The 144,179-nt window shown below is 39.9% G+C and overlaps 1 protein-coding gene across 1 annotated transcript; it reads left to right on the plus strand.

Annotated features, from left to right (window-relative positions):
* Positions 1 to 29,362: 29,362 nt before the first annotated feature.
* Positions 29,363 to 110,400, plus strand: LOC131677887 (phospholipase A1 VesT1.02-like). The gene is made up of 8 exons (XM_058957980.1): positions 29,363 to 29,488; positions 42,955 to 43,209; positions 43,473 to 43,632; positions 58,999 to 59,122; positions 89,417 to 89,555; positions 89,620 to 90,227; positions 110,082 to 110,238; positions 110,301 to 110,400. The coding sequence occupies exons 2-8, from the start codon at positions 43,160 to 43,162 to the stop codon at positions 110,380 to 110,382; spliced, it is 1,320 nt and encodes a 439-aa protein (XP_058813963.1). The 5' UTR covers positions 29,363 to 29,488; positions 42,955 to 43,159; the 3' UTR covers positions 110,383 to 110,400.
* The last annotated feature ends 33,779 nt before the right edge of the window (positions 110,401 to 144,179 follow it).

Consider the following 144,179-nt stretch of genomic DNA (forward strand, 5'->3'; position numbering starts at 1 on the left):
TATATATTCACTAGACCGATTATACTTTTAGTGTATAGTAACCAACATAATTTCTCGTATCATTCTCTAATGCCATGAAGAGTACAATAATTTCAACACTAATATCAGTGATAAACTCCAGTTCTTGCCGCCAAAACTACTAAATAAAATGACGACAAGTGCCGCTTTCTCTCGAGCACCATCAAATAATACCAGTACTTGCCCTTTCAACTCATTACAATTTAGATCATCTGCTGCATGGGAGGAAGTTTGAAATTATAAAATCATACGCTCCCATTCCTTCCTTCCGCACCGGAATTTGCAATGCAGTTGTCCCGTTTGTGTGCAGCAACATTTTCCCCGAGCATGTGCTAAACTGCTCCGTAGTAGCCACCGCAGCCGAAAGCCGATTAGAACGAAAAGTGTGGGTGGGTTACAAATTGCTCGGAACGAAGCTCTGGGTAATTGATACAGCCCTCACCTTGCCCAGCCAACGTCCGACTGGCCCCTCCGACCCATCGACCGACGACTATCATCGCTATTCGATACTTTGTTGTAATAATAACGATAATCCTGACTACCTCGCCAGATGTCGTCTCGTAGAACTATCTGGGGTAGAGTGGTGTTAAACATATCTCGATTAGTCCTTTTTCTCTTTGAGTGTGACAGACAATTCTTTGAACAATTACCATGTCATATTCGAGAGTTTTTTTTTCGAGAAAACCAATGCATTTTTATGGATTGAAATTACCACAATAGAAGTGAAGTCCGCTTCAGACACCAAACCTCTGCCGATTCAGTGGAAAGTGCGTACGATTGCTCGTGAGCTTGAATCGTTCACTGGAGATTTAGAGGTTCAAGCACGGACATTGCAATGTGGTGAAGATAGTTGGGTTTATTGCTGATACTTCTCGCTTTACGACTCTTATGATGAGCATGAGCTGAGTACCGCAAGCGCCCGGCGACCGTGCCGGAGCGGAGCTATGACTACCCACTGCCAGCGAAAGGAAAAGTTTTCCTTTGATAACGTTATTACCGGGCGTGAATTGGGTGAAATCTGTCGATGCTTTTTACGGCATGTGTAGAACATGATTGGCGCAGGGGGATCATAGTAAGTTGGTAATTGTTAAAATTTCAGCATTGAGAAGTTGAGAATACTGATGCCTTGGATCTTTGGGTGTCATAGCGTTTAATAAAACTGTTATTGAATTCCGTTCTATGTATAGGGACTATCGATTTCAACACTGTTCCACTAATCTACTTGATCGAACAATGCATCGAAGTTCTGCATTGTACTCGAATGCTAGTATAGCACAAAAACAGTTTTCAACCCATGCTACCGGCAATGAGCTAAAATGAGACTTTAATTTATGTTAAAAGCTTAATTTGCTGAAACACTTACTATTCCCCACATCCAGCCCCGCCCCTCCCCCCTCTCCGCCATCGCGTCTTCGGGATGAGAAATAGTTCATACAGCAGTGGGAAAAAATAAATATCATGCAAATAGCGAAATGCGGAGAGGGCAAACTGCAAAAATCTATGCTGTAGTTTATTTGCAAAACTTTTTAATGATATGCTTCTGGTGCTGGTACGCCTCCGGCAATGGCACACTGGCTGGCGGAAAGCTGCTTTTTGCCACTAGTTTTTCTTGGTTCAGTTAACATTTACTAACAGTAAGAATTTATAGAGAACTAAGTGGAGTCAGTGAAAGCGAGACAGAGAGAGAGAGAGAGAGAGAGAGAGAGAGAGAGAAACATCACGGCGAACAGCGGAGCCGAACCGAGGTAAAAAGGAACCGGGAACCAATTCACCTATTTGGCGAGGAGTATGGTAGCGGTAGTGCGTCTACTTCTGGGCCAGAGGAAAGCACACGGACGGTCGATGTAGAACTTTCTCAGCTGGAATTAGTCCATGGGGTTTATAGGAAAATGCGAAACTTTGGGCAGTGGAAGTGAGTATTTATAAAAAAATGAATAGGGGAAAGAGTAGAAAAAAAACTTTAGCTACAACTCCCGGTTAGTTAGTTCTCGCGCGGTGCCTGCCGGCCAATTAACGGAAGTGGATTTGAGCGCGACTTTTGACGAGTTTGTCGGCAGTTGCTGCCAATTATTTCGGTTCGTTTCATTTGCAATCGGTTTCCCAGGCAGCTCGGCGGAACTGGTTTGCTATAACACTGCAGGGTTTGCGCGGCTTACTTGACCTGCCGGTGGAAGTTTAACCGCAAGAAATGTGAAATCGTTTGTCGGCGTCCATCAAGCATGTTTGATTCCGGGAACATTGTTTGTGATTCTGGGGTACACGTTTTCCCCGTTTGCCAGTTCATCATTTGGTTGCGTTCGAATCAAGTTGCTGGCTCTACGTTTTTAAGGTTAAGATGTAGTTTTAGATACTACCTGAGGCCTGTAGATTTATCTTTCTAATGCGGCACTTTTAATTTAGTTGAAGCATATACTTGACCAACAATATCCCACAAGAATTTGTATCGATACGCAATTCTGTCGTCTATCAGAGTGAACTTTAAATCTTTTTCTGTGCCTTGCTTCTCCCACTCTTCTATGATAAATCCGTGACGGGTCTGGGCTTAATGTCATTTGTTCAGACGCAACGAAACCAACTTGAATGTCCGGTGGTCTATGCAAATTAGAGACTTTTTTTTCCTCTGAACAACGATCTGTGACGTCGCATATCGATCGGTATTTTTACGACATGAAATCATCCCGCCAAGAATGAAGATTATCATTTTTTGTTGGTGTCCACTTCGGACTCGAATAGGTCCACAATATTATCAGCTAATCCGAGCAGACAGAGCTATTTACGTGCGATGCCAATGGGTACAACGATCGGATGATGTCAATCGAATATAGCTACGCTTCTAATAAGGCAGAATAGAATAAAAATTGATAGGGTAGTTGTTTCATTGTTCGTCTATACTGAATATTATTCAAAGAAGGAAATAAACTCTCTCAATTAACATGACACATTTTTTTAACGATTTGTCGAGTCTTTGTTTCGTTAATCTGCTAAAACTTTAAAGAATTAAATCTGTTTCCAAATCAGGTTTCTATATTTCAATAAATTGTAGTGTGACAAAATCTCTCAAGTGTGTGAACATTGTTTGGTCAGTCGAGCTTTTTTTGAAGATTTATTTTCGGTTTACAACTGTGACATTTTTCCAAAATTATTATTTTCGTAGTTAAATTAGTTCGGATTTTATTTATTTTGTAGTGATTGGTAATAATGATCGGTATTTTTGCAACGTAGACCATAACTTATCTGGGTTCTCCTGTATTGCTGTTGTCAGAGCCGGGTTTGTAATTCCGTCTGGTCCTGGGACCTTTTTCGTGTTTATGGTTTTCACGGTTTCGATTAGCTCTTTCATTTATTTATTTATTTATTTTTTATTTATTTATTTATTTATTTATTTATTTATTTATTTATTTATTTATTTATTTATTTATTTATTTATTTATTTATTTATTTATTTATTTATTTATTTATTTATTTATTTATTTATTTATTTATTTATTTATTTATTTATTTATTTATTTATTTATTTATTTATTCATTTATTTATTTATTTATTTATTTATTTATTTATTTATTTATTTGCGTAGGTCACTAACAGACCGCAATCGGCCCCAATAATGATGTCCTAATCTAAAAATTCTTAAAAAAACTCAAAAACCATGTCCTTATCACTTTACGAGTTAAATGTAAGTCGGAAAGGTGAGTCACACGATTAAAACTTTTAATTTAAAAGTACGTTGTAATCTTGTGATAGCCGCTTTCGATGTGCGGTTGTACCGTCGAAGAGGCACTCTCAACAACGCTCCAGTTCTAGCTTGGACGCTACTCACGGTTGAACCTGCAGCCACTGCTTCCACTTCTCGAACGAAGATTCACTGATCGGGTCATCCCAATGAACGCCAGTTCGCCAAATTTCTTGCAACAGGATCTTCAGAAACATCAGGAAGTTAGCAATCAGTTCAAGTGAATCAAAGATCGTTATGGGCACCCGGAGTACTTCCCTTTTAGTATGATAAAGTTGGTCTTCTAGCAGCGCTCGATCATGCCGGTTCCAGCCGACCTTGTAGGTGAAGGTGTCCGATCACCACATCCCTAACACTTTCTCGGTGGCCATCTCGGATGACAGATCCCAATTTTTCTCTTCGATGCTTTCTTTCTTCAGGGCTGTCAGTACACGACCAGAGTTGCTAAACCAGTTACGGATTTCGAACTCGCCTTGTGAGTGTACGAACTTCACTTCCTGTGCCAAACTGATTGCTTGCTCTTTTGTTTCTACGCTCACCAGCATGTCATCCACGTAGTGCCTTTTAATTATGACTTCCGCTGCTGCTAGGTGGAGCAGTGCGTGGCGCTCGGCGTTGGAATTTTGAACGTATTGAGAACAGCTCAGGTAACACCAGGCACCGAATGTCATCACACGCATAAGGTACCGTAAACCGGGGTGACATTGATCACTTTTCGAAGTAATCATTACATATTTTTAGACGCAACGATTTTTTTTCGAGTTTAATATTTTTAAAACATGTACTGATGTATGGAGAACAGGATATGATGGTTTTACCTAAAATTGTCCGTTTTCAGCTATTTTTTCAAAAATGATTTCATGTTGAAGTCCGTTTTCGTGTTCCGGGGTGACTTTGATAACCTGCATGTTCACCCACATTAAGTTATTGATGTCAATGCTTTTCATTCAAATGTTTGTTTAAACTAATTCTGGAAAGATGCACATTGTTAAATAGATGTTATTTAGTATTATACAAAGTATTTCAATGTACTGTAAAATTCGAGTAACCAAAATTCGTATAATTTGTGTCCAACTAGAATAAAAAATTCTGAAAACTTTTAAAGCTGCTAAAATTGTTTTGTTTCAGTGTTTTATCAATGTACAAAAAGTTTCATCCATTTTAACACGTTGGAATATTGAACAATAAAAAAAATGTTGCGAATTTTAGCTTAAAATAATTTGAAATTATTGCCAACTAGTTTCACAAAAAATGTATTAATAATAAACAAACTCTTAAAACTAAATTTAGCATATCCCAATCTAAAGGAAAATAAAAACTCGCTTGTAATTTATTACTCTTGCTCAAATATGAGATTTATTTGTTTTATAAAAAATAAACACTTTGAAGCTTCGTAAAAATCAGGTGAAGTCAAATTTCGGTTTTTTGTAGTTTTTGTACCCAAAAACCGAAAAATATACTCAAAAAGTATAACAAATCAGTATTTTATAAGTTTAGAGTAAAAATCAATTCAAATTAAAATGATTCGGTAGACTATTCTGGTTTAATAAGCGATCTACGAGAAAAGTTTCGAGTGATCAAAGTCACCCCGATGATCAAAGTCACCCCGGTTTACGGTACGTTACGATTTCTCCATCCTCGTCTCTCCAGTAGAACCGTTGGCACTGTAGGTCTTCTTCTAGGATAACCACCTGGTGAAACATTTCACGGATGTCTCCTGTCAATACAACTCGATACTCCCTGAACTGAAGAAGTATGGAGAATGGAGAAGCTGATCAGGGCCCTTCAGTAGTCGGGAGTTAGGAGATTGGCCATAAGCCGTGGCCGCTGCATCCCATACGATTCTCAGTTTCCTAGGCTAGTTTGGGTTTGTTACGGGAAACAGGAAGGTACCACGTACGAGTGTATGACTAAGCGAGCTCCAGACTCGAAAGTTTCTTGGTATATCCTTTGATAATATAATCTGCAATCTGTCGGTTTGGGGCTTCGGCTAACACTCAGGAGAGTAAATCCGTCGAAGAGCCATCGCGCGGCTGTCAGGGAGGCGAATGTTGTCAAATCACCGGAGTAGCTCCATCTCGTATCTACAGTTTCTGAATGTTGTAAGTGACTGCAGCAGGTGTTGTGACCGACGATCATCGGTAGACAAGAGTATGTTATTTGGTTCCGATACTCCGAGACTGTCCAAGGCAAAATACTCCTTCATACTACGATGTAGGCTTGCGCACATCTGTTTCTCTGGGTGGTGCTCGTTAAACGCACATTGGACTATACGGGGTGCTTCTTCGACATGGCCACCGTGTACAATCCATGCTAGCCTTGCCTTAGCTGCGATTGGCTGATCTACTCTGCCCTCTCTGCTTTGCAAAACCAAACCAACTCGTGCGTGCTTCAGTCCTATCAGGATACGTGTCTGTTACTCATGATACGGTTCTATTGGCAGTCCTCGTAAGTGTGGGTACAGTCGCGCAGAGATGGCATGGCGCACATCATATATGCGCACTCTCGCACATCTTCCATAAATTGTGCGCGCAGCTCTGTTTCTCACTTCTACCACTGCGAAGCCCACTCATTTACAAACCGGATAATACTGCGCGAGGGCAATATTGTGTGAGCGGTAGAAAATCTTCTATGAGTGCTGCTGTACTGTGAGATGTTCTCTATAGCTTATCTTTCGTAAATATGCGAAAGCACAGCAGCATGCTCTGCGTGCTCATGGAAACTTCTCTGTGCACAGTTTTCTGCGCACAGTCAGCTGAACTCTTCTGTTTTCAATGCAAACTGATCTCATCGAGTAAACAGCAGCAATCAGGTAAATGCGTGCGTTTTGTCTGATGTGAAAATGGCGAAGAGCATGTTAGCAGAAAGCAGTGGCGGATCCAGAGGGACCTAGGGTTCGTCGCGGTTGCGGTAATTACCGCAACCGCGCGGTATTTACCGCACCCGCACCGCGAAATCTGCTGTGCGGTGAGACACTTTTTCCCGCAGATGCGGTGCGGGAAAGAGCTTTTACCGCGCGGTTTTACCGCAACCGCACCGCAAAAAAAAAATTGATAAAGTAATAATTTTGATTATTCTAAATTGATAAACAGACTGCTATAACGAAAGAAAATCTAGCTGTGTCCGAAATATTTGGCGCTATTATTTTTACGACATATTTTGGACTAGTTATTTTATACTTCTAAGTAAAACTTCACAAACTAACCATTTCAAATACATAAAATTCAAGAACCCAATAGGGACAAAATTATTAGATCATTTAAAATAATAAATTTGTACTCTTAAATCCTATTTAAAAGTGCATCACTTCTCCCGATTTCTGTTGGAAATCGTGAAATTATGAATCGTTTTCGATATCAATTTTTCAGCTGTGAATTTTGACTAATTTAATGGAATTAGAGATGAACTAATTATGCTAGGACTTAAACACAACCCTCTTCATCAAACCAAACGAATTTGGAGTAATTGGCAGTAAAGGATACAAATGTATGAAAGCGTCCAAAATAAGGAGGGATCCAAATTAGGATGATTATTCTATCATTCGTTCATCAACATCGTATTTCTATCTTCTTTGATTGCTGTGTAAATTCAATGTGAATATTCTGCAGTCAATTTTATTGGACTCTTTCTCAAAAAGTATGCTACATAACTTTTTTTGCGTACTTTCATTCAAATTTACTATAATTTTCTACCAAATTAAGTCCTAATATTTTTCAGTTAAGACTATTTTGTAGCTTTTACGAAGCCACAAATACCACATAGTTTGACTCCGGTTCACTTCAATTGAAGTTTTTGCCATTGGCTCTTTGGGAAAAAATTATAGGAAAATACATTAAATGCTAGAACTTTCGAACTAGCCTTTAGAAAATTACACTTCGTACATTTTTAAAGGGAGCAATCCTAGTTTTTGAATGATAATACATCTGTTTCTTGAAGAATGCGGAAGTTAGAGTTTTGGGATATTTTGTCCGTAAAACCCCCTATTTTTAAAAACCATACATTTTTTGCAGTTTTTCTAATGCTCAATAATTCTGTACCGGTTGAGACCGGACTCCTGCTTAGATGTAATGTATAGAGCATTTTTATTTCGTCAAATATGGCGTCGTTCTTATTGATGAAATACAATATGTTTTTATTTCACTGTATTGGAATATATGCGGTACTATATAGAAGTACTGGTATTTCGACTTTATTTTTTTGGTGAGATTCCTTTAAGAATGAAAGGTGGTTTTTACTACGTAAATGTGAAAATCATCCGTTTCATTTTCATATGTCAAAAACATTGAAAATTTAAAGAAAAAATATGCAACTTCATTTCTTATTACATTTTTATTCCACATTTTTCAATTAACTGAAGGGTTGCTAAAATAAAAGTTTTCCTATTACTGCAGTAGAACGTTTTTGAATGTATAATGTTTGCCTTAAAATGTACGGAATTTTATTAATAGAAAATACAAAAGTTGATTTTTTTCATAAACATTACATTCTGAGGAGTCTCTTAAAGTAAAATTTTCGTGTGAATAAGAATAACATTTTATTATATATGGTATGTACAATTTTTCAACACTATTTTTAAAAATATAAAAATTTTACCGCATTTACCGCATTACCGCGCGGTGCGGTGCGGTAAATAAATTGCGGTTGCGGTAAGCGGTGCGGTTTTATAATTTTTTTTGCGGTTGCGGTGCGGACAATCCATTTACCGCCCACATCCGCACCGCGACGAACCCTAGAGGGACCCCCTCCGAAAATTTTCAACTTGGTGAGAAATTTTGAATATGAGTTTCGATTTTATATTAGTTTCAAACTTAAAATCATTGCAAACCAAATTTGACCACCAAAACTGGTTTTCATTAAATGAGGTTGTTACACATAACGTATTGTACAATGTTCATTCAAAAATCAAAATTTCGGACCCCCCCTCGAAATTTTTTTCTGGATCCGCTCCTGCCAGAAAGTGTGGTCGAGAACTTCTTTTTCGAGAAAGCAGATTGATAACGGAAGTGGAAAACTTGTTAAAGTTGCATGTTGTAATTTGTGTGATGTAAACGCAAAGCAGTTATCATAGTTAGGGGAAAGTGCTGATTAATTTTTCATGAAGATTTAGCAAAATAACCGGAATGATCTAAACCGCATAACTAGCCTATACTCAAATGGTTCTTCTGACGCTGCAGACTCGCTACCTGCGAATATTTCTCCATCACCCAAAAGAAAACGAACAAACAATATCCCGAGGGAATAGTGCTTCTTGCTTTTATAACATTTTGCTCTTTTACATATATTTTACATTTCATTTCAATGGCTTATATAGAAAATTTCTTTCACGATGATATAGACAGTTATAATGCGAGTGTTTCAATGAATAATAGTAAATCGCTGAATATTTTGCAATGGAATATAAGGGGTATGAATGAGCTTTGTAAATTTGATCAAATCTTGCAAACATTGGATCGTTGCAATAAATTAATTGATGTGCTTGTTATCGGGGAAACGTGGATCAAGTCGGGCAATGAAGATATCTTTAAAATTAGGGGCTATAATGGGATTTTTTTTCCTGTAGAGAACAATCGAACGGTGGAATAGCTATCTACGTCAGGAGGAATATTTCTCATAGAGTAGTGCTGAACACTGTTGTTAACGGCTTTCATCATGCTCACATCGAACTCTGCATAATGCAACATTATTTCGATGTGCATTGTTTTTATCGCCCTCCATCTTACGATATTGGTCAATTCCTTACCAAGCTTGAAAGTGTTCTCGCTTCCGCTTCAAATTCGCGCCCCTGTTTCATTGTAGGAGATCTCAATATACCGGTTAACCTATCGAATAACAATGTCGTCTCACGTTATAAAACTCTCCTGGAATCGCATGGTTTCATATATACGAACACATTTCCGACTCGCCCAGCTAGTTCAAATATTCTTGATCACGTTGTTTGTAGACTGGAGGATGCTGCTCGCTTACGAAACGACACGGTTTACACCATAGTTAGTGATCACGTTCAAATTATATCTTCATATAAACTTGCAGTAAAAAGAGAACCCGTTAATTTGACTAAATCAATAATCAATCATGAGAAACTCAATAACGACTTCCAAAATTTCATAGAAAACATCGAGTTGATTGATGATGTAGATGTATGTCTTACAAATATCATCACAACCTACAATTCTTTACTTGCGGAAAACACTAGAACGGTCTCCAAAACTTTTAAATGTAAAGGCGTTTTTTGCCCCTGGATCAATTTCGATTTGTGGACACTGATTAAAATCAAAAGTAATTATCTGAAACGAGTAAAAAATAACCCCAATGATGAAAACCTCAAAGCTCTTCTGCAACACATAACTAAAAAGTTAATGTAATGAAAAAGCGGTGCAAAAAGGCCTACTTTGAAAACCTTCTATCCAACACAACTCATTCAAAACTTTGAAAAAATATTAATACCATTTTTGGTCGTTCAAAGTCGGATGTTCCCATCAGCCTAATTTCCAATGATATCAGAGTCACTGAGACTAAAGAAGTATGTAATGTTTTCAACGAATATTTCTCTAGTATTGGCAAAAATTTGTCTGACAATATTCTCACGAGTCCCAACTCAAATCCTATTACAAATATACAACACGTCCAAGAAACAATCTTCTTGCGTCCTGCAACCATAAACGAAGTGATCCTTTTGATTAAAGACCTCGAAAAAAATAACAGTTGTGGTCCTGATAAGATCCCCGCTAGTGTTCTTAAGAGTAACTGTACCACTTTTGCAAATATCCTAACCAAAGCTTTTAATTTAATAATTCAAACCGGCAGGTACCCAGACTGTTTAAAAATAGCCCGAGTAATTCCAATTTTCAAAGCTGGTGATCCAAACCAACCTTCCAACTATAGACCAATTTCAACATTGTGCGTTTTCAATAAAATTCTTGAGAAATTGCTCATCACTCGACTACTCGAGTTTTTGAACAAACACAACATAATTTACAACTACCAGTATGGGTTCAGACAGGGCTGCAGCACTTTAATTGCAATGACCGAACTAATTGACTCCATCATTAGTCAAATTGATAGCAAAAGAATTGTTGGTGCCCTTTTTCTGGACCTAAAAAAAGCATTCGATACTCTGGATCACTCAATCCTGCTTAAGAAGTTAGAATGCTATGGTATCAGAGGATTATCAAATCATATTATTCGTAGCTATCTGTCGCATAGGAACCAATTCGTATCTATTGGAGACTCGTGTAGCTCTCATAGACCAATAGAAATAGGAGTGCCCCAAGGCAGTAATATTGGGCCACTGTTATTTTTATTGTATATCAATGACCTAGGTAGACTCGGGTTAAAAGGGACTCCTCGTCTTTTCGCGGATGACACCGCGTTGTTCTACCCGAACAACAACTGCCTGGATATTGTACGCGACATTGAATCGGATTTAAAAACACTAACGACCTATTTCAACGAAAACCTTCTTTCCTTGAACCTATCAAAAACTAAATATATGCTGTTACGTTCATCTAGAAGAGCTATAGGCGTGCATCCAGACCCAAGAATGGGACAGTCTGTAATTCAGGAAACTAACTGCTTCAAATATTTAGGACTTCACTTAGACCCCACACTCTCCTGGATTGAGCATATAACATCTATAGAGAGAAAAGTTGCATCGTTATGTGGGGCTATGCGTAAAGTATGCTCTTTTGTTCCCCAGCATGTACTTCTAAAATTTTATTATGCGCACATCCACTCATTGCTGAACTACCTTGTATCTGTGTGGGGCCGTGCCAGTATTTCGAATCTGAAAAAGCTACAAACGCTTCAAAACAGATGTCTTAAAATTATTTATAAAAAACCATTTATGTACCCTACTATTTTGTTATACAATAATAATGCCCATAACATTTTACCTTTGCTTGGGTTGACTAACTACCAAACAATAATGTACATCCACAATGCTTTGCATAATACTATTGCTCATAATAATCTAGAATTTACGACAGGAATTCGAGCTCACAGCACCAGACAAGCCAATCATTTATTATACTCCAGAGTATCCACGAACCTTGGTCAAAGACGCATTTCTTTCATCGGACCTAAGTTATTCAACCAGCTTCCTACTGATTTAAAGCAAATAACATGTCGCACTCGTTTCCAAGCAAAATTGAAACTAATTTTAAAAAATAAAATAGGAGAATTTTTAATATAAACTTCGTTCACCACCAATCGAGCTTATTCCTTTAGCTATAATTGGTTAACATTTTTTAAATAAAAACAATTGATAAATGCATTTTTATAGCAATAAGTAATAAATAAATTTAAATTATTATGAGCTTCCTGCAAAGCTACGATGGGACCCTTAAAAGGATTCTTTTCCGCTGGGTACTCGGTAGCTTCTTGTCAAATTTTGTGTTTTGTCGGTCTCGTATTGTTTTTTTTTTGTTCTCAGCGTTTCCGCGATTCGTAACTTTGTTTTGTTGTGCTGACCTTTTTTTTGTACGCTGAGAACTGATGTGTCCACTACCAGGGGGCTCCGTTTGTGAGCTTTTTAGTGTGGGGGTAAGTTCAATATCAACATTGAACAGCGAGCTGCGTACACATTTCTTCGTCTATTTCAGTTGTGTGAGAACTGATTTTATCATTTTATTTTGCCTGTGCACAGTTCTGAAGCGAGCTGTGTGAGATGCCCGAGATCGTGCGATGGCATTGTGTGTAAGAGACCTACCGGCGCGCACTCGCACTCTCAATGAAAATACGTGTGTAGCGTGTGATAGCTCTTTTCTCTCAACGAACACTGATGAGCAAACCACCTCTTCGCGACAACTCGGTGATATCCAGAGTTTGGCGTGAAAGCAGTAATTCATCCACCGTTTTTACGTTATGCAGGTTAAACACCTTGATGTTGCTTTTTACTCTTGCTATTTCTAAGTCAACGCTTCGAGAGTTCTCTTCGTGACGCTCTTTACCTCCTGTCCACCGCAGACACATGGGACTAACTTCACCATCTAACTGAAGCTCGTCAGCCAATCCGCTGCACAGTGGCTCAAAACAGCGTTTTGAGGTACTTAATTCATTGGAGTCAAAACTGTTCTTGTTAGCGATTGCACATGTTCTACAATGTTTGTGTGTATAAAAAGCGCCATCTTTTGGCAATTTTATTTTTGAAAAAAGTTAATCATAGTAGGCTATAGAAAATTTAACTTTTGAACCGAAAGAGATAGCGCTTAGCAGTCTTCGACAAAGTTGTAGGGGAGAGTATTTTTATAAATTTTGCAGAAGACATGTTGTCTCTGTCACTCACAGTAGTTGAATTATGAGATGTTTTCTATGATAAACTCCTTCAATTCTTATTTTTGCTTATAACTTTTTTGTTTATGATTTCTCGCGTTAACAATGTTCTAAGGTATTTTTTATCATCACAAAATACACAACTTTTTTGAAGATACTAAATAGCTGTTAATGCTGTGTAACGACTTATGGCTGATTTTGATTTTATTTTAGCCTGTTTTCGAACCTGTGTAACTTTACTATCGGCAAAAATTGTAATTATACTATCAATTATTCTAATAGTACTGGGTTTCACCTACACAACGAAGTTAAAACCGTTTGTCCATAATTACCCGTTCATAAGTTATACCCTGTTGAAAACTTTATGCCTGGTCGTTTTGAAGTCGCGCGTATGACTCACTGAACGAGTAGGCGCTGGTGTTCAAAGACGCTTTCGCTTGTTTTTCTGAGTGGCGCGCACTCTGTATACTAGCGCGTCTGCCGAAAGGTTCACACCAATATTGAATGATTTTCTAATGGGTGATGTACAATTTTATCTCGGCTCGGTTAATCGGATGAATTTTAGTTTCAGGATACGGAAGAAGAAGTAAAAGATATGCATTTTCCATATAATTGCTGCATTAACCGGCTGATTATTTTCAAATATTTCATATTGTGGTGAATGCAGAAATTTTATGCATCTTCTACTTTATCCTGAAGCTAAAATTCACACAATAATCCGAACGGAGATGAAATTTTACATCACCCGGTAGAAAATCATTCAATATTGGTGTGAACCTTTCGGCAGACGCGCTAGTATACAGAGTGCGCGCCACTCAGAAAAACAAGCGAAGGCGTCTTTGAACACCAGCGCCTACTCGTTCAGTGAGTCATACGCGCGACTTCAAAACGACCAGGCATAAAGTTTTCAACAGGGTATAACTTATGAACGGGTAATTATGGACAAACGGTTTTAACTTCGTTGTGTAGGTGAAACCCAGTACTGTTAGAATAATTGATAGTATAATTACAATTTTTGCCGATAGTAAAGTTACACGGGTTCGAAAATAGGCTAAAATAAAATCAAAATCAGCCATAAGTCGTTACACAGCATTCACAGCTATTTAGTACCTTCAAAAAAGTTGTGTATTTGGTGATGATAAAAAATACCTTAGAACATTGTTAACGCGAGAAATCATAAACAAAAAAGTTATAAGCAAAAATAAGAATTGAAGGAGTTTACCATAGATAACATCTCATAATTCAACTACTGTGAGTGACAGAGACAACATGTCTTCTGCAAAATTTATAAAAATACTCTCCCCTACAACTTTGTCGAAGACTGCTAAGCGCTATCTCTTTCGGTTCAAAAGTTAAATTTTCTATAGCCTACTATGATCAACTTTTTTTCAAAAATAAAATTGCCAAAAGATGGCGCTTTTTATACCCACAAACATTGTAGAATATGTGCAATCGCTAACATGAACAGTTTTGACTCCAATGAATTAAGTACCTCAAAACGCTGTTTTGAGCCACTGTGCGCTGTCGAGAAGTCTAAGTTCTAAAACGTCATCGAAGGAAGCATAGACATGAACCGCTTTGTTGATTCTTTACAGTACTACGGGTAAGTACCGGAACAGTATAGCAGACGACAACGCTCGATAATGGTTAAACCCATGCCCTTGGCTCGATCCAGGTTGTACAGGCGAAGAATGCCCGGTATTTGGTGGAAGACGCTAGTTTTTCTGGTCATTGTGTAACAACTCGTGGTGTCTGACGATACAGCCATTTTTGCCGCAAGGTTTAGCTTTGCAGTTCCCATTGTGACGACGTAAGCATGTTCGGCACATACCGAATTCCCGTACCGTCGGCCATCGCGCATCCCGAGAGAGTTCCAGAAAACGCTTGCATTTATCTGCCTCCTTACATGTACCCTTGCACGTTGGACAGTCGTAGTTGACGCGAGCTTTGGATACGAGTGGCGCCCTATCGGTGGCGTCTGCTTTGGGCGTTTTATATGCCGGGCTCTGCTCAGGTGATTCAAGATGAGCGTTCAAGAAAACGTTGCCCTTCTTGGTACTGTGACCTTCATTTCGACCGGGTTGTGCTTCTGTACAATCGACGGGAATCAATCGTTGCTGAACTGACACTCATTGTTAACAATTGAGCATCAAATGTCGCGCAGTTTGGCTGTTGCATCGTAGTAACAGTCACATTACCTTGGTTTGTAAGATCTGCATTCACTTATACTGTTTCTTGGATGTGTTAATACCGGCTAGCTCACGGCTATATCCACTCAGGGTCGACATTCTGGCTTGCTTCAGGAGGACTCACTTACCTTAACCATCCGAATATATCAACGTGCGTAAAGCGATATGATATTTGGTGTCCCACGAAATGGACACCAAATATCATAAAAGAAATGTGGCACGAAACACATGAAAGTTAGTTAAACATTATTCCTAATTTATTGAGATTTCACATTGTAAGGGAAAAGAGGGATAGGGAGAGGATTCGTTACGGCCGAACAGGAGTGGTGGCTTCCTGAGAGGGGAAAGAGGACGACAGGTGAATTACTTGCCACGCAGACTATTCCTCCTGGGGTGACCGGTGACTGCTTGGGCGACGTTTCTGGACATCCTTTTGATTGCCGGAACGCTTCGTATTCTGGATTCAACAGTCGACCACGTGCTCTTTGTCTTTCCCGCCTGCTTGCCGTTGAAGTGGTCTTACAGGCTTCCTGGATTTGATCCCCAGCGAGTGTTGGATACGTGTTCACTCTCCTAGTTGATCCGATTCCTCCTTTTGTTGGCATACGACGTCCCACGTGCTCACTGACGCAGTGTCGCCTAGCCGGACAAAACCTCAAAATTTTATTTTTGATTTTTCATGATTTAATATTTTTCTCTATTTCTTAATAGGTTGAATAGAGTCTTCTCGAAATATTAAGTCCCGAGGACAATATTTCGATTTTTTACATGACTTCAAAGGTGAAATAGATGATAAATTCTGAGGAAAACTATTTTCAAACCTAAGTTATTCAAATGCATATATCTTTTTAGTTAAGATTCCGATTGGGGTCAAACTGATTTCATGTTAAAGGTTATTCGCTGGACTTATAGCAGCCATTCGATTTAGTCGATATAAGCCTTTCTTCTCGCTCAGACATGAAAAACAAATAATAAATCGAGCAATAGTTTAAAGTTATAATGTTCAAAGTGGCTGTACTTTTTTTTGAAACGGTTTGGAAAGATCGCTTGTTGTTCACGATACTTGAAAATTAGTGTACTTTCCGAAAATGAATATCTTGTTTTGCCCCTTTCTGCCCCGAGGTATGAAAAAAGGTGATTTTTCATGTTACGTCTGAAGGAGACGCATGGTAGCCTTTGACTACCCAGGGTTCGCAATATAATTTATAGATGTGTCTTATCATTATCAACAATTGAAAAAATGTGTGTTCTGCTAAAAAATTCACCGCACCTAATTTTTTGAAAATGAATTTTTGAAAATAGTGCACTTTATATTTGTAAATGTTGAATTTTCGAACCACCCTAAGTGCCAAAATTTTGAGGAAATAAAAAACAAAAAATAAACACCAAATATGAATTCAGCGTCACAAAATTACCCTAATGTGAAGTTTTTATCAAATTCGGGCAACTTTTGAGGTTTTGTCCGACTTTTGAATGGAAGGTGATCACTGTGTGACGGGGCGGCAGCGCATCGGATATTGAACTCTAGCAAGCGGGGGAACTCCCACCGGATCTTACTAGAGCCCTCACCTCCAAGACTGTGGCTACCGTCCTCCCGTAGTGTGTGGCTCGACAATAACGGGCTCTCGTCGGTCACCTGCACGGGGCTCGCCGACTTTCCTCGTGGTAAAGTGAAACGGTGAACTCCTTGGATTCCGGATCACTTCGTTCGACGCGCGTAATTTCTTCCCGTCCCGGGTAAGAGGTCGTTTCGACAACCGTCTACGATGGATCACTCACCGGGTTCACTAAAAAACCTTAAACCGCCACTCGTCCTGATTTGTCACTCTTCGTTTCTTCGGCTTTTTCCGCGTGACCTTTTCTTACGACCGGATTTATTTTTTTCGGGACCGTTTTGGCGGACGTCCTTTCGTGACCGCTATCTAACAGTTTCTCCCAAGCTTTTTTTGGCTACACGTATTCCCTTCCTCCTCGCTCTTTTTCTTCCCTTTTCTTTTCCCGGAACTGTCACCAGAGATCAGGGGTACCACCATTGTGGATAGGTGATGCTCATACGGTAGAGATGTGAGCCATATATGCCGTCCTCGTAACCATAGTGGTAATTAGGGTTAGGAAAGGGGGGGGGGATTAATGAGCTTATTAAGGGATTTCAGTTTGAAAAATTGCATTCTTATGCCACAGTTTTAATTTTTTTCAATCTACAGTAATTACGCTATATGATTATTTGGCCTCCTTTTGTGGGATATATCATTGTTTCCCATTATTGTTCCCGATTCGTCGGTAACAGATGCTAAGAACAGAATAGAAGCACAGTTATTAAAATGGGGAGCTATTATGGTCTTGTAAACAGTTATCTTTGAGTCAAATGTGAGAAATCTTTTAATCCTGCAAAGAACGCCAAATTTTCTGACAGCTTTTCGTATAGTTCACATGCTCATTAAAACTTAGTTTTTCGTCTAATGTGACGCCAAGACATTTGACAGTTGCAACTCGTTTAGCTATCTCCCCATCTTTTTCAACTGTTGCAGCACTTTCTTTCATCTGCTGCGTAGTTACAAGCATATATTTGGTCTTTGAAATATTCAGTTTGAGTTTTTTCCACTTCAATCAAACACTAAACTTCGTCAGCTGCAGGTTCATTAGCCTGATGCACTCATCGAAACTATTACCGATGATAAACAAAACTGCGTTCTCGGCAAACAAGTTTCTTCCGCATTTTCTGAAATGTTTCTCATGTCGATAATGTATAGAATAAACAAAAGTGGTCCTAGTACACTACCCTGTGGTACACCAAGGTTAATTTCGGCTTCCGATGATGTAGTCGTTCTAAGTAACTGCGAATCCACTCAAGAGCATTTCCTCTTACACCATACTTCTCCACTTTAAAATGCACAATAACAACGGTAAAAACAAAATTTCCTGTCGATTGGTACAAAAACAACGATAAGACTTCACAAATCTCGTCAAAGATTAAAAATAGCTGGAGCGATTGATGTGAACAACTAATCGGTAAGAATACACTGAACCAAAAAAAATCTTCTTCATTTATGTTTGAACGTCGTTTCGAATTTTTCAATTACTCTCCTATATTATTTAGCACGATTAAGTTCCGTGTCAAACATCTATTAGCATCTCAAAGAAGCTGGAAGATAACATAAAAACTTTATAGGAAACCCAGACCTTAAATCTTCGTATTACTCAAAATAAGCACTTTCTTCACCTCATCTCTTACTGTAGATGCTTTGAAATCTTTCGTCATAATGGAATGGGCTTTAATGTTCAAGTCGTTAATTTCAAGCGAATGCTCTGGATATTGCCTTCGTCTGGGAAAATTGTCGAATAAAGTAAACTAAACATACCAAATAGAACATGGCATATATAGGTTACATTATTCAGCATAGAACATGATGATTTTTCCGATGGCCCTGTTAGAATAACTTTTGTTTTTGATGCAATTATTTTTAAGTTTTTGTAAAGCATTCTGTAACCAATTATTATTGTTGTACATATAAATATAATATGCTTCAATCACAAAAATAAGAGATGCACAACACCATAAATCCAACAAAATATCATCCCATAAATTTGTTTTGACGCGCTGCAGTGCGGGATCAATAACCACAACCATTGTTTGTTACACTTTCACGCCAATTAGGTAAACACTATTCAACGCAAATTCCCTCTAGCAACCACCCGGACCAATTATGAGGGAGCAGTGTGTGGTTAACTTTTCAACCAACTCACGAAAAAAATATTGCTAAAAATGTATCTTCACCACAGTGTCATACGAGTGATCCCGCATTTCACGTGATACATTTCAAATCTAGCGCCACATGTTAATATAAAACACAACGTGTCATCAGTAGCTTCAGGAACTAAAGTCAAATGTCAAATTCCATTTCAAACTAATAATTGTAAAACTGACAACACTTGCCACATTGTCTGGTGGGAGCTGTGTGTCTATTAATATAATTGATTTTTACCCTGTACCTACCACAGCTCGCTTGTGGCGTGAATTAATGTTTGTTATTCGATTAACCTCAATTTGCCGCCACCGTGTTGGATGGATGACATGGACGCGCACGACTACAAAATATCAAACCACCCTCGACCAAACACACACACCTTTCTACCACCGGGAGCCGCTGCGCACCTAATACCAGTCTATTAGCAGAAAATACCTCCCTTTCCAATTCCCCGGTAAAACAAACCACAGAGAACAGACATCCTTACTTGAAATCTTTACTTGATCAGCTGTCAATTCAGTCAATCTCACTCCCTTAACGAAATGGCAACAGTAGCGCACCTAGTGATGATACTCAACTACCTTTGAATATGCCGTTAACTTTTGCACAACTCGCGATGGACGTCCGTTTTCTGTGAACAAACTGATTAGGGTCGATCCGCAACAATTCACCTGGAGATAAACAATCATCCACACTACGGAAATAAATTTTAATTAAAATTGACACGTCTGCGAATTGTTCACTGTCCCAAACAACATGTAGGTACATGTGAAATAGTTCTGGCTCTTACACCGGAAGTGACAATCATTTATATAGAGTTCATCCCGGGTACATCTAAAATTCTAAAACCCTAGTCTAATTCTAACTAACTGTCTGTCACAGTTCGACAAACGGTTGTACATATATCATTTAATTTATGCATCCGTATAGATATACGTCTGGCATTGGTATGAAAGCATTTCTGTGGAGCGGGGGTGTGTGCGAAGAGGGGATGAGCGGAATCAATTATCAACTATGATTGATAGATTTTGCCATTTTGTGTCAAACTAAGTCATTTATTGTTAGCCGTGAGTGTTTTTGCATAGGATCAATACTTGAAATACTCAAAATCGATTTGTCGGTAACAAGCTTATGAGTTCTCGCGCATTTTTTGTTTTGAGAAGGCACCAATAAGCTAAATGTCAAAATATAACATGAGAGGGAGTTACAGACAAATCATTTGTTAACCAAGTATCAAGGGCATCACTAGACGAGAGATCGTTTATTTTACATAAAATGTAAGCATTCATCCTTGGCTAGCAGAGTTTACAATTTTCACATTCGTGAACAGAATAAGGCGATATTTCACCTACTTCGACCAGCAATAAAAAAGCAAACATACGATATAACATTGTTTGCTCTCCAACTTTTCTCGACAAGACAGCAATGGATCTCATCTTTTCGCGGTATAATATGAGATGATATTTTCGCGCCTAATGTAAAACTGCCGAATAACTAATGGTTTCGCAAAAAATCACAAAAATGAGTAGATACAGATCCTTAGAATGAAAATACTGCAATAATGTGGGAAAATAAATTCTATAATGTAATATATTAATGGTTTTTCTTGTACTTAATTTATCACGAGGTTCGAAGCTGCGAAATTATCACGCTTCCATACTGCATTGTCAGCAAATTCTCGCAATTTCTTGAAAGCTGAAAAGTTGGGTCCGTGCCTACTAAGGATGAAAAAGCTGTGCGATAAACTGCTTGCCGTGAGAATGAGCGAATATTTTAACCTCTGTTGGCTAGTAACGGTTTATCCAGAAGTTCCAATTAAATTTTAATTTGACATTAAACTCATTGGATCCTTTTTCAAACGCACGAGAATACAGTGTCTGAATTTGAATAGTTAAATATCATTGTGATTATGATAGATTTACTTGTTTCTGCATCAGTGGCTTAGCAAAATATACCATTTCTCATCATCATTAAACACGATATCAAAACGCCTGTGTGTGGGCATGAAAGTATACTATTACTATTCACAGAAAAATGTAAAGTATGCCTTGTATTCTGTTCAGTGTTCAAGACATTAGATTGGAACAATCTGTTTAAACCTGTCATTATTCTCGTGGCAACAGAAGACAAACAAGCTAAGACAATGAATGCCCTATCAGGAACAGTATTCAGTTTCTATGAAAGTAGCAAACAATGGCCATGACTTCCCTAGCGCAAGATGAAGTAGGGTAGTATTCTAATCCTATGTTTATTGAACATCGCACAAGATTATATTCGCAGAATCAAGCATTGAAATAAATCCGTTGAGATTAGGGGCGGGTATGGCGTAGTTAATAAACCGATTGCCTTGTACGCAGCTTACCTGGGTTTGGTTCCCAACTCTGCACATAGGGTAGGAAAATTTTCTTTAAATCTCTAAAAGACGAGCTAAAATTGTGACTTCAAGAAGCATCTCTCCTAAGACCCAATGAAATCAAAAACCTCTTTTTTGCCGTTCCACAAGTGAGAGAATCGAATACCCGAAAACGCTCGATCATTTGTATTTCAATTTACAAGTTCATTGAAACTAGAGAACTGTAACTAGCCGGGCCTCTGAGACCCCTTGCTTTTTTGAGGGTTAAAGGTTTTTCTAACCCGAAAATAAGAGGCGAATAATTCTAGTACTATGAGCGTTGATATCAATTGATATACTGAGATGATATGGATATATCGTGTCAAAGTGCTCACATTTATGCTAGGTCGTTTGACATTTGAAATGACAACTCAAGTGTCATAAAATTTCAATTATAATAATTTGAAAAAAATTACAAACTTAGAGTAAGAAATAGTTTCATCGTCTGCATTATTATACTGGTTATCCTGGTTTTTGGAGGACGATTACCTTAACTTGTCTCCAGTCATGCGGGACAATGTTACCCCCAAGAAACTTATTAAATTAATTCAACAAGCAGAGTCTGGCAGATTCTTCAACAAGTTGAATTTGATTCTGTCTGGCCCTTGGGTTTTATTGCTACATGATAAGAGAGCAAGTGAGAACTCAACCATTGAAAAAGGTGTTTCTTTCGCGATATCGTGAGGGGACGCTGTGCGATAGATCTTTTGTGCCAGTGCGGAAGCCGGACAAACCTTCCTGACGACATCGAATATCCAACGGTTTGAATATCCCACGCTCTCGTTAGTACTGTTTCGGTTTCATAGGCGCCGGGCCGTGCCCCAAAGAGTGCTCATCGATGTTTCTCTCTTTAGCCCGTCAACTAACCGACGCCAGTAGCTACGTTTCTTGGCTCTCGTCAAACTCTTCATTCACGTTTCTATCGTCGCGTACTGTCGATAGCTAGTAAGTAACCCGCCTTCTCGGAAGGTCTTATACGCGGCGGCCTTTTCCGCGATCACGTCTGAACACTCTTTGTTCTACCAAGGGTTGGACGAACGTCCGCAAGACTTCGCGTTTGGTACGCATTTAGTCTGAACTTGAATTGCGCTGTCGAGTATCAAGCCAGTAGTACCTGTACTCTTCCTCCGGAGGAAGCTTTTGTGTAGAGTCGATTTATCCGGATATCGCGGACGTGTACTTCGTATGAGTTCAGACGAAACATTGATAATATTGGTGGCCCTGAGCCGTTAGCGGAGGGACAAGTGTAAGGCGTTCGGGCGCTCTGGGGGCTGGAATCCGAGTAATTTCAGCGTGTTCAAAATGGTTATATTGAAGATGTCGCAAAGCTCGTGGAGTGAGGTAAATTGATTATCATCATGAAAGCAACTCCATTCCGTACTGTGGGAGTTGATATTACCTTAAACTAATCTCGGTGCGTCGGGGAAAAGTTTCGCAATATCGGAAAGCCAACTGAGACTCTAGAGGAGGATGTAGGTGGAAGCAATACAAAGGTCTTTGCCTTTAATCCTAGTTTGGAAAGCGACAACTTCAATCCCTGGTGTCGAGAGGAGGTCGAATCCATTGAAAGAATAGCACTTTTTGATCTCCAAAAGTACTCCTCCGTAAGACTCATCTCGATTCAAGCGAATAATATTAAAATCGTGGAAGTTGAGGTTTATTTCTGAAATGAGCCTTGTTTCGCATAATGAAAATGCATCGCATTTAAAATTATTTATTTTAGAAGACTCGATTTTCGGGGTAATGCTTCTGAAATTCCACCGTAGAACAGTGATCAGATCCGTAACCTCGTTTTATGTATTAGCTATCAAAGAATACAATCGCTGAAAAGAGTGAACTTCATCAAAAACGTTTTTACCCCGGGGAGAGAGCTTATTAAAACGGTTTTAAGATGGTCAGAAATTTTTCAAGCTATAAAAATACCGTTAACAATGTCAGAGAAACTTTTTAAGCCAGCGCTAGTATTTTTTCTCTCGCGGAGATATGGGAACACATAGGGTTTTTGATGTCCCAGGAAGCGCTGGGAACTCCTTTTATGAGCTCAGGTTTCTGAGACAGGGAGCTAGTCGCTTCGGTTTTTCACCGGTACTTCCTCGAAGATCTTGTGGATTTCCTCCACAGCAGACACTTTTCAACATCCCTTTAACAGGAATCATCCGCATGATTTCCACCGCATTTTTCACAGCGAACATTTTTGCTACAATGGGTTGATGTGTGTTCCAATTGCAATTAAAACAGTTTATAACCCGTGGCACAAAAAGGCAAATAGGTAGATGAACCTTGTCAAAGAGGAGGTAGTTAGATAGGGCAGACCCGGCGAAGGGCACCCGATAAGTGTCGGAGTTGATATGTGTCCTCGTTCCGTCAGCTGCGACTGATACTGCAAACTATTGCACCCATAGCCAAACCATGTCTCAGCATTTCCTCGCAATTCCGACTTAAATCGTAGGCGACCCAACAGACTTCAATCTGATTTGCTAGTACATATACTTTGTACTTGTTCATAGAAGGCCCGTAGCCAGCAATATCATTTGCGTGGTTTAAACTCTTCACCACTAGCCGAAGCTCATCAGGACGTATTTCCAATGTTTCTGTCACGGTCGAATAACGTTCCGTCAGAACTCGAGACATCTGCAATAAATTCATTTTTTGTGTTTGACCCGGTGGACGAGCATGGATAAACCTTGACCCGGGGAGCCGATTTTGTTTCGACATCCATCTCACCTTGCGTTGAACCACTGTCATGGGAAGTCACCCTAGTAACAATTGAGGTTTTATGGTAGTTTTATAGCCACTCATAAAACATAGATTGCACATGTAGCATGCTATAAAACTTAATGTGTTACTTGGGTATGCACGGGTCTATTGCACAGAGCATGCTAGTTGGAGAACCAAGAAAGGGTAACGTAATATAATAGCGCTACTTATCTTGGATAACGGTATCCAGGCAGTGCACAAGAGACGGAGCACTGCCACTGCTCTTCTGGTCGACTAACGGTTAACGCGTGCACACAGAACAAGAAAAAAGTCCAGAACCTCTAAGAGGCGCAAAAAGCACAAGATAACCTTGAAAGCGGATTGACACTATTCTTTATCACTATATACAGCACGGAGTGGAAAGATCGACTTCTCGCATCGGGAATCACCGTACGAATGGTTCCCTACACATTTAATTCAGTTCGGTAATTTTCGCACCGAGTAGTTAGTAAATTTTAGAGCTAGCAAAAGGACTATAATTTACAAATTTGAGTGCTCGGCTGCGTAAAACTCGGTAAAAGATGCGAAGATAACTGAAATTCAAAGCACATCGCGAGCTCTCTGTGAAAAGGGACAAATAAGCATTCTGTCAAAATTCACTTTGAGTGGAAATTCCAGACAAACCATTACTCGCTGATTATATTGTTCCTTGCAGGATAATCAGTCGATATGCGATTATATGACAGCTCAAACAGATAGGAGCGTGCAGCCGCCTATGTGAATTCATAAGAAGCTTATTCATTGGAGCTTTCACAAGGCACAAAGCAGGCAGAAAAATAAACAAACAATGCAAGAAAAGACCCCACACATTCATTTGCAATAGAGACTGCTTATCACTCTTATAGTTCGATTATGTTCGACTGTCTCATTGTCTAGTGGCTCCACTGGAATCGGTTTGCGGAGCAACTGCGATTATATTTGATGCGCCTTTTAGACGCGCAATGTGAGATTTTATTATAAGCGTGACAATAAATCACTGAAGTAGACAAAAGAGAGAACTTTTCTCATTCAATATTAACAAGCGTTTTCGGCGAATTATGGTTTGTCCAGAATTTTCCCTCAAAGAGAAATTTGACGGTATACTTATTGGTCGATTACAAAAAACACGCAAGAGCTGCCAGATGATTTTGTTGAAAATCTGTATCCTCGTTATATAAAATATGCATTTGTCTGTATTCATTGAAGTATAAAAGTTTTGATAATTGATGCGCATTTAAAAATTTTAAGAATTGTCTACTATACACTCAAACCTTTAAAAAGGAAGTTATAACGAATACTTTCAAGTAATCTGTACATTTCCCGGCTCATGAGTTTTTGATTGTTTTGAATATAAAAAGTTTTATGGTTCATTTGACAATAAATTTTTGATGAAATTACTTCTTAATGAAAATAGCTACAGGAAGAGTCCGCTAATAACGTTGTTACTGAAATATCAAAAAACCTGAATAAATTTGTATTGTGTATTGAAAATCTGAATTAGATCTGCATTTGTGCTTAAAATCTGTATAATACAGATAAATCTGTATAAATGGCAGCTCTACGCAAGAGTTATATTGTTGGTTGTTTATGGCTTGGAAAGGTTTGGACATCTGATGTCATAATGTCCATCAATGAAGTTTACCATTTCTTTGCGAAAATACTCACCACTTCTCTTTTGCTTTATGTGATACTGATATTTATTCTATGGTATATCATCAGCGAGAGGTATAAGCCGGATTCAGAAAATCTTTTGACGTCATGACGGAATGTTGCGCATTCCCAATCCATTTTTTGCCATCCTACTCTTTCTTCTTCCTAACACAAAATTCGAAAACGACAATAATTACATCATTTTTGAGATCATGTTCCTTTCGACGCATTGCTATAGCACTGATCATGCATCCCCAAAGGCGATTTCCGATACTTAATATGTTACCATTGTTATTGACATTAGAATCAAAATTATCAACCTATTCTATTTATATCGTTGGTTCGCTGCACTTTATCGAAAACTAGTTTGAAACGCCGGTTGTTGATCAGAGTGAGAAGCAGCAGTAAACAACAGATGATTTCATCAGAACTATTCGTTCTTGTTTAGTTCGCCCACGGTGTATCTGGTAGAACAATATTTATACAAAAAAATCAGTATCGCTGAAGTACTCACTAATCAAAAGCTTAGATACTCGTCTTGCATCTGAGACCAAATTTGAAATGTTCTATGGGGGGTCTAAAGCAATATTTTTTACATTTTGATGATTATTTTTAAAGACTGCGTTCTAATGAATAGGTCTCAGAAGATATCTCTTTTTAGGGGGATAAAATCTTTAGACATTCAGTAGAAGGAGGAGGGACTTGTTACGTTAATAAATACCTTCGGAGATACTAATAACCGACATTTAGCCAATTTCGCGTTAATTCACATTTTAAATTTGAATAATATTTTAACTCAGCATAGTTTTTGTCTCTGGTAGAACAATATTACCACAAACAAATCAATATCATTGATGTACTCATTATCCGGAAACTTGCATCTCTTTTAAACGAGACAAGCAGTGGCGGATCCAGGGGGAGGGTCCTGGGAGTCCGGACCTCCCCCCTGAAAATTTTTAACTTCGTAGAAATTTTAAAATAATTTCTAGTTTTTTTTTCGTTCTTTTATTCCAAACAAGATTCGATCATCAAAACTGATGTTAATTAAATGAAGGTATTACATATTCCGTATTGTGCAATGGACATTTCAAAATAGAAATTTGGGACCCCCTCCGAATTTTTTTTCTGGATCCGCTCCTGGAGACAATACTTGAATTGTTCTTCTTAAGGGTCTAGAACTTTTCTATTATAGAAAAATAAATATCTGTGTTTATATAATATGGATACTATTACTCATTTGTACGTCGATCTAGGAAACTAACTTTTTTAACCTTTGTGAATAATTGGCATCAGAAAATAATTTTTTAGTTTATGATGTACTTTTATTGTGTTTGTTGAATTCAAATACATAGTTATGTGTATGTACCTATTGTCAAATATTTGAATTTTGAGAACTTTTTTCACAAACGAGCATCCCTTTGATCGAGAAGTTATTTTTATGTATATCGACTTCAATGATTACAGTGTTTGTTGGTATATGTGTTATAAGTACATTGTCATAATATCTGCTTCCTACTTCAATGGTAAGAGATATAAAATTATCTTTGTGAAATTTGTTGAAATTTTGAATACTTTCTCTTAGGATTTGCGATCAATTCACTAGAATATTATTATATTTTACCTTGAAAATACTACTATATAAAAACGTTTCAATTTTTCGCATCTATCGAGTTGTGGAAAGGATTAAACAGATGAATTTTTGGGCCAAAATAGGGTTATAAACCTGTTATAATATCTTTTTAGAAATTCTTCTAATCCATGAAACATACATACTCTTTTGTTTATATTTTATGTTATTACAGTTTTTTTGCTCGGAATTATTTTCTGACCCTTTTCTTATTCAAAATTATAATACATACAAATTATTCGTATATCTCAAACCATTTTACCATAATTTGATGTATTTAGATCCTTTGTTTCGTAGATTAATCTAATCAAAATACTTGATAAATGCACTAAATTTTAATTTTCCCATATATCCTATAATAGAATTGCTACTTTCAACAAATACGTGATCCCTAAAACAGATAATACTCTGCTGTTTCCAAACATTTTTCGCTGATCACAAAACCGAACATCAAATGATTTTGCGGAAAATTTAATTTACTACTAAAATGGGAACCACTGTTCTTATGTGTTTCTAAATGAAGAGTCTGTTTAAACTTGTAATATTCAACGAAACTAAAAACGTAATCAAATCTAATTGAGATAAAATTGTTCAAAGAATCCATGGAACAATAATAGAATGAATAATAAGTTACATAGGAACCCCAAGCAAAAACATATTTCGAAGAAAAACAAATTGAAGGTTTGTTTTGCGAATTTCAAGATACCTAATTACCAACGCGAAACTGACTAAATGGTGTCTTCGAAGGTTTTAATTAACGTTCCTAGTCCGTTCATCTGACTCCGTGTGTTCATTGATTAAACCTTCTAAAAGGGAGATATCTGTTTTGAGTTACAAATTTGAAAATTACCCAAAAAATGATCATCAAAACGTTAAAAAAATGTCCTAGACCCCCCGATAGCACATTTCAAAGTTATGCTCTGATGACAGAGGAGCATCTAAGTTTAGTCGATTAGTGAGTAATTTAGCGATACTGATTTTTTGTCTAAATATTTTCTACCAGAGACACCGTGCGCCACGATACAGAGGGAAAGGAGCTAGAACAACAAAAGGGTTGATAGTGGAGCTGTTTTAATACCCTTAGGGGAATTATAGGTAAGACCGACACTTAATATTTAACTCTTTTTCAGCAAACCCACAAGGTCCGAAAACTTATATTAAGAATTGTAACTAACGCAATGGAAGATTTTCTTTGTATTTCTACTACTACCAATATTTGATAAGAGTGCAATTAAACTATCACAAGATTCGCCGTCATTTGTAGTAAAACATAAATCTAAACAGCGTGTATTACGCCATCTAAGCGGTGTCTGTTTTACCCCAACAGTGACCATTTTTCACTAATAAAATTAGTAATATTAAACGGCTCAAACTCAGTCAGGTTTTGTTTATTTCTATGGCACTTGACGTACCAATGTAAAACAATTTTTACTCGAAATGTTCAAAATAATCGTACTAAAGAAAATAAATGAAAATTTAATTTTTAGGAAAAGTTCTAAGGTCGGTTTTACCCGTAATTCCCCTACTTGAATTGATTCAAAAAAGTAAAAACGTCAATGGGTCGTTCGTTTTCGAACCCAAAACCAAAACAGGCTTTGAAGCTGCGTCAGTGACAGAACATGCTAAGAAGGCTTTAAATAAAATTAGGAGACACCAATTTTTTATCATCTCAATAATACCCCGTTATTCTTGTTTCTTAACGCGATTAATGACATTCGGGATACGCCAGCACTTTGTATCGCTTCTTCCCGAATCACCCAGCATGCTTTGAAACAGTTGAGTCCAAATACGGAGCTCGCCGGTAACGGTCGCGGTGCGCGTGCTTTCGGTGGAGAAAGGAAAATAATTTGCGCTTTTCGGCTGGCGTCGACCTAGTTCGGGTGTCCAGCGCAGAGCCAAGAACGCAGTGTGTCCGTCCCGAAAGAAAGAAAACAAAACAATAACACATTCGGCACTAATTTTAATCATATCTTAATGTTGTCTAATTTGAGACAAACTTTCACAGTCGGTAGATCTCGCCGCGCTGAGGAGGACGGCGAATAAATTTACATTATATTAATTAGCGACACGTAGCTGGTGAGGAAGACAAGATGTTGAAGTGAAAGATCAATGTTGTTCCAGAAAAAAAGGTGAGAGTTGTAATCGAGAGAACAAATAACGCTAAGAAAGCGATATTGATTTATCGTCGGTCGTCGGGAGGCTTGAACTACGGTCAGTAACGGTGGAGGCTTTCTTCAAAATTATATACGTCGTGTACACAGCCGACAATGCTTCCTCTAATATCTTCTGCGCTAAGAGCTACCTTTATTTGGTGAAGTGAGAGTAAAAGACAGCCCTTCGCCTGTGAGCTTCGAGTAAAAGTTTTAGTCAAAAATTGTGAGAAAGTCAGAGAACCATTGCGCGTCGAAAAAGTCCAATGTGATGAAAGTGAATGTTAGTATTATCTATGGAAGAGTTCTATTATAACAATCGGATATCTATTTCCCTTTGTTGCGTGTGTGTCGAGTTCGTTCAAAAATTTAAAAGTAATTCATAGCATTTAATCTAGTTAGTAGAATCTCGTGATTTTTTTTATTATCCTCAGCTTCGAGAGTCGTTAACTTGTGATCATCAACTTCCACTGCCTATTCTGATAGGAGTGTTCCGTTAAGCCCATAAAGTGATAGTTTGTCAAGCCAAGCGTTAATTGATTCTTCTTTGGACCTGCCAGTCCAGTGACCCGTGTGTATGCAGGGAGTGCCACGAGCAGTTGGAAGCTAACACGCGTCACGACAAGATCAAGTTCAAGTTCAAGTGATCGAAGAATATTTGCCGCTGCGGAAGCTGCCTAAGAGGTCATTGTGTGTGAAAGGAGTTTGTCTGTGCAGGTACATGCAGTTGCAAGAAAAGTTGTTTGTTCCAGTATTCGATTTTTGCTCCCAGTCTCTACGTACTCCTGTTTACTCTGGGTTCCTACCAGAAATAAGAAAAAATAGAGGAAGCGTATACAAGAATGATTTTATCCTGCTTGCTCCGGAGTACTTATGAACTTTATTATGCACTTGGCGTTATTATCATTTTTTCCAGTACGTTTTGTGTAAACTGAAGAAATTACAAAAACGCATTTTATCCACCTAATAGTGCAGTGTGATGAGACATTTGTTACACCAATAAGAACTCCTTATTCGGGTATAATACAGATCAAATTAGTAGGGAACAACATCATTGCCAGAAATTTCGAGAAAGGCAGACAATCGACTTATTGGTTTTGTGAATAAAATATTTAAGTTTTTCATTCAATGCTTTATTTATGGGAAAACTGAATTTCCCTTAAGGGGCTATATATGTAGTGCCAGACCAAAAAATCAAAAAAAATATTTTGGCGTATATTTGAAGTACACATCCTTAACCCTTTCATGCCCAACTTTTTTCTAGTGCATGTAGGGTTTCAAAACTATTTTTCCTTGAAAACGGTGGAGTCAAGAAATACGAAAAGCCTTTTTTCATAAAGATAGGTACTTCCCTTGCAGTGCTAGAAGCTGCTCAATTTTTACCTTCTAATGCTCAATGCAATTCTTCTAGAATATCTACAGTAGTCCAATTGTGTGGAAAACGTAGCCAAAGACATTCAATATTAATAAGTTTTATCAATTTTCAAAAATATTGCAACATAACAAAGATATATGAAAAATTCATTTTCGGTCATCAACATAACCTGTCCCTGGCAGCACTGCTACACTGGAATCCAATCAGACTAATTGCAATAACTTCAGTTCTAGAGATGATCCTTACAACTTTTAATACTCAAATGAAAGGCAATAGTCACATTTATTAGCATTACTTGTTTTTGTAAAGAAATCTTGCCTCAAACAAAAGTTATAGCTGTTTAAAAACGTTGTTGTCCACAAACAACATGGGGATGAATGGGTTAATAGCGTTTATGCAAATTTTCATGGCGCTCCGAGAACTACAACTGAAGTTGCAGCTCTTGATAACACGCTACCTCAACATGACTATTTATAAATCGACTTTTTCTAAAAGTAACCTCATATATTTCGAATACCGGTGGACTCACAATAGCTAGTGATTGAAAAAAGGGTTTTGATTTGCTTATCACTAATCACAAAAAAAAACAAAGTAGAAAGCTCTAAATGTCTGATTTTCTAGGGAAAATCGTTATCATTTTTGGACCCTTCGTTGAATCACTAATAAATGTTTAAAATTAGGGTTCGTTGCGGTTGCTGTAAAATATCTGCTGTAGGTGAGGCACTTTTTCCCGCACATGCGGTGCGAGAAATGAGTTTTCACCACGCGGTATTACCGCAACATCACTTAAAATTAAGGATCAAAATTAAGACATTTGCGATTTGAGACGGAAGCAACTAGATTTATTTCCTTGGCGAATGCTTAGCAATTGCATTGTTAGGAAAATTTCTCTATCAAAACGTGGGATTTTTATTCTCTACCCTACAATAGAGAAACTTAATAACTTGTTTAATCCACCTAGCGGTGTAAACGTGTCTTTCTCCACCATGAACACTACTAGGATTTCAAAATTGTTTATATTCATTGTAAATGTAGGGGAATGTGGTCGGTTGTCGGCACCCTTTTGTCTTTGGCTCATAACATCTCTCCACTTATGCAATAGCGGGGGGGGGATAGGGACATAAGCATTAGACCGGCAACAATTATCACTTCTTTCGGAACACTTTTAATCAAACGGTAATTGGCTTCATATACCATTTGTCAAATATGAGCTTTTTCCGAAAACTCTAGTTCACTTACAAGAATTTTCAAGATTGTATGTATAAATATATGAAAAATGGACAAAAGAAGCAATAAATTCAGTAAAAAATGCCAGTATCATCCTGTGCATACCGTAATCTGCAGTTTTATGGCTTAAGGTGCAAGGATCAACATTGCCGAAGACGGCAAGTTGATGTGATTTTGCAGTAAAAAGATATTCTCATATAAAGTTATGTGTTGCCTCTCTTTCTCGCACATGCTTGGAATAGGAAATTTAAAAAAAATCGGTCTTCAAAGTTAAATAACTCTCTCGGCGAACTTCCAATTAATATGCAACCTTCAACAAAGCTGTTCGTTATAAAATAAGCTATGTGACCATAAGTTTTGAGGTATGTAGAGTTACTGCGGAATTTTTATTTTATTTTAAGTTTTCATTTCCGGTTTTCCATATATATTACTATACAATCATGAAACCTCTTGTGGGTGAACTAGAGCTATCGGAAACAGCTCATATTTTGCATATGATTTGTGCTTCCAATTATCATTTGAATTAGCAGTGTTCCGAAAAAAATTCAAAATTGTTGCCGGTCTAATAAGCATACTAATGGAAAGCTAGAGGCTTTATCTAATAACTGATGAAAAAATTTAATTTATTACTTCAATATGAAAAATGTTACTGACAATTTAGTGAAATGATAATTTTATACTATTGGGAAAAATGTGGTCGGTTGTCGGCACCCCAAAAAAATTTAATTAAATTGGCACAATATGAATAAAAATCACCAACATTCAAAGAGAAAATAAAATTTACTGTACTTTTAACATCATTCCTCAAGCACAATGTGCGTATGTAAAAAGCTGGTACGCATAGTACGCACCACTAACGCACTGGCAGATCGCATTCATATTTACAAGTTGACCAAATTATACCACACAGAGTTGAATTAGATTATTTTTTAAAAGTATATAGAAATATAGAACATTTGGGAACACTGTATCCAAAAAATAACAATTTTTCTAGATTTCCTGACTCATTCTCTTCAAAATGCATCTCACCGATTGTTTATAGACCAAATGAAACCAAAGATATGAATAATAGTTCATAATTGATACATTTTTCCTATGAAAAATTTTCCATGCATGATTATGACACGCCATTCAAATTTGGTCATCAATACACACCTATGACACATGTGAGCGCGATTTTTGTTTACATTTATAGTAAAAACTCGCAACATAGTCAACCGATCTTCGTAATATTTGCGAGATTAATACAGAATAGATAGAAGTATCAATTGTCTTCTTTGAATTGTTTATACAGTTTATAAGTTTCAACATATTCAATCTCAAACTTTAAAAATCGTTGTTTCTCAAAATGCGTTGAATGCCGCTTGTCATAAGATAGCACAACAGCGACGAACTGTCATGGTGGCAAATTTAGAACAAACCATTACTCGCTGACAACAGATCACATCAGTAGAAATGAACCTCACAAAGTAAATACACTCAGGTTTTTTTTTACGCGGGGGATACGAGCCGCGTAAATGAAAACCGCGTAAATGAAAACCGCGTAAATTTCAAAATCCGCGTAAATGACAACCGCGTAAGTTTCAAAATCCGCGTAAATGAAAACCGCGTAAATTTCAAAATCCGCGTAAATGAAAACCGCGTAAATTCCAAAATCCGCGTAAATGAAAACCGCGTAAATTTCAAAATCCGCGTAAATGAAGACCACTTAAATTTAAGAATCCGCGATAAAGGGAACCTCATTGATGGATACCGCGTAAATTCCAAAATCCGCGTAAATGAAAACCGCGTAAATTTCAAAAACCGCGTAAATGAAAACCGCGTAAATTTCAAAAACCGCGTAAATGAAAACCGCGTAAATTTCAAAATCCGCGTAAATGAAAACCGCGTAAATTTCAAAATCCGCGTAAAAAAAAACCGCGTAAAAAAATACCGCGCAAAAAAAAACCGCGTAAAAAAAACTTGAGTGTATTGGCTGTTGACTTATTGGCCCTTCTTAAAAACGCATTAATTTTACGCAGTCAAAACATACCGGAACCCGTTCGGAATCCTGAATGGATTCAGTATGGCCCAGTCAAACTCATTCCAGAATCGGTTAGGAATTCTGAATGGATTCATTGTGAGTTCTAGCTAAAGGGCAACAACCGATTCCGACTCAATCGTTTGTTGCATTTGATCTGGAATCCACGAGGGATTCCAAACCTGTTCCGGAGTAGGTTTGCTTGGAATGAAGAAAATGAAATTTTATTACATGCAGCGCATACGATTCCAACCACCGTCCCTTTATGTGGTACTTTTGGCCGTGCGCGTAGTTTTTTTCAGATATGTGCTATAATGTGGTGTTTCAGAGTTTCGGCTTTTTCAAAAAGTTTGCAGAAGACGCATGAAAACGCTGTCTCCCTGTTGGACCAGAGATGGTGAAGTACTGAAAACTGCCCTATACGCCTCGAACAGGTATTATTTATCTCTGGTGCGGTGAAGTATTTTCAGTTCTGCGATTGTTTTTTTTAAGCCACACAGGGTATTTTGTTTGAGTCCTGGAATAGGGGAAGGCACCATGAAACGCACCGTGTGCATTCGACTTAATTTATTCACTACACTAACCTTTGTGCGACATCATGATTATTTTCAAGTTGCACTTGCACCCGTCGAGTCTGAGCAATATGCGAATTTAGCGAAATCTGAATTCCATGATTTAAAAAAATAGCAAATTTTTCCAGTATTGACGCACGTGGAAAAAGTTTTCTTCTTCATAGCAACTTTTATTTATTTTTGTTTCAATTCAACAAAGAATGTCGATGTAATGCATTCAGCCCTTTTGAATCAACCTGCAGCATGCTTTTGTTTGAATCACTGATTTATTTGGAATAAACAATCATTTTGTTGATTTTCGAAAAGCACAGATAACAAAACTTGTAAGATTGATTCCCAAGATATTTTGGTTGATCTAACCTAAAAATTTAGTTTAGTTTAATAAATTCCATGGTTCACAATAAAGAATTTTTATCGATTAAAAATGAAGTAATGAAGAAATAATTTATAGAATCAAACATGAACAATTCTTTTGCGTGTAGCGATTTTTTATTCTATATTTTCTCATTTTCAGAAAAATTTGCAGTGGGGCCCACAACCGTTTAAAAAATTTCTCGGTAAAAATTGTGCACTTTATAAAAAAAATCACAATTTTGTTTGTTTGTTGATAAGGTCAAATTAATTCTCCAACCAGTAGTTAGCTATGGTCTCTAGCTTTCCATCGATAACGTCTGTCTGCATAGATATTAACCTGGTCAAATGTTATGGCTGAAATAGGTAACTCGGCCCACAACCGGTAGAAACCTCTAAATAATATAGATAATATGGATATCATTAATAAACCAAGCATGAGCATGATGACCCTACAATTCGTAATTGCAACTCTGTGATTGACCATAATAAGCGAAATTGCACAGAGAACCAGCGAATGCGGCCTGGGAGTAGCTCTCCATCCTTAATATGCACGTTTCGAGAGTTCTATGCTTTGAAATGCCAGTAACGGCACCGGCCCACAGTGGGACCAATCCAAAAAAGTTGGGACAAAACCTATTTGAGGCCTTAGATGTCATTTTAGAGCCAACATTTCTTCGTAGGATATGTTCACAATATTATTCTGCAACTTTTTAAATAGAATATTTTGTTGTTGGACTAAAGTAGAGTACCCGAGCAAAAAATTTTTTTTCAAAGTATTGTTTTAGAGGGTCGATGTCTTCGACAAAGTTGTAGAATATTATGTTTTGAATAACTTCTTCTAAGATACCACAGACATCAGACCTCATATTTGAGGCAAAATTGTTGTTTTTTGGAAATATGACCAAAAAATCAGTTTTTCGACTTTTCCATGCTATAAACCTTAATTGATTAATTTAATATTTTCTACAAACTTACAGGTAATATTAAAGTACAACTTTTTGTTGAAGAAACTAATAAGCTAAAATCAATATTTTGGCTTCTGAAACTATTTTTCATATAAATTTACTGTATTTTCATCAAAGATTTCTGTTTTTAGGTGCACTTTTGTGCAGCCAAACTTCGGCTATTCCGATACTCTATTATTCGTAGAATAAAATTAATACTACATAGAAACAGGATATAGTTGGACGCGTTGTTTGGGTGACCATTCATGTACGACGGTTCATAACAAAAAATGTGTTTATATTATTTTCAATTTATATACATTATTAGCTATTAACAAAATCTTATATTTAGTACGCACTTACAAGCATATAGAATATATTGAGTTGATCAATTACGGTTTCAATATGAAAAAGTGAAAAAATAATATAAATTTTGAATTTAAACTACCAAAGAACGATTTCGGCTCAAAAAATAAATAAATGGTATTTTCAACAAAATTGTTCCAAATACAATATTTGACAACTTTGCTGAAGACCTCAACCATTTAAAGAAAATTTGATTTTTTTAGTTCGGGATTTCTACTTTAGTTTAACCAATAAGATTAGTTCTACAAATTCATAAAAGTAGAACAATACCTATTTGAGGCCTTAGATATTATAGAACCTAAGTGTGTGAAAAAAATACTCACAACATAACTGAATCATTTCTATTTTTTTAGATGGTTGAGGACTTCAGCAAAGTTGTATAATATTCAATTTCGAACATTTTTGTTAAAAATACCTTATACATACGGTAGATTTATTTTTTAATCTGAAATTGTTGTTCTTTGGCAGTTTAAATTCAAAATTTAAATGATTTTTTTCACTTTTCCATATTGTAACCGTAATTGATCAACTCAATATGTTCTACATGCTTGTAAGTGCGTGCAAAATATAAGATTTTGTTAATAGCTAATAATGTATATAAATTAAAAATAATATAAACACATTTTATGTTATAAACTGTCGTACATGAATGGTCACCCAAACAACGCGTCCAACTATATCCTGTTTCTATGTAGTATTAATTTTATTCTACGAATAATAGAGTATCGGAATAGCCAAATTTTGGCTGCACAAAAGTGCACCTAAAAACAGAAGTCTTTGATGAAAATAGAGTAAATTTATATGAAAAATAATTTTAGAAGCCAAAATATTGATTTTAGCTTATTAGTTTCTTCAACAAAAAGTTGTATTTTAGTGTTATATGCAAGTTTGTAGAACATATTAAATTAATCAATTAAGGTTTATAGCATGGAAATATCGAAAAACTGATTTTTTGATCATATTTTCAAAAAACAACAATTTTACCTCAAATCTGAGGTCTGACGTCTGTGGTATCTTAGAAGAAGTTATTCAAAACATAATATTCTACAACTTTGTCGAAGACATCGACCCTCTAAAACAATTTTTTGAAAACAGTTTTTTTGCTCGGGTACTCTACTTTAGTCCAACAACAAAATATTCTATTTAAAAAGTTGCAGAATAATATTCTGAACATATCCTACGAAGAAATGTTGGCTCTAAAATGACATCTAAGGCCTCAAATAGGTTTTGTCCCACCTTTTTTAGATTGGTCCCACTGTGCGGCCACGTCCTTACAGTTACCGGGAAAGAAAGGAATGTTAGTGCAACAAATGTTGTTATGGAGACCGATATATCTCTGCATCTTCACGTTTGCCACGGAAGGGAGTTTTTGCTAAAAGGATGGGGTAAAGCGTTGCACAGCTCTGGATTCATCTTGATGAGTGATACGATTTATGCAATTCTCAGTAGTGTTACCATCAATTTATTGCTCTGGGCAGCCGAATCCCGAGAATTTATGATAGATTTTTCGTTTATTGAAATAATTTTGAAAAGCTCGGTTTGTAAAAAAAAGCAATTTCAGCTCCGATAACCGACAGTCGGGAGTGTTGCTTTTGTTTAATTGAACTAAACGGCAGGTGAACAGTTTTATTATTTCTTGCTCCCTCGTTCCGACAAAGCACGTCATTCTGAAATCAACGCAATATAATAAAAAGCGATTACTTTTATTGTCTCGAGGCATTTGTCGATATATTTATGTACGATTTATTTATCGTGTATAAATTTTAGTATTTTTATTAATGACAATGGTGTATTGGCTTCTTTCTCCGCGGACGATTGATTCTTATGTTATAATTATTCGCACGCGTTGTTGTGCTATCTTAGGCACATTTTAAACGGTATAAAATAAGCCCTACTGAAATACCAGAAACGACTAACTTTGCATGTCGGATATACAACCGATGTCATGTGCGCGGTTTTTACGCTAATTACTCGACCAGGATTGAAAACAATGAAAACGAAAAGAAACTAACTTGTCAGCTTTTGCGTCAATATTCAACTTGCATTATTTTTCATGAAGAGATTCAATTAACGTGACAGTAGTATAGTGTATGTAATGCACTACTTCGAAGCATATGCAAGTACCCAAACAATAAGAACAATACATGCAATTTATTGATGATTCAATGGATTAAAAGCAAATCAATGAATATGTCAATTAAACTTTTGTTCTTCGTGCTGATATGACAGCCGAAAATTGGTTTTGAATTCTCCTTGCGAACTGTCAATTCTCAACCCTCATACATAATTCAAAAGTCAGCATTCGCTCAGACAAGACCATGCGTATTCCCCACGTGCATTTAATATCCAGTAGATTAGTTTCCTAGTTGGTCAAATAAACTTCAAACAAAAAAAAAGAAATTAGTTTACTAAGCTTTAAGAAAAGTCAGCTCGATTGGCATCAACCGGTGGATACGTGTTCCCTTACAATGCCATAAAATCAAAAAACATTTAAAATTACATGCGACAAAATATGTGCACTTCAGAACATAACGAAATGAAGACTACTTATTTGCTTAAAAATAAGATCGGAAAAAAATAGTTGCGTAACTGTGGTAGGTCATGTTCCAAGATGGCACTGTTGATGAATCACTTTATAAAAATAAGTGATAAGGGACGCGGACAAAAATAACTGACCACCGTCGAGTATATGCATGCGTATGGATACAATTAATAAAATCACTAAAATAAATAAAATGGAGAGAATTGATGAAAAATACAAGAAGAAAAAAAAGCAGAATAAAATAAATTAAGCGAAATCAAAAAAGTTAAAACAACAAATTTATTTGTGTCGAATTAATTATTTGGATGCAATGAATAAAATTGACTAAACAAATAGTCAGATTATGTAAATGAAGAAACTGTATAAAATGTATGAACTGGAAAAATGAAAAAATTGTATAAAGTGAAAACAGCGAATGAAATATGTTAAATGAATGATATGAATAGAATGCATGAAATGGATAAACTGATCAGAATGAATCTAACAATCTCTTGAACAAATTATTGGCGATAAATTAACACACAAAAATATATTAATAGAAAACCAATTTTTCAAGACCTTAAGTATTTCAAAAATCATAACACATGAACCATTAGAGATAGCCATATAGTTTCTTCAGAAAAGTTGCTTCAACTTGATTGATTTATAATTTTGTTGAACATTATGCAGCTGAATTTTACATATCTAAAAAGTTGATACTTTGAACATCCTAACCACAAGGACCACCCTAATTCAACTATAAAAAAATCGGCAAGAAAGTACTAATCGGTAGGAAAGTTTGCCGAAGATATCATATATCTAAAACCAACGGTTTGGGCGCAAACAGTTTGGTCTTCCTAAATACAGCTTTGTGACCATAGTTCAACGGATTGACAGCCACGAACTTGAGATGCTATGTGTCGACGCAGAAACACTTGAAACAATCGGTGGATCCAGAGAGGAAGGACTGGGAGGGGCTCCGAACAAAGCCAAATATTTTCAAATTGTTAAGAAATTATAAATTAGTTTCAAATTTAAAGTAGTTTCAAACTCAAATTCATTTCAAACCATTTTTTACTGGTTTTTATTGAATGCGGTTATTGCGTATTACGTAGTGTGTTCTAGAGATGGTCGGGTTTCAATTTTTCCTAACCCGAACCCGAGCCCGAGAGCTTGAAAATTAAAAAACCCGAACCCGACCCGAGCCCGAACATTTTAAAATTGCAAAACCCGAATCCGACCCGAACCGGAAATGAAAATATTGTAAAACCCGAGCATGACCCGAACCCGATAATTTCAAAATTCAAAAACCCGAGCGCGACCCGGACCAGAAAATTTATAATTCGAGGAACCCGATCTGTTAATACGGAACCGGATTTGTTAACCCATTATTGCCCAACCTACTATATATAGTAGGTGCTAAGAATAACTCCTATTACTTAAGGAATAACGCAGAACAGGCGTTGTCAATGAGTTGATATTGTTCATATACTCTTACAGAATACGTTTAGAGAAATTAGAGTGGTTAAACCGGTGTTTATGTTTTGTTTTTATTCAATTTTCCCTTAAGGGGTTACACATTTTTGCCATGATGAAAAAATCGAATTTTTGTAAATTAGATATTCTCAAACTACATACGCTGAGGAAAATTTTCTCAAAATTTCATTAAGATCGGAATACTAAAACTTGAGTTACAGCGATTCATAGACCGCTACCCATTGACCACTCGTAGGCGGTGCGTAGTGTTTGATACGCTAGACTGTTGACTCGCTGCAGCAGCAGTAAAACTTTATTATCTCGGAATTGTATTTTGTTGAAAAGTTCATTCGCGGCGACCACGATATCTCAGGAATTAATTAATCGATCAATCTTAAATTTTCACTTGTTGTTTCTTATTATATCAGCTACTCTTAGTAGGAAATTAATTTCACTGGAATGACCACATCATTTTTTCCAATCGGAAAACTCAATTTGTGCTGCGTGTGAAGAATAAGTTGGGCAATAATGGGTTAATACGGAGAATCAACCAAAGATCCCGAAGGTTTTTAAATTTAGGCACCCGAGCTAGATCCAAGGTTCATCCAAAAGAATCGTCCAAGGCTCATCCAAAATGATTATAGAATCACTCCAACCTGAAGTAGCACCATACGCGTCCAGTTATATCTACCTATGGCAAAACGATTTACAGGCGAGAGGAATTGGCATTTATATTTACTATTATAAGTAGGATAAATCGGTGGCTATCGCATGGGGAAACAAGAGGCATAATGATGACAGATTCAAACAATCTTCCTCGTCGTACATAACCAAAATTTCTATCTTTTTATTGAAAACCATTCCTTGCTTGTCTATTGGCAAGTCGTATCCCACAGTTTAAACGGCGTCACCCGCGTTACTGGTTCGTACGGTCAAACTTAAACTTGTGTCGAAGGTTGTCAATCAAAATTGACGGCCTGAATCCGAAAATTCCAAATGCGAAAAACCCGAGCCCGACCCGAACCCGATAGCTTTAAATTTTCCAAAACCCGAACCCGAAAAATTCAAATTTCAAAGCCCGGAACCCTATCCCAACCCGAGAGGTTTAAATTTACTAAACCCGAACCCGACCCGAAACCCGTTAGGTTCGGGTCGCGTCCGGGTTTCGGGTCCAAAAATCCGAACCCGACAATATCTAATGTGTTCATGTGTGCCAAAGTCCAAAAACTTTAATATTTTTCATAAAATTTTTTTCGAGATTGCATGAAATCTCGACGTTTCATGAATTTTAAAAGCATCAAAAATGATAATTCAATTTTGAAATTATATGAGAAAGGTAAAATCAGTTATTGAGGGAGGCCCATTTTGTTGGACATTTCATCAAAATTTTGACAATCAGGTATGTCCAAAAAACTCTGCTTTATGCATATGGAAAAACAATTCATTAATTTGTAGCCTGAGATAGAAAACTTTTCCAGTTTGAGTTAAATGGGATTCTGTCAATACGACTAGCCTCGGTTTTATATGATCAATCGGAAGCTTTAGCTTTTCAATGTGTTTGGGAAGCCCGGAAAAGCTCAAAAAAGAATACTTCATAGTGCTACTTTCTGTCAAAATAGCAGCCGTTTTCACCCACCGGCCAAAAATTTAAAAAGTGTAACTAAATTTTTGCGTATTCCATTTTAAACTGAAATCATCTATCCGCATTTTTGTTCTGAGCCACTTAAAACTGGTTCACTGGAGAAGAATTCTTGATAATTATTCTGTCTGTTACTGGTTTGATCATTTGAATATTTTCGATATTGTTCGAAGGCAACGAGCGCGCGTGACCAAAGTCACTTGCTGTAGTATATATGTATAGGATAATGAGCCTATTTTGTCCCTGTTTTGGGAGTTGGCCGCACGATTTCACTAATTACTTAGCCTAAAACCGAAATGGAATACGTATTGATTTGGTATTTCATTCAATCAATGTGTTAAACAAAGATGGCAGACGCTACTCTTACGGCCAATTTCTTCACTGGATGAAAACCGGTTTTCGCTGAAAACCAGTTTTCAGGTCGCTGTTGACCAATTAGCCGAAAACCGGTTTTCATCCAAGCGAAGAAATTGGCCGTTCCTGTAACGGTTTCAAAATGGTTGGGTAATAACAGGAACAGAGTGGAAGATGAGTACATTACCCTATACCTAAAAACTAAATTTTCATCCTCATAGTGATAAGTCTGAAAGCCTTTTGTCGAAATACGAGAAGGATAGATCGTTATGCGAAAAAACGATGACTAATGATAAATTCTTATGGGAAGATCACAGGGAAGAACTAGTTTATATCTTTTATTCATTTTAATCACGCCAAGTTTACGATACCTGCTTATTTGTCAGCTGGTGTGGTGCGAGCAAGATCAGGTTCATGTAATCAAAAGTTCAGTGAACCATAGCGTTGTTGTTTCAAGAATCAACCAAGGAATGTTATTCCGAAACATTGTTGATTGGAGAGGGCTTCTGATGACTCAATCAATAGGAATGCACAAATTATTAGACCTCTTACACTAAAGTGTACTTATCGTTATTTCTCGTTTGTTGTCTATTCCAGTTTGCGTAGATGCTCGGAAAGGTGCTGCTAGAACTTAGTTCAAGTTAGTTGCAAGCAAATTCGGAATTTCCAGACAAAGAAAAGTACGTAGCATACTGAGTACGTACTCTTGCCCAAGATAAACACACGAGATACGAGGAGGGCACGACTCTACTTCACAAGTAGCTATAGCAGACAAACAAGACAAAAAAAAATCACTCCAACCATGACACGACCGGTTGGACCTAGCAGAACCAGTGCAAATCTCCGACACCGGTAAGTGTTCAAAATCTCGTTATTCAAATATTTTCCCATCACGGCGACCAACGCGCCCCCGGGGTCCAGCCGAATCCATCGCATCGTACTGGGTTCGAAAATGGTCAGGATTTTCGCATAAATCATTCCTTGCTGTTGGTCGGGACGTCTGCCGAGAATTCACTTGCTTTTCTGTCTGTACCTTAGCCAACTGGTTGCACCTAATCTGAATGAACTTTTTTTCTTCTTATTCGGTTATTTTTCTTCCTGAACATTTCATGTAGGAGCCGCATATTTTTCATCGCTAGCATAATCACACATGTTCCACGCCAGGCGGTGGCAGCAGTCCTGCTGGCATCGGTGCTCGGAATGCTACTAGCCGGAACGGGAGATGCATACGCGTTGTCCGGTTACGATACCAGTTCCAGAAAAGTTAGCCTAGTGGTGAGTAGCGTCTTGCAATGAAAATAACGTAAAATACTACAGGGGTAAATTCATCCAGTAAAAAAAGTATGGTGTTCCCATGGTCCTAGATATTCGACAGTAGCTCACTTTCATTATTAGGTTTGTTTTTCTCTTACGATTTGTAATGGCAGTTTCTTAAAGTTGAAAGAAATTTGTCACGTGTTGACCCTGAATGCCGGTACTCGAAATACTTTTCCCTAGAAAATTTTCTTCTCAACTTCTTGCACCGCGAACTTACGTTTCTAGATGCAGCAGCAGATGTGGATAGTTGAACAACATTTAGATAGATGCAGATTTACATTGTTACCTACATGCACCTTGCAAGTTTTACCTTTTTCCAACCAGGGTGAACGTGATCAGAAGTCTTTTTTTTCTCGTCGAGCTGCCGTGTTGGTTGGCAACTGCCATTCAGGATGCACTGTGATGGCAGTCAAATTGAGTTTTGATGTCAAAGATGCATACGTACATATCCACTGGAAGAGCAGGTGTGTTTTTCTTTGTTCATATTTTACCATTTCAAAGATAGAACTAACTCTATAGCACAACAGCTCGGATGCTGAACTTCGAAATGAAATTCTTTTCGTATTTTTTATGTTGCGGTTTCATTCATTCTGCTGCGTTTGACCAAAGAATGGCAGTTTTCCAATATTTTGATTTGCTTCTACAGCCATAGACTCGTTCTAGGCTTCAACTGTGCACAAATATTACATTCCTTGCGTAACGAAAGTTGACGTAAACGTTTATGAAACTTCTACGTTCTAACTATGTTCTAACTATGTCTAACGATAGACACAAAGGAATGCGTATAGGTTAGTATCGAAGCATAGATTCATTTTTGAGAAAAAAAATAGAGTTAAGTCCCTTATATTTGGTCGGTGCCAAATCCGAAAGCCAGTAGTCCGAAAGGGTTACTAAGCCAGTAGAAATTACGTCGAATACGTCATTAAGCCGGATGGGTTATTAGACCGAATGGGTATTAGGACGAATGGACCATTAGGTTTAATGTGAAGAAATTTAAAGAATCATTAGATAGTTTGTCTCCGGGAGCAAAAGTAATATTTTACCTTCGTTTAGACCTAACGTAAGGTAATTGACATAGCGGCCCGTAGCAGTTAGTAGTGTCAGTGGACAATCTCGGAGATTGATCGGAGAGATCGCAGTGCTTAACGCATGATTCATGTGTTTTAATGGAAGCCTGGCAAATAAAAGTTTGTATGTGTTCTCCTTCTTTAAAACATGAGCTTTACTTTTCAATTTTCTCAAAACTAGGATTAGGGAATTCGCCCCGTTAATTGGCAACTGGAGTCCAAAGAAGCGGTAGCAACGTCAGCAAGTTTTAATCTGCCCGATTGATTAGATTACATTATTGATAGATCATTACATTCCCACCTGTGTGTTAGTAAACTTTAGAGATTTTGTATTTAGACTTATTATCTTCGTCATTAAATAAACGGTTCTATATGTTGTTTCAGCAACAATGTTGCTTGATGCAATGTTTACAACTGAAGAATTTATAAATGTGAATATTTTTTATAGCTACTGAGCATTAACCCATTCATACCCATGTTGTTTGTGGACAACAACGTTTTTAAATAGCTATAACTTTTCATTGGGGCTAGATAAAAGTAAGTAAAGCTAATAAATGTGATTGTTGCCTTTCATTTGAGCATTAACAATTACCAGGATCAGCTCTAGAACTGAAGTTATTTCAATTAGTCTGATTGGATTCCGATGGAGCAGTGCTGCCAGAGACAGTGTACGTTGATGATGGAAAATGAATTTTTCATATATCTTCGGTATGGTGCAATATTATTGAAACGGATAAAGCTTATTAATTTAGGCTGCCTTTGGCTATGTTTTTCACGTAATTAGACTAATACAAATATTATAGGAGAATTGTATTGACCATTAGAAGGTAAAAATTGAGCAGCTTCTAGCACTGCAAGGGAAGCACCTTTATCAAGAAAAAAAGATTTTAGTGTTTCTTGATCTCACCGTTATCAAGGAAAAATAGTTTTAAAACCCTACATGCACTAGAAAAAAGTTGGGCATGAAAGGGTTAACTGTTCTCTGTTCTGTTAATTTTTTGAGTAATTGGTATGATTGTGTGATAATGTAGTCGCGCCAAGCGAATAAAAATGCCATACTCAAGTGGACTGTCAAATTTGACTATTCGGCCTAATAACGCATTGACCCGTTCGGCTCAATGGCTTTCGGCTTGATGACCCATTCGACCTAATGACTTTCGGCCTAACGGAATTCGACCGAACGACATTCCACCTAATGAATATCGGCCTATTAACCGTTTTGGTTTTCAGTAATAGGTATAGAAATAGGTATAGCTTTTAGTAATTTCTTTTTCCCTTTCGGGAAAGTAAGATGTAATGAATTGACAAATAATCACAAGCAAAAATGGGAACCGTAAACATTTTAGTTTGAAAATGGATAACATTTTTATGTATATTTGCTTAGCATAAGTAGAGCTACTATGCTATAACCTTTGAAAGCTTGAACCTCTGCACAAGAGCTTTTTTGCCAAAATAGTATACTTAATTATTATGCTCGTCGTGAAAAAGGCACGTGGTAAAAAAGATGTTTTTAGGGGGATAGAAATTGTTTGAATTCGTTTATTTTATAGCATGGGTGCCGAACCCTCAAAGGGGAAATTATAATTTTCGCATACATGCAAACAAACAGATAAGACGGTAGCCAACGAATGCTGTACGGAAAGGGAATTTTTAGTTTGAAATATATCGACATCGTGAGCGGACCATTTAGTTGAAATATAACCGGTTATTCGAGCTACAATTGTTTCAATAAAATATCCGGATCCTTGTGCACCTGATCATTTCGTACAATTATTCCGGAAATCTCTGGTAGCCGCTATTTAGACGATTCGTGCGATTGCCTTTTACTTACCGACTCGTCGCATGACGAACCTGGAAACCGCCAGACCCAAGAAACCAACACAACAGGGTCCAACAGTATTTTTTTTCCAAATTCCTTTTCAAGTCCCCAATTTTCCTTTCCGAATAATCGATTCACAATCGAAGTAGCATTCTACAATCCGTCGCATGAATTGGCGAGCAGTATACACATAGCGACAACCAGGCGATCTACTAGACCATGCAAAGCAAAATAGAGCCGGCGTATTGGTGGAACGGCACAGCACCCTCCGTGCTTTCTGTCTAAAAGCAAGAAAACAAGTTCAGAGAGCAAGATCTGAGGCAGTAAGGGCATGAATGCAACGTTTCGTTCCGAGCGGCAAGGGCAGTTTTTAACTGTGAATAGTTCACCTGCTACAAGGAGACACTATGCAGAGAAGCAGACGCCAACGCGTGCGCTGATAAACTGAAGACCATCGTGGAAAGTCTCTTGCCGAAGCATGACCTAACCGCTTGGCCGACAAACCCCGTAGGTCGATGTAGACGGTGGAAATATTGGTGACAATCAGGCCTCCAACGATGGGCTCCCTGCTGTGGCAATTAAAAATATTAAAAGCAAAGAATGTTCCCGATACGGACGGTATCCCCAACGGTATACAACGATCCTGGTGTTTCCGAACATGTTCAGGACAGTGCTACAGAAATGCCTGAACGAAGGTTACTTCCTGGATAGATGCAAGATCTTGAAGCTGGTCTTGTTGTCAAGACCAAAAAAACCACTAGGATACTCAGAGATCCGTATTGGCCCATATGTCTACTGGATACTTTTGGTAAACTTCTGGAGAGGGTCATCCTCAACAGACTTGTGAATTATGCTGAAAGTGAGAACAGGCTAGCGCAGAGGCAATTCGGATTCCGGAAAGGGATTTCAATTGTGGATGCAACCCACACAGTCATCACGATCACGGAGAAAGCATTGAAGCCAAGGAGAAAGGTGCACCATTGTAGCGATGGGCGTTCAATACCGCCTGTGCAAATTTTTGTAAGGTTACTTGCAGAATCGATTTGCAGCTTATACAATAACCGGCGAGACTCTGGAGGAAGTGACAGTAGATCTCATACTCAATACTGAAGTATCGAAAATGTGTCAAACTCGAAGCGGAATTGGACGAAGCTGACGACCACATTATTTCTAATGACTGTTCGTATCGCGAGCGCGTACATAACGATGTCGTCTAAGCGGTATGTGTCATTCATGGGATGATCTCCATTTGTATCATTCTGACTGAGGACGCAAATATATACACGAAGTGCAAGAAGACTGATCTGAGTGGATTCGTTGGCTAAGGACCAGCAAGAGTGGGACAAGATGGAGAAAGGATGGTGTACCCATCGGCTCATCCCAAATGTGTTGTCGTGGGTGCATAGGAAGCGTGGAGAGATAAACTTCCATTTGACGCAGTTTTTGCCTGGGAACTGATGTTCCCGGAAGTAACTGCATCGGTTCAGACATGCTTTGTCACCGTTACGTGGACTTTCAATGCCGTATGCCGAAGTCCGAAGGAAGATGCCCGGCGCAACAGTCGACAATATAGTCAAAGCGATGTACCACGACGCACATACTTGGCACGCTGTAAACAGAGTAAGGACGAGGATACCTCCCGAGTTCCAGAGGATGTGGCGAAGGGATAAACAAAGCAGCACCACCGGTTAGAAAGTCGCCATGAAACAAGAAATCGGGCTCGGAAGAAATTCCTTCACCGTGGAACTGTCCATCGTTGTAGACTAGGTCCACCGCCGGAGACTAGATGGGTGGCGTTAGATGAAGTACTGGTTTCGGAACGTCGCGTCGAGTGGTAAGTGTAGTGGAAGTCATGCTCCATGGGGAACTGCAGGACCAACCTCGGCATTCTACTACCGGTTTGTCTGCGGATAACACCTGACATCGTGCTGCATGGACCAATGTGTTGGAGTATAAACAGGGCTCAGGCGAATGAAGTTGCCGAGCTCAAGCAGCTTGGTGAGACGCCAAAATGACGATGACCGGTTGTCATTGGAGGAGGTTTCAATGCTTGGGCAGTAGAGTGGAGAAATAGACGTACCAACACAGGAGGATATAGTAATCTGGAAGCTCTAACCAAGCTGTATGTTATGCCATGCACCACTTTTCGCTGGGACGGCCGAGAATCCAACGTCGACGATACCTTTTGCAGCCTGTCGCTGGTAGCAACCATGAACTGTAGGGTTAGCAAAGACTACACGCATAATGACCACCTGGAAATCCGGTACAGCATTGGTCAACGAAACTGTGCTAAAACACAGAGGGCCAGCACCCATAAGCGGAAGTGCAAGATGAAGTCATTCGACAAGGATCTCTTTGTGGATACACTCCGAGCAGCAAGTGACTCTGCTAACCTCAATGCAGATGAGTTTAAAGAAACGTTAGACACTACCATACCAAGAAAACTAGAGCCTATGAACAGGCGGCACCCAACTTACCAGTGGAACGAGATGCTTGGTACCCTCCGTGCTAGCTGGTAGTGGAGATAGAAGAAACGTTCAGAGAGCTGGATGTGAAGCCGTCAGAGAGGAGCGAAATATAGTGTTTCGCACCACAAGGGCCAAATTGAGTTAATGCTAAGTTAATCGACATGCTTTAAAGAGCGGTGTCAAGGCACTGGCACTAATCGCTGCCTGTGGCGAAGCATACCGTGTGGCAATGGCGAAGATCAGAGGGCCCCTGATGGAAATGTGCCCTGGCAAGCTGAAGCTAATCGTAGAAGAGCTTTCCCTGGAGTGCGACCCAACAAGCCAACGCCGAAGTGATCCAAGTCTTCAACTAAGAGCTCGTAGCTGTGGCAAAGGGTCTAAAGGCGAAGAACGCGCCAGGGTCAAATGGAATCTGCAACGTTGTTGAGAGAGCTGCAATCCAGGCATTCTCGGAAATGTTTAGAAACGTGCTCCAAAAGATTTTAGACGAAATGTATTTCTCTAACAAATGGCAGCTACAGAAGTTTGTGCTACTTCTCAAACCAGGCAAAACTGCCGGCGATCTAGCGTCGTATAGACCAATATGCCTGTTGGATACGCTCGGAGAAACTTTTAACCTTCAACAGGCTGAAAACAATTATGGAGAGCAATCAAGGGTTGTCAAAGAACCAGGTTGGATTGCGGGAAGGCAAGTCTACGGTAGACACTATTCGGACCGTAATCGAGAGGGTTGATTTGGCGCTCAAACTAAAAAGAAAAGATAATCGATGTTGTACTGTGATGACGATGGACGTCAAGAACGCGTTCAATAGCGCGAGCTGAGCAGCCATTGCTGAATCACTGCGCATAAAAAGGGTCTCTAACTACATATGCAGAATTCTGAGGGAATATTTCCAGAATTGGGTTCTGGCCAACGAGACAAATAGGTGAAAGAAATCGGTTAAAATTTCGGTAATAGTCCCATAATGCTCTATACTGATTTCCACGCTCTGGAACGGGATGTATAACGGCGTACTGATGCTGTTTGGGGATGTGGAGGTTGTCGAAAGACATTGAAAGAGGTGGAAATTTCGGCGATGGAAGCGATCGACATGATCGGAAATTGGATACAAGGAGTAATGTTGCGGATAACCCACCACAAAATGGAGGTGCTAGAGGTCAGCAACCGTACAGTGCTGCAGCGCACAGAAGTCATTGTTGGGGGACATAAAATCGTCGTCGAAGTGGGCACTGAAACAACTGGGTGTGATGATTGATGACCGGCTGAACTTCAACATCCAGGTTGACTATGCCTTCGAGAAGGCGGTTGCTCTAACCAGAATACAGCAGTGCCAAATAGTAGCAGGAGACCTCTTTTGGTTAGCGTAGCATAGTAGATACTGAGGTACGGAGGTCTCGTTTAGGTTTCGGCATTGGAAATACAACGGAATCGAGAAAAGCTGAGTTACCGCTGTAACGATCCACATCGGCATTCTAATGTAGGATAGTGAACGCTATAAGCGGTAGTGAACCAAGGGAGTACGAAAAACACTGGGAGGTAACTCAATGATCAAATGGCAGTAAGATTGGGATTCGACAAAAAAGGAAGGTAAACTCACTGGTTTATACCAGTTCTGGCGACCTGGGTAAATAGGATGTATTAGGCATGACGAAACGCGACCCCATCGTTAAACGTAGAGTCTGAGTAGGGTAGATCAACCATCGGGGACTAGCCGAGTAGATTGCGAAAAAGCAAGGAGTTTTTATTTCGATTATAGAGGTTTTAACATTAAGGTCATTCGCCTCTTCGCGTTAGAAAATTCTCTTAAGAAAAATCTCTAACCCTATGTGCGGGGGGGTTGGGAATCGAACCCAGGTGAGCTGCGTAAAAGGCAATTGATTGACCAACTACGCTATACCCGCCCCTAGCAAGCAAGAAGCTAAATGGCTTAAACAAACGGACAGAGGTGGGTACTAAATTGTTCAACGAAGGCGAAGGATCCAATGAGCCCAAGGAAAGAAGATGTGCAACGGCATAATTCCTCCCGAAGTAGTACTCAACGGTAGCTCCGGGAACACGTGAACATGGAGATGCAAAGGGTTAAGAATTAAGCTGTAGGCGAAATAGAGAAAGAATAGTATGAATTGAGCAGTACTACGTTTCAAGTCGGCTAACAGAAGCGAAGAGGAAACCAATATTGTATTGTGGTCACGATAGATGTGAATAATTCGTTTAACTGCGCCAGCTAGGAAACCAGCGCCGAAGCCCTGCACAGAATGAGAATCCCCAATTGTCTGTACCAGAACCTGAAGAGCTACTTCCAGAGCATGTTGCTGTTCGAGACAAACGAAGAGTAGAAGTCAATTTGAGTCATAGTGGGCGTTCCTCGGGGATCCATTATCGGTGTAATTCTTTGGAACAAGATGTACGATGAGGTCTTGACACTGCGGTTGCCTAAGAAAGTGAAAATCATGGTTTCGCGGACAACGTGTCACCAACAGTAGAGTTGTCAGTGACGGAGAACCGAAAAACTGATGTTCCGACAGATGGCCGTACGAGTAACGAGTGCGTAAAGAATGATATCGTCGGAGGCTGTATGCGTTATCGCCGAGATGATCGCCAGCTGCATCATTCTGGCGGAGGACATCGACTGTTAAAAACGAAGAAACGTCAGAATCGTGAGGAAGATGGTGAGACTCAACTCGATGGCGAGGTGGTAGTAGAATTGGGACATTACAGAGAAGGAATGACCTACCGACTCAATCCCAGACCCGTCGACATGGGTCAATAGAAACCACGGAGAGGTAAACTTCCACCTCACACAGCTCCTGTTGGGCCACGGCTGCTTAAGGAAGTATCTTCATCGGTTCGGGCAAGCAACGTCACCATTGTGCCCGGTGTGTGGAATTGTTGAGGAGACACCGAAGCTGTAGTCTTCGAATGTTCGAGGCTCGAAGCGACACGCTGAGAGATGCTTGAAACGGGAGGCCCGGGCATCAACCTGAATAATGGCGTCTTATAGAGAAACGGGCGTGATGAACAGCGAGTGAGCAGTTTCGGGAGAGCAGACATTGCCGGGAACTTTCCGCCGAAGTAGGCTAGATCCACTGCCGTGCATTACTTCTTTCGCCGGGGACCTCTCCGTCGGCTTAAGTTAGATTCACCACCGAAGACTTGACTAACGCGACGAGACATCACTAGTCGCGGATCGTCGGGGTACCAGCGATCCCCTCGGCTCCATCGGAAGTTGTGGTGCTGAGTGGCACAAGGGAGCCGAGTTATAGTGCTGAATGGCGTAAAAGAGCTGAAGGTTCAGTAAATTGAACAATCTGGAGCTTGCCGCCCAGATTGTCCTCTTAGGGGAAGAGCACTAAATCTCAACCCATAGCTAGCTTCTCTGCTATCATACGGAAATTGGCTGAAAGAGTAGTTGTTTTAGCGGGTTAGGCGGCTACCAAAACCCGAGTTTTTGGTTTTTGTGCATTTTTTCCTGCTCAGGGTATTTTTGAACATTTATTCTGTTATCTAAAAATGATATAGAAATCTGGACAGTTTGAGCGATTTCAATTAGCTATAGATTAGTCAGTAAAGAATGTTTTGAAAATTTAGAGCCTTAGTACTCAAGTGAGAGCAAGGATGTGAAATATACAGATCAGAAAGATAGATTTATGTTAATGGAAATGTAAAAATCACCAAACCGTTATAGGGATTTATATGGTTTATATGGTTTGACACTCATTTCAATTCCGAACTCAACGTAATCATCAACGTTGCGTCAGATACTCTCAAAAAGTGTCTTCTGTTCAAACTGATGTTCTGAAAGTTAACCGGATCTTACAAAAGTAATCTTCCGGAAGTCACACAGTGTTCAACGTTCTGAAATTCGGTCGATGTTGTCTTAAAACTTGAGGCGGTCGCTTAAATGTAGATAATAGAGTGATTGATGGAGGGTTAACCAGAAAATTAGAACAAGGACTGCAGTTAGCAGAATTATAACAAACTTTCATTAATCGTGGATGTTACAAGTGAATTTGTCATTTGCATCCATTTAAAAATTATATGTTTTTTTGAAACATTGGCGAGATAATATATCTTTCACTTTCTAAGAGTTCAGTTTGGCAAATCGTAACATAGCACCCTATAAATCTGACTCAACGGTTATGTTCCCTACTGCTTAGCCACATTGTGTTGAAATATAATTCAATGTGAAATGCCTAAATGTTTGACATAATAGAATTTATCTGAAACCACATTCTAGTCTTGCTGTGAACCGTTCTTGTTTCAGAATATACCAACCTGTTTAGTCTGTTCAGTTTGCTATACTTACTCACGCCCTACCAACTAAAAGCTCGAACAAAGAAAACCGATGGATTTATGGAGCCATAGTGCCCACGCCGTTCAACATTCTCTACCCTTCTATCCACCAACGTTCCGTTAAATGATATATTAGACTGACAATGGACACAATATTTTCTCGTTCTTCCTCCAAGCAGAGGAGCCGAAGTACCAACATAGTGGACAGTGTGACTGTGGTTAAACCGCAAAATCTGCTACGGTTCGCACACCTGTTGGATAGCTTCCCATCCAGTGCCGGGCCGCTGCCGGTTCTTCGTGAAAAACCGCTTCACCGGTGCCGCGCCAAACGTCTAACTTATCACGTCATATGGCTTCCGGTTCTTAAAGATGTTCGTTCAACCAGCCAAGCCAGGCAGACGTCACGTGAAGGTAGAATCGGTGAATTTGGGTTTTTGGATGGAGTGGAGTAAGTCGGCCTATTCGCAACCAGGGACTTTTTCTTTAAATCTTTTTTTAAAAGTTCATGCATATCTTTCACTGGATCAAATTATTAAAGGCAAAAAAATCCCGGTAAAAATTCGCCAGCTCACCCTTGGCGCTGCCGAAGCTAGCCGGGAAAGATGACAGCGCCCCACGTGCGAATGAAAATAAATTGCAATATATTTCACATAATAAGACGACGATCTTTTATAATCGGATTTATATCCAACGGGGAGCAGGCAGTCAGAGGAGCCACCAAGAAATAACTATGCCTGGAGGTGTTCCTGGATGCTTTGCGTCAACGGGGCAGGACGAAAAATGGCCACCGGTCGTCTCAACACATTGTGTCACTTTTCTTTCTTCTGCCGAGGAACAGATTTTCCCGCGCACTCACTCTCCTCGGAAGTACGGAAGAAGAGCCGTGTACGAGATAAATGGGGCAGTTATTTTCGCTGTCAGTGGTGATGGAGGTGTTCGATAAAGGACCGAAATTGAAATTGATTAAATGACAGTAATGTTTGTGGTCTTTTGTGTAGTCATGGATCAAACCTGACCTGAGGGAAGCTTTGATTATAACTCTTTCTGAGCCAGAGTTGATTTGAACCTAGCGAAGTAGAGTGACTGTAACATTCTACAGCTCCAAACGGTGAATAAGAGCCTCTTTAAAAGATCAAATATGGCTCTTGTTAGAGTTGGCGTCTCTATATGGTGAAATGTAGAACTAAAATTTTCTAGTAAAAATGATTTACATCTTGTACTAAAATTCTTTCAGACATGTCATTAAGCTAGACCCAACCAATATTTCGCAAAAAACGTAAAAAAGCAAAAAAGGTAGTGGGAATTGATTACTTATTCAACAACTGACAATTGACTATAACATATGCCGTTAGACCCCATGTAATACTGACTCAGATATCACTTCATTGAAAATTTAACAACTTCTCACAAGGAAGTTGGATTGATTAGCAGTCTTTGGTGGGATTTCTCCGAGTAAATTGTCGAAAAATCCCATACAAACTTTGGTAGCAAGATTTGTCCAATTTGGCTCAAATTTGGTACAGACACTCCTGGTGGGACTAGAAATCTACTCAGAGGTAGCCCGATTTTTTCTTGTCACTCTAATGTACACCACAAACGCCTCTAAGATAATACTCAAACCACTGTCAATAATAGAATTTAATAAAAAAAAAAGATGGGTGGGTAATGTCAGAGACATAACCGGAGTGAAGTAAATTCTGGTAAATTCTGCTCTGGAATAAGCAATTTCTATGCGATTTTGTCGACTTTAGCACATTCATAGTTTATTTGGAGTATTTTTGGAATTATCAAGTTGACAATTTGCAACATTCTTTGAAAATATTGTTGAACTTTTATGAATGAAGGCACGAAAACGAGCGTTTGACCGTCGTCCTACTACCAGCATAAGAGAAGTAGCAGATCAGCATTTTTCGCTACATGGCCTGTACCAAAAAAAACCGCTCCACCGGAAGAAAGGCTTCCCAGCAAGCAGTTGGCAATGAAGGCAGTGTAAGAGTGCCCCAGTCACGATTGGCGTTAAGAAGCCTCATCGCTACCGAACAGAAACTATCGCCCTGCGAAAAATTTACAGCTATCAAAAATCGAGCGGGCCTAAATTGTGACCCAAAATAAACCACAAACCAACAAGTTCTTTTCAGGACCAGCTAATTACAAAGTATTATTATTATAAATGAAATTTTCAATTGCCTTACAACCTCCTTCCCCCTATCCTCCCGGCTTGAATTACTATCAATCTTGATGATGCTGTGCGGCGGGGGCACTAGTTTTTATTATAGTGGAAAATTTAGGTTTGCGCGTTTTTCCCAAAAGATTTTAGCTGTGCTGTTTTCAAGGAAGTTGTAGTTGAATTCAAAATAAAATAGTTTATTTCTATTGTCAGAGATGGACCTTCCAACGAAAACTAGTCTGGCTCGCTTGGAATCGAATTGTACGGACCAACCACTGCTTTCACAAAATCTGTTATTTTCAGTAATTTTACATTCTACACAACTAGTCACAACTATTTCCAATCAGCGCAAAAATCGAAGGTTTTCATTCAGTACAACAGCAAATTTTCACTTTTAGAAAAACAGGCAACATTCTGGCCGAAAATTTTGAAACGGAGCACCTATATCGAAACGTTCGATTTTTGTAAATTGAATCATTACACTAACCTGTCTACAAATCACACAAATAACTTTTTTATTTTGTGCCATTCTACTTGAAAGCGACGATATTGTTCACACGTGGCTCACTTACCATCCAACGCTCTTGACAAGCCACTTTCTGATGCTTGTAATAACAAAACTTGAATTTCATTCTTTGTCGATAAATTGATGGCCCTGAAAAGCGCCTTTTGTTTGGGCAGTGTTCGAAATTTACTTGGAGCTGGTGTATATGGTAACAGTTTTGGTGCCATCGAAGACGGCGTGCTTGGCCAACTCTTCTGACAGCAGCAAACGGACAGCGGTGTGAATTTTGCGGGAGATGCTGCAAACGAACTGCTGCATGCTGATGCTGGAAACGAACTGAGCGTGAGCAACAGCATGCTGAGTTTTTATACCTGACTACAGCACAATGTAAGCTCGTCCTTTTTTGTGTTGTCCTCAATATGTGTTATTCGTAGCTCCACCCCTTCGTTGGTCGACCACATATTTTTGATAAAGAACAAAATTGAAATTGTGTTTCCAATACGGAAGTTATCGAACATTCAGGGTAAAAAGAGTAATGTAATACGGCACATTGGTAAAATGTTTGAGAATTGAAACCTTTTTGAATGCTTACTAGGCGAAACTGTAAACAAACACACAAATGATAACTTTTTATTTTGTGTCATTCTACGTGAAATCGACGATATTGTTCACAAGTAGCTCACTTGCCATCGAACGCTCTTGGCAAGCTACTTTCGGATGCTTGTAATAACAAAATTTCAATTCGATTCTTTGTTGATAAATGGCCCGTACCAAACAGACCGCTCGTAAGTCCACCGGAGGAAAGCCTCCCCGCAAGCAGTAAGCAACGAAGGCCGTGTAAAAGTGCCCCAGTCACGGTTGGCGTTAGGAAGCCTCATCACTACTGAACAGAAACAGTCGCCCTGCGAGAAATTCACAGCTATCAGCAATCGAGCAGGCCTAAATTGTGACCCAAAATAAACCACAAACCAACAAGTTCTTTTCAGGACCAGCCAATTATATTCCAGTAAGATATAAATGAAATTTTCGTTTTCCATTGCCTTACAACCTTTTTCCTCCCAGCTTGAATTACTATCAATCTTGATGATGCTGTGCGGTGGGGGCACAGGCAGTTTCCATTATAGTGGAAAATTTAGGCTTGCGCGTTTTTCCCAAAAGTTTTTTAGCTGTGCTGTTTTCAAGAAGTTGTAGTTGAATTCAAAATAAAAGTTTACTTCTATTGTCAGAGGTGGATCTTCCAACGAAAACTAGTCTGGCTCGCTTGGAATCGAATTGTACGGACCAACCACAGCTTTCACAAAATCCGTTATTTTCAGTAATTGTACATTCTACAGATTTAGTCACAACTATTTCCAATCAGCGCAAAAATCGAAGGTTTTCATTCAATACAACAGCAGACTTTCACGTTTGAAAAAACAGGCAGCATTCTGGCCGAAAATTTTGAAACGGAGCACTTATATCGAAACGTTAGAAAACGTTCGATTTTTGTCAATTGAATCATTACACTAAACTGTTTATAAATCACAAATAACTTTTGATTTTGTGCCATTCTACGTGAAAGCGACGGTATTCGGTATTGTTCACAAGTGGCTCACTTACCATCCAACGCTCTTGACAAGCCACTTTATGATGCTTGTAATAACAAAACTTCAATTTCATTCTTTGTTGATAAATTGATGGCCCTGAAAAGGGCCTTTTGTTTGGGCAGTGTTCGAAATTTACTTGGAGCTGGTGTATATGGTAACAGTTTTGGTGCCATCTGAGACGGCGTGCTTGACCAACTCTTCTGACAGCAGCAAACGGACGGCAGTTTGAATTTTGCGGGAGATGCTGCAAACGAACTGCTGCATGCTGATGCTGGAAACGAACTGATCGTGAACAGCAGCATGCTGAGTTTTTATACCTGACTACAGCACAATGTAAGCTCGTCCTTTTTTGTGTTGTCCTCAATATGTGTTCTTCGTAGCTCCACCCCTTTGTTGGTCGACCACATATTTTTGATAAAGAACAAAATTGAAATTGTGTTTCCAATACGGAGATTATCGAACACTCAGGGTAAAGAGAGTAATGTAATACGGCACATTGGTAAAATGTTTGAGAATTGAAACCTTTTTTGAATGCGCCTAGTAAAAATGTTTTCCACTTCACTCCAGTTTGTTTCTGACCATATTTGCAATTTGCGTACTGAAATAAATCATAATTTTGGGTTTAACCCAAATTGCTCTCCAGGGAGAAACAGTACATGAAACAGAAAATGCAAACTTATTCTTTGAAATGAGTTTGGTGGCCCTGAAAAGGGCCTTTTTTATAATGATACAAGTGAGTTCTACCTTTTCAACTTCCAAATCCATACAATGTGCGTCCCTGCCGCTCAGTATAGGTCACGGCATCTCGGATGACATTTTCCTGCACACCATCAGCATTCGTAGATTAAATCGGAAATGCATTTTACACCACCACGACGAGCCAGACGCCGAATGGCGGATTTGGTGATTCCCTGGATTTTATCACGAAGAACCTTGCGATGACGCTTGGTAGGGAACGCAAACATGATACCGCTCATTGTACCGTCCGGACGAGCATGTTGCTCGTGTGGTAAGCGAGCACCCACTGATACAAAACAAGCTCGCGTGACCTGTATATATAACATTCCCGTATGTAATGAAACGCTTACATGCTCCTTTTTGACGGCTGGCAAATTGCATATTTTCCTCGCTGTTTCCGAAGGATTTTCTAAAAATCCTTGTTTTGGTTTATTTATAGTAGTCGCACTAATTCCGAAATTTAATACGAAATACGTGCACAAATTTCCGATCAGATAGTGTAAAAATATTACGATTTCGTCCAGTACAACGGAAGATATTCGCATTTCAAACCTGGGAAAATTTCTCAACTGAAATTTTTGAAACGGGACCCCATATTGAAACGTTAGAAGTATTCTACTTCAAAAATGCAATTTTTTAAAAATATTTAAGGTTTCATTTAATTTTAATTTCTTTAATAGAAAGCCATCAAAGGAGACACCATCAATTTTAAGTTAAAATATGACGCAAAACCCCACAAAGTCAAATCGCACAAACCAGACGGCTACAAGAAGTATCGACAAGAAGGATTACTGGAGTATTTTCGTAAGTACTATTTAGCTATCAATTTTAGAGCTTCAATTGCTATTCGAACTTTTATAATGATTGGTATACTGTTTAAAAAGCGGGGTTTAGGCAATCAGGAAAAACTAACGATTTCCATCGATCCAATCAGTTGCCCCAACAAATGCTGGTCTACGTGGGCTCAACAAATCATTTCCATCTGTTTGAATCTTCTGCTCACGTAATCCGGAACAGATACAGCATTCCCACATATGCAATCCCCAATAAACGCATCGATCCAGCGAAAAGTCTTCGTGGCCACAAATTTTTCTTACCTCCCCGCTCCAGCAGCTGCTGTGGTGCGTGCTCTAATTTATTTTTATTACACTCGGTGCTCATTTGAATTTAATAAATCACAAATATTACCTCATCTTTGCCGCGTCCCGTATGATGAAGCGGTCGCGAAATATTTTCCACCTTCTTGTTTTCATGCCTTGTTTGCAGCGCTTTATTGGATTTCCAGACACTCACCCGTGAACGTGCGTTTCGAGGGATATGCCGCTCACGTAGGATAGAAACCGGAGCTAAGTTTTGCTGTGAATTGACTGGTTCGCGTATCGTTTCTAAGATAGTTGGAAGGAGGTGGAGGTGCGGAAAATGCGGCTGGCATCGCCGAACGATAATTGAGTTGCTTTATAAATAAAATGTTATATCCTGGTCAGCGGGCGATATGGACAAAGTTGGCTTTCCAATACATTGGACATGATAGAAGGTTAAAAACACTCCAAAACTGACCAAATAAATTTGGAACAGCACCAATGATAGCTAACCCTCTTAAGACAAATGTGTTCCGTTTAATTCTAGTATAATATAAACTAATGAAAGATTCTTGGCCGAAATAAATAAACGCCAATGGCTAGTTCCTATTATACACTTCGGTTTGGGCCTAGAAACCAAATGTAGTTAATGGACTCAAACTTGCTTTATTTAAGTGATTTTAAAGTAGTGTTCATTGCGAAAGACTCAGAGTTTTTTTTTCATTAACGTGACTTTAATCTTTTTTATTCGTCGCGCAAAGATTTTTTCAATTTGACTCATTCAATATGATGTCCTGAAGGAAAACAGTTGAATGAATACCCGTAAATAGCGGCAACCAGGCTCTCACATGTCAAACATTACCGGTGTGTGTTACACAAGTAGCGGCCATGAGCAGTAATCATGGGAGTGCTTGTTATAGTTCATGATCTTCGTCTTTTTCATTATGATATGATGAACCATAATCATGACTTCTAAGGATGACAAAATTTTTGGTTTCATGATTTATTATTCATGAAAACGATAAAGGATTTGTTTCCGTGTTCCTTATGTTTCGTTTGAAAGTTCTGGTGTCTTTGGCAAAGTTGTTGCATAGCATGTGATCATTTCATATTAGTTCGAAATTCAGTCGCTATGGCGGCGCTAGGAGGTTGTCGCATAGCTTATGTAGTAAGGTAGATAGGTTATTGCCTTTATGGCAACCACATGGCGTATCGTGCGAGTTAAAATCATCTAAATCAAACCTCGGTGCGGGGCGGAGTTCGGCAATGTCGCCAAGCCGTCTGTGGCTAACTGAGGCGCTAGGGGGATATAGGTTGAAGCAATGCAAAGGATTTTGCCTTTAGTTCTAGTTTGGCAATCGACAACTTCAATGCCTGGTGTCGAGGGGAAGTTGACTGAAATAATCACACTTTTTGATCCTTAAAAGTACTCCTCCGTAAGATTGTTCTCGATCCAAGCGAATAATGTTGAAATCGTGAAAGTTGAGATCTATTCGCAAAGTAAGCCATGTTTCGCATAATGCAAATGCATCTTATTTCAAGTTATTTAGTGAAATTTTAGAAGAATCGATTTTCGGCATAATGCTTCTGCAATTCCAATGCAGAACCGTGATCAAATCCGTGTTCTCAATGAATTAGCCATCGAAAGGTATAATCGCTGAAAGGAGGGGCCATTTTGGAGCAAACTGCATCAATACTGGTTTTACTGCTGGGAGAAAGCTTATTATGATGCTTTTAAGAGGGTCAGAAATATTTAAAGTTGTAAAAATACAATCCACAATATCAGAGAAATTTATTAAGCAGGCTCTGCCTTCTTTCTCTGGCTAAGTTATGGGAACACATGGGGTTTTTGATGTCCCTGGCATTGCTGGGAGCTTCTTTTCTGAGCTCAGATTTTTGAGACCGGGAGCTACTTGCTTTGGTTTTGCACCATTATTTCCCTGAGTAGTTATTTTTGAAGGACTTTGAAGAGACACCTTCGAACTCACAAGATTTGGAGAGGATATGTTCCTCCCTTTTCTATTGCTTTTAGGCACATCGGAAGATGTTACCTCTTGGGGTCATCACGGCCGCCTTCGTCAGTAAACTAACTTGTTAGTTGTTCGGAGAGATCGGTGGAGTAGCTATCTTTAGTATTTCTGCAGAAGATCGCTTAGAACGTCCCTGAAGGAAACGCTTAAATTTCTCCTAGCGTTGTTTGTAACCGGGACATGTCAGGGGGCCATGTGGATTTCTATCATAGTTGAGACGCTTTTCAAGATCCCTTCCACAGGAATCATTCACACGATTCGCAATACATTTCCCACAACGAGCCTCATTGGTACAATAGGAGGCTGTTTGTCCCACTTGTATTCAAGTAGTACAGTGCATTACCCGCGGCACAGAAAGTCGATCAGGTATACGAGTATTGTCAACGAGGAGGCAGGGCAGACTCTGGTTTACCTGGTTTAAGCTATTTACCACTACCCGAAGCTTATTAAGGCGTATATTCGATATTTCTGTCATGGCTGAATATAGCTCCGAGAAATCTTCCATAAATTTAAAACCTTTTTGTTTTTGGCTCGGATGAAAATGATGTATGGCTCGATGGCCGAGTAGGGATAAACCGTGAGCCGGGGAGCCGATTTTTTTTTCAACTTACATCTCACCGCGAGTTGAACCACTGTCAGAGGAAGTCATGTTTGCAGTGCAAGCTGGTATTATAGACAAGAATGGGAAGTGTAGTATATTTACAGTACTTAACTTGTGTATATAACGGCATCCAGGCGGCTTACCAGAAAACTGATTCACTGCTTACTGGCCGGATAACGGTAAACACGCAGAAACACGAACGAAGGTAAAAAATACTGAAACCTCGACGAGGGGGAGAATGCACAAGATAACCTTGGCAGAGTATTAGTACTATTATTTTTAACGTTACACTGCACGGACTGGAAAGATCAACTAATCGGTCTGAGAGTCACAGAATGAATGATGGACAACTTTGACTGCTAATCGCAAAAAATCTAAAAATGGTTTACAAATTTTACAAAAGACAGTTCACGTGAATTTCTTCAAACTGTTAAAATTCATATATTTGTGAATCATTGTTGCAAACCTTCTTCAAAAGTACACCGGAGATAAATCAGTAGATTTCCTTAGATAGAATTGCATTCCCGTAGATTTTATCTATGGTTCTGAAAATTCGTAGTAAACCTTCAAATACGTAGATCTGAGTTAGCCTATGTGATGCAGTCAATGATATATGTAATATATGAAACCTAACCTTGTCCACGGAAGACAACGAGAGGGATATGGCCCTTCGAAGAGAGAGGGGCGGTAATGATCGGTTATAGGAGATATTGGGGGTCGATGAGCTCAATTATTAGATTATGGAGCTGTAGCGGTGAGTACTAAACTCTTGGGAATTTATGATAACGTCATCACAGTTCCTCGATGGTGGAATGGTGAACGCACCTACGAGATCGCAGGTTTGATTCCTACTCGACAGCATATTTTCTCAGTGTATCCAATATCCAATAAATGGTATTTTTTCTCACCGATTCGGTAATTCTTTCTCTGTTTATTTTTCATGTTAATTTTTTAGATACTTTTTTCGCGAAATCGATAGAGTAAAAATGTTTCACAAGGGTGAACAATTCACCAATCTCATCGCTTCAATAAACCACGTCAATTTACATCACAGAATTAGCTAATATTATGTATAGGAATAATTGACATTATTGACATTACACACCATTATCACATCGTTTCAGTTTTTTCGAAAACTACACCTTAAGAGGACTGGCAACTCCGTCGAAAATTTGGAGAAGGTAACAACAGCATTACTTCTGGGTAAAGAAGTTACTGTGCAAGGGTAAAGAAGTATTTGTATAAGGAATCAGGAATTAGAATATATTGGCCTTAATGACGGGATCTGTAGTCGGGGATTTGTGCTTTCTCGTGCCTTCTCATCATTTCCTGAGCGGAAAGAAAGGAGAAGAAGGAAGGAAGAAGTAGAATTGGAAGAGCGGGGAAAATAACAGCACAAAAACAAACATCATGGAAGCTAGATTCACGAGTAGTTCAAATCGCCTACGAGTAAGCCTATAGCTGTTTACCACACTGGTTTAGAAACTTTAGTATGTCTCTGAGTTTCAGTCGTTCAATCACGGTGCCGTCTATGTAAGGAAGGCCGAAAACACGAAATCCCAATTGCGCTACTACTGCGCAGTTGCATATCAGATGATATCAGATTCCGTAGTCGGATTCACAAAGATCACATGAAAAGGACTCAGCTTGCTGAATAGTTGCCGTTTGATAATTGAGTTTGCATTGGCCCTGTTAAAGTCCTAGTCAGCATGCCGCAGTGGAATTTCGAAATGTGTCAGAGATTTTTCGAAATCACTGGGCACGGTTGTTCTAGAAACGCCTTTGTTTGGCGGCACGTTTGTGGATTTTTCCAATAATTGCGGTACTCGGACGAAACCAGGATCGTATTTTTTTTCTCTTATCCAACTTGTTGAAATTGGAAGGACGAGCTCAGGACCAACAAAGTCAATCGCTGAACCTGCCCTGGCCAATTTGTCAGTCCATTTGTTTCCAGTAATACCCAAATATTTTGGCACCCAGATGGGACAGATAGTGTTGACAATGCTTAGTTCTTCGATTTGGGTTCGACGCGCGATCGCTAATTTTGGATCGTTATTCGTCTGAGATAAGGGCCTTGATTGCATCCTGACTGTTAGAGCAAAAGTTTATAATTTTGCCGGACGAGCTCCGTTGAAGGGCCGATTGTACTCCTCACACATTCGCGAAGATTTCTGTTTGGAATATAGTAAAGTATCTACCTAGCGAGTGAGATTGTTCCATCTCATTTCACGACAGTAGACACCAGCACCAGCACGTCCTACCATTAGAGAACTGTCAGTGTAACAAACCACTTGCGTGTATTGTTGTACTTCCATATAGCCAGACAACCACTCCTCTCGAGAGCGAATCTTCACATGGAATGTGAAGTGTTTCCTGTTTGAGGTTATGTGTAATGGTTTGATATTTAGAAGGGCTCTTGAGCAGCAGTTGGAGTTGTGGTGAAAGTACCAGTCAACGTCATCCTTTGCAAATGGTTTAGCTTTGACTGGAACGTCATAACCTCTCCCTTTTGCCACCACACAGGGCATCCATATGACAGTATTAGACGTACAATTGTGTAAATCCAATAGATGTATTTAGGTTTAAGACCCCAGGTTTTCCAAATTATCGTTTGCACTGCCCGAAGGCAGACATGCATGCTTTCTTTACTCTGAACTTAATGTGAGCAGGCTAATTCAGTTTGGAATCCAATATAACTCCAACGTATTTGACCTGATGTCTAAGCCGACCAACTCTGACGAAAATATCCGTACACCAAGCCGCAACAAAGCGCAATCGTTCACCACGCTCAGGCAAACAGTTCGCACAGTGTACACATTTTTTCGTCAGAGTTGGTCAGCTTTGTTATGCCTGTCTTGTTGTTAGCAATGAAGGCAGTGTTACATAACTTTCCAATATAGAAGTTTCCTTTATGGAAAAACGGTTCTTGAACTAATGCTATGGAAGCTTTACCTTCCTGAATAAGTCGAGATAATCCATTTATCCTGGAGATTGATTTGTGCTATTCTAACCAGTGTTGATTACAAAACTGTACATTTCATATTCAACAATAATTGCATAACAACTGGAGGACACCAAAAGCAAGTTGGGATGTTATATAGCGAGCCGCATCGCATGGGACACGATCATTTGATTCCCACGATTTGCAAAGAAACTAATGGTCCACTGTGTCAGAGATCGCATAACACAGTAAGGGCAAAACCCAAAATGATCCGTGCGCGACTGGCATATTTTAGACTCTCCAGCCATCAAGTCCTCGGCACGGAATTACACCCTGACTTAGGGACTCCGACTTTCAGTCGCCTCCTAGGATATAGGAGCAGTGGCTCATTTCATGGTCGAATACCACACGGCCTCTGAATAGGTTCGTTTGTACACATCGAAATTTGATAATGGAAACCGGAATATTTGTTTTTTTTTGCGTCGTAGTTCTGCGGATCTTTTCCTGCTCTCCAAACTGTGCTAAGGACTGTTTTAATCCGGTCTCGCCATGCCCTTCACCAGCCAGTTACTCCGCATGTCCTTCCGACAGCAGTATACTTCAACAAATGTATCTCTCTCAATATGTCACAGGCATCCGTTTCCTACTGTGACACCAATACTGATACTTATTGGTCAGGGATATCAATATCGACGCATCATTTTGAAATCCAGGTTTTAATCGGCACGTGAGTAGCAGAATGGAATTTCAATGCATTTAGAATTCAATCTGAGTACAATTTCATTATGGTTGGCTAGCTCGAACAATACCATATGTAGGTTCTGTTCTGTTCAGAATTATTTTTGTGGCAGACGATTTTCGGTAGTATAACAGTGAGCATAAAATAAACGCTTTCCTTAATTTCAACAGCGTGTATAATCCGTTAATTCAAATATATTATCCAATTTCTTCCGAACTGTTCCCCGAACGGATTCCCCGGATCATTATTCATAATCTCGCAGAACAAACTGCAATTTAGCTAAAGTTTTCCACTTGACTTTGTAGGGTGGAAAGTGAAAACTGTATACTGTTGCGGCCTCACTTTCTACCGTATTGTGTAGCTGGCCGCACCACAGCGTAGCAATTCGTTTCCATTATCCCACCAGACACGTAGATTTTATAGATGAGCGTACAGTGTGGTTGTGAATTGCGATGAATGTGTTATTGTTTGAAAACTAACAGTTCGCAAAGACACGCGTCGCTACCCCATAGGAAGTAGTTGCTGTCTTTATCACTATCACGAGCACGAGTTCAAATTGAGTTCGAAATAAACTGTTACTGTGGTGAATAGCGTGTTGTGCGTTTGTAGTTTCTAACCGAGCTTCGTGGGAAAAAGGATGCAGTTCGTGGTAAAATAGTAGCTAGTTATGTTTGCCTTGAGTTTTTTTTAGAAGGTCTTTGTGGTAGATTGGATCGTATTCCTACTTATAAATAATGAAATTATATAATTCGTTCCTTTAAAAAGAACACGATACCAGCTATTTGCGAATACAGAGGTTGCGTTGTACAACTCTAACACTCAGGAGAAATTAATGAACTCATAATTGACGAAATTGAGTTAAATGCTGAAAATCAAACCTACCTCTGCATCCATTGCGACGCAGGCCACCTTAAACACGAGATCACACCAGGCAATCATACGGCAACATCCGACTGCCACTCCGGACATATTACACCCCAAATTGCAATCATCCGCTCCGGGAGCTGGTTGTTCAGTCGGACATCCAAGGATACGCAAATATTAATACTCTTTCCGGGGTTTCACTGAATGTAGTGTTTCGTGTGTTTGTGTGTGTGTGTGTGTGCTCGCCATTTCACTGGATGTATTCATCTGTAGTTCACTTTGCTTAGTCGATTTTTGCGACAATTAAATTCAATTACGCGTAGTTGGGTCAAACCAAACAACCGATGCACCGAAGCGTTGTTTGGATCTGTCGCATGACAGCAGCCGGAATGTAGATCGACACAAATTGACATCATGCGGCTGGCGGCTCTGGGAGGGATCATGGGGCACATACATATATGTAGTAGACGACATGCGGGGACTTGTGTCGTGCAGTCGGTCTGCCACATCGCCGTTTCGAATACCGTTGCAACATCCGCCAACAAGTGGTAGGTGGAAATGCATTTCTCCGATAGGCGAGAGTGAAATGTTACTTGTCACTTTTTATGAGTTTGTCAGCTTCTAATGCGTGTCTGGGACTGCTCTATATCATTAGAGCGCCCTCGAGTTTGCAAGTTCAGGCTGCAAAAAAAACGAATAAAAAAAGATATTCATTTCATTTCTCTTCAAACATATATATTTTATATTCGTGCTGGATGCGGTTGTGAGCTTTACTATGCACAAAAAAAAAGTTCTCGCCAAGTCATCTATTTTCCCTGCTCTCTAGCGGCTATCTTTGCAGGCCCATTCAAGAACCGGTCGAGCGAAAGAATTTAACAAGAAGTAGTTGTACTCCTTTCCTCCAACCTCCACCAGCCAGAATCAAACAGATCCTAAAATATTTTCTTCGGATTCATTCGCCGTTTGCTCGCCGGTTACTGGCGCAGAAGCTGAAGTAGTCGTCGGTGAGGGTCGAAATGAAAATTGCGGTTTCCATAGCTGTCTGACTATTGCGACGCTGTCCTGTGCTGTCTGTACAAAAAAGCAAATGCGACGGAAAAAAAACTAGGGAAATAGGTTTTGCACAGTTCGGCTGTGTGACTTTGACATGCCTTTGAATTTTTAATAGTTGCGGTTGGAACGGTTTTTAATGGGAGGGAAATCTCATTTCGAAAGCATCTTCAGCAGATGTAACGCGTGAAGAAGAAGCTTTGAAATGTGGTATGCTGTCACATGCTGTATTCAGCATCGGATGACACTTGAATGGTTGAACAGTTTGAGCACATTCAAACTTTGTAAAGATGCTAGTGAAGATGCACTGAGAAGTATGTGCCCCGAGTCAGTGATCCTTTAACAGAAATGATGAATGACCAGATTAAACTGGAGTTAGATGACGCAGTTGGGGAAGAAGAGTAACAATGCACAATCGCTCACGGAATATGTTTTTCAGCCCTTCGGGCTTGAACGATGAATCTAAAGAGCATGATCATAATCGTGTTGTAAAGATTGCTTGTAATATTCACTTGAAAGTTACTTGAGGGGAAATATACGAGTTGTTTGCGTTTTCTTAATGTACCTGAAGAATGTTTATACAAAATTTCAATAGAATCAAATTATAGCACATTTGGAGTGCGGACCGAATGTCTTATTCCGGAAGTTATGGCCGGTAGAATGTACATTTGTGTTAATGCATTAATTAAGTTGCTTGAAAAATGTGTTGGCGGATCCACGCAAAATAATAATGAGAGTTATGATCAACTCAAAATTAGTCCAAAGATGCTCCCTAGAGGTGCTTCGCGTCGTCAACATCAGAATCAGAGTTAAAAATAATCGAAGCTCTTTTTTGACGGCTGAAAATGAGCCTGTTGCGACTCGCGGTGAATAGAAAAAATATTCATTCAACTATCCGTCTTATTCATTCAGTTGATTATCGTACAATATATTCATTACACTAATTATCTAGGAAAATGTTTTCAAATGCCGATAAAGCATATGAAACAACAAACATCATCGCTTACATTGTGCCAGGGTCTACTTTGATGCGTTTGAGTCGTTGCTGCACGGTCGCTTCGTGTAATAATCGGAGCCGAATGAAAACCTGCATGGATGAATGGGCGGTTTGTTCGTTCGACGTTTTCAACTGCGTCATTGAATATTGAAAATGAATGCGGCTGAATATAATCAATTATCATTCAATGAATTTGAATATTTTTAACTCTGATCAGAATGACATTCTTGACCCAACCGTGGTATCAGAAGATAGTCACAATGGCCTCGGAATAGATGATTTAATGTATGTCGAGTATTACTCCTTTTAACATTGCATAATATTAAAGTAAAACTCAAATTCCAAAAGAGATTTTTCTTCGAAAACGGCTTAGTAGTAATCCGGATTTCTCGGCAACAACTAAATTGATCGATTTAAAACTTTAACCCTATCATTTCTTATTACAATAGCTTCTTCGTAAACGAAGGAATTGAGTATGTTTTTATTTTTAGCCAAATAAAACCAATTCATTAAATTATTCAAAATCAACAATTTCAGAAAAAATATCACTATTTTGTAACAAAACAGAATTTTATCAAATCGTTCGTTCACGAAGGGCGTCTTGGTATTTACTAATGAACAATTAGTGGTTTTAGCTAGGGTGACCATTAGACTGTCCAGAAAAATAATCAATTTTTGAAAACTCAATCGGCCCACCCCTGATTCGATTACTAGTCCCACCAGGAGTACTTGCACCAAATTTGAAGTAAATCGGACAAGTCTAGCAACCCCATGAAGTTTGTATGGGACTTTTTGACAAGTTCTATGGAGAAAACCCATTAACTCGCCTTTTGCCTGTTTAAAGATAATTTAATTGTCTACAACTTTGTCGAAGACTGCTTGGCAATCCGGCTTGGTTAAAAGAAGTTATTAAACTTTTAACGAAGTGATGTCTGAGCCAGTTTTCTATGGGACCTAGTCGTGCATGGTTGTGTATCAGTACTCGATTTCCACGAACTACACATTTTTGTGGAATAACCTTTAGATTTAACTCTATAGTATGTTCAGAAGAATTGTTGTACGAGTCATGTTTTGGTTGAAATTTTTTAGTTCCAATTGTGACCGCATAGAGGGCGCCAGCACTAACTTTTCATAGAAGAGAGATAGAATATCAAAATGTTCGGAAGAATTATTGAAAAATGCCTGCTCTACAGCTTTGTAGAAGACACCTAATATCTATCTCTTTCCGTTGAAAAGTTAGCGTTGGCGCCCTCTATGCAGTACAATGTGGAACTAAAATTTTCTAACCAAAACATGACTCGTATGATTTACTAGAACTCTTCTGAACATACTTTTGGGCTAAATCTAACGGTTATTTCACAAAAATGTTTAGTTCGTGAGAATCGAGTACTAATACACAACCATGCACTGATAGGCCCCATAGAAAACTGACTCAGACATCACTTCGTTAAAAGTTTAATAACTTCTTTCAACAAAGCCGGATTGACTAGCAGTCTTCCACAAAGTTGTAGACAATTAAATTATCTTTCTTATTTTCACTTACAGTGATAATACGATGCATTCAGTGCCACCTAGCGGCAAAAAAAGCGAATTAGTGGGTTTTCTCCATGTAAATTGTCGAAAAATCTCATACAAACTTCAGGCACGTTGGTCCGGTAGCTAGACAGGTCCGATTCGCTTCATATTTGGAACAAGTACTCCTTGTGGAACTAGGAATCGACTCAGGGGTGGGCCGATAGGGGTCATTTTTTCCTGTTATTCTAGTGACCATACATCCTGGTTTCTCAGGACATGTCCAGAATTTTAAATGACTGCCATGGCGTCCTGGGATGTCGAAGAAAACGCTTGATTTGTCCTGGTTTTAATCCTCTAACCTTAAATCCATAGCTGGAACGTAGAGTCTCTCTCACGCAGAGTACGAGAAATGAAACCTAATTTAATCGAATCAGTTGTGGGACGCTATCGATCTCGATGAAACGAGGATTACCAGAGCTTTATCTCGGCTTAAATCGATAATGGTTATCATTGGCGATTTTCAGGCACCCACATTTACTTCTATGTCAGGAATCACCCAGGAAAGCTACTAGGGATCGTTGATGTTTCTGCTGTATTTCAATGATAAGTATTTAGCGCTGAAGACTCCTTGACGGGCTTGAAGGCGATCTCAAAATATTTTGTGTCATTCGATCGATTGGGTCATTAAGCCATCCGCTGTTTTTGATTTTTGCCGATGCGTAATCGAACATTTTTTTTCACTATTTTGTACGCAAAATAATAAATATAACGCAAAAATTATCGCAGAATTCCGAAGTTTTTCGAATTAGTTATTATGGAGCCGATCTTCTGACGGCGCCGGTGGTTGAGTGGTAAGCGTGACCGCTACTCATTCCAGTTGGCCTGGGTTCAATTCCAGCCGAGGTGGTTGAGATTTTTCTGAGGTGAAAAAATCTGTGGTCACGTCTTCATTCGGAAGGGAAGTAAAGCCGTTGGTCCCCTGTCTATGAAATTCGTGGATCGATATCTAGTCCAGGTAGGGGAATTACCTCTCTGGCGTCGGTAAAGAAGAAGTATATCCAACTTCTATACTCTACTAACAAAAATATCCTCCTCACGTGATACTTGTGGAGTGCGCAGTAGTATATACGGCCTCTAGCAAAATCAAGTATCGGACTAACAATTCCTTTCATTTCTTTCCGCGATCTACGTTCGGGCCTGGCCGGTGCCGGTATTGATCAGAAACACTTTAGGATTACCATGAGTTGCACATTGAAAGATGTTTCGCTAATCCCAAGCATAATTATCTACTGATTCCCTGTGCAACTTCAGCTAGTCCCGATCGATAACGGAGTAGCAGTCAGGGGTGGTCGCACAAGCTCAAGCTCAAGTTATGATGGAGCCGATCTTCTTTCACTGCAAACAATATATCTCAGAGAACCAACATGTATTCATGCCTAACCGAGCGACTACGACGAAGTTATTGCCGTTCACTTCTTTCATCTCTAAGGGGTTTGAGGATGGCTTGCAAACCGATGCTACCTACACCGATCTGCCCACCGCTTTTGACAGAATCAATCACAATATCTCCATCACCAAATTGACTAAACTTGGATTCAATGAATCATTCCTCCGTTGGTTGGTTTCAGTTAACTCTAGTAGGCCGTCAACTCAGCGTAAATATAGGCATCAATCTGAAATGTTTGCAGCTACGTCTGTCATTCCATAGGGAAGCCATCTCGGACCACTCATCTTTCTACTTTACTTCAAAGACTCAGTGGATCACGCTTGTCGTATACCGATGATATTAAGATATTCAACCTATCACGTTGCAGACGCTCACATCCTGCAGAAACAATTCGATGTCTTTAGCGAGTGGTGTATCGACAATCGAATGATTCTAAATTCCGCAAAATGTTCTGCAATCACCTTCTCGAGGAAAAGAGAATCTATTAATTTCGACTACAATCTCTCAGAACTCCTTTTTCCGCGAGAATGTTCCTTGAAGGATCTTGGAGTGATGTTAGATTTTAAACTCATTTTCAAGCAACATGTCTCATACGTTATTCGCCGGGCATCGCGAAACCTGAGGCTCGTCTTCCGTGCTGCTAAATCATTCACGGGCATATACTGCCTAAAGAGTCTGTACTGTTGCCTAGTCCGGTCAACTCTAGAATATTGTTCGACGATTTGTAGCCCATACGATATGAACGGTTGTGACCGAATTCAAGGTATCCAACGCTCTGAGATAGCTGCCCTGGGGGGATCGTTTTCGACTACCTAGCTATGAGAGTCGCTGCGAACTACTTCAACTCAACATCCTTCAGAATCGCAGAGACACAGCAAGAGCACTAGTTGTCGTCGATCTGTTTTAGCGCACATCGATTCTCCAGCCTTGATCGAACGAGCAAACGTCCAGGCTAGAACTAGGGCGTTGCGGAGCAATATTCTTTTGTTAGTGCCTTTTCGGCGGTTCAACCACACAGCGAATGCGGCCATTACAGGATTACAACGAATTTTCAATAGTGTGAGAAACCTCTTTGACTTTAATTTGACTCATAATAAGGACAAAGTTATTGATTTCTTTTTAAGAATTTTTAGATTAGGACATCATTATTGGGGCTGATTGCAACATGTTAATGATTTATATTTGTAAATAAATATAAGCTATAACAATTTTTTTCCAGAAAACCTGTGTAAACAATCAAATAAACATTCAAATCGGCGGTGTTGCAAAAGCTCACCACAAAATTTGGGGCAGCTAGGATATCAATTTGATGGAATACGTAAGTAGTACAAAACTGCCCATACTTAATGTAATCGCCCGACATTTGCACGAGCTGCCGGATAAGAGGTGTTAGATACAATTCTCTGCTCTGACGGTATTACGCATGAGTTAGCAAACTGGCTCGTATCAAACGAGCTCGAACCGAACAGTAATAATAAGTACGTCGTCTTTGATCACTTGTACGTCTCGCTAGACATCGTCACATTGCCGGCGCTATTCTATTCCGACAACAGGTTAGTGTCGGTTTCTGATGAGACGAAGTCGAAACGCACCCATGACTAATAAGTTAGGATTTGTGACCTTCATTTACAAAGTCTGGTTTTACCAAAAATTCTCAGCCTGGTGAGAAATTTTGGTGTTTACACAGTTTTTCTCCTTAGGATGAAATATAGCATAGTGCGATCGTCACATATCTTAGTCTCAAATCTACGGCCTAGGACCTCTACGAAGAAGGCTTGGCAACTAGGTTTCATGGGTATCTTCCGACGTGACTTGGATGAGGTTGACGGTAAAACAAATGCACTCATAGTAGCAACATACCAATAGGCTTGTCCACTTCGAGTTGTGGGTGCTTCTACACCATGCTGGAATACCGAACTTATTCGACTTAAAAAGTTGTGTAGCTTGGAATTGCAGACGCAGGGACTGGACGAAGGAATTTAAGTTGGCTCGCAAAGCATACAGAAATGCCCCTCGATCCTGAGGCAGTTTGGAAATACTCTGACCGAATGTCTCAAGTCTCAACGAGACTAGTACCTTAAATCAGTTACTTTCGAAATCGAAAGATTTTCGTGTCCGTTCGATTAGAACTGGTAATGGTGGATACTCCTCTAACAAAGGTGTACTCGTAGTACTCAACTGTCATTTTGACACACACTTTCCAGGCTGTATAGAGCCATCACTGACGATGATCTTTGATTTTTTTCAGGTAGTTCTGATTATCGGGCATTGGCTTGTAGAATTGTGACAACCGAATCGATCTACTTTAGAGAGGATATGAACACTACAAGTATATTTTGAAAAAAGTTCTCACATGAAGTCTTGTAACAGGTTATACTAGCTTGGCGGGCAATAACTGTAAAATTCATTCCCATAGGAGGCCGCGTCGCTTTTGAGCTATAGACCGATCAGCCTGACCTCCCTTCTCAAATCAGTAGAACGGTTAATCGACCACTAGATTCGGGATGTTAGTATGGGCGAGCACCCGCTTCAATGCAACATGCATATCAGCGGGGCAAGTTTATTTCTACTCCGTTACACAATGTTGTCTACAACATTGAAAAAGATTTTTCGCAAAAGCATTCAAGCTTAGAATTTTTTCTTGATATTAAAGGTTCTTTTGACAACGTGTCTTTCGAATACATTTTTGAAGTAACACGAGTTCATGGAGTGTAGTATATCACGAACGGGATGTACGCAATACTTAGCAACCGACATCTGTGCTCATCGGTAATACAAGTAAAGATAAGGAAACTGAGTGTCTGCGGATGCCTTCAAGGTGGTGTGCTGTCACCAATTCTATGGAACCTGGTCGCCGATGGCTTGCTGAGGAAATTTAATGAGCTTGGGTTTCCGACAGATGGTTTCCGATGGTCGATGATTATCTTACACGGAAAAAATCCGTTCATAAGGCACATAAAATTTACAAGAAAGAACACAGCATTACAAATCGGCAAAACTATTTGTATATTTGCTCCCAACTCGACATAGCCATTAACACTGCACATGAAGAATGTAATCGTAAAATCGAGAATGAAATCAAGACCTGTCCAAAGAATTTCTTCAGTTACGTGAAAACGAAATTGAAAAGTAGCAACTTTCCATCCCAAATGCATTTAGACGGACATGTAGGAAATAACAGTACTGAAATTTGTAATTTATTTGGAAAATTCTTTCAAGAAGTCTATATTTCATATTCCGAAACAGACCGCGGCTGCGACTACTTTTCATTTATACCTGATTTTTCAAATGACATTTCCGTCCACGAACTATCTGAACACGAAATTTCCACTGCACTAAAAAACTTAGACGCATCAAAAGGACCAGGACCGGACGGAATAGCACCAATATTTTTAAAAAATCTATCAGAATTCACTCTACCATTACTACATATTTTCAACATGTCACTGAAAAATGAAATATTCCCAGAAATATGGAAATCATCCTGTTTAGTGCCAATTTTTAAAATCAGGCGCTAAATCGGACATCCGAAACCATCGTGTGATTGCCATTATATCATGCATTCCAAAATTATTCGAAAAACTAGTACCTAAACGACAAAATATTTCAGCAAATCAAAAATCAAATCACAAACAAGCAGCATGGCTTTTATAAAGGCCGCTCAACAACATCAAGCCTTTTATAGTTTGTAACATTTACTGTAAATGCAATGGACAATGGCAACCATGTGGAAACACTCTACACAGACTTTAGTAAAGCATTCGACCGTATTGTCATACCTTTATTACTCTTCAAACTGCAAAAATATGGCATGGGAAATATACTATTGAAATGGCTCGAATCATATTTAACGAAACGTGAACAAACAGTTCGCTTTCAAAATATACTCTCGGAACCAATTTCTGTGACCTCTGGCGTACCCCAGGGTTCCCACTTAGGCCCTCTTCTTTTTATTTTGTACGTAAATGACATTACCTTTATACTCAAACATCTAAAAGTGCTTATATATGCAGGTGACATGAAACTTTTCATGGAAATAAGAAATGTCAAAGACACTGAAATATTCCAAAACGAAATCAATCTATTCTACACGTGGTGTAGCAAAAGTCTACTCCAACTTAACGTAAAGAAATGCAACTCAATTGCCTTCAGCAGAAAAAAAAATCAAATGTGCCCATAGCCCATAGACATACACTTAGGCAACCAACTTGTAGAAAAATGCAAAATTGTACGAGATTTAGGCGTAATCTTAGACTCCAAGCTCACATTTGTAGAAAATTGTAATACAATAATAAATAAAGCAAATAGTATGCTGGGCTTTATTAAACGTTTCACCTACAATTTTGAAGACCTTTACACAATAAAATCATTATACAATACATATGTCAGGTCAATTTTGGAATATTGCAGCATAGTATCGAACCCATACACTGTCCTGTACGAAGAACGCATCGAATCAGTTCAAAAACAATTTATCTTGTACGCCACTCGGAACCTAAACTGGACGAAATTTCCTCTTCCATCGTAGAAAGCACGTTGCATGCTCATTATACAAATACTCAAAGAACGCCGCGAATTTGCCATGCTTTGCTTTATCAACGACATTATTTCTCAACGTGTACAATCCGCACCATTACTTTCGCAAATATAATTTTAAATACCTAGCCGGCAACTAAGAACTCGTAATTTATTCCAAGAACAGTCTTTTAGGACAAACTATACTAAAAATAGCCCCATCAATAGAATGATGCGTCATTATAATGAAAATTGTGTAATAATAGACCTTTCCATGTCTAGAAAACAAATTAAATCTGAACTAAACCGTAGAAATAATGTATAGTATATAAGTAAATATTGTAAAACCATTCTATGTAGTCTACATACGCTTGACGAAAATAAATAAATAAATAAAATTCATGAACAAAAGGTCAAGATTTCATGAACTGGACGATTTACGAAAACCGTGACAAAGTTCCTGAAATTATGAATAATAAACCTCGTTTTCATGAAAATATTTGTGTTTTCTAAAAACCAGTTCGCCCCGAATATATACATGGCGTTACATTAGAATGTTTGGTTGGGTTACTGTTGTTGTTTAGTTTTTGTTGTGATTCTTGTTCATGACTTGGGAATACACAGTCGACAGTCAAACGTTGTTCATGATTTCAAGAGCTTATTCGTGATTCTTGTGAATTCTCATGACGTCAGCGGGATTAAAGTTCATGATTTCAAGATCTTAGTCGCGATGTTCGTAATTTTCATTCACGTTATCGTGATATTTTAGTCATAAGTAGAGTGATTCTTGTTCATGAGTTCATGATCTTTGTCACGAATTTAATTTTTTTTGTCACGAGTTGTGTAATTTGTGCTTATGATTTCAGGATCTTAGTCGCGATTTTTGTAACTTCTGTTCACGTTATCGTGATATTTTAGTCCTGAATAGAGCAATTCATGTTCATGATTTCAGGATCTTGGTCACGATTTTAGATATTTTTGTCACTAGTGGTGTGATTTGTGTTCATGATTTCAGGATCTTAGTCACGATTTTCGTAATTTCTGTTCATGTTATAATAATCAGAGTTAAAAATAATCGAAGCTCTATTTTGAGAGCTGAAAATGAACCTGATGCGACTCGCGGTGAATAGAGAAAATATTCATTCAAATGTCCATGTTATTCATTCAGTTGAATATCGTACAATATATTCATTTCACTAATGATCTAGGAAAATGTTCTCAAATGCCGGTAAAGCATATGAAACAACAATCATCATCGCTTACATTGTGCCAGGCCCTACTTTAATGAGTTTGATTCGTTGCTGCACTGTCGCTTTGTGCAATAATTGTAGACGAATGAAAATCGGCATGGATGAATGGGCGGTTTGTTCGTTCTATGTTTTCATCTGCGTCATTGAATATTGAAAATGAATGCAACTGAATATGATCAATTTTCAATCAATGAATTTGAATGTTTTTAACTTTGATAATGATAATTTATTTTAGAGCTTACTTTCAAAGAGTAATGTAACTAATGTTCATGATATCAGCGGTTTTATCATGGTATTCGTAAATTCTCTTCGCCTTATCGTGATCTATAATTTTTTTTACTAATAGTTTTTTTACTCGGAATAACGTGACAATATGAACTGGATCATTAAAATAAGACTTATTCGCGATATCTGGTTTTGTGAACTATATCACGCACACTATTTCTCAGTGCAGTTTTCGTTTTCTGTCCGAACATCACAATGAACCTTATCAAATGAATAACGATGTTCGAGGTTCTAATATTTTTTTATATCTACTGCTCATACCTATTACTTGTCGCTAGCAACTGGGTATTTCATTAAAAAGTGTATGGAACAAAAATGATTGCACGAAAATTTTCCAACTTTTGTGATAGAGTTCGCGTAAAAATTTCATTACCATGTTGCATGAAATCGTGAATGATTAGCGATATCTTCTAAATATCACAAGCACGCAAATAGATACTAGATAGTTCGTAAATCATGTACTAGGAATCATGAACCAGTTCACGAATACATGAATATTTTATGATTTCGTGAACTTTTTTCACGAAAACGAATGATAAGTTGTGACTATTTAACTACACTGAAAAAAATCCAAACGTTAATTCTATTTGCTTCAAACCACTTAAAATCAATATGAAGAAGAAATGCTAATGTTATAACGCGCACACATACCTTCTATGTGCCAACTTTATAAACTAGGTATACGCACACATAAGTTATATGGGCGTATTATTATAGAATCGGGTTTTATGTGCCTTATAGTTGTGAAATGTGAATGTAAGATTATTAAGTCTTATAAATTCACACATTAGGTTTATTTGCCAGCAAATAGTGTCTATCTGCCTCCGCTAATTGCAAAAATCTATGTGTAAAATCAATAGGCATAACGTTTAAATTTTTTTGAGTGTAGGTATCATGAACCAGTTCACGAATACATGAATAATATTTCATGTTTTCGTGAACTATTTCACGAGCACGGATATTGGATCGTAACTAACATATTAGAAATCATGAACCAGCTCACGAATACATGAATAATACTTCATGATTTCGTGAACTACTTCACGAGTACGGATATTGTATCGTGACTAGTATGTTAGGAATCATGAACCAGTTCACGAATACATGAATAATATTTTACGATTTCGTGAACTATTTCACGAAAACGAATGGTAAGTTGTGACTATTATGCAAGGTATCAATTCACGAATACATGAATAATATTTCATGATGTCGATCTATTTTACGAGCACGGATATTGAATCGTAACTAATATATTAGGAATCATGAACCAGTTCACGAATGCATGAATAACATTTGATGATTTTGTGAGCCATTTCACGAGCACGGATATTGGATCATGAATTAGTTCACGAGAATTGAATGGGCTCATGAATAAAATTCCGAATTTCGTGGAATAGTTCACGAAAAAATAACCAGAATATTTCGATGTTGTGAACTATTGTTCCTATCATTAGTCAACCTTTGGTTTTATGAATAATGTTCATAAAGTTGTGAACTCATTCTTGGCGGAAACCGTGACTGAAGTTTACAGAACAAAATCAAATATTTCCACAAATGAAAGCGTTATGCGGGCGTTACTGAAGGGAAATTGAACATAATTATAAAAGCCATGATTTTTGGTCATGGTCCTGTTTTCGTAACGTAAAAACGTGATTGTTCCAGAATTCACGGCACTTTATTCACGATTTTGTGAACATTTTTTTCCGTGTATAATGTTCACCGGTATTTACATTAACACACTTTATGATTTTATGCAACAAGTCTCATGTGTTGTGGAGCAATATAGTCTTCATGTTGAACAATCAGTAAACTAAAAAAATATATCACTGATGCTTTTTACGCAACCAGTGCTCGTTCTTTGATTCTAAAATTATTGGTGAGCTGACTTCGAGTTCAGAATCAAGAAAGCTTGCATTGCAGAACAATGTAGACAGGCTTTCGGCAAACATTAGGGACTTAAACCCAAGTAAACTCAGTGAATCTTCACAATAATTGTTAGATCAATACTGGCCTACGGCGCAAATAGCAATTCTGGTTTTGTAGCGCACTAGAAGTGCTTTATAGGTTTTAAGAAGGGCTTCAAGAGTGCCATTGAGCCTCTATTGTTATTAGGGGGTGTCTGCCTTGTATGGCGGCGGAAGGGAGAAATCACAATAATCCAAAGAAAATTAAACCATGTTTAAGGGGAAAACTCTTGATAAAATTGTCTGACACACGAAATTCAATAAGATTTGTACAACTTAGACTTATAGTTACTCGATGAACCAAAAAATAGAAAAAAGTTCGAGTTTCGAAAAATGACTTGAAGAAAACCAAAAAATATCATATTTTACTTACGCTCACTTTTCTTCAAAACAATAGGGAGAATATTTTTTATTCGGTTTTCTGTTGTTCATCGACAGACTACACATTTTGTGCATTCTTGAAAAAAATCAACTCAATTCGTTGATTAGCTGAGTAATCGTGTTCGCCAATTTTAAAAACGCGGTTTCGAGAAAAAACGCTATTAAAGGGTGCCCCACACCAAATTGCATCACGAAAAAAACGCTGTAGAAAATGATCCATTGGGTATTTCCTCTTGAAAATTTGGGTAGAAGTAGTTTAGAGTGTATTGTTTACACTGTATTTTTATCGCTGTCAGTTCTTCGAAAATTGTTACCGATAGATTGAAATCTGCGTATGTTATAGTAAATACGCGTGGGGAATGCAGGGTTTTTTAAACAAAAGAAGTTCAGCGTGGCCACCGAGATTGCGGGAGACTATTTTAGAGGTTCAATACTAACAATTAAGCGAATAAAACAGAAGGCGATTTTTTCCCACTACACCAGACGCCCCCCTTAAAGGATGGAGACAAGAAGCACTTTCTTGTGCATCCTGTCTTAAGGTTGCTGGGATCAATAACCCAATAGATCGTGCAACTAGCCACACAAGACTGTGACCCCAAATGGCTACTTGGAACACTGAGAACTGACACACAAGTAAAGTTTTTAACTTGTGTAAGAAAATAAACAGTCGCTTTGAAATGACAACAGCAAGTAGCTATACGGGACTTGTATGCAAACTTGGATACACTGGTGACTCACGCATGCGAACATGTATGCGATGGTGATATTCAACGTATTTTCATTTAAATGTTTACACAGGTTTTTCGGGAAAGTTTGTTCTAGCTTATATGTCTGTTCTCTGTGCTTGGAATGAGTATATATTTGCTCCTAGTGACCTTACACTTACATGTAATTTTACTTTTAAAACTTTTTACGTGAGAGGTTTTGCTCGCGAGGAATGGCTGTCTGGCTGAATCGAGCGACATTTGCAAGAATACGTAGATAGTTATACTGACGGTTGTTGGAGGGCCTGTAGTGTAGTTACTGTACCATATTCTAAGCATCGTCGCGATAAAAGAATTTACTTTTGCTCTGACAGTTAGGCTACACAGAAAGCAATTAGTTCGGCAGATACGAGATCAAAATTAGTAATCGCATGCCCAACTCCAATCCCGGCAATTCCGGTATTACTGGAAATGACTGAGCAGACGAATTGGCTAGACCGAGCACTGCGACTGACTTTGTTGGTCCAGAACCAGTTTTACTACTGTCGATAAGTTGGATAAAGGACTAGATTCACTCTCGGAATTCATCTGAACATACCAACCATTGCCGTAGCTTGCAATCTTGCATTATAACAAAATGTTTTCTGCCGGATGTTATTACGAAAATGACAAAGAATGTGTTGCATTTTTCCAAGCACAATTTCGGCATTCTAGTCAGCGCACTTACTGGACATTGCATACTAAATTATCACATGGCTACTATTCAGCGTGCTGAGTATTATTCGTGTGATCTTTGTGGATCCGATTACGGAGCTTCATATAAATTGATACGTAACTGCCCGGCAGGAATGCAATTGCGTATCTGGATTTTTGGTTCTCCATACATAGATGAGTCTATGTTCAGGGAACTGAAACTCAAGGATATGCTTCAGTGAAAATGCATGAAATGTAAAGGAATTATCTTATCTCTTTTAAACGCCGGTATAGAATATTTGCTCGGCTATTGTGTTTGTTGTTGAATTGATATCTGATTGGGTTTTCGACGTAACCAACTAAAATAAGTCAAACATGAAAGTAGATTAGGTTTACGGAGAATTACACATTTGGATGGGATATACAAAAGAAGACTTACAAACTCGGAACCAGTTGATCAGTATTTAGATGAAAACCAATTCCACTAACCATTGTCTATTAACTGTACTATAACTATCGAACTTGTTTGCGAGAGGTTCGCAGATTGATAGCAAGCGAACCAGAATCCCACGCTTTCACAGCTAAATCAGAGCAAAATCGATATCCGCACTGATTTGAAGCACCCCATCAATCCTTCTGGCTAACCCCTGGCTCTTCTGTTCAGGCCCGTAGCCAGGATTTTGTTTCGGGAGGGGCTAAAAGTATGCAATTTTAAAAGTGTTTACGATTTGAGATGACCGAACAAGTTGCAAACCAAAATGAGGTGCAGGAGATAACATACCGAATTGTCATCACAAAAGTTCGTGTTCGTAAATGCAGTTACTCTCCAATTCGATGTACATCGCGATCGATGACACAATTTGCGTAAAAAATAGCTTCAGTTCCGTAAACGAGAATATTTCAGCGGGCCAATCTAAAGGTATTTCAGAGTAATTTCAAAAGAATAAAATGATTTTTTTTTCTTGGGACCGATTTACAGGTGTGGTTAAACTGGCATTGAATTCTACTTTTCACATCTGATGCAACAGAACTATTTACATTCTCATTACGAGAATAAATCTTGCATTTTTTATTTTGCTTGAATTAAAACAAGTAAATGTTTGAATTATCGCCTGGGCTGATAGACTATCCAACTCAATTCATTCGCCAATTTTAAAAAAATGGGGGTGGGAAATACCAAATCATAAATGAAACTAATCCGCTCAGTAAACTCACATATTCGATAAATCTTGATCGCGTTCATGAATTTTTTATTATTCCAATCTAGGGGCAGATCACTCTAGGGATGTATAACCAATTTGGATAAAATCAGCAAAAATGCATTTAATTCCCGTTTTTGAATCAACTTTACAATCCCTCGCAGAAAAATTTGTTTAACAAACGTTCTACGCTGATCCACTTTGTTCAACGTTTTGTTGAGTATAGGACTAATTTTTATAGGGTTTTGACGCTTTACAAGCAACGCAAAATACATTGCACGCAACGCAAAATACATTATGAATTTCTATTATAATGGAAAGAACTGCATTTCATTTCGCTGATTTTAAAAATGCTTCACAAGTGATCTGCCCCTAGACTACAATACTAACAGTGCACAACCGCAATTAAAAATAAACGGTTTATTTCTAAATAGTATAAACACCAAATTATTGAAAGTATTTTAATCAGGTGATTCTGATTCGGTTAGTGCATAAAAAACACAATCTACCGACAACCTGCAAATTTTAATGTCTCATAGTAATTTTGGACATTTTTAAAGCCAAGTGCGATGTTTCACAAAGTGAAATCTTTGAAGAGTATCGTTGACTTATCCAATCATAACACGGCTCAAAGCGCTAGCTTAACGAAGCCCTGGATCTATCATATAATTTTATAATGTATAAAACTTAAAACAAAAAATGTTAAGTGGGTGTCCGACAGATCACGCACATGCAACCCGCTATTTTTCGTGGATATCTTTTTTTTCCTGTTGGCAGTTTATTCGAGGGTACCGGACGCAGCTTTTGACTACTATGTATGTTTTGGATATAAGCACCGCTGGTTTTAGACTGATTACGTTTTGGCGTCTCTGCTCTTTCATAATACATTGCGCATGTATGTATATATACAATCATGTAAAGCGACTAAAATGTTGCTACTGATAGCCACATTAGGTTCCTCATGATAAAATTATCTAAGAGCGAATGATGGAATCAAAAATTGATACATATTGACGTGACTAATAAATCTATATGTGATCGGCATCCGACCAAAAGAGACGACTGAATCACGTAGCTTACTTTAAGGGGAGGTTTTCATTCAACTGACCAAAAAGTCAGCAAAATTTGAATTTTTTTGTGGGCCAATGAAAAATTATAGAAGGAAATAGTTTTAGGATTCAAAATTATAGAACGAAATAGTGTTAGGATTCACTTATATTTTCGTCTTCATTTACAAATTTTTTCAAGACGAAAAAACAAAATGGCGCCCGTGGCGACGTTCTGTCTAAGGTAAGTTGCGCGTGGAATACCAAAACTGCATAGAGCCTGCTGCTTAAGGATCGATCTAGCACTCCAAACCTCAGAGAACAGACGTCCATCTTCAGCATTCAACTTATGTAAAATCTCTAACGGTTTCGAAGGTAGTTGGGATGCCAAACCAGGTGCGCTACTGTCGTCATGTTTTTTTGTGGCTGAGTTCGACAGGATTGACAGCGCTTATTCCTCCACCCAATCAAACTAGTCCGGAACCGGTTCGGACTTCCAGCATGAATTCCAGCTCAAATGCAATAACCGATAGAGTCGGAATCGGTTGTTTTCTTTGAGCAACCTTTGAGAACCGGTTCCGGAATGGATTTGATGGATAGTCGGAATAGGTTGGTGTGGCGGTGCTAGTGTTTATCGTATATTAATTCAAATGTTTGCACGCGTTTTTTAAATATTTTTGTTCGATCACGGATGTCTGTTCTCTGTGACCAAACTTATTAAAACGCTCTAAAGTAAACTAAATTTATTGGAGGAATGACCTAAGAATGGGTAAAAAACTTCAAATTTGTCGTAATGCACAGTGGTCCAATAATACAAAAAAACATATATCGGCAAAGCATGTTTTTATCTCTCGATTAGATGGTTATGGATGTATGTTTTATTATTTCATACTTGATTTCGCCAATAATGAACTGATTTTTTTAGTATATAGAAGAATGCATAGGGTGGTTCGTTATTTACCGATATGTTGAATAATATTGATATTCGATTGCTAGTCAGAATTTTTTTGCTTTTCGAACAGTAGTTACCAATATTACTATTTTTATCAGATAACGTTACTACTAGCTGTGTATTGAACGATAATTATCGGGTTTTGGTGAACATGGCGTGCGGAAATATGAGTATGTTTGTATATTTATTCGGAGAATTTAACTAAAAATATAGAATTTGGCTTTAACTAATTTTTTCCCTCGATATCCCTCGCGAATTTTTCTTTAAAATGGTCTTCAGACTGTTCAGTTCCACATAAACTATTCTTTAGCTGCGCAAGTTTGCGCCCAAAATGGCTAGAGAATCTAAGATGTTGTATATGTTTGATAAGATAATACAAGACAAAAAAAATATTTCACATTTTAAAATTACATTATTTTATTATTACCTCAAATCTTTAAATTAAATAGCTTAGTTATTATTTAGAAATTAAATAATCTAATTATTTATTTCTTTTCGATCGGGTCATTACAACTTGAGTTATATTAATTTATCGGACGCTACGTTTGAAACACAGGGCGGTACAGAATATTCGATAAACGGGGCAAACGGCTCAATCCACTTCGTTTCCAAGTTTCAATTTACAAATAAATTTGAATTCATGAACTGTTGCTCCTTTTTAAAATAAATGGTACCCTCACGAGGATATTTTTATTTATGCGAAAAAAAAATATTTTTACCGTGGACAAACTGTTTGTATTCATAAAAACTACTTTTAGGGAAAAATTAATTGTAATTTCAAATTTTGTCGTTAACTTGCTATTAAAATCACGAACAACATTCCAAAATTGAAGATTGGTCTGTGAGTTGGTTCACGAGATATCATGCTCACTGGAAACGATATGAAAATATTGGCATTCAAGCATAAAAGCTGCATTTTCGATAATTGTCAATGAAAAATCATGATTTTTTTACAAGCACATCAAACGTGTACTATTTGATGCTGAAAAAATGTTAGAATAAAAAATAGTGATAATTAGATGCGAATGATTGGTGTAATAAGAAAGACCATAGTGTTAGGTAGATATAATCTCTTTTTTAATGTGAAAATCGGATTCAGTGACCCAAAATTTACTAAACATATGTAGTTTTGTATCGATATTTGCATTAAATATATTTATGACCGTCTCTCTTAAGGAATGGAACCACTGTGTAATGGTGCGCGTTGCGTTGCGTTGCGTTGCGTTGCGTAAGCACGGTATACTTCGTAGATTGCAGACTGATGACTCTCATTTCCAGCCAGACTACTTGAGGAGCATTGTTTGGGAATAACAATTAATCCAGTCCAAGCGAGAATTTCGCCTGAGAGCCACCATTGCGGGCCACGACCATCTTTACCGTAACTTGGGATGAGAAAGGAAGTGTTGATGTGGTACTTACTTAACAGAAGGCCCCGACTCAGTGACACTCCCATAAGTACCACGGATTGGGTAGTGGGTGGGTTGTTAGTCAGGATTCGCTTCAAGCAAGCGATGCGACTGAGAATATATTTTCGTGCATAAGATATTTGAATAGTTTATTGACTCTAGGATACGTAAATGTTCTAGGCGTTTAAACTCTGGATAATCGTTTATCGAGATTGTTTCATCGAAAACAATTTGAACTCCGGACAGCTGGCTGTCGGGAGTGTTGTCGACAATGTAAAATGGACCGTAAACAATGAGTTTAAAAGTGGTATTGTGGAACATTCATAAATTATGTCACGCAAAGATTACCCCATACTAACTAACTCTCTGTCATATTACCACGTTATTTTTGCCCTTTGTCTAATACGAATCAAATGAATGGAACCACTGTGTAATGGTGCGAACGCAAACTTTGAGATTGATTTTTAGCCCTTTTTCCACTTTAAAGATTTACTAGAAACGGTGAATATGAAGAATTTGTAGATTTTATGGGTCATTGCTCCAATTAAAAAGGGTTTCTTTCGAGAGGTCAAAAGATGAAGACTTGAAATTGAACCGTTTTCAAATGAAATTGTACGCCGTTTCGAAAAATGATGTTTTGAGATAAACACGTTTAAAGTTTTGAGCACACTTTCGATTATTCGTGGTAGAATGTCAATACTGCATAGAATTATGTATTTTGGACATCGCTGGTCACGAATTTGAAGTCAGTTTTTCATAGTTCAAAATGGCTGGTCTAATATGGTGGGCCCCTCCTAAAAATAAGTGGCATTTAATCCAAAATCGTCAAAAGAAGAATTTGTGGTTTAAAAACAAGAATTTGAACCTAACCTTAATATGTATTAAAATTTAAAAAAAAATGAAAATGGCGATTCCAATATGGCCGACTAAAATGTTATTTTAACAATTTTGACCACATTTTTCGTTTTTCACCGTTTCTGTGGTTGTTTGAAAACTCACGTTTAGTCTGCGATGCCTCTACAGATCAAACCGTGAAATACGTTCTCGAGACCTGAACTACTCTTCTACCTGATGAGCGCGTATCGAGCCGAAAGCGTTCCATGGCGGCCAGTACGCCGCTTCGAACAATGGCCTGTAGGAAATGTTTTGATGCGCCGTTTAACACACTATATTAGACACTAATACCTTTCCAAAAATGGAAAAAAGTCAAATTTTTGCAAATTTTAATTAAGAACCTCCCCTTAAACATTTTGTCTTATACTACTATATACGTACACAATTCTTGCTAAAACACCATAGGCTGTCATGACTAGATTCGCAAACCGCTTGAGTTTTATTGAATACCTGCATAAGTAATAATCTGTTATGATTGTAGCAATCAATTTTATCGCAAAGTCTTCTACATAATATCTTCTACAATATTTTTACGTTAAGATGTTTGAACCAGTTCTTGAGTATTCACTAAACGGAAGTGTATTACAAATTGTTTAGGAAATTTCGTAAAAAAATATTTTTTCAGAAAAGTTTCGGGAGGGGCTTTAGCCCCCTAGCCCCCCCTCTGGCTACGTGCCTGCTTCTGTTTCTATCAATCTGTACTCATACCTAATTTGTTCCTTTATTCCGGCAGCCACCGGCTGAAAGCTAAAAATGAACCGGTCATTCATGCATAAGTGCCTGCTCGGTCTGTCGGTTGAATCAGCTCAACTGTGGCAGTTATGGCAGATACGGGCTCCAGCGAACAAAAAAAAATACATCCCGCTCTAATTTCAATGAAAACTTCGAGAGCCTGTGAGAGCTCAGAACTTTATGAATATCTCCAATGATAACTTTGAATACCCGCGGTTCGAGTGGAGATCAATATTTTGCAATATACGCTCTAGTGTATGGTTAAGTTTGAAGTTCTAGTGCAGTGGTTTTCAACCGGGATTGAATTCACCTCCAGGGGTAAGATTGACTATTGTAGGGGGTGAATTATGATGAGTAATTTTTAACTTGTTATCCTAACACTCCCATCGGATTTTGACCTCCATGTATCATTTCAGTCTGTCAAGAATTAAAATGCCAGGTGAGAGTGTTTTTACTCATATACAAGATATTGCCTTTCTTGACAGTGTAACTTTGGTAAGCTGCTTTCAGAATGGGGTACATGGTGGCGATAAATTTTCGGAAAGGGGTACATAGAATGAAAAAGGTTGAAAACCACTGTTCTTGTGTGATCTGCGAGCTGATGGGGGAGTTGAAAAATGGAAATAAAACATCCTAGATTTTGCCAGCATCCGCGAGGTGCTGAGCGCGGAACGATCGGCAGCCATCCGCCATGGCTGTTTCGGTCAGCAAAAAATATTGTTTTACTGGTTGCTAGCAAACTATTGCTGACCAAGCAGTTCTTGCTCGATGCTATACTGCCTATTGCTGTGAATAGCAGATGAATCCGTTTGAAAGCGGAAAAAATTCAAATGTTTTAGAATGAAATAGATGAACTGCTTCGAATGGTCCTAGAAGCAGTGCACTGATGGGGTGGCTGTCAATACTTTCGACAACAAACTTGAGCGTTAGTCGAGTACAATTGAAAAACATAATTACATACTCTAGTTGTCTGAATTGTATTTGCGCAAATATTTATCAGGTTTTTTGGTTTTGAAAATCACATCCTTTTCCAATTTTTCCTGGAGTAGATCTAAAAATGCAATAATAAAAATAGAAATTATACGTACTAAAACGTAAGACACAATGTTCGGTTATTTACGACTGTAAGTGCTTAAATTCAGACCGAGATAAATCTCACAAGTTTTAAAACCGAATAACGTACTCTTCGGCGTTTTTTGAACAATTAAGTTATTTCGAGCACATACGGAAACTAGCAAACTCCACCACCAATATAGCGCCATCCGCCCTTTCCTTCTCTCATCATATCAGCTTGTTTGACTATTTTTCTGCTATAAATCATGAGTTTAATTTACACTCTATTTACATATCGTATTGTATCGTCAATTGGTGGATGAAAAACTATAGCCAACGGAGGAGGGCATTCGCGCTGTGGGCAGTCATCTCCCGGAGCGTACTCATGAATACACCGACCGTAGGTCCACTTTTCCCCTTGTTCAGTTCGATATCATTTCGATTGTAGCCCCTATCCCACTCATCCTCCTCAGAGAATTGTCGATGTCGGCTGGTCGTAGGTTAGTCCATGTAGCGTCGGTTGGATGCACCGTCCGCGAAACTGTCTGGTGCAGAGACTAAGCTTCTAGTCAATACACACAGTTGAGCAATATTTGAATGGGGGGATATTAATCCTCTTTCGCTTGTCCATTGGCCCAATACCCAGACACATCGTATCGACATGAGAGGTGGGACGTTCTAGTCACATGTATAACAGGATTAATATCGAACCGTTTTTTTCCTCTTTCTCTTTTCTGTTCTCACGCTTTCACTTGCAGCGTCCGGAGCATTGGATCAGGATGAATTGTTAGCTAATCGACTGGGAATAGTGGTGGGAGCTTTCGGTAACACGCTGTCACAGATTTTCTTCGGAACGGATGAGGTACGATCAGAGGTTACCTTCTGGTGCTCGAACCCGTAAGTTTCTTTATACTGTCAACTACTTAAAACTGAAATTTTAGACTATTTATTTCATTTTCAGAGATCACCTAGGCTACATGCAGGTATTTGTCGAAGATCCAAATGTGCATCAGAAGGTAGACATCACGAAACCAATTCTGTTCCTAACCCACGGTTGGACGGATAATGTCAACCGAACTTGGGTAAAGGAGATTGTTGGCGAGTACATTCACAACTTCGGAGGTAATATCTGTGCTGTAGACTGGAGTCAGTTGGCATTGGTGGAGTACAACCTGGCGGCCAAGAACACGGGGAAAGTTGGTCGGTACCTGGCAAAGTTTGTAAAGTTTCTACTCGCCGAAGGACTCACCATCGAACAGGTGACCCTGGTCGGTCACAGTATGGGAGCCCATATTTCCGGTATCGCTGGAGCAGCACTGGATGGAAAGATACCGATGATTGTTGGTTTGGATCCGGCGGGACCCTCATTCACCAAACCCTTCTTAGTGCGGGCGCAGAAGCGGCTGGACAAGAGTGATGCATTGTTTGTGCAGGCTATTCACACCGATAAAAATATTATTGGAACGTCAACGAATGTGGGGCATCAGGATTTCTACACTAATAATGGAGCTAGTCCGCAGCCGGGTTGCGAGTTTCCACTGGTCAATAACGATACTACGAAAGCATACCGTAAGTTGTTTTTATTAGAATAAGGTCAATGCGATGGTACGAGGAATGTGTTATGTTTTGAATATTTTCAGATATGGTCGAAGTGTAGAAACAATCACACTCATTGTATTTGATGATCGACTGAAGTTTATTCATTTATTACAGCTTTAACCTTATGGGTCCTTGAGGGGGAGTGAAAAAAGAAAATATTTCTACATGTCATTGAACAATATTGATTACTAGATGATTGCTGAAATTGTTCGGTTTTCCATCAAGAGATCTTTCAGAAGATCTATTGGTTGAATGCAAGGCTGGTAGCAGTCCTGCAGATGCTTTCTTTTGACACTTCTTTAGAAATTGGGGCAAGATGATAGGGTGATTTTGTGGTAAGCTACGGAAGATAACTGTGGCGACTATAGAAAACGATGCTGAGCCCCTTGCGCTGGTGTTGCAGGACCAACAAGCGATAGAGTTTCGCACGATGACCACCGATGGTGACTTGTTTGTTGTCTCTTTGGTGTGTAGGTGGCTTGAATCTTGGACGGGCAGGGTCTACCTAGACTTCCGCTATGCTTGGCAAAAAGACCGCTGAACAGCGGTGGACACCCTTACCAATGTAGAGGTGTTAATTGCTGGCTGTTTGTACATGGGGCTGGCATGGTGATGAAGGCGTTGTACGTTGACGGAAGCCTCTGGTCCTTCCGATGTGATAAGAGAAAGGTACCGCGGCGAAAACTTTTCCAGGATCCCGTTCGGATATGGCGGAGGGTCAGTCGAACAGTTTGGTATCCTTGAGGAATGACAATAGGGCATCCTCACGGTCTAGGTCATCTGACAGGGTGTCGCGAATATAGATGGGTAGGTTGTGCTACTGACGCAGGTCCTGTAGTTCTCTGCAGTTGACCAAGAGCTGCTCGACCGTTGTTCTGGGGCTACATGTTATACACACTGTTGGATCGGTGCAAGATATGTCGTGGGTGTGCGTGGTTCTTGTGTGGCCCACCCGTAATTGAGAATGGACCTTCTGTTCAATGCTGCTATGTCGATCTACCCATTTAGTAATCAATAATTTTATCTTCCGAAGATTGGATTGTAGACTACTCCAGTAATTCGTTACGCGACTTTTTCTTAAAAGCTTTGACGATGTTAGCCCTTGACATCGCTTTCGAGAGCTACGTGCATGAACTTTGGTTGCGGGATGCCACTCAGTCGGCTTCCTTACTGCCGCTTATTCCGCAGTGTCCAGGGACCCAGATTGCTCAGATTGGAGTACAGAGAGTTCCGATAGTGAATCTGGAAAAAAGTCGCTGTAGGCATATCTTCTGGGAGATGGCGTGGGCGAGCACTACGGCGGCTGCTTTTGTTGAGAAGACAGAGCATATGCGTGGTAGGCTTAGTGCGAGACCATCTTCTATACCAGTGCCGCCAACACCTACACTTTCGTTTTGACCCGTCCGTGTAAATTTGCGTGGGATTGGCATACTTCCGCTCAACATGTTGATGGTAACTCACTTGGGAAATCTGGGGGTATCCCCAGTTCTGAATGAGCGATACAGGCTAGTGTATAGATTTGGTCCTTGGGCGGACCAGACTCGATTACGTACTCTGTGCAAACTTGTAATCGTAGGGAGCAGCCAATTCAGCGTAAAGCTTCTTGGCCTCTATCGTTCACCGACAGGGAAGGATGACCTTTTGGATTCTTCTTGAATGGAATAATGGTTACGTTAAGCCTAATCGGTCGGTCGGTGGCCCGATGATGGAAGTTGCAGCAATAAGCTACAGCACATTTTCGTGCGGTGATGCTGAAGCCGACCGAGTTCGCCCATTGACTAACTGCGTTGACCGCTGCCTGTAGCTTGAGTCTAATGCGACAGATAGTTTTTCCGGTAACCACCACCACAATGTCGTCTGCCTACACAAGCACATATATTCCCTTCGGGAGGATGGCTAACTGAGAGTTGATTCGAATAAGAAACAGGATCACCGCCAGTACTGAATCTTACGGGACCCCTTTGGCGTCTCAGAACGGCTCCGATTGCCTTCCATCCATTCTACCTCGAATTTTTTTTTGATATTGCTTGACGAAGCAGCCAAGATTTCCTCGAATACTTCAACTATACAGTTGCCTAAGTACACCTTCACGCTGCACAGTGTTGTATGCTTTGGCTATACCGCACGTTATTTGCTTAGCATACCTTCGTCACTAGTTTGGCGTATATACACTATAGCTTCTTCGAAGGCACCCAGAAACATACCTGTACCTAGGCCCTCCCTGGACGCAAATTGGCGTATGTCGAGAAGGTTTTGTTCTTTGATCAGTAATCAGTCGCCTGTTAACCATCCATTCCATGGTCTCCATGGTCTTACCGATGCATGATAGGAGGCTGATAGGCCGGAAGTTGTTCGGGGTTCTCGATCTTAGCATTGTTTTGGAATGGGTATTGTCATGGCAGTATGCCAGGCATCTGGAATGGACTCGCCTTCCCAAATCCTATTGAAGTTGTCTAGAAGTAGTTTTCTTTTTCATTGAGGGTTGTGCCTCACAAGTAGGTATCCTATAGCGTTAGATTTCCCTCACCCAGTATTTAGTGCTTCCACAAAATCTGTGCCTGGGCTTGCTATAATTATGGCTTGAGTCCAGTAGGAGGGGATCGGTGAGGCTTCCGGAGCCATTTTGCGTTTTTGGAACACGGTAGGGAGCGATGCATTTGCAGATAGCAGGGCAAAGTGTCGTCCTACTTCTTTGGCAATTATGGTATTGCCATTGACGGACAGTGCAAGGCTATTCTGTCGCCATTTTCCACTGTGGGTGTTGACCCTTCACCATAATTCCGATGTTGTTGATTATCGGATGATTCCGTCAAGGAACTCGGCCCAGCTAGTTACCTGTACTTCTTCAATCGTCTTCCTCGAATGACGTGCCTTGACACTTCATGATTCCACCAGTGGGCAACCCTCAGCGTGGGAGTGCCACTGGTCTGGGGGAAGCACGGACCCGCTGTTTCGGTTATAATTTCGAATATTTTCGGTCCCGATCAATGGCGTCTGTGAAGTTGTGCTCGAATACAGTCCAATGAGAGCGATCGTAGGGCCAGTACTTCCGTCGCAAGGTAGTTGGGGGTACACGATCGTAAGATATGACAATAGGAAAGTGATCACTACCCCCATTGCCGTTAGATGTTAACCATTTACACCCACCAGCGGTGAGGCAGATGGTAAGGTCTATCGATGAGGTGGAACGGCTTAGGAAGAAGGTGTCGCTTAATACTACTGCATCGTTATCTTTGACTGTCTTGAGTGTGACATTGCCCCTGTGGCAGCATCTGTTCGATCCCTATATTGTGTGATGGGCGTTAAACTCTCCTGTAATCAGGAACGGTGCCTCCAGGTGGCTAATGATCCCACTTAGTTTGTGCTCAACATCGTTGACTCCCTGGGCGATATATACTGATGCTACTGTACATTTTAATTGGTGGGTAGTTTTCCGGCACATTAAGTTGCACCGGCTCGGATGAAAGGTCAGCCCTGATTCCCAGGCCAATCGTTTGCTGGAGATTGACTCTGCCGGCTGACTCAGTGGTGGTGGGTCCGTGTCGTTTTGGATGTGTGTTTCTTGGAGAGCAAAGCATTTTGGCTTCGTGCGAGCCATAATCGTTTGGAAGTCACGGAGGTTTCATCTCAAGCCGTTAATATTCTTTGAATATCTAGCGTGCAATTTCTCCCAACGGAAGATGAAGTCGGATCTTGTTGAGCTAGGACTGGCGAGGTTCTCTCCCAGAGCGTTTTCATAGACATTGGTGGGGTGATGAGGTGGCGAGGGGCCCGCTGTTGCGTTTTTCTGGTGAGCGTTAAGGCTTTTTGATCGGTCGCAAATTCGGGGTTTAATAATGTAGTTGCTTGATTCATCTGAAAGCGAGTATTTGCGAGGTCGAATACGTCATACATATGCCGTTTACTTACCTAGAGCGTAGCTGGGCTCCCTGCACCAGCCGGAGGCTCGTCGATAGGAGTCGGGACATCCAACGTGAAGGCCGGTGCAGGGGCGGAGAGTTTTTCTCTATTCCTCCTTCGTCTGTTGCATTTGGTCTCAGGGTGTGGGGGGTGGCTTGGGGTCTGTTGGTCGGCTGTCTCATTCGGTGGCTGTCTCATTAGGTTCGCGTCTGGACTGTCGGGTCATAGGTTGATACTGTTGTGTCCCGGCAGTCGTCCGCAGGACCTACCGGCTGGATGCTGTCCGGTAGAAACCTCGTATTACTCACAATAGTTGAGACATACTAAGAGACTCGGATATATACGGCTACCATGGCCGAATTTGCAACGCTTGTATCACAGTGACGGGAAATATTGACGTACACTTGTCCTAACGAGGTCCATGTTAATGTATTCGGGCAGGTAAAATCCGGCAAACAACAATGGTGAGTAACATGCAACTGACTCTCCGTCCCGACTTTTTGTGATTCACCTGAGAGCAACCAGCCCAGTCAGTAAATCGTTGGAGGTCATGTTGTCCTATCTGGGTAATAAACTATGTTCTGGACTATGTTCAGCGTGAGGGGCGTGGGCGATTCCATCGGCAACCCATTTGGCTGTTGTTTCAAGGTCAGTAGAGCGTCATATACCTTCTTGGATGATGTCCGAATGATATATCTTGCGTCTCCTTTGCATGCGGTCGTAGACGTATTCGGATCAGTTTGTAGAATCGTATTAACGGATTGCAGGTCTGGAAACGGGTCTGATGGCAGCCGTGGATTGGCAGCGATCGTTCTTATTAGCAGGGTCTGCTGGTCAATCATATCGCCTGAGAAAGTGAAAAGAGTCAGTGCCTGATTAAACCTACCACTCCCGTCATCAGATTTCACGATACACGTTTTATCACAGGTCAGGCCGTTCGCACTCTCTTTTGTCTCTGAACAATGACAATTGAAAGCTTTTGCGATGAACACTTTGCTTATCCTATTCGAAAGGTTTTTAACTTTTGAAATAACTCACATGTAAAATGTTGTGGCAGGGTGGAGTAGTCCTAGTCAAAACTTTTCGGGTGGCGCGTTCCGAGCCCCATTCGCCAAGATGATGTAGCTATGTTATAACAATGTGGTCGGGCTCTTGTTCGACCTATACCTATTGACCTGAGTAAAAACTTAACTCCAGATATTTAACGCTCAGCGACGGTAGTTTATTCACGCACGGTAGTTTTTGCACGAAGACGACGGAAAAAATGGTCAAAGACGCCACTTGTGAATGCGTAACTTAGAAACCTTCGTTGAGAGCGATCCTTACAGCTCCAATGTTAGATGATGACTGAGCATATACTAGACAATCCTTTTGTGGTTCAGGTGATGATATTGAAATCTATGTTTTGGATTGGTTGTCCGTAGATGAGTGGACATCCTCCGCACTATTTTTCGCACATTGTTTTTCATTGTGTGCTGACTGATTTCATTACGTAGTGCACGCACGAATCTGCCCTTCATGGGTACATAATGTGGTTTGTTTAGTTTGAGGTCCGTTATATTTGAAATGCACAGTCAAGTAGGATGGAACATATCTTATTACCTACATTCTCATAAGATCTAAAATAAAAACACTAATTATTTTGTACAGAAACAAGAATTCCTCATCATTGTTAATTCTAATCTTATAAACATTACATAATGTTCATTTTCGAAGTTAGACTTGCGCAATGTTGGATCGTTACTAGACCCAAATTATTCATTTGCAATTATTTTTTTTCAACGCTATATTCTCACTTTTGGGCATTTAGAGATATAATTCTGGTTACCACAAAACAGTGAAAACCTTCATCAATATTGGTGTCATTTGAAACGGTGTGGTTAGTAATCATCGGATATTTTTTTTTATTCATTTCGTTTATTTGATAGGCACAAATGCGTTAGCTTGGCGGTGCCAAATGCTTTTGTTTTTACATTTGGATATCTTAAAACTAGGAGGTTACAATGTTGAAATATTTTTTTTTACAAAGGAAAAGAAAGTTTACAGCTATCTTAAGACTAGAAATAAGATTCAATATACAAAAGAGGGCCAAAAGATTTTTTTATGAAAAAATTTAAAACAAGGGATTCACTTTGATATACAAGAGGGGGAGTAATAGTATTTTACGAAATATTTTACGGTTATCTTAAAACTAACAATATAGTTTAGTACACAAAAGGGGGGAACAAATATTTATGAGAAATTTCACAGAAATCTTAAAACTAGGGATTCAATTCTATTTACAAGATGGAGGACAAGAGTTTCAATAAAGAGTAAAAATTATAGCTATCTTAAAACTAGGAATACAGAATACTAATTTGAATTTTTTAACTAAAACTTATGCTTGGTCAAGATATTCAAAGGGTGGCTTATTTCCGCATCAGTGTAGCAGCAGTTGTATCAAGGACAGGGGAGAGACAGGGAAAGAAGAGCAAAACTTGCAACTTTCGCTCGAACGGCGGGGGGGGGGGGGAGGGGGATCAGCGAATCAAATTTGCGCCTCAGTATAGTAAGTCGTCGAGTACCGGATTGGCGGATGGTATTCTTCGGACCCGCGGGGAATCCTTCAAAAGTCATCGGACCTCGAGTCGCTCTCGCTTCAGTTTCCTTCTATGCAGGCGTAGTGGTAAGGGCGATGGCGGTTACATAGTGGCACTCTGGAGCTGATCGGTTCCACAAGGCAGGAGGAAACTCTAAAAACGAGAAATAAAAAGGAGGGGCTAAATTGGGATATTTATCGTTTTTATGAAGGTATAAATAAGGGACATATAGGGGAAATCACGAGTTGCCAGCATATCTCGGACTGGTACATTGGGTGGTCTACCTCGGGCCCGAAGGGATTCCTTTAACTGAGACCTGGCGTCACAATACCCGGCGCACACCCAGACAACGTGTTCGATGTCGTGATAGCCCTCGTCACAAGCGCACAGACTACTCTCCGCAAGCCCAATACGCCGCAAATGCGCATCCATGGTGTAGTGATTGGACATAAGTCGGGACATTACACGAATAAAATCCCGACCCACATCCATCCCCCTGAACCAAGGCTTCGTTGATACCTTTGGGATAATCGAATGTAGCCATCGTCCAAGTTCCCCATTGCTCCACGAGGTTTGCCAACTGTTGAGCGTCCTCTGACGACAAATACTAAAAAATTCGTTGAAGCAGATTGGTCTTTCGTATATGTCACCATTTAATGCGCCCACCTTTGCTAATGAGTCGGCCTTTTCATTGCCCGGGATAGAACAATGAGAGGGGACCCAAACAAAGGTAATCTGATAAGATTTTTCAGATAACGTACACAAGGACTCCTGTATCTTCCCCAGAAAATACGGTAATTGCTTTTTAGGCTTCACCGCACGAAGAGCCTCGATAGAGCTGAGGCTGTTCGAAACGATGAAGTAGTGATCTGTGGGCAGAGTGTCGATGATCCCAAGGGTGTACTGAATTGCAGCTAACTCTGCGACGTAAACTGAAGCGGGATCATTGAGCTTGAATGAAGCGGTGATAGTATTGTTGAAGATACCGAAGCCAGTGGACCCATCGAGATTTGATCCGTCAGTGTAAAACATTTTGTCGCAGTCGACTTCTCGGAATTTATTATAAAATATATTGGGGATCACCTGCGGGCGTATATGGTCCGGAATTCCACGAATCTCTTCCTTCATGGATGCGTCGAAGAATACAGTAGAATCAGAAGTATCTAGGAAACGGACACGGTTGGGATTGTACGAAGAAGGATTGATGCTCTGTGCCATGTAGTCGAAGTACAAGGACATAAAACGGGTTTGAGAATTAAGCTCGACGAGTCTCTCGAAGTTTTCAATTACCAACGGGTTCAGAATGTCGCATCGGATGAGCAATCGATATGAGAGTTCCCAAAATCGATTTTTTAGCGGAAGAACGCCCGCCAGCACTTCGAGACTCATCGTATGGGTGGAGTGCATGCAACCCAAGGCAATGCGCAAGCAACGATACTGGATTCTCTCCAGTTTGATGAAGTGTATGTTCGCAGCGGAGCGGAAACAGAAACACCCGTACTCCATCACCGACAATATCGTTGTTTGGTACAACCTGATCAGGTCTCCTGGGTGAGCACCCCACCATGTTCCAGTTATTGTTCGGAGAAAATTGATCCTTTGTTGGCATTTCTGTTTCAGATACCTAATGTGACATCCCCAGGTACCTTTAGAGTCGAACCAGACCCCGAGATATTTAAATGTGAAAACCTGGTTGATCGTTGCACCCATTAATAAAAGCTGGAGTTGCGCCGGCTCACGCTTCCTAGAGAAAACAACCAACTCAGTTTTCTCCGTGGAGAACTCAATACCCAGCTGAAGAGCCCAAGCAGACAAATTGTCCAAGGTATTTTGTAATGGTCCTTGCAAGTCGGCAGCTTTGGGCCCTGTAACAGAGACCACCCCGTCGTCTGCAAGTTGCCTTAGGGTGCATGAATTGGCAAGACAATCGTCAATGTCATTCACGTAAAAATTGTAGAGCAGGGGACTTAGACATGAGCCCTGGGGAAGACCCATGTAGCTAAATCGCGATGTTGTTAAATCGCCATGCGAAAAGTGCATGTGCTTTTCAGACAACAGGTTTAGCAAAAAGTTATTTAAAATTGGTGAAAGACCATGCTGGTGCAGCTTCTCTGACAGAATGTTGATAGAAACTGAGTCAAAAGCCCCCTTAATATCCAAGAAGACTGATGCCATCTGCTCTTTGTTAGCATAGGCTATTTGGATTTCTGTAGAAAGCAACGCAAGGCAATCGTTCGTCCCTTTGCCTTTGCGGAAGCCAAATTGTGTATCTGACAGTAAGCCATTTGCTTCAACCCAATTGTCGAGGCGAAACATGATCATTTTCTCGAACAACTTCCGAATACAGGACAGCATTGCAATCGGCCGATACGAGTTGTGGTCGGAGGCTGGTTTTCCTGGTTTTTGGATGGCGATGACCTTCACTTGCCTCCATTCATAAGGGACAATGTTACCCTCAAGAAACTTGTTAAATAAATTCAACAGGCGCCTTTTTGCAGTGTCAGGCAGATTCTTCAGCAAGTTGAATTTGATTCTGTCTAACCCTGGGGCGTTATTGTTGCACGATAAGAGAGCAAGTGAGAACTCCACCATCGAAAACGGTGTTTCGTTCGCGGTATCGTGAGAAGACGCGGCGCGGTACGTTTTCTGTACCGGGACAGAGTCCGGACAGATCTTCTTGGCGAAAGCGAATATCCAACGGTTTGAATATTCCACGTTCTCGTTGGTACTATTATGATTACGCATACGTCGAGCCGTACCCCAAAGAGTGCTCATCGCTGTTTCTCTCGTTAACCCGTCGACGAACCGGCGCCAATAACTGCGTTTTTTGGCTTTCATTAGACTCTTCATTCGCCTTTCTAACGACGCGTACTGTTGATAGCTAGCGGGTAACCCGTCTTCCCGGAAGGCCTTATATGCAGTGAACTTTTCCGCGTACAGCTCTGAGCACTCTTTATCCCACCACAGGGTGGGAGACCGTCCATGGGTATTCGCGCTGGGTACTGGTTTAGTCTGAGCTTGATTCGCACTGTCGAGAATCAAGCCAGCCAAAAACCTGTACTCTTCCTCCGGAGGAAGTTCTTGAGTGGATTCGATTTTAACGGATATCGCGCTCGCGTAACTATTCCAATCGATGTTCCGTGTGAGGTCATACGATACATTGATTGTTTCCGATGGTCTTGAACCGTTAGCAATTGAAATCACGATAGGCAAATGATCGCTACCGTGGGGATCAGGGATCACCTTCCACATGCAATCTAACTGTAGCGATGTCGAGCAAAGCGATAAATCCAACGCGCTTGCGCGTGCTGGTGGTGTAGGAATCCGCGTCATTTCTCCCGTGTTTAAGATGGTCATGTTGAAATTATCGCAAAGATCTTGGATTAATGTTGGTCTATTATCATCATGAAGACAGCCCCATACCGTACCGTGCGAGTTAAAGTCTCCCAGAACTAGCCGCGGTGCCGGTAAGGATTCCGTGATATTACAAAGCGTTCGGTGCCCTACCGAGGCTCTAGGAGGAATGTAGATGGAAGCAATGCAAAGGTCTTTACCTTTGATTAGAACTTGACAAGCGACAATTTCAATGCCTGGTGTCGAAGGGAGGTTAATTCGGTTGAAAGAATAGCACTTTTTGATCCCCAAAAGTACTCCTCCATAGGGGTTTTCTCGATCCAGACGAATTATATTAAAGTCGTGGAAGTTGAGATTTATATCGGAAGTTAACCAAGTTTCACATAATGCGAAAGCATCACATTTTAAACTATTTAGTAAAAATTTAAAGGAATCGATTTTCGGGAGGATACTTCTGCTGTTCCACTGTAGAACAGTGATCGAATCGGTGACCTCGTTCGATGACTTAGCCATCGAAGGATACGATCGCTGCAAGGAGGGGCCATTTAGTAGTCAACTGCTTCAAAAATGTTTGCACTATAGGGAGAAAACGTATCAGAAGGCTTTTAAGAGGATCAGTAACATTGAAAGCTGTGAAAATTAAGTCCACTATGTCAGAAAATTTCATTAGTCCGCTACTGGACTGAGTATCTGTTTGAAAAAAGGGGACACTTGGGGTTTTGGATGTCCCTGGAAGTGGTGGGTACTCCTTGTTAGAATTAATATTTCCAAGTCCTGGAGCAAATTGCTTCGGCTTTTGTGCATCACTTCCGTTGGATTTATTGGTTGTAGATGGCGCACTCTGAGTGGACGACACCTTCGCACCCTTACGGGGCAATGTAGGGGAGGCTGGATTTCTCCTCTTCCTGGATTCCCCTGGGTTAACCAAAGATGTTCCCTCTCGTGGGTCGTCAGATTCTTGCTCAACGTTAGCCAAACCAGCATAGGGATTTTCGGACAGGACAGATGGCGAAGCATTCTTTAGCATTTCTGCATAAGAACGCCTTGAGCGTTCCTTAAGGGAGCGCTTAATTTTATCCCCGCGCTGCTTGTACGCAGGGCATGATTTAAGAGCATGTGAAGGGCCCCCGCAGCAAATACACTTTTCAGTTTCTTTGTCGCAAGAGTCATCCTCATGCTCTCCTTCGCATTTGCCGCATCGTTTCTTATTTCCACAATATGTGGCTGTGTGGCCCAACTGCTTGCAATTGCTGCAGCTCATGACCCGCGGTACAAACAGGCGAACTGGTAGGCGAACCCTGTCAAGGAGGATGTAGTTGGGAAGAGAGGACCCGGCGAATGTCACCCGAAGCGAGCCTGATAGAGAGTAGGTAGTCTTACCTCCCTCGGTGTTTGCGGTATACAATTGTTTGCATTCTAAGATCTTAATCTGTTCAAGAGAGGGGTCCTTAAAGCAGCCAACCCCGTGCTCCAACAGTTCTTCGCATTTCAGGCCCGGTTCGGACACTACCCCATCGATTTCACAGGCCACACAAGGCACGTACGCTTTAAATTCCCGCGTAAAGCGCTCACAGCAAGCAATCGCGTTTGCCTGGCCGAGATCATTCACTAGAACACGTATCTTGTTTGCCCGAACACGTGTTATCTGAGTTACGGCCGGGTAATTAGCAGTCAGATCTCGAGAAAGTTTTAAAATATTAACCGGTTTCTCTCCGGTCCGAAAATATACCACCCATGGCCCAGAGGAACCTTCTGGGTACTGCTTTATACGGGGAGCAATGCGAGTATTAGGGGGATCAGGGACTTCCATGATTACATCAGATGGTATTTCGCCCTCGGCCATTTAAGCACGAGGGCAGAGCGTTATATAAACGGGAATGTGTCTTATTATTTGATTACAAGGTAGAGTAAAAGTAGGGAAAAGGAAATAAAGCAAAACTTATCTGCAAACAACGTCGATTGTTCCGCACCAGCGAAAACAATGTGCTGGATTTACTTTCGGCACCAGCAGAACGGCAGCTAACGAACGAACAAAGGATGACCTTGACTCACTAAAATTTACACACCGAACACCACTGTGAAATATAACGATCCGTTCCGTTCAAAGGTTGGGAGACGTATGAATCATCGGATATTGATCATTAACACAATTTTGAAATCCGTTATGGGGTCTTCCTGTTACCAGAAAATGGAAAGAAGCAGCATCAATATGGGAGTCGTTTATCAGTAGACAACAGTAGCTGATGATTTACGCCATTTTGAAATGTAAGATGGCGGTGCACGGTTACCAGGAATAGGGTTCGTCGCGGTGCGGATGTGGGCGGTAAATGGATTGTCCGCACCGCAACCGCAAAAAATTAATAAAACCGCACCGCTTACCGCAACTGCACCTGATTTACCGCACCGCACCGCGCGGTAATGCGGTAAATGCGGTAAAATTTTTGTATTTTTAAAAATAGTGTTGAAAAATTGTTCATTTGTGTAACCATATATAACAAAATGTTATTCTTATTCACACGAAATTTAACTTTAAGAGACTCCTCAGAATGTAATGTTTATGAAAAAATCAACTTTTGCATTTTCTATTAATAAAATTTCGTACATTTTAAGGCAAACATTATACATTCAAAAACGTTCTACTGCAGTAATAGGAAAACTTTTATTTAACAACCCTTCAGTTAATTGAAAAATGTGGAATAAAAATGTAATAAGAAATGAAATTGCATATTTTTTCTTTAAATTTTAATATTTTCAATGTTTTTGACATAAGAAAATGAAATGGATGATTTTCGCATTTACGTAGTGAAAACCACCTTTCATTCTTAAAGGAATTTCACAAAAAAAAATTTAAGTCGAAATACCACTACTTCTACACTGAAACCTCCATTTACGAACCAAACCGGGGGTTCGTAAATTGAATTAGTTCGTAAAACTACAAGGGGCAGCCCTATGGGGTTGCACGAACTGTAGACGTAGGACTATACTACTTAATGTAAAATATTTATTTTCTTAGTACTTAGTGTGTGGGAAAAACACCCGGACCGGTGAAGAAAAATCAAATTTTAGACAATATAATCATATCTCATGTGTAGAACAAGCTTTCTAGTTGCTCTCAAACAGATCCTAAAAGTTCAAACACCCATGGATAACCCCAAGTTTGTAGATGTGTTTCGATGTCACAGGATTGTAAAATGGTTAATATTACGTCATGAAAATTCAATTCTTCCGTGACAATTTTTTTTTTGCCTGCAAAATGACCTGTGTGTATGCAAAGCTCATGATTTGTTGGGATATTAGCATTGATCGGAAAATGCTTTTCAACGCTGCGCATTGCATACATACAGGACATTTTGCAGGTCACCAGAAGCTGTTCATTTTAACACCGCCACATGTTCATTTTACCCACTCGCTATAAACATATCTCATTTTTGGACATGTTTAGAAATCAAGAATCATGTTTGAAAAAATGTGTTTATGACGAAATATTTTTACCAGATATGTACAAAACATGTCTAACAAGAAACATAAGGTGATTGTAATATCTCATTCACTTATTAGTTAGAAAATAATGACTTTGCTTAACGTGTTCATTTTACCGCCAGTGCCCCTACCTACCAACACATTGACGCCAAACATTGAACCCAAGCGTACAATGCAAAATGAGTCAACGCTGATGATGATGGGTAGAACGAAAGAGACAACTAGTACCACCACTATTAGCGTATTTCACCAAAATTCTACGCGGCCTTTCCCGATTGAAAGGAACGGCCACGCTTAGCCCATCTGTCATAATATCGTGATTTTGCATAGCGAAGGGCTGAATGATAACATATAATTTTGTTCCAAAAAACAGCCCTGTGTTATGCAACACTGTGTGCAGGTTGATTATACCAGTTGCAAGTGGGGCCAAATTCGCCAAGTTCCGTAAAATTCCTTTTAAATTACAGAAAAAAAAAATTGCTTAAAATTGCTTAGATGAGTTAAACTAATTAATCAAATCCTGTTTTAAAAACTGTCCTTGCGTTTAAACCAAAATGGGAAGCTTATTACTACCACTACATTACTTAATTTCAAGCCCAAATAGCAAATACATGTGCTAGTTAAACCAAAAATTTACTGGCAACATTACAGCGGCATTTAGGAAGCAGTTGGAGCGGTCGCCTGTTGGACGACACAGGGCAGCGTCCCTCCACAGCCAGTGTAACGGACTTCCAGCTCAGCTACACTGGTTGTAAAAAACAGAGCGCAGTGATCTGCTTCGCCAGCCGTTCAACAGGGAACTGAGCGTATCTGGCCAAGTCCGTTCTTTAAATAGTCGATGATGACGTCATTCATAGAAGCGTTGCGCGCTAGGTATACCAATCCGTCGTACAGGGCTTGGGAAGCGCTATCTTCTGTGTGTTAATGCGCGATGTTTTGACAAGGTTGTATATTATTTAATTTTGTAATGCTATGATATCAAAAATCTTTGGGTTTATCTATTGGAATCTATTCTTAGAAGTATTTCGGGGCGATTTGTGCAAAAAAATTGAAAATTTATCGTGAGATGGCTGAATTATATGCGTTTAAAATTGGACCACTTTTCGTTACATACCATTTTTGTAGAATTTGCAGAGTGCACCCCCATATCGAAAACAAAGACGTAGTCCTACGTCAAAAAAAGTGTTCGTTATTTGGGATTTAGTTCGTAAAAAAAGTTTGCTTCACATTCTTATTAATATTCGTTGGTTGAGCAATATTCTCGATAACCCTAACAATATCGGTATTTTTGGAACGGGATTGGCAAGAAGATGTTGAAAATGGACAATTGGAACTCTTTTGAAATCCAAGATGGCGACTTCGGGTTGAGAAATATTCTAGATAACCCTAACAATATGGATATTTTTGGAACGGGCTTGATACTGAAAATGGACAATTGGAACCTTTTCGAAATCCAAGATGGCGACTTCCGGTTGAGCAATATTCTCGATAATCCTAACAATATGGGTATTTTTGGAACGGGATTGACAAGTAGATGCTGAAAATGGACAATTGGAACCGTTTAATCCAAGATGGCGACTTCCGGTTGAGCAATATTCGCGATAACCCTAACAATATCGGTATTTTTGGAACGGGCTTGGCAAGTAGATGTTGAAAATGGACAATTGGAACCGTTTTGAAATCCAATATGTCGACTTCTGGTTGAGCAATATTCTCGATAACCCTAACAATATTAGAGGTGTGCGCCACGCCGCCGCCGCCTCGCCGCGCCGACCATTGCATGTAAAAATAGTACTTTACCTGAAATCGGCGCGGCGCACACCTCTATACAATATGGGTATTTTTGGCTTGGCAAGTAGATATTGAAAATTGACAATTGGAACCTTTTCAAAATCCAACATGGCGACTTCCGGTTGAGCAACATTCTCGAAAACCCTAACAATATGGGTATTTTTGGAATGAGCTTGCTAAGTAAATGCTGAAAATGGACAATTAGAAACTTTTCCAAGTTCAATATGACGATTGCCGGTTGAGCATTATTCTTGATTACGAACAATATGGGTTCTATTTCCGTCATGCACTCGTCAACCCTATCCCAAAATACCCATATTGTTGAGGTTATAGAGAATTGGATTCCAAAATAGTTCAAGACATCGATTTCCGTTATGCACTCGTCAACCCCATTCCGAAAACACCCATATTGTTGAGGTTAAAAAAATTTATCTAAACCGGAAGTCGCCATCTTGGATTCCAAAATGGCTCAAGACATCGATTTCCGTCATGCACTCGTCAACCCCATTCCGAAAATACCCATATTGTTGAGATTATAGCGAATTTATCTAAACCGGAAGTCGCCATCTCGGATTCCAAAATGGCTCCAGACATCGATTTCCATCATACACTCACTAACCCCATTCCTAAAATACCCATATTGTTGAGGTTATAGAGAATTTATCTAAACCGGAAGTCGCCATCTTGGATTCCAAAATGACTCAAGACATCGATTTCCGTCATGCACTCGTCAACCCCATTCCGAAAATACCCATATTGTTGTAGTTATAGAAAATGTATCTAAACCGGGAGTCGCCATCTTGGATTCCAAAATGGCTCAAGACATCGATTTCCGTCGTGCACTCGTCAACCCCAGTCCGAGAATACCCATATTGTTGTGGTTATAGAAAATTTATCTTAACCGGGAGTCGCCATCTTGGATTCCAAAATGACTCAAGACATCGGTTTCCGTCATGCACTTGTCAACCCAATTCCGAAAATACCCATATTGATGAGGTTATAGAGAATTTATCTAAACCGGAAGTCGCCATCTTGGATTCCAAAATAGCCCAAGACATCGATTTCCGGCATGCACTTGTCAACCCCATTTCGAAAATACCCAACTTATATAAGTAACAATTAACTAAGAATATATAAGTATATAATTTCATGCTGTAATGTACGAACTCAAACTTTCCAAAAAGTGTTCGTTATTTGGAATTTACTTCGTAAAAAAAGTTACGTAAATCGAATATTACGTAAAAAAAAGAGTTCGTAAATGGAGGTTTTAGTGTATATAGTAGCGTATATATTCCAATAAAGTGACACAAAAACATATTGTATTTCATCAAAAAGAACGACGCCATATTTGACGAAACATCTAATCAGGAGTCCGGTCTCAACCGGTACAGAATTATTGAACATTAGAAAAACTGCAAAAATGTATGATTTGTAGCATACAGCAGAAATGATTTTAAAAATAGGGGGTTTTACGGACAAAATGTGTGTGTGTTAACCTTCCTATCTCCCACTAGCTGGTAGTGATTTACAGAAAAAAGATGTTTGCATGTATTTAAACATTCATGCAAATAACTTGGTTCACGGATTTAGGAAGGTGTTAGCTCAATTGACTTTCCGATGACCCATTTCGTGTACAGTGCCAGACATGTTCCGAGGTCATCGTTCCATCAACTAGCCCCGTTTTACTGTAATGTTTGTATCAATTGGATTGTAACATTACAGTAAAACTTTCGATTCCATTTAAGCAGGAAATCGACGCGTATTTATTATAATGGTTCAATTTGTATATATAACATAACACATGTGTACTAGAACTTACCATTTTTTCAGTTTTCTACCTTCATTCATATCTTCCATTTATGTCTCCTTTAACTCTCATCCACATTTCTTGAATTCCTGCTTATTTAAGAAAGAAAAGGGGAAATAATAAAAAAGAACCGATAGACTCCGTGTTTTCCTCAGCGCTTCCGTTTCTCCTAGTCTGGTGTCACTGCCTGTTGGACTTGTGTAAGTTGTTCCATTGGAGATCTCCAAGGAGCTGTAATTGGAGAAAGATCTGACTTCTATCCAGAAGTATCAGTTTTTTACATTAATAGATTATATATGTACACTACAAAACAATCCCGTGTATAATGCAACCATTTTTTGAACATTTATATGTACATATACACACATAAACACATACACATATATACACACATGTATACATAAAACCGATTTAATCCACCCATCAGTGGGATGAGACACCTCTCATACATATAACTGTTGTATTATTCATTAATTTGCCAAACGCACGCAAAGCTGGCAAGCAACTATATGTAAGACAAGCACAGCCTCGAGTCCTGCACGTATAACACGTATAATAAACTGAATAAATTAAAAAACAATAACAAAACAAACCAAAAATCAAAACAAATATGAAACAAAAAAAGTTATTCATAAAATGGATAGAATGATCCATATAAATCAAATTAATAAAACAAATCAAATTAGCTCAAATGAAAATCAGACAATATTAAAAAAGTTATGAAATTAAGAGAGTAAACTAAATTGTTTCAAGCTAACTAACTGTCATCCAATAACTAAAAGAACTGACTAAACCGAATTAATAAAATGAAGAAACTGAACAATATATGAACTGGGAAAAACTAACAATTTAATAAAATGATTAAAACAAATGAAACAATTAACATGAATAAAACAATAAAAAAAATTATTGAATTAATAAGATAAATAATATGAATAATGTGGATAACACTAACCGCCATGTTTGAAAAATGCAAAAACAACCAAGTCCATTGCAGCCGCCAGAAAATTTGTCGTCTAAGTATTGAAATTGCCTTTAAATCGCATTCGCAAATAGCATTTGTTCCTAGGGGCAATTAGCACAGGCGAGTTGAGTCAAACGTCAAACTATTAAAATCGCCTGACGATCTTAGTCCGCATTTTTTTTGACCGGGTACTGAGTCCATTCAGATATCCGAACCGGTTTCGGAATGAGTTTAACTGGGAATCAGTGAAATCGTTGCATCAACTAGTCAAGTTCAGATGGCGCTGTCGATGCTAAGTGGGAACATTTTTTTGGTAGCTCGCGCACATACATAGTAAAATAATTGTGATGTGACGATAAAATCACTACGTCAAATTACACTATTCCAACGATACTTTTGCCTACCAACACATAACACAACAGGAGAAACGACCAACCGAGCGATTAACTTCGATTTCCTATCAAATATATTACATTTCACTGCAAAATTTTGCAAACTATGGGAGGAACACAAAATCACTTCCGAGAGATTCGGCAGTGCTGCCACTTCCAGGGGGTTTTACGGACAAAATATCCCAAAACTCTAACTTCCGCATTCTTCAAGAAACAGATGTATTCTCATTCAAAAACTAAGATTGCTCCCTTTAAAAATGTATGAAGTGTAATTTTCTAAAGGCTAGTTCGAAAGTTCTAGCATTTAATGTATTTTCCTTTAATATTTTCCCAAAGAGCCAATGGCAAAAACTTCAATTGAAGTGAATCGGAGTCAAACTATGTGGTATTTGGCAAAAAAAGCTACAAAATAGTCTTAACTGAGAAATATTTGGACTTAATTTGGTAGAAAATTTTAGTAAATTTGAATGGAAGTACGCGAAAAAAATTTATGTAGCATACTTTTTGAGAAAGAGTCCAATAAAATTGATTGCAGAAAAACTCACATTGAATTTACACTGCAATCAAAGAAGATAGAAATACGATGTTTATGAACGAATGATAGAATAATTATCCTTATTTGGACCCCTCCTTATTTTGGACGCTTTCATACATTTGTATCCTTTACGGTCAATTACTCCAGATTCGTTTGCTTTGATGAAGATAATTATATTCTTTGGGTTGTGTTTAAGTTTCAGCATAATTAGTTCATCTCAAATTCTTTTAAATTAGTCAAAATTCACAGTTGAAAAATTGATATCGCAAACGATTGATAATTCAACGATTTCCAACAGAAATCGAGAGAAGTGATGCACTTTTAAATTGGATTTAAGAGTACAAATTTATTGTTTTTAAAGGATCTAATAATTTTGTCTCTATTTGGATCTTGCATTTCATGTATTTGAAATGGTTAGTTTGTGAAGTTTTACTTAGAAGTATAAAATAACTAGTCCAAAATATGTCGTAAAAATAATAGCGTTAAAATATTTCGGACACAGCTAGATTTTCTTTCGTAATAGCAGTCTGTTTATCAATACAGAATAATCAAAATTATCACTTTATCAATTTTTTTAGCGGTGCGGTTGCGGTAAAACCGCGCGGTAAATGCTCTTTCCCGCACCGCATCTGCGGGAAAAAGTGTCTCACCGCACCACAGATTTTGCGGTGCGGGTGCGGTAAATACCGCGCGGTTGCGGTAATTACCGCAACCGCGACGAACCCCAACCAGGAAATAGCGAAAAGAAACATCATCTTTGTTTGTCATTTCAATGGGGTTGGTCAATAGACATCAGTAATTGATAAATAAGGCCACTTTGAAATCCAACATGGGCACTTCCGGTTGCAACAAAACAGTGACCACAAAACAGTTTTTACTCTCAACTTCTCATATTCAATACTCACAATGAACTATAGTGTAGTGTTCACTAGTTTCGGCCACAACAATCAGTACCTATACGTCTTCACTGTTCGACTTACAAACACGAGAATATGTTGTATTAACGTCTCCATTGTCCACAGTTCAATTCATCTGCAGCCATTTCAAGGCAGTCGAGTACTTTCGAGCTTCGCTGAATCGGCAGAACATCTTCCAGGGTACTAATTGTACATCTTATTACTTCTATCGACGCGGCGAATGTGCTAACAATACGCGTGCCGAATTCGGACTGTACAACAGGTGAGTGGACTGGTTATTTTGCTTTGTTGCCGGTTAGTATCTAATGAGTTTTTCATTTATAGCAAAGGAGCCCTCGGACCTCTGTTCATCTCGATAGACAAAACCGTTTACCCATATGCCAAGTCAATAGCTCGAAATAAATGAATATTCACCGCTGTGCTCTCTATTAGTATTTAACGAAGTTTATTTGTAGAACCATAAAGAAATTTTCTTTTTATTCCCCGAAGAAAAAGTAGCAGGTTCAATCATTAGAAGGCGTTAGAATGTTGAGTCGGCTTGCCTGTGCTTGGTTTGGTTAGTCCTGGCGGCGATGATTTATTAATGGGGAAAATTACTTCCTGTTTTGGATTTTGAGGCTTTCAGTAGCGTTTGGGGACTGGCTCTTCGCACTGCTGCTAGACAGCGAGAATGGCTTTCCATCGTCTTTTCCTTCCCCAGCTGACGGCATGAAGGGAAAATTGGAGCGGAAGTGTGTTATCATGGTCTATTATCGTGTTCGGATGATGTAAGCCGCGTGTTTTACCTCCGAGGGCGAGAAGGACACAGGAGAGTGACTTGTGAAGTGCCTATAATTAATAAAGGTTTCGGGGACGATGTTCGGAAGATTAATGTATTTTATAACCAGTGGGATGAATCACTTTTATACGATAGTTTTAAGAATGGGTTTCGATGGTTGTTCAACACACTGTTAATTAGTTGTTATTTCTTCGATTCAATTAAACAATTTCAATTGTGTTGGTCATAAATCATTCCCGCCAGACAGACACAACAAACGCCTACATTGTTTTACCTGTTTTTCCGATCGGAAGTGAAGTTACAACCGTCCCGGCACCAAGTTCCCTCCATAGGGTGCCGGGTTAAGAAAAGTGAAAGAAAGCCACTCGGGGGACAATAAATCTTGCGCAAAACTATAAATAATAACCAGTTTATAACTAAAGTTGTTCTTACCGCTCTGTTTCTACTCGTCGACGAAACTAAACCTTCTCATAGTGGCTCACGTAGCGATCAAATGTGGTCAATATGGATAGAATATTGGATTAAAACTACAAATCTTAGTAGAAAATATTGGCGCCACGAAGATAAAGCCACTGCTTTTAGGATTATTTGCATGTGATAAATTTAAATTTTGTTGAATGTTTAAAAAATACGATTGAATTGGAGATAAAACTTGGCGTTATGATATGACAACAAACTGGGTAGAATCGGTTACCAAATTTTCAAAACGGATCTTGATATTTGAGGATTAATTAGACGGTGTTCTAATAATGCTCAACGGGAAAACATATCAAAAACCTGTTTTAATCCACCTAGTGGTGCAATTGCGCCTTTCTCATTTATCAAACTATGATTCATTAGCTGGTTTTGTTCAATAGAATTGTGGAAATATGTATTACATTATTGTTTCACTTAGCACGTATCCCACGACTACCACCAAAACCGACGCAGACTCACTTTAAACAAAAAAGTATAGGGGAAGGGGGTGGGCGTAGCGTAGTTGGTAAATTGATTGCCTTGTACGCAGCGCACCTGGGTTCGAGTCCCGACCCCGCACATAGGGTTAGAAATTTTTCATTAGAGATTTTTCTAACCCGAAGAGGCGAGTGGCCTTAAGGTTAAAACCTCTATAATCGCAATAAAATAAAATAAAAAAGTATAGGGGAGACCGGGGCTAGTTTGCGGTGTTTTCAGTTTCCATTTATACCGCTTTGATGTACGTAGATTTTGCAAAATAGAACATGCGGCGGTAGCCAACATCCCTGAATTTTATCAAAGTGTTTGTTGCATTTTTTTTGTTTTATAGACAAAAATGTGTGACGCGAAAATCTCGTAAATTTACCCCGACCGACTGTAAATAGTAGCGCCAACTTGCCCCACGTACGTCACCGCCAACTTACTTCAACCGCATATTTTACAAAAAACTATTTAAAAAATAGCTTTAATTCATGGATAGATTTAATATCTATACGGGTACCTAAAGCTTTTTTACGCACTACCGAAAAATAAAATCAATTGAGAAAGTGTTTAAAATTTAAAAAAATTACTTGGTATGCTCGAAAACACAATATCGCCTACAACTTTTACGAAACAAAATATTTTTTAACAAAAACACATTGGATAATGGGTGTCACATAACTTGAGATACACAATGAGAGGCAGCGCTATATGTCTAATAGAAACGAAGACAAAGGGATTCCGCCAACTTACCCCAACCACCAACTAGCCCGGGCTCCCCTAATATTTAATTAACTTAATCAATATGAGTTCAATGTTATCTTCATGTGATTATATTTTGAAATGTTGGTGGAATGGGTTTGGAAGTGGAGCGGGTGGGGGTTTAGTAGAGTGGGAGTGGAGGATGCGTCAGAAATCCTTCATCTTATTTCGGTATACGGGGTGGATGAAGGAAATGCGGATGTGAGGGTGGTCCAAAGGGAGAGGTGTGATGAAGGAGCGAGGTGCGTGGGCAAGAGTTGTGGAGGGGGTGCGCTGAGTGGCGCAACAATACTCAACCGCAAATGTTACCTTTCATTTGAGACTAGGTTTGGAAACATCGGTTCAGCAATCACCGAAGAACCGATGTGACTTAAATTGTGGAATATGCCCGGAATCCGGGACTTCCGGAATCGTCGATAGTGGACAATATATCATCCAAAGAATGTTTGATTGGCAATCAGTGATCTAGATGTGCGAATCGAAGTAATTTGGTGACTATTTCAATAGTTTTTAGCCTCTGAGGCATTACGATTGTATCGATTTATGTGGAAAATTCCAGTGTAACCTTTCTAACCAACCTGTAACTTCGGAACCGAGAGTCAGAACCGAATGAAATTCAGCACCAACATTACTGTATCTTTCATTTGAAATCAAGTTTGTAAAAATCGGTAGAGAATTCGCTGGGTAATAGGTATGATATTTGCTTAGGAACTTGGCGAGTTCCCCGGAGGCATCATGAATCGTCATAGGTAACCAATGTTGCCAAAGCTGCTTTGATTTATCATTAGTGATCCAGACCTGCAAATTAGAGTAATTTTGAACTCATTTTAATATGTTTTACGTCATATGGACATCATGGTTGTACCAGTTTATATGGGAATTTGCTCTGTGACCGCACTATTCAACCCGTAACTCCGGAACCGGACATCGGATCAACTAAAAATTCAATAGCAGCTTATGGGAGCGTTATACCTTTCAAAAAATATCTGGGGAATCGATTGTAGGTATTCAGAACGATCGTACGGTACGTTATCCAGTTCCATGGTAAATTTACTCTTTAAAGGGAAAATATTAATTGTGGCCATTTCGCTAGTAATTATCATCAACTTGGAACTAATCAAATGATAAATGCAAACTAGCACCAAAACTAGCACTAGTTAGACACTTTACAGAATGAATATTGGATAGCCTCAGATGTTTGGTTTGCAAACCAAAACACAATAATTTGTTTTCGCTTTCTCGGCAGCAAACCAGTGCCTGCTTCCCGAGCCATCATCCAGGAATCAGTCACTCACTTTAGGCGTTTGCACAAGTCGTATGACTATTTGGTTTAAATGTCCAACTGGTGCCAACTTCGGTGTAAGTTACGATTTATGGTGTAACTAGTCAAAAGTTTATGCTATTTATTCGTTAATTTTTTCCTTTTTTTTGTGAGTTTATGTTTAAAAATGCTAATGCATATAACTAGAAACATAGATGAATGGAATTGACCAAAGTTAGCATTTCAAGAATGTAGTTAGAATGACCTCATGAAACGTGTTAACCTATACCACAAGCTAGCAGTTAAAACTGGATCTACAGCTCAGAAGCTGGTTGAATGCGGCTAATCAAACGTAATGTTTATTTGTTCAATAAACGGTATTAATTGCATGTAGTATTGATGATCGCACAAAACGTGTGCACCCATTTTACCCCAATTCTTCTCATAACTCAGGTCTTCAAACATTACTATTTCTTATACATGGAAATTCAAAGAACTGGTAGCTAGAATAACTGCACAATACAAGTCAGCCGGTTAAATAAACGTAGAGTTTCTTAAGCATTAAATTTGTGAGAAAACTAACAACTGTTGGTGGAGTTCTTTTTTGGGGTTATGTGCGGCATCCAGTCTTTGACCTATATAACAGACGGAATATTTACTTTTCATCCGACGTTTCGGCGGCATGTATTGCGCCTTGATTCCTTAAGAAAGGCGCAATACATGCCGCCGAAACGTTGAATGCATTGAAGTTCAAAGAATTTTGCAGATTGTTAGAATAAGTACACTGAACATTTTCCCATTTAACCTCCAATCTATATCCTGAAATATTTGGACTTAGATAGCATCGGAAAAATAAAACTACAAGGAACTCACAAAATTGAAAACATGGAGAATGGCGGTTTGATCTTGCGTTCGAGTAACCTAAAAGTCTGAAATACTTTCGATAACATCCCGGATGAGGAAAACGTCCACACCCAAAACGAATCATCGGGAGTGTAAACGAATCTGTTTTTTCGCTTTCGAACTGTGAGCGAAAGGCTCCCAAATGATTCGTTAGTATTCAACCAACCTCATACTTGCGCAATAGGATATAGAACTCTACATTTACACGTTGTTGGCTCCATAGTGCAGGAATGCTGTACCACTAATGTTGTAGATTTCTCGAGCTCTGACGGAACGGTATTCGACCGCGACAAGAGTATCGAAAATTCGCCCTGATAAGCTTCGGATGGTGGTAAATAGCTTGAAGCAGGCAAATAATATTGCTGGCAACAGGCCCTTAATGAAGATGTACAGAATATAAATATATACGAGCAAATCAGGTTGAAATAAGTGGTGTCGTCACCAATTCGAGTTTAGATTGCACGGATCTGCTGACACATCGGATTGGCTGTTTTAAAGACCCCACGTGTTAGTCAGGTAATATACTAGACAGCAAACGTTCAGACCTTCGGGTGTCTTCGCCAGCTCTGCTCTACTCAACTACCTCCTCTCTGCAAGTTTCGTCTACCTGTTTGTCTTTTTGTACCGCATGTCATGAACTGTACTAATTGCAAACAACTGGGACACACAGCCTCCCATTGTAGAAATAAGGTTTATTGTGAGAAATGCGGTGGGAATCATGTGGATGATTTTTGCGAAAGGAATGTTGAAAAGTGTCTCTACTGTGGGGGAAATCCGCATGGTTTCCCGACATGTTCTGCGTACAAACAGCGCGAGGAGAAACCACCTATCTTTTGCGAAAATGCTAAAGATAACCACGCCTCCGGTTTCTACCAACATCTGTACTAACTTGTCGACTGATGAATGAAACTCTGATGATGATGATGATGATGATGATAACCTTCTAACACTATCACAATAAGCCATTTATACTTAATCTGCGCGGTATCTACCGAAGATCAAATAAATAAATAGTCCCAAGAGGGAATATCTACTGATGTGCCTAGAAGCAATAGAAAGAAGAAGAATTTTTCCTCTCCAAAATTTTGTTGTAATGACCAGAAGGTGTTTCCTCAAGGTCCTCCAAAAATAACTGCTCGATGAAGTACTGGTGCAAACCCTCAGCAACTAGAATTAAAGGCAAATACCTTTGTATTGCTCCTACTTACATCCTCCTAGAGCCTCCCTTGGTCACCGACGATTTTGTGACATTGCGAAATTGCTACCCGTACCGAGGCTTTGCGACAACTGCAATATGACCATTTTGAATCCGGGTGAAATCGATGCGGTTGAATTGCTTGTGGAAGATAATCCCTGATCTCGGCAGCGACTATCTGCCAATCGTAATTACTGTTGCTAACGGTTCAGGGCCACCGCATACAATCACAATGCACGAAATATTGTTTGGCAGAGCTAAGTATCCGCAATATCCAGTAAAATGGAGTCTACACAAGAGCTTCTTACGGAGTAAGAGTGCGGGTTCCTGGCTGGTATTATACTCGACACCGCGATTCAAGCTGAAACTAAACGCCTACCATAAGCGGACTAACTAACCCGGACGGTATCCCCCAACCCATTTTGGGACAAAAAGTGCTCAGACGCGTATAAAACCTTCCGGGACCACAGGTTACCCGCTAGTTAACGACGGTACGCAACATTAGATACGCAAAAGAAGAGTTTGTTAAAAGCCAAGAAACGAAGTTACTGACGCCGGTTCGTTGACGAACTAATGAGAGAAGTATCGATGAGTACTCTTTGGCGTACAGCCCGACGTATGCGAAACCGAAACAGTACTAACGAGAGCGTTGGATATTCGATTTCGACAAGAAGGTTTGTACGGGCTTCGTCCGGGAACAGACAATTCACCGCGTCACGCCCCTTCACGATAGCGCATGCGAAACACCCTTTTCAATCGTGAAGTTCCCACTTACTCTCTTGTCTTGTGACTATAAAGCCCCAGGGCCAGAAAGAATCAAATTTAATTTGTTGAAGAAGACTCTGCCAAGAGGCACATGTTGATTTTATTTAATAAGTTTCATGATGAAAACATTGTCCCTCATGACTGGAGGCAAATGCAGGTCCTCGTCATCCAAAAACCAGACAAACCAGCCTCCGAGCCTCTGTCGTATCGACCGATTGCAATACTGTCTTATATCCGGTAGCTTTTCGAAAAAATGATCCTGTTTAGTCTCGAAAATTGGGTCAAAGCAAATGGCTTGCAGTCAGGTACACAATTCGGCTTCCGAAAAGGCAAAGGGGCTGTCAATAGAAATTCATATGGCCTATGCTCGTAAAGAATAAATTGCATCAGTTATCTTGGATATTAAGGGGGCTTTTGATTCAGTTTCTATCAACATTCTTTCTGAGAATGTGCATCTACTGTTTTTTGGTTTTTCAAGAACTTTGAACATTTTTTTCCTAAATTTGCTGCCGGAAAAGCACAAATGCTTCACGCATGACGATTCGCCAACGTTGAAATTTAGATACAAGGCTGTATCCCAGGGCTCATGCCTAAGCCCTTTTCTATACAATTTTTACGAGAATGACATCTGTGAATGTGTTGACAATTCCTGCGCGTTACGGAATCTTGCAGACGACGGTGTGGTTACTGTTACTGGGACCCACAGCTGTCGACCTACAAGGACCATTGTAGAATACTTTGGACAATTTGTCTATCCAGCTATTAAGCTGGGTATCGAATTCTCTATGGAGCAAAACTGAGGTGGCCGTACAGGAAAACCAAAAAGCCTGAAGCGTGAACCAGCACAACTATAGCTTCTAGCAATGGGTCAAACTATTGCTCAACTCTTCGCAGTAAATTTTCTAGGGGTCTAATTCGAATCGAAAGGTACCTGGGGATGCCACATTAGTTATCTGAAACAGATATGCCACCAAAGGATCAATTTTCTACGTACAATAAATGGAACATGGTAGGGTGCCCACCGTGAAGACCTTATTAGGCTTTATTAAACAACGATTCTGTCGGTATTGGAGTACAGATGCTTCTGCTTTCGCTCCGCGGCGAACATTCATTTCGTCAAACTGGAAAGAATTCAGTATCGTTGTTTGCGTATCACCTTAGGGTGCATGCAGTCGACCCATACGATGAGTCTCAGAGTCCTGCCGACTTTCAGTTTCCGACATCGGTAAGGATTACCGATTCGGACGGATGCATCATGTATTGGGCCGCCGAGCGGTCTTCCTCGAGCCGGCAGGGGTTCCTCCAAACGATTTCGTAGTACGTCTCAGATGTGGATCGGCAACACACCACGTTGCGCGTGTGATGTTGTGCTGTAGGTCTCGTGTTTGTTGGGTCATTCGACAGAGATGTTTTGTGTCGTCTTGGAGTCGCATCAAACCATCGTTGGGGTACGGTAGGCGGAAGAGGGCACTTCTGGGAATGATAAGAGAAATGATAGGGGCAGTTAAATCTGGATATTGATGGTTTTTAGGAAGGTGTATATGAGGGACATGTATAGGAGATCGCGGTTTGGCAGTACATCTCGAACTGGGACAATGGATGATCTTCCTCGGGCCCGAAGTGAATCGAATAGTTGAGATCTGGCAGAACAGTACTCGGCGCATGCCCAGACAATATGTTCGATCTCGTGATAACCGTTGCACAAGCGCAGATACCGCTATCCGCGAGTCCAATACGTCGGAGATGATCGTCCAGCGTGTAGTGATTGGACATGAGCCGAGACATCACGCGAATGAAATCCATCCTCCTGAACCAAGGTTTCGTCGATACCTTAGGGATTATCGAATGTAGCCACCTTCCTAGTTCACCATTGCTCCGTGAAGTTTGCAAACTTTCGAGGGTTCTCTGATGATTAAATCTGAAAAATTCGCTGAAGCTAATTGGTCTTTCATATAGGTCACCATCTAAAGTACCCACTTTGGCTAAAGAGTCCGCTTCTTCATTACCTGGAATGGAGCAATGCGAGGGAAGGGTAAGGTAATCTTGTACGATCTTACAGACAAAGCACGCTGGCGCTCCCCAATTTTCCCCAGAAAATGTGGAATGTGCTTTTTATGTTTTATTGAACGGAGAGCCTCGATTTAGCTGAGGCTATCTGAGACAATAAAGTAATGTTCGGTGGGCAAAGTATCAATGATCCCATAGGTTTACTGAATAGCAGCAAGTTCTTCGACGTAAACTGAAGCAGGATCTTTGAGTTTTAATGAGGCGGTGAGGTTTTAATTGAATATACCGAAGCCAGTGGAGCCGTTGAGGCTTGACCCGTCGGTGTAAAACATCTTGTTACAGTCGACTTCTCGAAATTTACTATGAAAGATGCTTGGGATCACTTGCGGTCAGGTTTCTGTTGGCACTTCTGTTTCAGATACCTACTGTGACATCCCCAGATACCTTTAGAGTCGAACCAGACCCCGAGATATTTGAAAGTTGAAACCTGAGCAATAGTTTGACCCATTAATTGAAGCTGTAGTTGCGCTGGTTCACGCTTCCTAGCAAATACGACTAGCTCACTTTTCTCCGTGGAGAACTCGATACCCAGCTAGAGGGCCCAAGCAGACAAATTGTCCAAGGTATCTTGCAATGGTCCTTGCAGATCGACGGCTTTGCGTCCTGTAATAGAGACCACAATTTCATCTGCAAGCTGCCTTAGCGTGTAGGAATTGACCGACATTCATGTAAAAGTTATAGAGAAGGGGGCTTAGACATAAGCCCTAAGGAAGACCCATGTATGGCCATGTAGCTAATTCGTGATGTCGATAAATCACCATGCGTAAAATGCATTTGTTTTTCAGACAACAAGTTTAGCAAAAATTTGTTTAGAGTCGGTGAAAGACCATGCTGGTGCAGCTTCTCAGAAAGAAGTCTGATAGAAACTGAATCAAAAGCCCCCTCTATATATAGGATAACTGATGCAATCTGCTCTTTGCTAGCATAAGCCATTTGAATTTTTGTTGAGAGCAACGCAAGACAGTCGTCCATGCCTTTGCCTTTGCGGAAACCCAAATGTGCTTCTGACAGTAATCCATTTGCTTCAACCCAATTGCCGGGGCGAAATAAGATCATTTTCTCGAACAACTTTCGGATTCAGGACAGCATCACAATCGGTCGATACGAGTTGTGGTCGGAGGCTGGTTTTCCTGGTTGTTGAATGGCGATGACCTTCACTTGCCTCCAGTCATGAGGGACAATATTACCCTCAAGAAACTTATTAAATAAATTCAACAAGCGTATCTTGGCAGAGTCTGGCAGATTCTTTAACAAGTTAAATTTGATTCTGTCTGGCTTTATTGTTACATGACAAGAGAGCAAGTGAGAGCTCCACTATCGAAAACGATGTTTCGTTCGCGTTATCGTGAGGGGACGCGGCGCGGTAGATCTTCTGTGCCGGGGCGGAATCCGGACAAACCTTCTCGGCAAAATCGAATAGCCAACGTTTTGAATATTCCACGCTCTCGTTAGTACTGTTACGGTTTCGTAAGCACAGGGCCGTGCCCCAAAGAGTGCTCATCGATGTTTCTCTCGTGAACCTGTCGACTGCGTGTACATTTGTTAGGAATCTAGATTTCAGTTTTTCAATACACTTAATTGTAACACGTAATACAGACAAATAGTTATGATAGCGTCATGTATTGTAGGAATTTTTTTTTTAATTTTTCGTGTAGATTTGAAATACGTGTATACGAACAATAATAAGGACTTTTGAAGGGATATACAAGGTATTGGCAACCTAGAACTAGAAATTAGATTCATAAATGTATACTAGTGTAATTTTCAATATCTATCAACCCGTGATCATCGATGTTAGTCGGATTAAAGTCGTATTGGGACTGATCTCCGATCAGATATTTATTTTTACAATAGTGTTTTCACGCCTATATTCGATCTCACCCCCTCATTCTGCCACCATTGGCAGAAGTCTGATAATACTTAGTTGTCGCCGGTATATGGGGCAAATGTCATTTATAGACTTAGACTTGCATGGAGACATGAGATAGGAGACTGGTGAGAGTCATATTATCTCACCGTTTGACGACCGATATAAACTTTTGAACATATATCTTTAGAGAAAGTGTATTTTTAGTATTACAACCATTCATTGAAAAATTAAACTTTTGGCGAATTGGATATATGGGAAAATGGCTATTTAGTATCTTTCTAAATAAATGGATAATTACAGCATTTTTTTTAGAATTCGAGAAAAATCGGTTGAATGCGCCCCCATTATTAGAAAATTAGGATTCTAATGCGATTATTCTAACCACACTGTTCATCGAAACCGAACCACAGTGCGATACTATCGACGTCCGCGATACAACTAGTTTCAGGATCGGAGAGAGTAAAATGCTGAAAAGAATAGAAGTATTTTGCATAATAATTTAATATTTCACTACATCCCGGGTGGTACAGTGTGGAACGTGTCGATTCCGTCCCGGGCCGAGTGGTGAGAGGAAACTTGTACCATTCTTCCTTGCATTACATTTAACCTGAACGCGGCACAACAGGGCAGACAGCGAATGTTTCGATTTCGATTTCGATTTCGCATAACAAACTAAATGGCTTGAAAGATGTTTCCGACCGGTGCGGGGGTGCTATGAGTTATACACCTTGATGGCAGTGAAGGTATGCGGACGTATTCACCAAATTGTATATTCTGTAGTTTGTCCGAGGAAGGAGTCGTTGCCAGCCGGAGCGAAATTACTTTTCACTCTACAATTGTAGGTATAGGTATCGATTTTTGCTACGTTCATTTAAAATATCGTCGAAAATGTGCTTTGATTTCGATGTTGGGTGGTTCAATAGGGAATTGTATGAAATGCATATTCTTAACAATTCAAATTAGTTTCCTGTTATTTCGATTCTTTCAGCGAATTATTTGTTTCCATTTTCTGGATTTCAAGACAGAAAAAAATTACGGTAATATGTGGTCGGTGTTAAGTCAGACCGGACTAAGACGCAAGACATCAAAAAATGAGATAATAATAGCACTGGATAAAGAATTTCTTCAGCTATATTAGACTCCTGCCAGATTTTAAATGTGTAACAATAAACAAGAAATATGGCAAAAATTAATTTCCAATTACAACGTAAAGGATGCCGCGATTCAAACTTTAAACTCGTTTTTCTCGAAATCAATATATTGTCACTTAGTCCGGTCTGACTTAACACCGACCATGTTCACCGCTTAATATAGTGAATGTTTTGACAAGGTAACTTTATCCCAATTACGCGCCGATATCAAACATCCTGCGAATAACTATACACTTTTAATCGCAGCCACTATATTACACGCTTATTAGCAGCCATCTTCTTGCCACTCAATTATAAATTAGCTGATAATTAAATCACGGATCACTTCGCGTTCGTGCGGTTCCATATTTGCACGATGTGAATTCAAAGTGGGTCGAACAGGATGGCCCAGACAAATATGTGTGGGAAGGGAAGGGTACATTTCTGTCTGCGGCCTCTAATTACACCCATCTTTAAAGACATCGTCTGCAGACACCCGGTCTTTCCGTCTTCAGAATGATACTGTCGAAGGTACCATGAGTCACTAGGGTGGCGGCATCATGCTGTTCGGAAATCTGAACTATATAAATTATCTCATTAAAATCAGCGTTTCGTGGAAAAACAACACAAGCCATACGGCGGCGAGATCGGTATACGTAACTTCCTTTCAACGCCCAACACATGTCTACCACCTACTTGAGGTCGGATGCCGGGGCGGATGTATCGGAACTCCAGACAACTAATTTTCCGGTTAATTAATAACTGATACAATTTGATGCCCGCGGTGAGCTTATCAACTATCTCTTGGTGGGATTGGCCTTGTTTGTGACGTGTAAATACATCGAGTCGCTTTGAGTTAAGCGTCTGCTAATTTGTACCGGTTATGACGGAGCAAGTTTCGGGAACATGATCGAAAGTTTGATACATCAACTTGAAAATGATGAACGGACATAAGTATCATTATGTTTTCCAATGTTTGCTCATCTGTTGAATATGGCACATTTTATTATAAATTATTTGACTTTACAACGACAATGTCAGAATATGCTAGAAGAAGACAAGTTTCTATTTACATTCGAATCAAAATAACATTATATTTGTTAAATTGGCCCTCTTAGAAATTCACAAAAATATGCTGGTAACTATTTTTTGGCAGTTTGTAATGACGATCTGGCAGATCATGTCTTCTTGAAGATAATCGTTTGAAATCTACTTGATTGAAAACTAGAAATAACTAGTTGATTTTTGTTTGGTTCAGTCGAGAAATACTCATGTACATGCATCAAACGGTAAAGGGCACGATCATGTATATTAGTATTTACTTAAAAACTACAAAAAGTGAATGTGGAGATACTAGCCATTCAGGAAATTCGATCGCGTGGTACAAGAGAAGGTCAATTTCATGCAGGAACCCCAACTGCTAGTATTTTGATCAAGTTCCACAGTAATCAAAAATAAAAGTTTTATTTATTATATCCTTAAGATATAATGGCGGAATGGCAAATAACAACACATTAAATTGAATTTCACCTCCGATCCGGTAGATAGGAGACTAAGAGGTGCCCAACGGTCACGGTGAAAGGACCAAATGGAGCAGAATCTGGGACATAGGCTTGCTTGAATTTCTCTGGCGACCCACATTCTGCTCCATTTGGTCTACTTATCGTGAATTTTGGGTCCTGTTCGTCTCATATCTGCCGGATTGGAGGTGAAAGCCAATTTAGTGGTGTTGTTGTTCGGCATTCTTACACCATATCGCACCCATATACCTTCCGGATGCTTAGTTCAGCATAGAGTGTCGCAATTTTGTGGTTCATCCTTCTCCTCCATATGCCGATCAGTCTCAGCACCCTCTTTTAGAATACTTTATGTGTTTTCAGGTTCTCCTTAAGTATTGTCAACGTTTCATGCCCGTAGAGAGCTACCGGTCTCATCAGTGAGTAATACATGACGCAACTCGTACAGTAGTCAAGCTTCCTGGATCTCAACGGTTTATGGAGCCCGTGGTAAGCACGACTACCGGATGTAACGCACCTTCTGATCCTCCGACTCGTGTTATTGTCTGCGGTCACCAATGATGTAGATGGCCGCATACCACCCCACCGCACTCGATTCTAACACTGTTACTGAGACGTTCCGTGTCGCGATCAGGTTCGCCATCCAGCATGTATTACGTCTAGGACAAATTTATCTTAAGCCCCCATCGTGCTTCTTCGTGTTCGTGCTTCTGTTGATTTTATCCACGTCGTCAGCAAAGCATACAAACTACTCGGATATCGCGAAAATCGTGCCCCGCATGTTGAACCACGCTCTTCGCATCGCACCCCCGACTATTATACACAAGAGTATCCCACATCAAATTGCATCACGGAAAAACCGTTGGAGAAAATAATTCATTGGGAATTTTCTCATGAAAATTCGGCTAGAAGTATTTTAGTGTGTATTGTTTATACTGTATTTTTACCGCCGTCAGTTTTTCGAAACTTTGAAAAAATGGCGTCACCCGAAAAGCAAAGTCGCGAATTGATTATGCGCAAGTATCTGGAAAATCCTCAACTCTCTCATCGGGACATCGGAAAACAACTTGAAATCGTGTAGTTAACTGTGAGTCGTGTGATTAAGCGTTACTACCAAACTCTGAGCATCGAACGGACGAGAAATGCGATCAGAGTGGATGTTCTATTAGTAATCAGAAATACAATCGTGTCCTGAATGAGTTTAAGCGGAATTCCAATGCTACGGTCAGGGATGTGGCAAAAAAGTTGAATCTGTCCAAGGCTCCAAATCGTGACGAACGGAAAAAACGGTAGAAAAGTCACGTGCCCGGAAATTTTACACCCAGATGCTGACAAAGCTTCATTGTTTCATCATGGACTATGAGGCTTACGTCAAGGCGGAGTTCCGGCCGCATCCGCGGCTACTGTTCTTCGTCGTCCAGCACAAGTTTGATATTCCTGAGGAAGTATCGAAGTAGAAACTTTTAAAGTTTGCCAATACATACATGATTTGGTATGTGATCTGTGGTAAACGCAGTGTGCCGTTCGTGACTACCCGGACTGTAATCGGAGAGTTCTATCTCAAGGAACGTCTACAAAAGTATCTGCTTCCTATTGTGAAGTAACACGGATGCCCTACGATCTTCTGGTCGGATCTAGCTTTGTGCCACTATTCAAATGTTGTCTTGGAGTGGTTCGCGTCACTTTCGTACCCATGGACATGAAGCACCGGAATATCGAATAAATCGAAAAATATTGGTCAATTATGAAGCGGGCACTACGGAAGCCAAATCTGAGCAAGACATGATTCAAAAGGGGGGGTCCATACAGAAGAAGCTGCAGTCAGATGTTGTACAAAATCTAATAAAGGCAGTTTGACGTACCTTCTGAATATTGCCGTGCCTTCTGAATATTCGATGATTGCATTCCGTCAGTTTTTTTCGTGCCCAACTTAAAAAGTTCCACTCTCAGAGTATCTTTACCATCTGCTTAGTTGTTCTTGAGCTGTTTGATAGCCTCCTTAACCTTATAGTGGGGATTGGTACATCTCTGTCGACTGCAGTATTGACATGTTCATCGCACTCAAACGCCAGATTTTGAACCTGTGCGCCCTTCAGGTCTTCATCGTAGTGCCACCCCTTTCCGATAGCATCATGTTCGTCCGTCACCTTTCTTGTTTCACCTTGTTTCGGCTTGTGGCATAAAGCCACTGCGAAAGTCACTCAACTCCTTGTAGAACGCACCCATTTCCTGGAACGGTACAGCAACTCCATCTCCGCTTTCTCCGCCGCTTCTCAGTGACACTTGTTATTGCGATCTGCTGTTTTGGGTTATGTCTGTACAACTTCATGTTTTGACGGGTGGCTTGACGCAGCATAATGTGCGTGTTGCAATCGGCTTGTTAAATACCCCTTGGCACTCGCCATCGAACCAATCGTTCTGTAGACTCCTCTGCAGGTATTCCAAGATGCTTTCCACGCGGACGCTCCACGACGCTCTCCACGCGGACACTCCAAGACGCTCAGCGTTGCTTATGGCTGCTTTTGCTCTGCTCCAGTTCCAGATGCAGAAGCTGGAGTTGTTGTCAAAACCAAGGATGTCCCCAAGAGATCCACCATCGTATCGGCCTACATACTTTTGGCCTGGATACTTTTGGTAAACTTTTGGAAAGGGTCATCCTCTACAGGCTGACGAAGTACGCTGAAAGTAAGAACTGACTATCGCAGACGTAGTTCGGATTGCGGAAAGGGATCTCGACGGTGGACACCATCCGCACAGTCAACGCAGCGGCGCGGAGAAAGCATTGAAGCAAAAGAGAATGGGTAAGCGCTATTGCACCGTGGTTATAATCGACGTGAAGAACGCGTCCAACAGCGCCAGTTGGGTGAGATAGTCGACAGCCATATCGACTATGTATGCGAGAAAGTTTCGAGGACAACTAATGTATTGAAAGGATCACGCCTAACATCGCATGAACAAGATGCAGAACGAGACATCCGCGGGTGAGTGTCTTATCCCTAACAGTGTGGAATGGCGTACCGGCTTAGGCTGCTGCACTGAACTTAAAGCGGAACCAGACGAATTTGACAAGCATGTCTCGCATAATGGTTGTTCGTGGCGCGAGCTCGTACAGGATTATATCGTCAGTACGCGTCATTGCCGAGATTCTCATCTGCATCACTGTGGGGTTCACTATTAGGGATTTGTCCCACTTTCGCAATACACATGTTTGAATTACATTCACATTAAATCACTTGCGGTGCGTTTGTGCAAATGGTATTGTGGAACATCGATATTTTCAAATGTGTACAATGTTTGCCTGAGATACATGTGTGGCAGATTTGAAATTTTTGAATTGGTCCGAAATTTTGAGTGGGTAATTACCCACTCGGTTATTTTTCGAGTAGGTAGTCCTACCCATACTACCCACGCTATTCGCCGGCCCTGCCGACTCATCCTAAAGGTTTCGGCGTGGGTGCATATGAAGCATGGCAAAGTGAATTTCCATTTGACGTCGTTTTATCCGGACACGGATGCTACCGGAAGTACTTACATCGGTTTGGACATGCTTCGTCACCCCTTTGCTCGGAGTGCGTGAACGTGCAAGAGACACCAGAATACGTCGTTTTCGAATGCCTTAGGTTCGAAGAAGTTCGAAGGCTTATGTCTTGAGTGACAGTTGTCAATAACGTCGAACAGATAAGCGATCATATCTGGGATGCTGTTAACAGAGGGGTTACGAGTACGCCCCAAATCGGATTTCTGAAGAAATTCCTGTGCAAGGAAACTCTCCGTCGGTGTAGACTAGGTCTATCGCCGGGGACCAGTTGAGTAGTTCGCGACGTAACACCGGATTCGAGTCGTAGAGGCGCCAGTGAACCGTATGTCAGGCTTCACCGAAATCGTCAGACCGACCTTGACACCCTACCGGGTAGCTCGTCAATACGTTAGATCCTAGGGTATTAGCGCGAGTAAACAGTCAATCTTGGGACAGACCTCAGCATCTACTGTCTAGCTCGTTGAGTAGGCTAGATCCACTACCGGGGACTAGATCGAGTAGATCGGGACGAAGTGGAGAGCTAAGTGGCTTACAGAAACGATCTGGAGCAATCTAGCGCCGGGTATTTCACAGTAGAGTAGGTTCACCGTCGTGGACTATCCGACTATATCGTGACAAAAATGAGAGCTAATTGGCTCACGAATACGTCGCTACCGAGAGAAGTCCCTAAGTCAATTCTTAGTCGGAGAAGGGTAGTTCACCGCTGTTATCAGTGTCGGGAGAAATTCCTCCGTCGCGAAACCCTCAGTCGGAGTCGGAGGGTGAGTTCACCATAGGGGATTGTCCGAGTAGATCGTGATAAGGCTGGGGGGTGCTGAATGATTCACGGAAATGTGAGCTAAATGGCTCATGGAATCAGCATCTAAATGGCTCAATGGAACGAGAGCTAATTGTTGACAAAATAGATGGACACAAGAAGCAAGAGAAGAGTTAAGTCAAAGCTAAAAAGTCGAGCCATTTCATGGGCTAAATGAAGCTCTGAGATAGACCAAAACTAGCTTTCCCACGAAGTAATACCTTGATGTATTTCCGTGGGGAAGCAGGGCAAAAAAGAGTAAGGAGTGGTTTTAGTGGTTAGGCACGAAAGTGAGTTGTAAGTCCCACACAGTGCCAATACACTACAGGCCGGAAGGCTTTTGCAGTCTTTCTATAAAAAAGGATGGCACAGCTGCGATCGAACACTGGGATCCCGCTAGGTTAGAGGCTGTTGAAGCTAGTCAGAATCCAAAACAGGGGCATTACATTAGGTATTTTCCTGACAGCGTCGACAGATCAGATGGGAAAAATCATCAGCCTGGTGCAGAACCAGAATTACAATTTCTGCGCAGAATACTGGAAGGTCTTTAGAGTACAAAATTATGGAGGGTAAAAGGGCTTCAGTTATCTCTTCCCAGCACAACCAACTATACTACGTTTTTGGGAAAATACACTACAGCCTTCCGGGAGGGGGGCGCGGGTATTTCGTGGTATTTTGTTAGCCAAAAATAGTAAAGAAAAATATTTTGTTTATTTTTTTCAGATTCACATTGAAGGGATTAAAGTTGCCTTTAATTTAATATCACTATCAGGAAAATAGATCAAGCCGTTCTCTTACAATACCGGACACCAACTAAAAATATGTCGACTTTGCGCGCTAAATATCTCCCAAATGAACGACTATATCTTAACGAGAAAAAAATAGCATATTTATAGTAAAGTCTTCAAAACAAAAAAAAGTTTAAGTATTTTGCATGGAATCATTTATTTTTTAGTCACGCTAAAGTTTCAGTACTATTTTAACCTTTCATATGATAACCCCCCCTTAAAATTACAAGTAATTTTACTTAGTGTGAACACTCATTGTATTGATTTTAACTATAAATTAAGAATAATAAGAGGAAATGACGACACTCATTTTGGCTAACGTTTTCAGATACTGGGCACGATGTGCTTAACTAAACACACTGAACACATAAAAAATAAAATATTTTCGCGTCGAACTTCAAGATGACTTCTAGTTCACTATCGAATAATATATCATTTTCACCTCAAGATCATAAGTCATGATTACATAACAGGAAAATTTACCAAAAGCAAAGCTGCTTGCTGAAAATAGCTCACACGACTCACCTTAGCCACTTTTCCACCAGAACCGAACCCCATCTCGCCTACAAACGAAGTTCAATGAATCATCCCTAGCGCTCAGAAATCCTTATGAATGGACTTGCTTTCCTTAGTTTGGGGAAAAGCAAATCTGATGTGTCCCCACACGGACTCTGCAAGGCCTCGTCTCACGGAGTAGACCACTACCCTACAGCAGTCTGGCCACAGCTTAAGGGGTGACCAACAATTTCGATGCGGCATGCAGTCAGCAGAGTAGCGCCTTCGGGGCTGGCATGTATTCGACCACCAAGGAACCAAGAGGCAGAGTGGAATCAGCAAAATATAAAATCGCACAGTAAAGGGAAAATGCGGCTCAAGGGGCTATTCTTCCATCAGGTACCGGGAGCAAACGCCAGTCAGGAGTTCCGCTTCCCCCCGGCCCAGTCTGCTCCATTACGGGTAGTACTTTGTCCACGTGGTTGAGTCGTTGTTGGTCGGTGTTGTGCAACTTCCTCATTCACCCGCCAGGGACCACAGAATCACACAATGGCGGAAAGTGAAGAAGCTACTTACCTTTATGCTGCGGACCGGTCCAATGTGCGACGGCCGGCGATGGTGAAAAGCTTTTTTTTGTAAGGGGGTCAAATATTGAATTTTCTGCGAGAGGTAATCCGTACAGATGACACTTTAAGTTGGGCAGAAATGTGAGTTGCAGTCGGGAATCGAAAGTTGAAAATACTTTTTTCTGGGATCTCCCGGCAAGTATTGCTGCGACATTTTATCGATTCGATGCCTCTATTGTTTTGGTTTGATATCATATTACAAATATTGTTTTATGGTTTAGTAGTATTTGAAAAATTCAAAAAAATGTAAAAGCTGTAGAATTCATTGAATAATGGTTTCTGAATTACTTTATTCTGAAATGAGTTTATTTTTAGGAAACTATTGCGATTTTTATCTGCTTGGGGAAAGTTGTGCAAAACTAAACGTAAAATTGTATATGTTGAATTTATCGACTGAATTTTAACTAATTGCTCCCACTTTGTCTTGTCATGTCACACACAAGAGAAACCGGGCCCTAGTTTCGGTTAGAAGTAGTTGGGTCAGTAAGTACTATGCTACTACATTACGGACATTTCTTTTGTGTTCCGCTGGTAGATGTTTCTATGAACTATCGGTAAATTCCGCTGCAAATAGATACCATGTTGCCCGTTTTTTCAAATTTGTGTTTCTAGTATTATATTTTCTTCGAAAATTCAGCGGATTTAATTATTTTTTCAACTTTAATCATTTTATTAATTTTATTGAATTATATCAATTTTTTTTTGTTTTATTCATTTCATTTCATTGAATTTAATTTAATGTATTTGAACCTGTCATTTCAGACCAATGTGATGCTGGTGACTGCAGACTGCAATCTTCATTATCGTCCATCGCAAGTTTATTGTGCGAAGCCGGGTATAATTTGGTGGATTCAGCTCTTTTAGAATGAGCTGTGCTCCATTATCGCACATTCTTCCTACAATGGCAACTGGATAGATCTGATCAAAACCATCATGGGACTTAATTAAGGGTGAAAGGGGGGGTGACCTTATTTTTAACACTTCCAAATCCGTAGTTTTATCCGTCACAAAACGCTGGTTTTCTTGCTGCTGCAGCAGATCTTGTGCCAAATCATAATTCATTTTCGCGAAAACAAATTTGAATTTGCTAAGAAACTTGCGCGAGCAGGAGCCTCGTAGTATTTGAGCGTCAGGATTTCTTTTAAATCGGTCTTCGCGAACGATTCATCGTCGACAAAAATAAATACATTTTCATTGTTTTTTTTTCATTTATTCGTAATGAGTTTTGGTGACGACGAGGACACTGAAGTAGTCATTCGCAAGTACAAAGCAAAAGTTGCTGATGTTCTAGGCGTGTACATTGTTTTATTTAGCCTCGAATATTGTGACCTACCGTACCCCCGTAGATTTTAACAACATCGAAAAAAGTAACTGCGCCTTATTAGATTTAGCTTGAAAAATATTTAGCTAGTCATAAAACCATTATTTCCAAAACGTTACCACTTTACTCTACATGACGGATATTGGGTATTTTTGGAACGGGCGTAACAAGTAGATTGCGGAGCTCGATGAGCGACGTCAGTTTGAAATTCAAGATGACGACATCCGGTTGAACAAAATTGTCCAACACCCCTAACAATATAGGTATTTTTCGAACGGGCATGGCAAGTAGATGTCGAAAATTGATGAATTGGTTTGAAATTTAAGATGGCGACTTCCGGTTGAGCGAAACTTTTTAAAATTTTATCAATATAGATCTCTTTGAAACGGGCGTGACAAGTAGATTGCGGAAATCGATGAGTGAAGTCAGTTTGTCCAAAAACCCAAACAATATGGCTATTTTCAGAATTTGTGTCCGGAAGTCGCCGGGAGCCGGCATCTTGGGTTTCAAAATGGTCTAAAACATCGATTTCTGCCATCTCGAATATATCCATATTGTTGAGTTTATAAAGAGTTTTCTGAATCGGAAGTCGCCATCTTGGATATCAAAATGGCATAAAACATTGATTTCCGCCATCTACTACTCAATTCCATTACGAAAATACCCATATTGTTGAGTTTGTGGAGTTAAAGATAATCGTTGAGGATCTCTGCTTGAAGCACGACACAACTACTTGGTCACTGACACCGTACGGCGAAGAAGAAGGAGCAAACACAGACGAGTGGCAAATGACTAACGACGAGCTCAAAGAAGCGACGATGCGACTAAAACTCCCGATCCGGATGGAATACCAAACGTGGCGCTGAAAGCTGCGATCCTGGCATATCGGGACATGTTCAGAGTGTTGCTGCAGATGTGTCTGGATGATAGCAATTTCTCCGAAATGTGGAGGGTACAGCAGCTGGTGTTGTTGCTGCCAAAGCCAGGGAAGTTACCGGGCGATCCAGCCTCGTATAGGCCTATATGTTTGCTAGGCATACTCGGAAAACTCGTGGAAAGAATTATCCTTTACAGGCTGACGAAACGCAAGGAGGATGAGTGCGGATTGTCCAAGATGCGGTTCGGATTGCGCAAAGAAGTATCGATATTGGAACTAATTCGGACAATGTGCTGGGAAGTGCCGAGAAGGCATCTAAACGGAAGCTAGATAAGGAGATCGTTACTGCGCTGTAGTTACGATAGATGTGAGGAATCCGTTCAACAGCGCCAGCTGGAAAGCCATCGCTGCGGCGATGCACATAATGACTCAAGAGTTACTTCCAGAGTAGAGTGCTGCTGTATTGGATGAACGAAGGGAAGAAGTCAATGCAAGTCACAGCGGAGTTCCTCGGGGCTCCCTTCTCAGCCCATCTTTTTGGAACAGGATGTACGATGGGGTCTTGACACAGCGGCTGCCCAAGAAATCGTGGGTTTCACGGACGACGTGTCACTAACGATGATGGGTGAGACACTAGATGAAGTGAAGATGTCGGTGACGGAGCCAGTAGATGTTAACGAGGACTGGATGAATGCGGCCAAGCTGCAGATAGCTCACCACAAGACGAATGTAGATGTGCTGACCAACAGTGACTGCAAAGCGGTTCAGTCGATGCAGATCACCGGCAGAGAGTCGGCGGCCCGAGAAGCAGCACGAGACGTCTGCTATTTAGTGTTTCATCATCGATACTGCAATACATTGTCCGTGATTGAATTCGTTCGGGTGATGTTAATTGTTGTGGCCTAATTAAATCAATTTTCGATCGGGAAAAAGATCAATTACCGCCGCAAAATTGATACCAGCGGGTGCACGAAAAAGTTTTCTGTAAGGTGATACGGTTTGTTTAACGTTTAAAGTGCAATCTACCTAACTAAAGCGATAAAACGCTTTGCTATTGCCACCGGTCAGACACAACAAAAGCCAACCAGTGATCAGTGGCTATTATTACTCCGTTGGCCCGTCGCGGAGCGAAGCAAAGAAGAGCGTGAAACACCGATAGTCAGATATGACTACTGTGCAGTGCAGTGCGTGTGCCTTGGAAATTTCGTCAGCAAGTGATCGTGTGTATTGTTTCGGCGGCTGCGATCACATCCTACATGAGAAATGTGCGGATCTCAATACCGCTAGTGCAAGTGCCCTTAACAGCAATAATGCGCTACGATATGTGTGTTTTGACTGTCGTAAAAACAGTCTTGCCTGAATGATGTACTGAAAAAATGTGGGGAACTACAGAGCGCGGTTGCTGAACTGCAGAAGGCACAACATGAGCTGACCAACAAGTTGTTGAATGAATGCGTGAGTGGAATCGAAAGCGGGATCAAGCAGCAACTTGCGGACCTTTTCCAGTCTAGCAAACAAGCGTCCGTGAATGTTAACTCCGGCGAAAACTTAAATGTTCGTTCATATGCTGACGTCGTTCAAGACAGTGTGGGCCTCAATTAGAAAAAGGAAAGCTGCCGTCATGACTGCAGGTGATCTTCCGGTGCACAAACAGTCAAACTCTAATTGAGACTCCACGGAAGTAGGTCAACTTCGATCGGGCAAACGCCGATTTTTGACTGTTCCACCTAGCAGTGATAACCTTGGCAACGAGAATACGCCCAAAAGCGCACCCCTGTGTAACTTTGCAGAAACACATCCAGCTAAGTCCAATGCAATTGTGAAGCGAGAGCGAACAGTCATCATTAAACCAATCGAGCAGCAATTTGCGACTGTTACAAAGCAGGAAAAGCTTGACCCAGTTTCATTGGGTGTCAAAGAAGTATATTATCGACCCAATGGAGAAGCAACTGTTAGATGTGACTCCCGTGAATCAGCGCTTAAATTGCTCAGTACAGTGAAAGCGAATCTGTCTGAGAAGTATAACGCCGACGTCCAGAAAGCTCTAAACCCCAGAGTAAAAGTTGCTGGTTTTACTGACGACATCACTGCAGAAAACTTCGTGGAAAAACTAATTCGGCAAAATAATTTTCCTCAGCCTGCCAACCTGACGGTGATACGAATTGTGTGAAACGAAAAACACACAGATAATCCGATGTCTGCCATTATTGAAACTGATGCCAAAACATTCGAAAAGCTGATGCAACTACAACATGTCAACTTGGGTTGGATGCGCTGCAAAATCTCTGAATGTGTAAACGTGCTCCGCTGTTATCGCTGCTCGGAGTACGGCCATAGAGCTGCCACATGCAAGAAGTCCCCATGCTGTCCGATTTGCGCCGAAGGGCATGAGCACAAAGAGTGTGTCTCAGACATACAAAAATACATTAATTGTCACAATGCAAATGTGACAAGAAATCCTGAAGATCAAACGCCAACTGATCATGCTTCCTGGAGTTCTGAGTGCCCCCTGTATCAAACTCGACTTAGGCAGTCACGCCGTATTATTGACTACAGTACATAGCAACTAGTGCAACACGGCGAAGCCGCCCAGTTTTCCGACCGATGTAATCAGCAAGAATCTGCCACCGACGCACAGTGGTCCCAAAGAGCAAAACAGGGGTTTTTTTAGATTGCGTCAAAACGGTTGACTTTAGCAATATGGTGTCTTTGAGAAAGTTTCTTGGAGTAGAACTCCCCTTCTTTCTGTCATATCAGATTAATGATTAATCCCCCTAAAAGTGAATTACGAAATTTATTTTCTTCAATAATTCAGATAGACAAATACTTACTTCAGTAAAGTTGTAGAAAAACTCGTTACAAGATTTTACCCGAAGACTTCAACTCTCTATCTTTTAAGGTTTTTGAGATATGGGACATTATTTGCGAAAGGCCTCTTAAAAACAGTTTTTTCATCATAAGTTTTCTTCTAGATTTTTTCCATGATATAAATGTTCTAGAACATTGTTTTGACTATTAAACTGCATTACTTTGCCGAAGACGGAAACTTGTTATCGCTAGTATGTGTGGAGATATTCACATTTTTTGATTGAAAATAGCTCTTTTTCCAATGCCGATAACTTTTAAACGGGCAAAAACGGGCAAACCACTTTGTAAACAAATTAAAGTGCAAGAAACGCACAATAAATGCTGGAAAAATCAAATCTCCCCAAGGCGGCCCTCTATGGAAATACTAAAGCTTAAGTTTGTCCATACTAGAGCTATTCCGGCATTAAATACATCACCATATATTACTATTAGTTTTTTTTTTATTTCGATTATAGAGGTTTTCACCTTAAGGTCATTCGCCTCTTCGGGTTAGCAAAATCTCTTATGAAAAATTTCTAACCCTATGTGCGGGGTCGGGACTCGAACCCAGCTGCGCTGCGTACAAGGCAATCGATTTACCAACTACGCTACATCCACCCCCTGCTGTTAGTTCTGAAATAAAGGCTTAAAGTCGTAATAATTAGCCTTTCTTACTTTTGTAAGCACGTCTTGAGTAAATACCCCAGCAACCAAAAGTTGATATAAAGGAACTACATAAGCTTCTCGTTTTAAGTAATTTTGCAATACGTTTTATGTTCTAATAGCGGGTTAAGCAGTTCTATTAAAGCTTGAACAGCTTGAAAGTTTGCTAAGAGGTTTTTGTGAATTTTAAAGTGTGCTTTTTAAGTATTATCTGAACTTCTGTTTGCTTAGGTCAATAGTTACAGTTGATCAAAAATTCAATGCATGCGCCTGACACCGGAAACTGACAATTCCCTTGCGCCTACTTCATAACAATGGCGCAAGTGCAACCAAACGGCGAGTAATCAATTGTATTTGATGACGGAATGAGACAAATTTCAGCTCAAGTATTTCCATAGAGGGCCGCCTTGGGGAGATCTGATTTTTCCAGCATTTGTTGTGCTTTTCTTGCACTTTAATTTGTTTACAAAGTGGTTTGCCCGTTTTTGCCCGTTTAAAAGTTATCGGCATTGGAAAAGAGCTATTTTCAATCAAAAAATGTGAATATCTCCACACATACTAGCGATAGCAAGTTTCCGTCTTCGGCAAAGTAAAGCAGTTTAATAGTCCAAACAATGTTCTAGAACATTTATATCATGGAAAAAATCTAGAAGAAAACTTATGATGAAAAAACTGTTTTTAAGGGGCCTTTCGCAAATAATGTCCCATATCTCAAAAACCTTAAAAGATAGAGAGTTGAAGTCTTCGGGTAAAATATTTGTAACGAGTGTTTCTCCAACTTTGCTGAAGTCAGTATTTGTCTATCTGAATTATTGAAGAAAATAAATTTCGTAATTCACTTTTAGGGGGATTAATCATCAATCCGATAAGACAAAAAGAAGGGGAGTTCTACTCCAAGAAACTTTTTCAAAGACACTATATTGCTAAAGTCAACCGTTTTGACGCAATATAAAAAACCCCCTTTTTTACTCTTTGGGAGCACTGTGCGACGCCCATATGATTGGCATGGAACATAGATGTTATAGCAGCGACCTTTCCCGGTCAGGTAAAGCTAAGGAGGGTATATGTCCTTCCGAAGCTATTCGAGATACTGCGCGCCCTGAATTTGGTCTACAATTGCAGTTTGCCAACGAATGAAATCAGCTTGACTCCATCACCGACTCCCATCTGTTTGCCATGGAACTTGGATGTTATGGCGGAGACCTTTCCCGGTCAGGTAAAGCTAAAGAGGGTATATGTCCTCCCGAAGCTACTCGAGATACTGCGCACCCTGAGTTTGATCCACCATTGCAGCCTGCCAACATACGTAATCAGGTCAACTCCGTCACCGACACCCACCCGTCTACCACAGAACTTGAAGGACACGACATCAACCTTTTCCGGTCAGATAACAACACTCTAAACAAGTCAGACCAACTCGAAGGACATGGAATTCCTGTATCCGTTTCCTCAGGTAAACACAATGAATGTATATGTCCTTCCGAAGTAGGACATACAGATGCTGCCCCCGTTGAAAGCCCACCCCATTTACAGGCATTTGCTTCCACAATCACTCGTTCTACCACCGTTCAACCGTCAGGAGAAAACTTGCAGGGACATCTTAAAATCTACTATCAGAACGTGAGAGGGCTACGCACAAAAATTGATGAGCTGTTCGTCGCTGCTTCGGATGTTGATCATGATGTTATTGTTCTGACCGAAACGTGCCTGAATGATCAAATCAACTCGCTCCAATTATTTGGCTCAAGGTACTCTGTATATCGTAACGATCGCGATCCTAATAGTGCAGGGAAGAAACGTGGTGGTGGTGTGCTCATTGCTGTTTCCAACCGACTCTCATCCAAACACAAAAATGACACTCACAATCTCGAACAACTCTGGGTTCCGCAAGTGATGTAGAAATTATTCAGAAGCACATAGACTCCGCACTTGACATTGCAACTTCTATTGAACCCAACACGGCACATCTACTATTTGGTGATTACAACCATCCTGGACTTCAGAGCACTCCCTCCGGGTATACTTTCCCAGACCTTTTCGAGGGCGAGTACTATCTTACTGGACGGAATGTCTGTACTGAACATGCGACAAATGTCTACAGTGAATAATAGGCGAAATCGAATCCGGGACCTCCTGTTTATAAATGAAGAAGCTTAAATGAACTGTACCGTATCAGAGGCACTTGAGCCTTTGGTTGCTATAGACGCACATCATCCTCCACTTCTGGTAACGTAGATTTGTCCGCAGCTGGTTCTTTATGACGAGATGGAGGATGTCAGAGAGTTCAACTTTTCGAAGACTGACTTCTCTAGGCTTCATAACTCACTACAAACAATCGACTGGGCGACTTTCTTGCATTTCGCGATCGATGTAGATGCTGCCGTAGAAAAACTCTCACTGGTGTTAAAACAGCTTTTCAATATACATGGGCCTGCACCTCGTCCCCGAACAAAACCACCATGGTCCAACAACCGGCTACGTAAACTGAAAAGATTGCGAGCTGCTGCGCTTCGACATTACACTATTCGAAGAAACCCAATCACAAAAAGGAAGTTCACTATAGCCAGTAACAGCTACAAAACATATAACCGCTTTCTCTACTCAAGACACGTAGCACAAACCCAATCGAACCTAAAACGAAACCCAAAACAGTTTTGGTCCTTTGTAAATGGGAAACGTAAAGAAAATGGGTTCCCTTCCAGTATGTTCCTCGCAGGTGAAACTCCCAGCGGTATCTGTAATTTGTTCGCAAAACATTTCTCGAGTGTGTTTAAAAATGAATCGGCTAGCTCAGCTCAGCTGGACTGTGGCCTTCAAGATGTCCCTCGCGATGTAATCAATTTTGGAAACATTCAATTTACTGACGAAGACATTATGGCTGCCATAAGCAAGTTAAAGTCCTCTACATCGGTGGGGCCAGATGGGATTCCTTCCATTATACTGAAAAAATGCGCAAGCGCATTGTGTACACCTTTACGACTAATCTTCAACCAATCACTGTTTCCCGTGTGTTGGAAAAAATCAGTAATGTTTCCCGTTTTTAAAAAAGGTGATAAGCAAAATGTTGCGAACTATCGTGGTATAACCTCGCTCTGCGCTGGATCAAAGTTGTTTGAGATCCTATAGGAAATATGCTCTTTCGTGAGACTATATCATACATATCGAAGGACCAACATTTGCAGGCAGGTCAACAACCACCAATCTAGCCCAATTTACATCGTACTGTATTAAAAACATCGAAGATGGATCACAAGTAGACACTATATATACTGATATTAAAGCTGCCTTCGATCGTGTAGATCACTCTCTTCTTCTGGCAAAGATCGAGCGACTGGGTGCTTCATCAAATTTTACAGGATGGCTTAAATCATATCTCGTAGATCGTTCTCTGTCTGTGAAAATAGGAAGTAACGTGTCATATAGCTTCATCAACTTGTCGGGTGTACCTCAAGGGAGCAATCTCGGACCGTTGCTTTTTTCTTTATTCATCAACGACGTCTGCTATGTTATACCCCCAGGGTGCAATCTCATATATGCTGATGATCTCAAACTCTTTCTCATTGTGTGGTCAATAGAGGACTGCATCGAACTTCAGCGACATCTAGATGCTTTCTGTAACTGGTGTAATCGCAACTTGTTGGCTCTCAGTGTGTCCTAATGCTCTATAATATCTTTCATGCGCAGAAAAAATCCAATTCTCTGGAGCTACAACATCGCCGGCCAATTGATAGAGAGAGTGTCAGTTATCAGAGACCTTGGTGTACTCCTGGACTCGCAACTGTGATTCAGAAACCATTACTCTCACGTTATAGCACAGGGAAATAGAAACCTTGGCTTCATAATAAGAATCGCCAACGAGTTTACTGATCCATATTGTCTGCGGGCATTGTATTTTTCACTTGTTCGGTCTGTCCTGGAAGCTTCCGCAGCCATTTGGTGTCCTTATACGAGCATTTGGACTAACAGAATTGAAGCAGTACAAGCAAGATTCCTCCGCTTTTCTCTTAGAACTTTGCCGTGGCGTAACCCAACAGAGCTACCACCATATATTGATCGCTGTCGTCTGCTCGATATGGAAACTCTGGCAAAAAGGCGAAACACATCCAGAGCGATATTTGTTGGGAAAATGTTGACTGGCCAAATGGATGCCCCAGATATTCTCTCACAAATCAACATTAACGTACCCCCCAGAAACCTTAGATCACGTAACTTTTTAAGACTACACTTTCAGCGCATCGAGTACGGTCAGAACGAACCCATAAGGGCGATGTGTAATGTTTTCAATAGTGTGTATGACCACTTCGATTTTTATGTTTCTAGTGATGTTTTCAAGAATAGACTTAGGAGATTGACTTAGCTTATAAGATTATGTGAAAATATTTCTGTAATGTTATTGAAATGCTGTATACCTTGTATGTAATTTTGTTAATTTGTAATGTCAGTTCATTGCAATTGTAGAAAAAACGTGCGAAAAGATTATGGGTTTTTACACGCATTCGAGGTCTGCTTCTGAAGTGAACCTTGAAATGGGCTTTTCCCATACAACAACATTAAATTTCATGTAGACCAACATGGGTCAGATGAAAAATGGAAATAAATAAATAAATACATACGGGGTTCCTGTCTGGGGTGCGGCGTTGAAAATCAAGCAGAACCGCGAAAACCTGAACAGGACGTTCCGGCTGGTGGCCGTATGAGTAGCGAGTGTCTACAGAACAATATAGTCGGAGGCAGTATGCGTTATCGCCAGAATGATCCCCATGTGCATCGCCCTGGCGGAGGATATCGATTGCTACAGTCGAAGAAACCAGAAACCTGAGAAATATGATGAGAATCGAGTCGATGGCGACGTGGCTGCAAGAATGGGACAATACGGAGAAAGAAAGGGCGATCTACCGGTTCATCCCAAACTTGTCGACGTGGGTCAATAGAAAGCACGGAAAGGTGACTTTCCATCGTACACCGCTTCTGTCGGATTACTGCTGCTCTAGGAACTATCGTCATCGGTTCGAGCACGCAACGTCACCATTGTACCCGGAGTGTGCATGTGGTCTTCGTATGTCCGAGGTTCGAACCGACGTGCAGGGAGCTACTATAGCCTACAGAATGACAAGCGACGTAAACACACTGAACGCGGTCAACAGAGTGTTGATGCAGATCATGGCAGCGCAAATGGCGTAATGAACAGCGATAAACAGTTTCGGGAAAGCAATTGGTCGAGTAGACTGCGACAAAGCACCGAGTATGGGTTGTCGGGACGCCAGCGAACCGGACGCCACGCTCCATCCGTAATCGCCGGACCGACCACGCCCCCCTACCGGTTAATCCAATAGAAATATATCGAAAACCATAGAAGAATCATTAACGAGAGAACTTTTTTCGCCATAGAACTCTCCATCAGCGTAAGCTAGATTCACCGCCGGGAATTAGACTGAATAGACCGCGACGAGACACCACCAGTCGCGGGTCGTCACACACCAGCGAACAGGATGCCCTACTTCACCGGAATGGTCGAACTGACCTCGGCCCCAGGTTGGTTGGCTCAGTTTCGGGTGAACTTCTCTCACCGGGAAATTCTCCGTCGAAGTATTACAAATTTTCTATTGCGATGTTGTTAAGAAATCTGTAAGGAACAACGTTTGATGATTTGTGGTCATGTAGGGCCTATTAAAGCAGAGTGTAAATGATCTTACTACGGAAATAGCAAAAACATGATTTTTGATTGGAGACACCTCTAAATCATGTCCAAATTAAGTCATTTTTGGCAAAAGTTTTTAAATTCACACCTAGAACAAAAATCTGAGCTGACCCATGTATATTTCAAAACTTTTTCAAAATGTAGAGATGTCCAATATACATGCATACATATAATATACAAAAAACATTCATATACCCCCCCCCCCCCCCCCCGAAAAATTTTCTTACTACGCCACTGCGTGTAAGAAATGTTTCCTCGCACTGCTAGGTGAATTAAGTCGGGTTTTAGCAGATGGTTTGAAAACCGATATTCTATTTCAAATATCTTGGGTCCCTCCCGAATTTTTTTCTTGCTACGTGCTTGTACCTTTCTTCCGTTAAGTAGATGAAGCGTCAATACTTCCAGTAGATACAGTACACTTGATTAGGATTTTCGCTGGCGTCAGTGGTAGGGACATCATTGTTTTGATTCCGGGATATACCTGTCAAATGGGCCAAATAAAAAAAAGCAAAAAAAATAATCCTCTATCGTCGTTTCATAGCGACTAATCATTTTTGTTTCTTTTAGCCAGCAAAACAGTGGACATTCTTGGCTAATGTGTTTTCACTAACTAGAATGCACAAATTGTCTATATCTGTACTGAATTTTGATAAATTTTTATTTCCTTGTGCGGTATGTACAAACTCTTTCATTTCATAACAATAACAGCCGAGAATTTACACTGAGAAAATTCGTTATATTGAATATATTGATTTCACACATATTTTTTTGCAATTTGTAGTAGCACGTTAAAATTGTCTGTCACGCATAGATATCATGTGAAAATTAATGAAATTATAATAGTATGCCACATAGAAATTTGTTTCATACCAGATATCATATCATTTTTCTGTTTGCCTCTCGTTTATTCTGCTGAAAATTTTATGCATTGGACGTTTTCGGTCTTGAATGCATAAAATTCACAGCAGAATAAACGAGACTGAAATGAAAAATAGGAAAACTCTGCATTTTACTAATTTGAAGTTCAACTAAACGGTTTGTGGTTACAAACAGGCCATATTTTTCTGCGTGTACCAAAAGTGCGGACCAAAGACTTTTACTAGAGAAACTTTCGATACTTTGACAGATATATACCGGAAGCAAAACAAACATGTTCCGAGGCGAAAACAATGGGAACACCAGCGACAATCCTAATCTAGTGTTCTGTATATACTATACTTCCCGTCTACCATATTCCCCTTGAAAGAAGCCTGTAATGGTGGCTACCATGTTGTTGAGGTTTTAATTTGGGTTGGTTTAGTATTTCTCCTACTTACCATTTCCTAACCAACGCTTATTAGAACGCAAAGTTTCGCAAGTTTGAACCCATTTAATTCCAAGTTTCTCCCAGAAACAGTTTGCTTTAAATTGTAATGAAGTTGTAGGTTATATTGGTAGCAGAGTTAAATTATATGAAATTCATCTACAATCACGAGATTGAATTATTTATTCAGGGTTTTTTTGTAGCTTTGTTTATGTTTTTACGGACATCAAAGTGCTTCAAATTACATACCCTGAAACTGATACCAGTAAGTCCACTCAAAATGTATAATCAGAGCTCAAACAAAAAAAAGAATTATTGTAGACCTACAATGAAAGGCTATTATTGAAAGCAGAAATTACAACACGTAACTATCCCCGTTGTGGTCAACCCTGGGATAATGCTAATGCGATAATTGATGGGTACGGTTTAAGCATTCATGCAATCGGGGAGCAGCCTAACCAAACAAGCTCCACCACTAAACACCGGCCAATCCATTATTCAAACTGTTGGTGGAACGATACATCCATGAACTGACATGCAGCCGGACCCCTTCGGGAACAGACCATTTTGGAGAGGCTCTAAGGGTTTCGCCGAATAACAATCGATGATCCATAACGTGTTTGAAAACATCAGGAAAATCTGAAATTCAAATAATGGTTTATTTTTTCACCGGCATGAAAAGCGGCATTCCGACAGTCAGGTACAACAGGTGGCCACCGTCAGGTCAATAGGGAACATCACCCTGTATCCGACACATAATGATGATGTTTGTTTGCTTTAACCTTCTTCTCTTCCCTAACAGGTGCTCCCCTAGTTGTTTATGCTAATGGGAAAAAATGAAGGAAATAAAAAATATGGCAAAACATATGCTTTCCGGAACTCACGGTTTGCTTTCAATTGGCTATGAGTTTTCGTTGCTCTCCTCGTCAGCAAACAATGTCAGGACTATCACCCCCCTCCCCATCCCGCGCAACCAAGGCAGTCACATTCTTCAACAGCGCTGAAGGGCAGACTGTGATTATAATGGCATTATCATTATACACGAGCGCATTGTTGGATCCCTTGCCATGGGACAATTTCAGGTTTGTCTTTCCCATGGGGGAAAACTGGTAAAAATGCTTACCCTTTCACAATGGGAGCTACACGGGACCGGGCACGCAACCATAAAGTCACGAAGCCATGGCTTGTGGTGGGGGTTAGCGTGAAAACCGGTGCGGAAAAACAAATGAAAACAAATTAAATAATTGAGACGATAATGAGCGATAACGAGCGTTAAATGTTTGTGGCTCGCAGTGGAATTTCTCTTCGTGAGGTGGTTGGGAGTTTATGCATAATTGAAATGTTGCCACGTAGTGGAATGAAGGGGTTGGGGGAAAAGTTTCAAGTGGATGATTTTCTCAGCTTTGAAGGGTAGACAATGGGGATGTGATCGTAAAATGAGGAATATCCGGATAAGCCGATGTAGGTCAAATGAAGGAATATTTCCAAATGCTGATGAAAGGGTATACGGGTGTCGACTTCAACGCCCATTGCACAAATAAGAAATTAAGGAAGCAATAAGAATGCCTTGATTTTTGGGTGGCGCATGAATCACAACTCTTGTCTGATTTGCATGCTACATTTTTGTCTTTAAACTAATTTCAACCTTTTTAATCGACGATGGTTGGAAGACCAATTAACTAACATCCAAATAACACAAAAAAAAATAATGGGATCCCAAACAAAAAGCATGTTATGGACTATTGAAGCCTACTAAGGCATCCCGATAAAAGAAAGATATCACAGCATAACTAATCTATGGATTGTTTGAACAAGTTGAAGTAAAAACAATTATAACAATATATGAGGGGAAGAAATTATTTTTAAAGGTTTTTTAGGATCTTCAGATCGGAAATGCCGATTTATTTCCCCATTTTCAACCCAATCCCACAACAGTGGCAACCGAAACGGTCGGCGTGATCTACAGTCCAGCAGCCATCGGGATGAGGTTCTCTTTGGTGCAGTGTCCGCTTCGGCAAATCCCGGCGTCCATTTATTTGCATTGGCACTCGAACAACCCATCAGAGA

This window comes from Topomyia yanbarensis, chromosome 1 (genome assembly GCF_030247195.1).
Source record: "Topomyia yanbarensis strain Yona2022 chromosome 1, ASM3024719v1, whole genome shotgun sequence".
NCBI lineage: Eukaryota > Metazoa > Arthropoda > Insecta > Diptera > Culicidae > Topomyia > Topomyia yanbarensis.

Bases quoted from the DNA above. Each gene is read 5' to 3' on its own strand.
- LOC131677887 (XM_058957980.1), top strand. From the start codon at position 43,160: ATGACACGACCGGTTGGACCTAGCAGAACCAGTGCAAATCTCCGACAC. The intron at 43,210-43,472 runs GTAAGTGTTCAA...CATTTCATGTAG, and splicing joins AGTGCAAATCTCCGACACCG to GAGCCGCATATTTTTCATCG. The intron at 43,633-58,998 runs GTGAGTAGCGTC...TTTCTTTAATAG, and splicing joins CCAGAAAAGTTAGCCTAGTG to AAAGCCATCAAAGGAGACAC.